Source organism: Mustela erminea, chromosome 19 (assembly GCF_009829155.1).
Source record: "Mustela erminea isolate mMusErm1 chromosome 19, mMusErm1.Pri, whole genome shotgun sequence".
Taxonomy (NCBI): domain Eukaryota; kingdom Metazoa; phylum Chordata; class Mammalia; order Carnivora; family Mustelidae; genus Mustela; species Mustela erminea.
Window position 1 is genome coordinate 35,183,041 of NC_045632.1, and position 143,266 is coordinate 35,326,306.

The 143,266-nt window shown below is 44.3% G+C and overlaps 2 protein-coding genes, 1 non-coding gene and 2 pseudogenes across 6 annotated transcripts; 1 reads left to right on the top strand and 4 right to left on the bottom strand.

Annotated features, from left to right (window-relative positions):
• Positions 1–21,745: 21,745 nt before the first annotated feature.
• SLC38A7 (solute carrier family 38 member 7) lies at positions 21,746–32,120 on the bottom strand. Of its 3 annotated transcripts, none has more exons than XM_032325356.1 (12): positions 32,076–32,120; positions 31,340–31,475; positions 29,574–29,995; positions 28,708–28,906; positions 28,327–28,471; positions 27,244–27,342; positions 26,578–26,635; positions 26,244–26,358; positions 24,761–24,908; positions 24,182–24,381; positions 23,419–23,473; positions 21,746–21,942 (listed from the first exon to the last, which is right to left on the bottom strand). In XM_032325356.1, exons 3-12 carry the CDS (start codon positions 29,841–29,843, stop codon positions 21,840–21,842), a joined length of 1,392 nt encoding a protein of 463 aa, XP_032181247.1. In that variant the 5' UTR covers positions 29,844–29,995; positions 31,340–31,475; positions 32,076–32,120; the 3' UTR covers positions 21,746–21,839. The 3 variants fall into 3 exon arrangements, with proteins under 3 accessions (XP_032181247.1, XP_032181249.1, XP_032181246.1); XM_032325358.1 differs by having other exon boundaries at positions 29,835–29,995; positions 31,340–31,478; positions 32,076–32,117; XM_032325355.1 differs by having other exon boundaries at positions 31,340–31,478; positions 32,076–32,117.
• A 3,925-nt stretch (positions 32,121–36,045) lies between these two features.
• On the bottom strand, positions 36,046–64,384 carry GOT2 (glutamic-oxaloacetic transaminase 2). Of its 2 annotated transcripts, XM_032324939.1 has the most exons (11): positions 64,175–64,384; positions 50,467–50,623; positions 48,450–48,578; positions 45,549–45,608; positions 44,860–45,021; positions 44,531–44,635; positions 43,101–43,251; positions 42,450–42,615; positions 37,786–37,936; positions 37,103–37,233; positions 36,046–36,967 (listed from the first exon to the last, which is right to left on the bottom strand). In XM_032324939.1, the coding sequence occupies exons 1-10, from the start codon at positions 64,261–64,263 to the stop codon at positions 37,111–37,113; spliced, it is 1,293 nt and encodes a 430-aa protein (XP_032180830.1). In that variant the 5' UTR covers positions 64,264–64,384; the 3' UTR covers positions 36,046–36,967; positions 37,103–37,110. The 2 variants fall into 2 exon arrangements, with proteins under 2 accessions (XP_032180830.1, XP_032180829.1); XM_032324938.1 differs by having other exon boundaries at positions 36,046–37,233; positions 64,175–64,383.
• Positions 52,698–54,006, bottom strand: LOC116579489 (annotated as a pseudogene).
• On the top strand, positions 57,286–57,407 carry LOC116580375. Its single transcript, XR_004281628.1, has one exon. It is a non-coding gene; the product is annotated as a small nucleolar RNA SNORA38 (small nucleolar RNA).
• A 50,574-nt stretch (positions 64,385–114,958) lies between the features above and the next one.
• On the bottom strand, positions 114,959–115,117 carry LOC116580407 (annotated as a pseudogene).
• Between the last annotated feature and the right edge of the window lie 28,149 nt (positions 115,118–143,266).

Sequence of the window (143,266 nt, forward strand, 5' to 3'; positions counted from 1 at the left end):
CTGAACAACAAAAATGTATTTCTGACAATTCTGAAAGCTGGGAAGTTCAAGATCAAGGTACCAGCAAGTTTGGTGTCTGGTAGAAGATGGCCATCTTCTTTTTTTTAAAGATTTTATTTTTAGGTGCGCCTGTGTAGCTCTGTCAGTTGAGCTTCTGCCTTCTGTCTTCAGTTGAGGTCATGATCTTGGGGTCCTGCAATCGGCCCTGCATGGGACTCCCTGCACAGCGGAGAGCCTGCTTCTCTCTTTCCGTCTGCTGCTACACCCTGCTTGTGCGCGCTCTCTCTCTCTCTCACTCTCACTCTCGCTCTATCTCCCAAATAAATAAATAAATAAAATCTTTAAAAAAAAAAAAAGATTTTATTTTAGGTAAACTCTACACACAACATGGACCTCAAACTCACAACCCTGAGATCAAGACTCACATGCTCCACCCACTGAGCCAGCCAGGCCATCTTTCTGATGTAACCTTCCATGGTGGGCAAGGGAGCTCTCTGGGCTCTCCTTCATAAGGGCACGAATCTCATTCACAAGTGCTCCATCCTCATGACCTGATCATTTTCCAAAGGTCCCACCTCCTACTATCATCACAATGGGGGTTAGGATTAACCTACAAATTTTGGCAGACACAGACATTTGAGTCTATAGCAATAAGTTTACTTGTATTTTGGGCTGTTTAATTTTTAGCCATCAGCTAAATGGTAATTGACTCATACTAGGTGTTCTAAAATATGGAATAAATAAATGAATAAATGAATGACTCTTGAAGAGAATCAACTCCAGAGAATCATTTCTTTTTTTTTCTTTTTTTTTTCTTAAAGATATTATTTATTTATTTGAGAGAGAGAAAGAAAGAACAAAGGAAGAGGAAGAAGCAGACTCTCTGCTGAGCAGAAACCCCGACATGGGGCTTGATCCCAGGATCCTGAGATCATGACCTGAGCTGAAGTCAGATGCTCAATCCACTGAGCCACCCAGGTTCCCACATTTCTGTCTGTCTTTTTTTTTTTTTTAAGATTTTATTTATTTGGGGCCACAGGGTGGCTCAATTGGTTAACTGTCTGCCTTCGGCTCAGGTCATGATCCCAGGGTCCTGGGGATGGGCCGCCACATTGGGCTCCCTCCTCAGTGGGGAACCTGCTTCTCCTTCTCCCTCTGCTACTTCTCCTGCTTGTGTTCTCTTGTTCGCTTTCTCTGTCCAATAAATAAACTATTTTTAAAATAATAATAATAAATAAATAAAAATTTAAAAATATTTTATTTATTTATTTGAGAGACAGAGAGAGTGCACATGACTAGGGGGAGGGGCAGAGAGAGAGGAAGAGGGAACCAGACTCCCCACTAAGCACAGAGCCCAACCTGGGCTGGCTTGTGCAGGGCTCCATACCAGGACACCGAGAGCAAGATCGTTACCCAAGCCAAAGTCAGATGCTTAATCAACCGAGCCACCCAGGTGCCCCAAATCATTTCTTTTTTAATAGGCCGTTGATCATATGCAATGTGTAGTCCTGTCATCTTGTCCTGTCATCTTGATGCAGACAATAGACAAAAAGCAGAAACATCTGTTCAAAAAAGAGTGGATGGGTAAAGGTATGGGGAAGTAGCTTTCAAAGTTAACTTTATGTGAGAAAGCCTCTTAAAGTGAGACCTGTGTTGAGGTTCACTCTTTCCAAAGCGATGTCAAGGATCAGATCCCTCCCATCAACTCTGGGAGGCAAGATAGAGCCAGAGAAGGTTTCTGGTCCCTCTGCATATTGGAAAATAGAGACTCAGAAAAGGTTAGTGACTCTATTAAGATCCCATAGCAAATGAGGGGCAGGACCTTGCCTGGAATCCAGCAGTTTCTGGAGATATCCAGACATCTGTCTATCCTCGTCACACAGACCTTTTTTGTCTTCCCCTTTCCCTCTTCCCAGATTTCACTTTATTGATGAGAGCAGCATGGAGCTTTGGAGAAGAGGAGTGAAAGTGCGTGGAAGGGGATACACCCCCAAAGGAAGCAGACTTCTGGGCACCTGGGTGGCTCAATGGGTTAAGCCTCTGCCTTCGTCTCAGGTCATGGTCTCAGGGTCCTGGATTGCTCAGCAGGGAGCCTGCTTCCCCCACTCCTCACAGTCTCTCTGCCTACTTGTGATCTCTGTCTGTCAAAAAAATAAATAAAATCTTAAAAAAAAAAAAAAAAGGAGCAGACTTCTGCTTCTGCACAGGGAGGAAGACTCCAGCCTCTGGGGAACCTTACCCCAGCTGAGGAAGATCACAAGAAAGGGGCGTTCTTCAGGAAGCACCTGAATGTCTCCAGAGCCTGAACAGGTTGATATTGGAGGACTACCACACCTGAGCCCTATTCAGAAGAAAGGCAAAATAGTACCAATTATCTGGCTAGTATATGTTTCCGTAGAGCAGTGTTTCTCAGAGTGTGGTTCCCTACTCAGCACCAGCAACACCATCCGGGAACTTGTCAGAAATGCACATTCCCGGGGAGCCTGTGCGGCTCAGTGGGTTAAAGCCTCTGCCTTCGGCTCAGGTCATGATCCCGGAGTCCTGGGATCGAGCCCCGCATTGGGCTCTCCAGTCTGCAGGGAGCCTGCTTCCTCCTCTCTCCCTGCCTGCCTCTCTGCCTACTTGTGGTCTCTGTCTGTCAAATAAATAAATAAAATATTTAAAAAAAAAAAAAAAAAAGAAATGCACATTCCTTTCTGCTCCAGCTCAGACCTCCCAAACCCTGTAGGTGGAGCCCAGGGACCCACCACCCTCCTAGTGATGCTGATATGTTTTAAACTTTGAAAATCACTATTCTAGAGTTCACATTTTATAGAAACTTTTTTTTAAAGCAGAAAAGGTAGTAACCTTCTTTTTTTTTTTCCTTCTTATTCTACAGTGGCCTGGATAGAGAGAGAGGGGAGAACACGGAGAAGTCTGGGGCTTGTTGGAGAAGGTGGTATTTGAATAGGGACTTTATGACCCTCACCTTGGTCTTCCTAATTGTATTCTCCAAACAATGGGGACTCTAACTGCATCTACTTTCCTCAGTTCCCCAAACTGCCACTGTCTTTAGGTCCAGAACACCAGTCCTGATGGGATCTCAAGCCAGGACTCCAGTTCTTTTTAGCTGGGTCTTATTTGGCACCTTTCACTCACTGAAGGGTGAAGAGCTTCCCACCCTATGCCCAGGAGGATCCAGCCCAGACTGAGTCCTGAGTCATTTATCCTGAGAAAGTGCTGGTGAAGCAATGGTTAGGAGTTGGGTGGCCTTATCTTGGTCATGAGGAATGAGATCTTCCCCTGTTCTTTAAAGAAGCCAACAGCCTGTTTGTTCTAGAACCAGGGATGGCAGGGGCTCACCATCTGGGAGACCACAGAAGTGGGTCACTCAGCAGCGGTGTTCTCCACAACCTCTGCAAGGAGATTTCTCCTTTAAGTAGCCTTCAGACCAACCAACCCCTCTTTGGGTTTTCTCTTACAGCTTCTGGCTCTGAGGGGTTTTAGAGATGGAACATTGGGTACTTATGAGTCACCACCCCTCATCTACCGGGGCAGAGCTCTCATTTCTTCCACAAATAATCATTGATGAGACATCCACTCTGTCCTAGAATGTAGCTCAGAAGAGTACAGGTCCTTTAGAGCCTGCTTGCTGCCGCTCACCGCTCACAGACTAGCAGAGAAGGCAACCGTCAAATAACGAATTGCTAATGTGACAAAGGTTAACAAATGGGGAAGCACAGGGGCACTGGGAGGCTCAGTCGGTTAAGCATCTGCCATCGACTCAGGTCATGATCCCAGGGTTCCAAGATAGAGCCCGGTATCAGGCTCCCTGCTTGGTGGGAAGCCTGCTTCTCCCTCTGCCCTCAGCTCGTCCTCCTTGTGCTTTCTCTGACAAATAGATAAATAAAATCTTTAATAAAGTAAGTAAATAAATAAATAGATGGGGAATCACAGTGAGCTTTGGGGAGTCTACAACCCAGTCCAGGGATTCAAGAACTGTCTATGAAGATGGAAGGAGTAGTACTCTGGATAGAATGACAGAGAGAGGATGCATCCCAGCAAAGGGCTGAGCCTTACGGATGATGCTGGCATCTTGGAACATCTCTGAGGAATTGCAAGGCCAGGAGAGATGGAGCTAGAGAGGTAGCAGGCTGCAGACCTGCCAGAGCAGCCTCAGTCAGCCTTCTGTTGAGGGCTTGGGGAGGGGCGCCTGACTGGCTCAGCATGTGACTCTCGATCTCAGGGTTGGAGCCCCACATTGGTTGTAGAGATGACTAACAATAAATCAAGAAACAAACAAAGAAACAAACTGAGGGCTCTCTGAAGCCTTTGAAGGGTGGGGTAGAACAGGTGACATACTAACACTGTCATTGTTTTAAGGTCACACTGGCTGTGCCCTGGGAAGAGGGTGGGTCCCCAAACTGAGAAGTGCCTGGGAGACTAACCAGGAAGCTGTTGCCAGAGGCCAGAAGTGGGGGTGGTGATGATGACAGAGGGACATGAGGTCACCAGAGATGTGGGAGGTAAAAGTGTGGGGCTTTGGCAACTGATGGGGTGTGAAAGATGAGTGGGAAAAAAGCAAAGGATTATCTACCCCAGGTGACATAACCCCCCCCACCCGAAGCAGGGAGACCAGGAGTGAGTTTGGGGGCAGTGACGGTACGTTCAGTTTTGGGGTTGAAGTTACCTGTGATTCGCCCAGGTAGAGAGATTGATTGGCCCCTGGGCTAAAGCGGCTGGAGATAGAGCTGAGGGTGGACTTCTGACGGGGACTAAAGTGACCAAGAGGAGGGCTGTGCTGGGGGGGAGGGAGCTTCAAAGAGCAGAGTCCCCAGGGCCCTGAGAAGAGCTGCCTTGCTCACAGTTAAAGAGGGAAGTGCCCCGGGGCTCCTGGCTGCCTCAGTTGGAAGGGCATAGGACACCTGATCTTGGAATTGTGAGTTTGAGTCCCGCGGTGTGTGTAGAGCTTACTTGAAAACAATAAAATCTTTGGGGGGGTCTGGGTAGCTCTGTCGGTTAACCCTCCAACTCTTGTTTCAGCTCAAGTGTTGATCTCAGGGTTGCGCGTTAAGGCACATGTTAGGCTCCATGCGGGGCACTGAATCTATTATAAATAATTTAACCTAGTAATGAGAGAGAGAAAATAGGGACGCCTGGGTGGCTCAGTCAGTTAAGTATCTGCCTTTGGCTCAGGTCATGATCTCAGGGTCCTGGGATCCAGCCCCAAGTAGGGCTCTCCACTCTGTGGGGAGGCTGCCCCTCTCTCTCTCTCTCTCTCTCTCTCCAATAAATTAAAGGCTTTATTTTATTTTTTAAGATTTTATTTATTTATTGGAGATAGAGAGAGATAAAAAACAGAGAGAGAGAGACAGCAAGAGCAGGAGGGACAGGGAGGGAGGGAGAGACAGTCAAGCCGAGTCCATGCTGAGCTGACTCATGACCTGAGCTGAAACGGAGTCAGACACATAACCCACTGCACCACCCAGGGGCTATTACAATCTTTTTTTTTTTTTTTTAAAGATTTTACTTAGTTATTTATTTGAGACAGGAAGAGTGAGCACAAGCCGGGGTGGGGGAGCAGCAGGGGGAGAGGGAGAAGCTCAGCAGGGAGCCCAACACGGACCTCAGTCCCAGAACCCTGGGATCACAACCCAAGCCAAAGGCGGATGTTTAACCAACTGCACCACCCAGGCACCCCAAAATCTTTTCTTTCTTTCTTTCTTTCTTTCTTTCTTTCTGTTTCTTCCAAGATGGCTAGCGCCTTGAAACAGCCCGGCCCAGGAGGTTGAGGACTAGGAGAAGCTAAGCAGGGTCACAGAAACCAAGAGCATGGAGGGACTCCATGCTTTTGTGCAGTCCAGAGAGGAAGGGATTGACGAAGCCTTGGGCTGTGTGACAGCACCGGTGGTGACCTTGAAGAGGGCCATTTCTGCGGAATGAGGGGGCAGAAACCAGATCCAAGTGGGAGCTGTAACTGGAAGGGAAAGGAGATTTGGGTTTGGTTTGGTTTGGTTCTGAAGATGCAGAGGTTGGTGCACATTTAAATGCTAGTGAACTTGTTTTGGAAAGAAGTTATCTCTCCTCAGATTTTAGATAGCTGGAAGCACAAGGTCTCCTTTGTTTTCTGAAAGGAAGGAAGATACACTTGGCCTTTGATCTCCTGAGGCCTCCTCTTCCTAATCTTCTTCTCTAAGGCAGAAGTATCCAGGGAGAGCCCCATTCAGAGGGGCACCCAAGGCACCGTTCCCCAGGCTGCTGACTTCGGGAAGAATGAAGGGCTGTAACCTTTCCCCGCCCACCCGGCTTCCTCAGGGGCACCATGTCCCACCTACTGCTTCTAGGCCTCCACACACAGCTCCCCACCCAGGAAGGTGCACGCCAGGTCAGTGTCCCCTTTATAGACAAAACGGCACAAAGGTCATGGTGCCACAGCTCCTGGCAGAAAGTGGCCATGTCACATGCTGCGTCAGTCCTGAGAACTAAGCTGGGAGCTGTAGGGAGAAGCAGCTGGGAACTGGGATTCCCAGGGTCTGCAAGAAGTTCCTCCTGGACATGGACCTACCCGCTCCCCCAGGATTACAGCTCTCCCAACCCTCTTTCTGACTCTAGGGTCCCCACCTCTATGCCCTCTGCTTCCAACTATAACAGGTGCCTCTCCCTCAACCACTTCTTCTTCTAAAAAATATTTGATACTTCCTGTGTTCCAGACCCTGTACAGGTGCTGGGATTATAACAGTGAACAAACATCCTGCCCTCCATTTATTTATTCATCCATTCATGATTTTTAGAGAGGGTGGGAAAGTTGGGGAGGGGCAGAGGCAGAGGGAGAGGGTGAGGCTCTTCAGGCAGCTCCATGCCCAGCACAGAGCCCTATGTCAAGGCACATGACCTGAGCCAAAATCCAGAGTCCCACGCTTGACTGACTGAACCACCCAGGCACCCCCTGGCCTACAGCTGATACCTGCTATCTCTGTCCTGCCTCTTCCCAAGGAGACCCCTCAGCCCTGTGAGATTCCAGCCTCGCTGTCATGCCTTTACCGGTGGCTGCCGGATCTCGGGTTCTCGGGCACGGTTCCCCAGGCGGAGAGGGAGACCCTGCCTCGTGTAATTCGGGTTCAGCTGCAAGTACAGGGTAGGGCACTGATTCATCAGGAGGTGAAGGCAGTGAGCGGAGGAGAGGGTTGTGAGGTGGAAAGCCTCAGCTGTTCCCTCCCCCAATCCCACTATTCCACACTCAGGCCCCACAAACTTAGTGAATCCCCATAGAGATGTTCTTGGAATTCCACAAACTCTTTTCATGTTTTATACCCCTGATCCATTTCTGTAACTCTGCTCATCCCCTTCACATGCAGACTATGTTTTCCCCCTTTTCTAGACCACAGGTTGAATGCCCTCTACAAAACGGAAGGGTTGGCCCAAAGGATCTGGAAGTCCTTTCCACCTGGAGCTGCCCTGTCACAGCTGCCCAGGCTCCACCCCGAACTCCAATGGGAAGTTTTCAGAAGAATTACCTGGGGAGGCAGGACAGAGAGGAGGGGCTGCTAGATTGTTCCTCCTTGTCCTGCTCTCTGCCTTACCATCACCATATGATAGTCTCAAGAAATAAGGACTCAAGGACACACCAGCTCCAGACGGGGGGAAGGAGGGGCCCCTGGGGAAGTGCTGCCTGTCCCCTATTCCCACCACCCTGAGCGCCACACCCTCCTGCTTCCTTTCAGGTTCAGACCGTGCTGTCCACAGTCCACCGTCGCCCTGGCACAGAAGCACCCAAGTCCGCCTCCTTGGAGACATATTCCAGCTCTGCCCTGGGTGGGGCGACCGGATGGGGAGGAGGCAGGTGGCAGGGCAGGAAAGGATTCACCTGAGGCAGAACAAAGGAGACAACAGATCATCTAGTGCACTGCAGGAGAGCAGTGGGCAGGACAACCAAGGAGAGACTGTCTGCCGGCAAGCAAAGGAGACACTGGTGGGGTCTAGAGCTAAGGGAAGGAGTGAGGAGGTATAGGAATGTATAAAATGTTCTTTTTTCAGTTTCTGTGTCCATTTGTCCGTAGTCTGTTGATCAGCGAGGGCCTTTGGGTATTTTGAGGTGGGCTGCCTAATGAACCTATTTGCATTCAGCTCAGTTGTCACCGTGGACCGGCAGCCTCACTCGGCTTTCCATTCCTCAACCCTACTGCCTAAAAGCAGCCTCTATAGTCCCCCACCCCCTGACAGATTGACAGTGACAAATCTTTGGCATTTGGGTAAAGGTCTCATTTTCAGTAGCTGCTTCATGCTGGACCAGGCGGCAGGGGGGGAAGAGGGGAGCACGCCGTCCTTACCTAAATTTGTTGGTCCGTGGGGGGTTAGACCAAATGCATGGAATTACATTAACGTGCTGATAGGTGATTTGAGTGAAACTTCTTGGTGGCCAGGTCCACGGGATCCTCCAGTGGGATGGGCTGGAATCTTGGCTGAACCATCATCATTTGTACGTGGAATTAATTGTTGGATTCTAGAAGAGACACATTTAACAAAGAGATTAAAGAGAGGGAACCAATTACTAGGAGCACAACTATTGAGGCCAGGGGTCCTAAGGGAAGAAGCCAGGATAGCCAAGACCAGGTTCCTTTTCAGGAAAACCATCTTTTGGGTTGCGAAGTCCCAAAGGGAGGAAGCCTACTGAAGTCAAATTATGGACATTTTCTTGTATTTGTGTTTATAAAACAGAGTTCCATGGAGGGGCCCTACCTTTTGATCTGGGAATTCGCCCTGCGGCCAGGAAACATTACATAAAAAGATGAGACCTTTTTCCTTAGGTCTTTGTGAGGGGGGTCAAATTTGTTCCAGTGTTTAAGATTGCAGCCAAAGGGGGGCACCTGGGTGGCTCAGTGGGTTAAGCCTCTGCCTTCCGCTCAGGTCGTGATCTCAGGGTCCTGGGATCGAGCCCAGAGTCGGGCTCTCTGCTCAGCAGGGACCCTGCTTCTCTCTCTCTCTCTCTCTCTGCTTGCCTCCTGCCTACTTGCAATCTCTCCCTGTCAAATGAATAAATAAAATATTTTTAAAAAAGATTTTACTTATTCATTTAACAGAGACAGAGATCACAAGTAGGCAGAGAAGCAGGCAGAGAGAGAGGAGGAAGCAGGCTCCCCGCTGAGCAGAGAGCCCGATGTGGGGCTCCATCCCAGGACTCTGGGACCATGACCTGAGCAGAATGCAGAGGCTTTAACCCACTGAGCCACCCAGGCACCCTGAATAAATAAAATCTTAAAAAAAAAAAAAAAAAAGATTACAGCCAAAGGGCAAGTCTAAAGGAATAGAGGGGATTTGTCCCAAACTGGGAGGGATTCTCAAAGGGGCGTCCCACTAAAGGGAATGGAGCGCCTACTAGTGGTCACAATTTCAGTGTGTGTGTGGGGGGGCCCTATTGACCTGAAAAAGGACTTTTTTCCGCAGGGCAACTGACTCCAGTGGGGCAACCCAGCAAGGAGATAAGGTGGTGGCAAATGGTCATTGGAATCCCTGCCGGAGCCGTGATCATACAGTGGTTAGTACTCTGCGTTGTGGAATCCCTGCTGGGGTGTCCCCGGCAACAGGGAAAGCTAGACACGGGGGGAGCAAACTGGGTCAGAAAAAGGACGGGGAGGACCTGCCACTGACTCTTAGGAACATATTCTGCCCACAGACCAGGATGGCAGCTGACCCTGGGGGAACAAAGGAAGAAAGGTAAGGCCCTAAAGAAGCAAGGTGGCTGAGAGGCAGCCAGCATCAGGAAAGGATCCCAACTGAGTCCAGAACGGGTGTAGATTCACCCTGGATGAGCTGCTGCTGCCAGCTGAGCCACAGGGAGGGAACGGAGGCCTCCGGAGGGATGGAGTGGGAGAGGGAGGAAGGCGGTCCTTCAGCATCACGGGCAGGGACAGTCCAACCCCTTTACTGTTAGACCTTCAGATCACACTTGGGAGCCACCCTGGCCCGAGATCTTCAGTCATCTGAGGAGGGATAGGGTTAGACCACCCAAGGGCCTAAGGAGAGGGAGGCAAGGATCCCTCCAAAGGGCAGGAGGGGAAATCCCTCAAGCTTTTGGGCAAGGGTAGTCTGGCAGGTTCCTCCTTGGACTTCACATTGGAATAACCTCAGCAGAGACTGTCAGTTCCCCAAAGAGTACTAGACTCAGTCCCCTGAAGGAAAGTCCCCAGAAATACCTGGAGATTCTGAGGAGAGTCCCCAGGGTTGGCAGAGGGACCCCATAAGCGCCACCAAACGTGGGGCAACCCAGTTGGGTGGAGGCGATGGCATGGGCAGTGAAAGCATTCACCTGAGGCAGAACAAAGACAGAAGTTTATCTAGTGCACTTCAAGGGAGCAGTGGGCAGGGCAGCCAAGGGGAGACTATCTGTTGGGAGGCAACGGTAGGGGCTGTAGTTAAGGGGAACAATGAGCAGGTATGGGAATGTACAGAATTCCCTTTTTTGGTCCCTGTGCCTGGTTGTACCAAGTAAGTACCCCATTGGTCAGCGAGGGCTTGTGGGTATTTTGAGGTGGGCTCCCTGATGAATCTGTTTGCATTCAGCCCGGTCGTCACTGTGTGTCCCTGGCCTCACTTAGCTTTCCATTTCTCAAGCTTGTTGCCTAAAGTGGCCTCTATACCCTAGATAACCTTGCACTATGATGAAACCTCTCTAAGCTTCAGTTCCTTCATCTGTAAAATGAGGATAACAATAGTGGAGGTACTTTGGAGGGTAAAATAAGACAAAGTCTGAAAAATACTCAGTGCTAGGCATAGGAGGAGTTCATTTATTCAACAAATAGTCATTCAGTGCCTCCTGTGTGCTAGGCATTGGGAAGGTAGCAGCAAAAACAGCAAGTTCCTGCATTTGTTGATCTTGTACTAAAACAGGGAGGGGCAGGAGATGAGCAATAATAAATAAATAAAGCAAGCCAGGTAACCAAAGTGCTGTGAAAAGTAATGAAGCAGAACAAGTTGCTGGAGTGACAAAGGAGTGGGCAGCTACTTTTGTTTGGGGAGATCTCTCTGAGGAGGATCTGAGAGGAGATTTGAATGAGCTGAGCAGGCTTCTAGTGGCACAGGGTCCCAGGCAGGGGACCAGAAAGTGCAAAGGCCCTGAGGTTGACATCTGGTGAGTCTGCAGGTGAGGCTGAACCAGAGCTGCGATGGTGGTGGTTGTAATGGTGATGCTGTTGTTGGTGGTGGTGGTTGTGGTGTTGTTGTTGTTGGTGGTGGTGGTTGTGATGGTAATGGCGTTGTTGGTGGCAGTTGTGGTTATGATGGTGGTGGTGGATATAGTAGTGGTGGTTATAGTATTGTGTCAGAGGGTTTAGTTCTGAGTCTTTCTGAGAAACAATGTGTGATCTATAGATATACAGAGGAAGGCTGAGTTAATCAGTCACATGCACTAAAGGTGCTTGCTTAAGAACACTATGAAGGAGGTGCCTGGAGGACACAGTCAGCTGGGTGTCCAGCTCTTGGTTTTGGCTCAGGTCATTACCCCATAGGTCGTAGAATTGAGCCCAGAGTCTAGCTCATGCTCTGCACGGAGTCTGCTTCAGATTCTCTCTTCCTCTCCCTCTGTCCATCCCTCTCCTGCACAATTGCTCTCTCTCTCTAATAAACAAATCTTAAAAAACAAAGAATACTAAGTTGGCTGGAAGGGCCAAGGCAGAGGCTTTAGAATCACCAAATTAGGGGTGCCTGGATGGCTCAGTCAGTTAAGCATCTGTGTTCAGCTCACAACATGATCCTGCGGTCCTGGAATCTGACATGGGGTTCCTTGCTCAGCGGGAACTGCTTCTTCCTCTGCCTCTACACCCCCGCAACCTGTTTGTGCTCTCTATCTCAAATAAATACGTAAAATCTTTTTAAAAAATCACCAAATTAGAAGGAAATTATAATAGTCTAGGCAACAGATGAAAGTGAACTGGACTGGCTGGAAAGGTGGGGAGAAGTGATACTGGTAATGATCTCCAGACCAGAGGGCACAGCCCTAACCACCTTATACCCACCTGACCAACCACTTACTGGGGTGGCCATGTGATACTGGTATCTTCAGACAGGGTTGTTCATATTGGCAGCATCACACCCCTGGGGGCCATGTGTTCCCCAGCTAGGTGAGTAGAGGTGGAGGGTGTTAAGGCAATGCCCAGAAGCATGCGTGAAGTTTCTAGAACCTGCAGAGAGGAGTCAGTCCAAGGTCCTTCCAGGGTTAAGGGTAAAACCACAATATATTACACTTCTGGTCACAGGGTCCAATTATTTTGACACCCAACATGCTGAAAACTTACAGTACAGCACGTGAGACCTGAGCTTGCGCCCTCTGGCGTCTCAAAGCCGGGGAACACCTCCATGCCATACCATAGGGAGTTGTAGGCACCGCTATAACCCACTCCCGGGAAGAGAGTTACCAAGTACCAGCCAGCTCTGACAAGCCAGTGAGCTCTATTCTGATTTGGGGGAAGAGTTCCCAGTTTATGTTTTACAGTTTGGCTCACCCGGATGGGGGCAAAAGCTTTCAGGTTCTCTCATCCCACCTCTTTGCACTTCTTGTAGCTTTCCAGCAATCTCCAGTTGTGCACGCGCAATAGGAACTTGGTGGGGCTGGGCAGAAATCTGAGCTCGAGTGCCCAGAAAATGCTCCTCAAGTGTTCGTTCCCATTTGAAAACCAAAGTTTGGTGACCTGTAATAGCTCCCTGGATACAGCAATCCTTTGACAAAGGTCAAATGAAATTACGAATAAATAAATAAATAAATAAACAAACAAGTAAAAGGGTGAGGCACTCCCTATTTTGGGATTCCTGCAAAGGCTAATCAGAACCCTGAAGGCCGAGCATGGGAAGCACTGGCAGGAACACTCTCAGGGCTACCCATCTCCTCTGAGTTGTCATCCGCTCCTGGTGAGAGACATCCTGCTGCTTATTTTGTTTAAAAACACCATAGTGTGCTGGGGCCCCTGGCTGGCTCAGTCAGTAAAGCATGTGACTCTTGGTGTCTGGGTCCTGAGTTGGAGCCCCACACTGGGTGTGCAGCCTATTGGGAAAAAAAAAAAAAATCACAGAGTGCTGTGTAGTTGGCCTGAATCACTTAATGAAGTCAGAGCCAATTCGGAGTTACCTCTAGACTAACTTATATGTTTGCACTTAGATATGTACACTCTCTTGGGTGGGTGAGACAGGTGCAGCATGACAGCAAGTGCTGCGGGTGAAGTCAAGGGCAGTCCTCTCTCATGCATCAGACTGAATGTTCTATCCGATGTGGATCAGGGTCTGTCTGCTGAGAGTTTTGCCAAGGCCTTTGCAGGTTTCTTCTTGATTAGCTCAGGGTAGGAGGTAGGGTCCTTCTGCCAGGAAGCTATACAGCCAGGGGACAACCCTGCCCTTAGAAACAAAAAATTCTGAATTCTAGTCCACACTCTGTTTCTTAATGCCTGGAAGGCCTCAGGGTAGTTTGTTCTCCTGCCTATAAAATGGGGATAATAATGCCTATTCTAAACAATAAAATTAACCCTGGAGTACACCAAACTTCTCTACGGCTTGAATTCTCTCTCTCTCTTTTTAAAAATTTTATTTATTTATCTGACAGAGAGCTAGAGAGGAAGAGCATAAGTAGGCAGAGAGGCAGGCAGAGGGAGAGGGAGAAGCAGGCTCCCCGCTGAACAGGGAGCCTGATGTGGGGCTTGATTCCAGGATCCTGGGATCATGACCTGAGCTGAAGGCAGATGCTTAACTGACTGAGCCACTCAGGTGCCCTTATGGTTTGAATTCTTAATAAGGACAATCCTTAATAAGAATAATATATAAGGACTTACATATTAATAAGGACTATATATATTTGCAATTTAAAAAGCAAAAAGAAAGGGGTGCCTTGGCTGTCTCAGTTGGTGGGGTGTGCGACTCTTGATCTCAGCGTCATGAGTTCAAGCCCCATGTTGGGCATAGAGATTATTTAAAATTTTTTTAAAAAGGGGAAAAAGAAAAAAAAATAAAAAGGGAAAAAGAAATCAAACTTTTAAAAAGATCACTGTATTTTCTGAAATAATTATCACAAGTTTAGTTAACATCCATTACCTCACATAGCTACATTTTTTTTCTTATGATGAGAACTTTTAAGGTTTACTCCACCAACAACTTTCAAATACACAATACAGTATTATTAACTTTGTAACCATGATGTTTATTATATCCTCAGAACCTGCCCATCTTATAATGGATAGTTTTTACCTTTTGACTACCTTTCTCCATTTCCCCCCCTCTCCAAAAATAAGATTATTTATTCGTGTTTTGTTTTGGTTTTTTAGATTATTTATTTATTTATTTGACAGACAGAGATTATAAGTAGGCAGAGAGGCAGGCAGAGAGAGAGAGGAGGAAGCAGGCTCCCCGCTGAGCAGAGAGCCCGATGTGGGGCTCGATCCCAGGTCCCTGGGACCATGACCTGAGCCGAAGGCAGAGGCTTTAGCCCACTGAGCCACCCAGGTGCCCCTCTCCATTTTTTAAAAAAGTAGTCTCCACCCAGTGTGGAGCCCAAGGCAGAGCTTGAAGTCATGACCCTGAGATTAGGGCCTGAACTGAGACCAAGAGTAGGACACTTAACCGACTGAGCCACCCAGGCACACCTTTCTTTCATCTCTGAAGGATAATTTCATAGGGTACAGAATGCTAGATTGTTTTTTTTTTCTTTCAATATTTAAAATATTTTACTCCACTCTCTTCTCAGTTGTATGGTGTCTGAGGAGAAATCAGATGTAGTTTTTTCTTTTTCTTTTTCTTATTTTTTAGATCTTATGTACTTACTTGAGAGAGAGGGAGAGTACAGAGGGAGAGTGAGAGGGAGTAAGAGGTAAACAGACTGCCCACCAAGTGCAAGGCCCAATGCGGGGCTTGATCTCAGGACCCCCACATCATTAGTCAAGCCAAAGGCAGACACTTAACTGACTGAGCCACCCAGGTACCCCTTAGATGTAGTTCTTTTTTTTTTTTTTAAGATTTAATTTATTTATTTGACAGAGAGAGAGATCACAAGTAGGCAGAGAGGCAGGCAAAGGGACAGGAGGAAGCAGGCTCCCCATCAAGCAGAGACCTGGATGCAGGGCTCAATCCCAGGACCCTGAAATCATGACCTGAGCCGAAAGCAGAGGTTTAACCCACTGAGCCACCCAGCGGCCCCTATAGTTCTTATCTTTACTTCTCTATAGGCGTTCTCCTTACATTTCCCCACTCCAGCTGCCCCAGCTCTTTTAGGATTTTTAAATTTATCTTTGACTTTTTGTATTTTGGAAATGATATGACTAGGTGTCATTTTTTTCTTAAAGTAACCTTTATACTCAATGTGGGGCTCAAACTCACAACCCTGACATCAAGAATCCTATGCTCTACCAACTGAGCCAGCCAGGTACCCCTAGGTGTCATATTTTTTGGCACTTATGCTGCTTGGTGTTCTCTGACCTTCCTGGATCTGTGATTTGGTGTGTGACATTAATTTAAGGGGAATTCTCAGTCATTATTTTTTCAAAAAAAAATTTTTTTTCTGTTCCTTTCTCTCTTCTTCTAGTACTCCCATGATGTGTATGGTAGTCCCTGATAGTTTTTGGATTTCTGTTTTTGTTTTGTTTTTAGTCTTTTTTCTATTTACTGTTCAGTTTTGGACATTTCCACTGAGAAATCCTGAAGCTCAGAGAGTCTTTCCTCAGCTGTATCTAATCTACTAATACACCCATGAAATGCATTCTTCAGCTCTCTTCCTGTGTTTTTTATCTCTTGTATTTCTTATTGGTTCTTAGAATTTCTATCTTTCTGCATGCACTGTCCATGTATTCTTACATGCTATCTACTTTATCCACCAGAGCTCTTTTGGCCTATTGCTCATCATTGTTTTAAATTCCTTGTCTGGGGGCACCTGGAAGGCTCAGTTGGTCAAGTGTCTGTCTTTGGCTTGGGTCATGATCCAGGAGTCCTGGGATCAAGCCCACCACATCGGGCTCCCTGCTTGGCCCTGCTTCTCCTTCTCCCTCTGCCCCCTCCCCACCACACTTGCTCATGCTTTCTCTCAAATAAGTGAATAAAATCTTTTTAAAAAGTAAAATAAATTCCTTGTCTGTTAATTCCATAATCCTTGCCATATATAACCATATTTTTGGCCTTTAATTGGTCTCATAATTATTTTTTGATGACTGGACATAATGGACTGGGTAAAAGGAACTGCTGTACATAGGCTTTTCCTTTTTTCTCTTTTTAAAAGATTTATTTATTTGAGAGAGAGGGAGAGATAGAGCAAGCACAAGCAGGGGGAGCAGCAGAGGGAGAGGAGAAGCAGGCTCCCCACCAAACAGGGAGTCCGATATGGGGCTTGATCCCAGGACACTGGGATCATGACCTGAGCTGAAGGCAGATGCTTAACCAACTGAGCCACCCAGTCACCTCTACATAGGCTTTGCATAAAAGAGTGGCCAGGTGTTGGAGGAAGGGCAGCATTCTGTAATCCTATGACTCAGCCGCAGGCTTCAGTGATTCTGTGCGCCCCTGGCTTGTGAACCTCATACAGGGTTCTAATTTCTCTCCCCCGTGTTTTCTAGATGGGGCAGAGCCAGTAGAGTGGGCTGGACCTCTCTATTCCCTCTCCTCCACAGGGAACGCTAGAGCTGGCTGGAGTTGGGTATTTCCCTTCCCTTAGGTCAGTTAGGCTCTGATAAAAATCCCAGCAGGTTAGGATCTGGTTAAATGTTAAGTTTCCTCTGAGGGCAGATCTTGTTCAAGAACAGAATGCTCTGGCATGTTTCAAAACGTGTCTTCTACTCTCCCCTCCTGGAAACTCTAGGGGATTTTCCTCTGACATTTCCTATGAGAACCTGCAGAGTTCCAGGAAGTAAAATGACCAAAGTGGGCCCCCTCCCCATGACTGGGTCCCCCTGTGTTTTCTCTCTTAGATTTGTGCACACTGAACCTCCAGCCATTCATCAGCTACAGCTCTGGGGGCCCTGCCCTGGCATGGGTTTCTGCCCACAAGTGCTTCTGTCTCATAATTGGATGTCACTCTCTCCAGTTTTGGGGGGTGCAGCAGGCATCTTACCCTGTAATCTGGCATCTTACCCATCTAAGAGGAGTTGTTGGCTGCAGCTTGTTCAGCTTTTTACTTGTTAGAATGGAGTGGCCACATCCAAGCTTCTTACATGCTGGACTGGAAACACATGAATTTCCTTTTTAATGGAGGAATGAAGAGTCTTCCCTCCCAGGAAACACAAAGTGTTCCTTCACAGTACAGTGTGTCTGCCTTCTTCCTGGCTACAATGTCTCTGGCCTTTGTCTACACCTACTGAAATTTTTTTCATTGTATCAAGCAGTGAATTATTACCAAATCTGGATTTGGAATATCTAGTCTGTATCTAGCATATGTACCTATGTAACTGGTTTCTGGGATTGTTTGATTGGCCTGATTCCCCCACCAGACTGGAGGGCAGAATCTAGAGGTGGTCCTGCCCCCAATTTTGGGGCATCCCTCAGGGGTCCTAGGCAGGAGCCAAATCACAAGGAGCTCTAGTGACTCAGCGAAGAGGAGTCTCCGATTTCATGAGAAGAAACACACAAAAGTGACCTCTACTGACCAAAAGAAGACACTGCAGTTACTTTTCCTCCCTTCTAGCAGAGGGAAAGGATCAACATAATCCCACCAGCTTCCAGGCATTTCATTACGCCACTTGTCCTTGGATTTACAATGTTGAGGTCTACAAGGGGGGCACCATCACTCCCACTTTAGAGCTGAGAAAAGCAGGGTTGAGAGACCAGAACTAATTCTGAGTTTCCGCAGTATAAGAAGCATGACTAAGATCCACCCTCCAGGTCTGTGCGAGGCTAAAGCCTTGCTCTGCCCACCAGTCCTCTGTTCCTCAAAGTGGGGTCCAAGGACCAGAGCCTAGGCAACATAGGGAGCATTAGCAATACAGACTTCATGGGGCGCCTGGGTGGTTCAGTCGGGTGAGCCTCTGGCTCATGGCTTCTGCTCATGTCATGATCTCAGGATCCTGAGACTGAATCCCATGTGGGGTTCAGCGGGTTGTCTGCTTGGGATTCTCTCTCCCTCTCTCCCTTTGCCCCTTCCCCTCTCTCAAATAAATAAATAAATAAAGCCTAAAAAACAAAACCCAACAACCATCAACACATACTTCAGACCTAGGCCTCCTGAATCAGAATTTGTATCCTAAGGAGGATAAATAAAATAAAGAAAAATGTTGTCTGTACCTTAAAGCTTGAGGAGTGCCCTGCCTCCTGCGAAGTGGTAGGTGAGCCCCAGTTCCTCTTCCTGAAGAGATACTGAGTTCTCATAGTTATTCTGTGAATGTGGATCTCTGGCTACAAAGCACTTCTGTCATTTTTCCATGTACCGTCTTTACGTTGTCTCCCTTTTCCCCTGGGAGGCAAACAGGGTCCACAATTATCATTCTGATTTGAGAGCTGGGAAAACAGAAGCCCACAGGGCTGCCACGATCTGCCCAGAGCTACCGGTCAGCAGGCTTCCCAGCACTTGGCACAGACTGGCTTAAGAACATTCCATTTTGCACAACTCCTTGGAGCATCTTAGTACTTGCTTCATAGGATACTGCCTGATCCATGAATTGCCTAATAAAGCCTACTTGATATTCATGTTTACTCAGTTGAATTTTTTTTTAAGAGGGAGGGGTAGAGGAGAGCGAGAAAATTCTAAGCAGGCTCCATGCTGGGCACAGAGCCACTATGGGGCTCCATTTCAGCCCTGAGATCATGACCTGAGCCGAAATTGAGTCGGATACTTAACTGAGCCAGCCAGGTACCCCTTAATTTTGTTTTTTGAACAGGAGCTATGCCCTTGCTCCCATGGAGATTACAGCGTAATGGAGACCTAAGACCAGTGCTTACCCATAAGGTGAACAAGATGGGGAGTAACTTGAGTATCATGATTGAATGGATGAACACGACTGTTTGCCTTTAACGTCGGTGAAAACCTTCATTCTCTCTGTTCAGAGAACGTGAAACCAAACCTCAAGCTCGAGTCTTCATGGTACCTTGTAAAGTATGACCCAAAGCTGTCTCACCCCTCCAGCCTTTCAAAAGTACTGGGCCACTTCAGACGTATTTTCCTGGAGAGTCCCCACTCCCACCGGGAGGGAAAGGCAGTGTGGTGGAAGATGAGCTGGTTAGACTTCACCCAACAGGCAAGTATCCCTGCCTCACGGCTCCTCTCCCACACCCGGGCAATACCTGGCAGACAACACCCACTTTTCAGTTCTTCAGACACCAAGTACCAAACACCAGATTCTTCCTCCCAGGGCTTTTGCACATGCAGTTCCCATGGCCTGGAAATGTTTTCTTACTTGTTTTCATTTAGTTTATTCCTACTCAACACTCAGGGGCCAGCTCAAATGCTGCTTCCTCCAGGAAGGTTTCCCCGACTCCCCAGACAAGTTTCAGGCCCCCAAAGAGAACATTCTATTTTCTTCTTGGCACATACCACAAATCACAAGTATGCACTTGTGTGACCATGTGCTTAGCATCCGTCTTACCCATCTGTCCGAGAATGGAGCTGCTGTTTTGCAGAGTGCCTTCCTGCCAGCCCTGAGCAGTGACAGCCTGGGCTCTGTAACCGGGGCCTGCTCAACACAGGCCTCTGAAGGGATGATGGGGGTTGTTCAGGAGTTTGAAGTTCATCCCAGAACGGGAGGTCAGCCAGACACGCAGCAGAGAGCCCGGTCTAAAGCCATACAGTGTGGGGAAAATTCGAAGAGGGCTTGAACCAAGGCAGAGGTAGCAGGACAGGAGCCCAGGGGGGAATCCCCAGGTTGGCAGGGAAGGGCTGGTGGGATGTGGAGGAAAGGGGAGTCCTCACAAACCACTTGTATGTTCCCATCTCGATGAAGGGAGCATGGCAGTTAAGGCCAAAAGTCCCCGCCTACCCTCCCTCAACCCCACCTACCTCCCTCCAGTCAGTGGCTTGGACTCTGTCCCCAGCACCCGACGGAGGCCACACAGCTCAGCGAGCACAGCCTCTTTTTATTAACCATCTTCCCTGGTATGAATGTGCACGAGTAGAAAAGAAACCGTAAAATACCCTGGCAGGGAGGGCAGGGCAGGGGGCTCCTGAGGTTAGGCCAAATGGCCAGATTCCAGCTCCTTCTCCTGACAGGTCTGTTTCTGTGCGAGGACTCTCCCTACATCCCCCATCCCTTAGCTGAAATCCAACCTCAGGGGGCTGTGCAGCCCTGCTGACTGGACCTCCTAGCCTTGGCAGGGATGGGCGCTGGAAGGGCCTGGCACTATGCAGGGGCTGAGAGAAAGCAGCAGCATGGGTCTTGCCTGAGGGGCTGAGGATGGGTGGGGGGGGGGCACGGGGATGTGAGGAAAGGTGGTCATCCAGGTTGGGAACTGAGGAGAAGCCTACTTCGCCGCCAGCCTGCCTCGGCTTCTGTGAGCTCACTGCCCTGAGTGGTGGGCTGCTGGGTGGGGGTCCCGCTCACCTGTGCTATAGAGGTTTTGGGCAGGAGGGGCTGAGGAAATGCTGTGAATTCCAGGTGGAGGAAGCCCGATTCAATGCCTGGGTTTGGTCGAAGTGAACAGCCGGAGAAGGAAAAATGGGAATCAGACCAGGAGAACAGTGTTCCTCCTCACCCCATCTGGGGCAAAATCCATGTGCGACCTCAGTGTGATTGACAGGCGGCTGAGGCTGGCCCGGTGGACCCCTGGAGCTGCAGAAGCGGGCAAGAGAAGGGAGGTCTACTACCCCCAGGCTTATGTGAGGAGAGACTGAGCTAGAAAAATGGGGTAGGGGGTGAAGAAACAATGAAGGGAGGGAACAGACCAGATCTGGACTGGAAGGGAAACTTCGACACTGGTGTGACTATACTCAAATATTCCCCAGTCAGTGACAACTCAGCTGCTCTTCTCTGAGGGCTACCCTGCTAGGGCTGACAGGAGAGAGATGACTAGAGAGCAGGCAGAAGAGAAGCAGTCAATGAAAGAGAAGCTATCGGAGAGGCTCCCCCGGACCCTGACTAGCCCAGCCTGCATGGGTTTGGAAGGTTCCAGCCTTCTTTATCACCCAACCTGTGCCTCTGAAACGAGGGGCCCACCTGGAATCGGAGAGAGAAAAGCAGACGTCCTGCCAAGGGAAAAACTAACCGAGGAGTCCTCACAGCACCGTGGCGGCATGGCACGGCCCCCGGCCTCTGGTTCGGAGCCGGGCTGGCACCGTTTGTAAACATTAGACTTGATGTCTGCGAACGGAGGAAGACAGGGATGCCTGGACCCTCAGGTTTGGGGAAAGAGGCCCCAGGATGGGGTGGACAAGGCATGACTCTATCTACCTCTGTGCATCTGTAGGACTTTTGTGCTACCTTTGGAAGTTGCCCGATCCCAGAGAAGCCACTGTGGGCCAAGTGGCTGACAAACGGGCAGGCACGGGGTCCCGGGGTGACGAGCGCAGCTCCTGCTAAGGACAGGCTGCTCTGTGGAGGATGGCGGTGGCCCTCTGCCCACACTCTTTCTCCAAAGTCAAGTCAGAATGGGTTCTTTTTTTCTGAGATGTTCTGACACTCTTCCCCTGTGTTTTTCAGGCATGGAGAATTGAGAGCTGGAGGGCAAGGAAGGTTCTTCTGTGACCCAGGACCTTCCCCTGCCCATCCTCGCACTGCTGGGACTGGAAAGCAGGAGGGAGCCGGGTCTGATCTGTCCAGAGGGGTGAGGCCTGATCTCACTCCAGAACTGTCCCCGGAAAAGGATGTCCAGATGTCATCCCACCAGTAAAGAGGAATGATGTTGGACTCAGGGTGGCCCCACAGCTTGAAGAGATGGGTTCCTGGGTCCAGCGGCAAAGGCCATGTGTTGCCTGGAGGCAGTGGTTATGCCAAGAGATCCACAAAGATGGCGTTGGCTGTGGTCTGGCCGAAGATGAAGGCTCCCAGGGTGACCAAGAGGACACCATAACTGACCAGCGCCCACCAGCTGTAGGACAGAGGAAGAGAGGGGCAGTCAGTCAACCCATCCTTGACTTTGCAGACTTTATCTACCTATCAGTTCATTATTATAATAACTTGTACCACTTCTCCTGTAGGTAGGCACTTCCTACTTCTAAGTGACTTTTCATACAAAGGTATGTGGGACCAGATTATATGATCCCTAGACCATGGGTCAGTAGACCTAGACTTAATAGGATTCATGGACTGGTCACAGCAAGCCAAGAGCAGAACCAGGATTAGAATGCATGTATTCTGATGGAAATATGTTCAGGGAAAAGCAGTTCATGTAGAATGTGACCCATACCATTTATAAAAAAAAAAGCAGACATCTGCAAATCAATGTATCAAAGAAAGCAACAGGGCATTAAGAGGGTACGACAGGGTACTGAGATTCAGAATGATTTTAATTTTCTTCCTTAGACTTATATTTTTAAAGTTTTTTATAAGGAATATTACTTGCACATTAATTTTTTTTTAAAAAGCTTGCAACCAGTTTTCAACCTCTGTGCTATTCAAGAAAACGTGGATATTAAAACAATGTCAGGGGCACCTGGGTAGCTTAGTGGGTTAAAGCCTCTGCCTTCAGCTTGGGTCATGATCCCAGGGTCCTGGGATCGAGCCCCACATCAGGATCTCTGCTCATCAAGGAGCCTGCTTCCCCTTCCTCCCTCTCTGCCTGCCTCTCTGCCTACTTGTGATCTGTCGGTCAAATAAATAAATAAAATATCTTTTTAAAAAATGTCATATTTTTCATCTATCAGACTAACAGAAATTTAAAAGACTGTTTCATACAATCCTGGCAGGGCTGTGCAGAAGAGGCGCTCTTACTCTCTGCTGCTAGGACTCTGACTGGTACTGCCTTTCTAGAGGGAGATTTGAACCCATGTGCCAAAGTCAAAAGGAGCACATCCCATGATTCAGCAATTCCCTTCTAAGAATTGATCCTACTAAGATCTTCAAAACAGGTGTGCCAAATCGCCCACGTATAAGAGTCCTCATGCATCCACAAAACAGAACACCGCAGTCCTCAAAAGAGGGAAGAAGTGGACGGATCTTCCTGTGCTGACAGTGATCTCTAAGACACATGGTTAAGTGAACCGCAAACGGTAGGAGAGTCTGGCATGAAGCCATTTTTGGAGAACCCCAACTAGACACAGAGTGTCACATGCTTGTGCATACACACGCATGCTTCATGCACACAGAACTCTCTCAGGAGAAGGGGTGCGGCGGGGAGGGCGCTGCAGGGGGGAAGAGGGACTTCCACGCTCTCCTCTGAAGTCCTCCAGTAGCACTGAAGCTGTTACAACCAGCACATGCCACCCATTTAAAAAGGGATTTAGAAAACTCTTATGGCTTTCAAGTTTACAAGTCTCTTGATCCTTGTTTCCGGCCCCGCTGCCCCCACCGGACCATCCCTCATCCAGCACCTCCCTGACAGGACCACAGGGGTGCCCTGCTTTACCTGGCTGGCTTGACTTCTTCCATCTCAGACAGTTTGGCTTGAATGAGGCACAGTCCTGGAAGAGAAGAGGTGGCCCCCAGAGCTCGGGTGGGTTCCTTCACTGGGGCTTCCCCTCCCCCTTTATCAAGAGGTGGTGACAGTGAGTCGAGAAGGGCCTGGTGTGTTCCTCCCCGATACCCCATCTCCGCCTCCACTCCCCGCACAGCTGAGGCACCTGACAGGCATCCCATGGGCTGCACGCGAGCCACAGAGCTCAGGGGCAGCAGCTCCCACCACACCCGGGGCCCTTCCCCATGCCCTTCTGAGCAGGTGGCCGCCCCTGCTCCAAGCAATGTGGCAACGCCTTTCCAACTGGTCTCCCAGGGAGGAGTAAGGTGGGTACAGGCAGAATTCGTGGCTGGGCCCAAGAGACCATTTCCCAGGGACCTGGTGGCACACATCATGTGTCCAACGTCTCCTGACCTCTGCATCAGTGTGCGGCCACCAGACCCCATCAGCCTCTGGGCTATCCCAAGCCGAACCAGCCCGACCCCTCATTGTCACACAGCGACCAATGTGTGAAGAAAAGGTTAGGAGTGCAGGCTGGGTCAAATAAGCTGCTACTCAAGCCTTGAGTCTGTTGACTTCCCCTCATCGCCTCATCAGCAAAGTGGAGAAAGCATCTGGACCTTCTTTTCAGGAGGGGCGGGGCTCAGCCACGGAGCCTGAGGCCGGGAGACCCGGGGGACCAGTACTGTGGGGGGAGGGGGCTGAGGGTCCCCACCTGGGAAGACAAAGATGAAGCAGGCGGCCAGGCCCCCGATGACCGAGATGACCTTGCCGATGTCAGGGATGAACAGTGCCAGCAGCAGGGTGAGCAGGAACCAGACAAGGGTCTGCAGCATGCGCCGCCGCCGCTCGCGCCCCACGTCCTCCTCCACGGGCATCCCCTGATAGCGCAGCCACAGGCCTTCGACCACCGCCCTGCCCGCAAGGACGTGGCTCAGAGGTCCCCCTCCAGTTCCTGGAGCGAGACCTCGAGCCAACAGACTGGGGGTATGGCCCTAAGCTCTGCGCCTGTTTCCTGTTGTGTGAAGTGGGCCTAGCAGTACTTCATGGGGACTGGAGGAGATGGTGGGTGTGATATGCTCAGTGCCTGGCCCGGCCCAGGATGTCTTCGCCCCCTGGGAACTCATGCTATTATTCTCCTCAGGTACCTACAAGGCTAGGTGTTCAGGAAAGGACCTGGACTACAGGTCCTTAGAGGACTCAGAGAAGGTCAAAGGACCATGTTCAAAGGGCTTTCAAAAAGGGAGAGGGGGACAGGGAGGGAGCACCCCCATGGGGTGGGGAGGGTGCTCACCGCCCACAGAAGTGCAGGATGGGGTAGGAGGTGAGCACGCTCAGGATGATGAAGGCGCGGGCAACGGCCACAGCCATGTCCTCAGAAGGGTAGGACAGCAGCACGTCGGGGTCCACAGCAGCTCCAAAGGTCAGGAAGCCACAGATGCCTGAGGACAGGGACAAGAGGGCTGGGCAGAGGTGATCCTGGGAGGGTAAGGGGATGGACCTTTTACTCCTGGGTGCAGCATCATACGGGGAGGGTGCCGGAGCAGCTCTGGAGGCTAAGACGGTGTCGGGGTGGGACCCAAGGCCTCCTCCCTGACTTCTCCCATTCCATCCCCACTGCCACCTTTGTCATCTTGAGCTCACCCAGCACATTCCTCTGCACGAACATTCTGTCTGCCCAGCCCTTCACACCCCCCTCCCCGCACCTTCAGGTCGCTGCTCAGATGTCCGTTCCTCAGAGAACGCGCCCACCCAGCCCATCCACAATGACCCCCGGCCCTGGGCACTCACTCCCGTCACCCTGCTCTATCTTCCTCAGACTGCTACTTTCTCTCTGCATTTTCTGTTTTTAACACTTGTTCATCATGTGTCTCCCCAACCAGAACACGAACCCTGGGAGGGCAGGGGCTCTGCCTATTTGCCTTTCCTGTTCCTGGCTTTGTCTTCAGAGGTAGAGCAGTGCTGGCCCCATAACACCTGTGGAAAGAATCACAGGACCTGGGCTTCCTTGTCTTCTGGTCCTGCACTGTCATCTAAACCATTCCCTGCATGGCACCCATAGCCATATTTTGCCAAGATGTGTCCCTGCTTGAAATGCTTCCTCTCTGGCTCCCAATAGTCCTCAGGCCCAATAGGCCCAACAGGCCCTGTCTGGCCTCCCTGCCTGCCCCCAACTCTGTCCACTCCAGGCCTTTCTGTCCCTGCCTCAGGGGCTTGGCATTTTTGGCTTTCCTGTCTGGAATGCTCTTCTCCCAGCCCTTCAGATTCTGGCTCCTCATCACTAGGGCCTTCCCAGTTGCCACCCGCTCAGGGAGGAGGCCTCTGTGAACCATCCCCTTTCTGTGATCCATGGTGGCCATCCCACCTTTCCCAGGCCCACTCACAACTTCCCTGTTTGACTATCACAGTGGCACTCACCACTGTCTAGAATGCCTTACTGATTCCTGATTTACTGTGTAAGGCTCTCTCTGGCTAGACCATCAATTCCATGAGAGCAGGACCATGGCTGTCAATCTTCACAGCATCCCCCATGCTGGGAACAGTTCCTGGCCCTTACTAGGGACTGATTGAGACCTGCTGAATGAATGCATGAATACACCTCTCTCATTCGGGTGGAAGGAGGCCTAAGGCAGCCCGAGTTCAAGCCAATGCCTACAGAAGTGTTTGATACGCTGGAAGTGCTGTGCTGTCCCCCAGGAGACGTGGGCCAGAGGACAGAGAGACAAAGACAGAAACAGGGAGCACTCCAAGTCCAGCCATTGGAGGGGAGCACTCACCCGTGCCCATGTAGACAGCGAGGGCGATGACCATGGCGGCTGTCACCACCCCACCCCAAGTCTTCACCTTGGGCTGCCGCATGCTGTTGAAGACGGGCACGCTGCTCACGTGGCACTGTCAGGATGAAGGTCACAGTTATGAGGCAAAGTGATCCCTTCCCTGGTTTCCGGAAGGAGGTATGTTGGGGGACAAAAGCCACGGGTACAAAGGACAACCCCCAGGGCCCTGACTTTTGTCTTTCCTCCCAGGATGTCCCCATCCTCCCTGTAATGTGGGGTCCAGCCCGGAATGGGGAATGAGCTGAGAGGGTGACAGGATCCTTGCAATGGGCACCTGAAATCCGAAGCAGATGGTGGGCATAGCATTGAACACAGCCACCCAGGAAGCTGGCCTGTGGACAAAGACACAAGAATCTGCTGCATGTGTACCCCACGCAGAGCCACCAATCACCCCCATGTCCTGCTTCACTCAGGCCACCAGGACCCTCCCCCACCACTATTCTACACATTCAACCCCCTCTAAGTCTGGAAACAGGGAGAAGGCACATCTCCATTTCACAGGTCAGCAAACTGGGGCTGTGGAAGACCCTGCAGAGACCAAAATCCTGAATTTCTGGCTCCTGTACCGGACCTTTTCTCTCTTTTTCAAAAACAGGAAACTTTTTTTTGTCTTAAATGACAAAACTGGTTTCTCCTCATACAGAAGATAAAGAAATTAAATGAGCACAAGTTGCAAAACCTTCCAAGTCCACTGTGGTAGTCTCTGTAACCAGAGGTCTTGTCTCATGATGACTCATCTGTTGGATATTGGTGGCAAAGTTTCCCTGTCCCTGGTCCTCACTCTTCCCTCCAGTAAAAAGAGATAAGGACCTCCTGCCTCCTTCCTACAATGACGGATGAGTCAAGCTCTGGTGAGCCAATGAGCCTTGAGAAGAGCACCTAGGTGGCCTAGCACCTCCTGGGGCCCAAGTGTTGGCTTCCCCTGGGGGTTCTTACCCACCTGGTCAGGATGTCCCCTGGGGTCATCTCTTTATCTGGCCAGATATATTTGATGATAATGATGGCAGTGACGTACCAGGTGCCCACGACGCTCAAGAAGCTGCCAGAAAGAATGGATTGAGTTTCATCTTCCCCAGCCCCAGCTTCCCTCTCTGATTTCACCCCAGGGAATATCCACCCTCAGCTCTAGTGATCACAGTGTCTACTGAGTGAATTGGGGGACTATTCCAAACAAAGATTAAAATAATGCACAAGAAATAAGTTTTAGAGGGGTGCCTGGCTGGCTCAGTCAGAAGAGCATAAGACTCTTGATCCTGGGGTCATGAGTTTGAGCCTCATGTTGGGTGTAGAAATAAACAAACTTAAAAAAAAAAAAGAAGTAAGTTTTAGAGAAACTGGTCACAGCTCAGAAGGAGCTGGTCCCCAAGAGGGGGCCAGACTGACATTTCTAACCATGAGGAAATGCACTGGTTCAGCTCCATGGCTCAGAGGTCTAGGCCTCAAAGCCCATCTGTTACTTCCATCAGTGCAGCCCGTGCTTGGTGACAGATGCGAGTAGGGCCCTTGAGAACTAGGAGGCGCTGGAGGGAAAAGGGCTGGGATGTCAACATGAAAGGGGACCCCGGAGATAGCCGAGTGTGACCCTGTCAAATACAGACTGCAGGAAACGCTCAGAATCACACAGCTTTTCAGACCTTGAGCCAGGAAGCCAGTCCTCTCCCTTCATACCAAGCTACATGGAACACTGGGCCAGGTTTGACAATATCAAATGATCACAAATCCACTCTCCCTGGGAAAACCACAGCCCTGCCGGGGAGCTGCCTTCGCACTCTTGATTATCATCTGTCCCTTCTTTGACCAGGACATTTGGGGCAGAGTCTCTCACTGATGCAAAGGGCCACTGTCTTTCTTGTGGCTGACACAAAAGGAAACCTTAGGCCAGAAGCCTTGCAAGCCCTGCTCCACCCTGCCTTGCCCACTCTTGCTGCCCCAGAAGGAGACGGCTTCTCCAGCAGTGCCTGGGTCTCTAGCTGCCTGTGATAGGAGCTTCCGTCTGGCCTGGGCTGGGGTGGGGCCTCCGAACCTGGCATATTTCTGGAAGCCGATCTCTCTGGGGATGGAAAGGGGCAGGATGAAGAGAAAGGCCGTGAGGCTGATGGTGAACTTTCGGTCTGTGTACCAGGGGCTGCCACCGGCCCCCTCAGGCTCCTTTGCCATCACAGCTATAACTGCACAGGAAAGAAGGAGGGAATATCACTCTGGGCTCCTGCAGGCTGTGGTCCTCCCCTCCGGTGAGCCTTAGGACCTCCATCAGTGTAATGGGCTCAGCAACCAGGAGGGAGGATTCGCAGAAGAATGCCGGACCCAAGTCAGGCCCTGGGCAGGTCTTTGTGCCTGTCCCCTCCCCCGGGGAGCACCAGCGCTGAGGGGGAGGGATGAAGCAGGTCCCGAGGGGGAGCCTCACTCTTGTCTTGTTGGTCCCCAATGATGATGAGGAAGGCGATGCAGGTGCCAAAGGTGTAGATGGCAATGGTCACCTCGCAGAGCACTCCCGTCAGCTTGCCACACACGGCCCACACCACCTCCTGGTAGGTCCTCTCGTTGCTGGCCTGGGAGCAGTAGGCCAGGATGACGAGGCCGCTGATGATGAAGACCAGCATGCCCTGCAGGCAGGACAGAGCCAGAGGCTGTGCGGAAGGCCTGGCAGCAACCGGCAGCCCGGGCTTGCACAGTGTTGACTGGGCCAATGCCCGAAGCCGGCTCACTAAATGAGTCTAATCTTGTCGGCAACTTTACCAGATGGCTGGAGGCTGCTGAATTGAGGTTTTCTCTCAAAACAGAAATAAAGTCTTATGGAAAATTTCAAACGTACACAAAAGTAGACAGGATGGTATCATGAACCCCCATTCACCCACCACTCGGCTTCAAAAATAACCAGTTCATGGCCCATCGTGTTTCTGCTATGCCCTCTCCTGCTCTGGATTATTCGGAAGGAAATACAGGCTACTAAATTATTTCACCAGTAAATATTTCAGCATGTAGTTTTAAAAGACAAGGGCCCGCTTTTAAGACATAAACTACACAATTATTCAATACGCGGCTGATGTCCAAATTTCCCTGACTGCTGGGAAGCGCTCTGAAGCCTCCTCTGGGCTCAGAGGAAAGAATGCTGGAATTGATTAGAACTGTCTGCCAAGGGTGTGGGTGGGGACAGAGGTGGCAGGTGTCACCTACCACTGTCTCAGATGCAAAACCTCCCTTCTGAATGAAGTCAAGAGCCTTGCCCCAGCCCCTGAACTGAATTTCCACCAGAGCAGCGAGTACACTCACCATCTGCAGCGCGACACCAGCCGCCACCCCACCTGCCGTGCTGAAGGCGGCTGGGAAGTTGAGCAGCCCTGCACCTAGGCAGGCGTTGACGACGATGAAGATGGCCCCAAGGGTGGAAGTGGTACCTCCGCCCAGACCCTCAGGAGAGGCCTCCCCTTCACTCTTGGGGGCCGTGTCCACACAGGGACTCTGCAGCAGACGGGCCCGCTCCCCAGAGTCCATGCTCGAGCCCCACTCGCCGAGGTCACTGTTGATGCTGACCTGGGCCATGGCCCTGGGAGCCTGCTTCCCACTGGATCTGCAGATTTGGCTTCACAATCACATTCTTGGGGCAGCTGAGGGAACACCTTCAGCTGGAGGGCGGCACCAGCCTGTTTGGGACTATTATTCCAGGTGGCCTGTGAGCCCCAGCTCTTCTCAACCTAGATGGGAGAGACAGGTACTACTGTTATCCTGAGAGGGGCACAGAAAGCTGAACCGACATTTTGAAGGTCAGATGGCTGAGATTCAAACCCAGGTGTGTCTCTGTGCAGAACACGTCACTGGTAGCCAGAGTGTAGGGTGGCGGAGACAGAAATATAGCCCATGCAAATCCTGCTTGCTTCAGGCTTACAGACCCTTAAGGTCAGTAAGAGATAAACATAAAACAGAGGCATACTAACATATCAGCACTACAGAGAGGCTACACGCTGGGCAGGAGTATCACAGACATGTCTTATCTCTCTTTTTTAAAAAAAACTTTTAAAGATTTTTATTTATTTATTTGACAGACAGAGATCACAAGTAGTCAGAGAAGCAGGCAGAGAGAGAGAGAGGAGGAAGCAGGCTCCCCGCCCAGCAGAGAGCCCGATCGGGGCTCGATCCCAGGACCCTGGGATCATGATCTGAGCCAAAGGCAGAGGCTTTAACCCACTGAGCCACCCAGGTGCCCCGGACATATCTTATCTCATTCAATTCTTACCACAGTGGTCATAAGGTTCAGAGAGATCATATCACTGACCCAGGGTCACATATTAGCAAGAGGGAGAACAGGATTTGGATCTCTATCTATCAGCCGGTTTCTACTCACAGGGTTGCAAGAACAACCCTCACCTAGATCTGTCAGTATTTCCGTGTATTACAGTCCCATACACCTCCCTCTGGCCCAGAGTCTAAATTCTGCGTAGCTTCCAAAGCCCTTCAAAATTCAAGGCTAATTCGCGTTTTTTTCCTGGGTAAGTGACCTAACCACTGCCCATCAGAGGCAACCCTCTGATGCCCTCAGTACACTGCGGGGGGTGGGGGTGGGTTAGAATGACTAATGAGAGCCCGTAGATTGTCGATGTTTCTCATTTCTCCTCCTGGTGATGGCTGAACAAAAATGGGAATCGTATACTCCTGAGAGGTTAAAGGAAGAATGTGAGTGCTCTCAGACAACCGTCACCAAGCACGCACCCAAGGAACCCAGCTCCAGAGGAACTCTCTCTCTGCCAGCTCCAAGTCCAGAAAGATCAGTCAGATGCCAAAGGGCTTCCTCTTATTGCAACCTGTTACCCAACCAGTAACTCAGCAAAAAATCAAAGCTGTGGGTAGTGGAGGTAGAGTTTGGAGCTCCCAGCTTTCCAGTACAGCTCGAGAGAGAGCCGTGTGAAGTCAGCACTCCCCAGAGCCGTGAGACCTCCTCATCCACCCTGCTTGCATCTCAGACACAGAGGTCTCTGCACTGGTCCAAGATTTCTCAGCTCTCTTTCCCCCAAAAGTCCTCAGCTCCACAACCCCCAGCTTACCTGCTATTTCCACCTGACGGTCTGTGGTAGAGGGTGTGTTGTTCCTTACAGCTCTTTCTCTCCAAAGATCTGGGATCTGATTTTCCTCACTTCCCTCTGGCCCCAATTTCTTCTTTCTCAAAACTTCACCTAAAATCTGCTGTCAGCAGAGAGAAGAGTTTGAGCTGTTTCTGTGCTGGTCAGCAGAGGGAAGGGAACTGAGCAGCTGTGACGCTTACTCACAGATCAGAGCACCAGATCAGTGAGGGGATCAGGCCCAGGGAAGGAAAAAGGCTAGAGTAATGTCACAGCCGATAGTTGGCAGAGTCAGAACTACAAGCCTGATGTCCACAGGCTCAAGCCAGAGTTGTAACCACTGCCTTGGGCCCCCTCACATTCCAATGGGAGCGGGCGCCCCGTCCAGCCTGTGGCTGGATCCCAGAAACACGCAGGGTGGGCTGCACTAGGAAGTGGGCCAGGGCGCACCCGGGGCGCACCCGGGGCTCGCCTCAGGCACCAAGCAAGGCGAAAGGGCTGCTGTGAGGGAGGACAGGGAGGCGCTCCCGTACTGGATCCCGGCCTAGCACCAGGTGGAGACCGTCCGGGATCACCGCGGGGCACACCCGGCACAACTGAGGGCGGGCGGGGGATCCAGGACTTCGGGCTTCAGAGCCCTGCAAGGAGTGGGGAGGACACTGCCCCAGCGGGGACCGCAGGCCCGGGACTTAACTCCACACCCTCTGCTCCTGCCACCTACCTACAGCGCTTCACGCCCGAGCCGGCAGCAGGGACACGTGAGCCGTGGTCACATGACCGCCCGAGATCCAGCGGCGAGGGAGACGCTGGGAGTTGTGGTTTTCCGCCGGCTTTAAGTCTTGGATGGCGCCAGCTGTGTGAATAGCCAACCCCACAGTAATGACCGGAGGTCCTCTCCCGGCCCAGCTCACCATGCTGATCCTGTTAGTTTTAATCCTGGGTGGTTCAGCTGCTTAAGCGTCTGCTTTTGGCTCAGGTCATGATTCCATGCGCCCCGCGTCAGGTTCCTTGCTCAGTGGGGAGTCTGCTGCTTCCTCTTCTTCTGCCCCCTCCCTTCTTGAACTTTCTCTCTCTCTCCCAAATAAATAAATAGAAATCTAAAAAAAAAAAAAAAAAAAAGTTATATAAATAGAATGAAACAGTCTGTAGTCAGGATTGGCTTTCTGTATTCAGCATAATCCCCCAGAGATCCATCCAAGTTGTGTATCAACCTCTATGTTTTGTTACTGAGGAACATTCCAAGCTGTGTATATGCCAGTTTGTGTAACTAATCATTTGCAGGATATCTGAGCTATTTGCAAATTTTTGAAACATAAGTAACTATTGGACTTTAGGCATTTTACCATAAATTTCACCCTTTTTATTTTTTAAAAAAAGATTTATTGGGGTGCCTGGTGGCTCAGTGCCTTGTCAGCCTTCTGCTGATCCCAGGGTCCTGGGATGGAGTTCTGCATCAGGCTCCCTGCTCCATGGGGAGACTGCTTCTCCCTCTGCCCTCCCTTCCACTTGCGCTAATAATAAATAAATAATATAAATAAATAAGTAAAATCTTCAACAAAATAAATTTTAAAAAAGATTTATTTGTTTTAGAGAGAAACACACACACCCAGAGTGAGCAGCGGGAGAGGTGTGGAGGGAGCTCCATGTGGGGCTTGATCCTAAGACCCTGGGATCATGACTTGAGCCAAAATCGAGAGTTGCATGCTTAATGGACCCAGCCACCTAGGAGCCCCCAAATTCAACCTTTTTAAGTGTCTAGTACAGTGGTTTTTAGTATATTCAGAGTTTTGCAACCTACCTAATTTCAGAACACTGCTATCACTCTTCCTAAACTCTGTAACTATGAGTAGTCACTCTCCACTCCTCCTTTCTCTAAGCCCCTGGAAACTACTAATCTACTCTCTGCTTCTGTGGAGTTGCCCATTCTTGACATTTCATAAAAACAGTCATATGTGACTTTGTGTCACAAGAACATGCACCTCAGACTGATATATGTGACTTTCTCATTACCTACAACATTTGCCTTCTGCTGTTTTCAAGGTTTCTCCATGCTGGAGCATGTATTAGTACTTCATCCTTTTTTTATTGCTGGTTAACCGTCCATTGTTAAGCTATTCCCCATTTTGTTTATTCTTTCACCAACTGACTGGACATTTGTGTTGTTTTCAGTTTCTGGCTCTTGTGAATAACAGTGCGACAGACACTCACATGCAGGTTTTGTATGGGTGCATGTTTTCATTTATCTTCAGTATTTACATAGTAGTAGAATTGCTGGGTCAAATGTTAACTGTTTGAACTTTTGAGAAATTGCTAGACTGCTTTCCAAAACCGCTGCACCCTTTTACATTCCTAGGAGCAGTGTATGAGTTCCCAATTTCTCATAGCCTTGATACCTCGTTATCTTCTCTTTTTCTTATACCCATCCTAGCAGATCTGAACAGATTCTCATTGAGGTTTTGATTTGTATTTCCCTGCTGTTAGTAGCTTATTGGCTATCAGTATGTCTTCTTTGGAGAATTGTCTATTCAGACCCCTTTTCCCGTCATTACTCGAGTTGTCTTTTGATTATTGATTTGTGCTGGTTCTTTATATATTCTGTATAGAAGTCCCTTATCAGATATGTAAGTTGCAGTATTAATCTCAACTTTAAAAAAAATAAGATTGTTTTGAAAAAGTTGGTCTTTTAGTTACTGGTTGTAAGAGTAAACTAGTGGAACGCCTGGGTGGCTCAGCTGGTTAGGCCTTTGCCTTTGGCTCAGGTCATGATCACAGGGTCCTGGGATCTGAGTCTTGCATCTTGCTCCTTGTTCAGTGGGGAGTCTTGCTTCTCCCTCTGCCTGCTGCTCCTCTGCTTGTTATCTCTCTGACAAATAAATAAATAAAATCTTTTTTAAAAACAGTAAACTAGTAATTTCAGAGAAAAAACCCAAAATATGAAAAAAAAATCCCACCAAATTCCTAAGCCTAGAAGTAAGGAAAGTTTCAGAAATTCTTTTCAAGGTGGGACGCCTGGGTGGCTCAGTCAGTTAAGAGCCTGCCTTCGGCTCAGGTCATGATCCCAGGGTCTTGGGATCGAGTCTGCATCCAGCTCCTTGCTCAGTGGGGAGCCTGCAACTCCCCCTGCTTGTGTGCGCATGCTCTCTGACGAATAAATAAACTCGGAAGGGGTGAAGCAGTCTGAACAGTGGAGAGAAGCATCAGGTTCACACCACCAGGTCTGTTTTCAGTGAGGAATGGGACTTAATCCAGGGTGTGCTGGTAATACATGTTTAAAAATAACAAGTCAGCAGGGTGGTTAAGTTCCTTTTTTGGTTGAGGGCTTGGCAGCCAACTTTCAACCTTTGGCTCCAGACAAGAGACTTAGCAGTCAGTCCCTTTGTGGATCAGTTAATATTATTTATTGCTTTTCCTTTTAAGATATTTCCAAGACACCCGGTAACCTGGCCCATTCACTTCCTTTGGCTGGGTTATTTCCATTAGCAAGAGGATCACAGAAGAGCCCCCTGCTCCTCAGTGTACTCTTCCCTTTGGGGAGTGAAGAAAAACAAGAGCTCACTTTCCTCTCTCCCCCTCCCTGTCAAAAAACACTGTGGATGGGCCTGAGTCCTGTTCCACTGTCTGCTCAGTAGCTGGCCCATCTTGAATGGTTCTTAGCACTAAGCAGAAGGGACAGAATAACCTTGAGCAGGACTGATGCTAAGCAGGTACCATTGCTAGATGTCTGCCAACAGAGCACATGACTTCATGTTAAAGGTTGTGCACTGGCAACCTACTATATGCATCTTGGTTGCAAATCATTTTACGACAAACTGAATTAGTTGACAACTTTTAAACATCGGTAGACCTCCCATAGTTTCCATTTTTATTTAAAAAAAAGTTACGGGGGCGCCTGGGTGGCTCAGTGGGTTAAGCCACTGCCTTCGGCTTGGGTCATGATCGCAGGGTCCTGGGATCGAGCCCCGCATTGGGCTCTTTGCTCAGCCGGGAGCCTGCTTCCTTCTCTCTCTCTCTGCCTGCTTCTGATCTCTCTCTGTCAAATAAATAAATAAAGTCTTAAAAAAAAAAAAAAAAGTTACGACCTGAGCGCCTGGGTGGCTCAGTTGGTTAAGCGTCTGCCTTCGGCTCAGGTCATGATCCCAGGGTTCTGGGATGGAGTCTCCCATCAGGCTCCCTGCTCAGTGGGGAGCCTGCTTCTCCCTCTGCCTGTGCTGTCAAATAAATAAAATCTTAAAAAACAAAAAACCACAAGACCCGCAATCCTGAACTTTCTCTCGGTGCTATCATTTCCCTACGACTCCTCAACACTGAGGATGGAGGCTGCTCACCAGTTACCTTCTATTTCACATCCCTTTTTTACTTTACATTCATTGTTTGCTTCTGTTACCTACTTGGCTCCTATAGACACTTAAAGTCGCCACTGCCCCCCATTTCTTTACCCCTGTTCTATGTATAGTTTCTTTCAAGGTATTCCACTTGTTTCCCAAAGTCCAAAGGATTATACTCACATTTTCAACATTGTTGGACTGGAAAAGCCAAATGGCAAGACCAAGACATGGCTTTTGTTTACATCTGGAACAGCTCACCCGCCTCCAGGCTTACAGGCAGCTGAACAGGCCAGCAAACTTCTGGGACATCCGGCCACTCCTACCCTTTCCTTCCATTAAAGAAAAACATACCACAGGAGACAGCGGTGGGGTCTGTAGTAACTTTATTTTGAACAGAGAAACCAGGCTGCAAGAAGTCTACATGACTGGAGCAGATGGTGGTTATCTTTCCAAAGGGTAAAACCTGAGCCCAGCTGGCAGCACAAAGAGGTTAAAACCGAAGCGCAGGGATCCGCTCTCCTGGTTCTGCCCTGCATCGCCCGCTCATGATGTGAGATGACAGACAGCACAACTGCACTCAACAAAGGGGTCCAACTGGGCAGAGGCGACACCCGACAGTAGACAACCAATCACTGAAGATGATGCTGGCCTCAAGGGCCATTACCTACTCTGGGCTATTCTCTGACGAGTAAGGTGAGGGTATGGGAGGCGCAGTACATTATCTCCTTTGTTCTTCAAATAAGGACAGCCTCTAGGATGGGGCAGGTGGTCAGTCAAGCAGTAGCGCAGGATGAAAATGCAGGCTAGTTTTAGATCTCTGTGGCTAAGGAAAAGAACAGCAATGATAAGGGAAAAGAGAACATTAAAATGCCTGAAAGTATTGAAAAGAACCTTTTTCTTCTTCTTAAATAAGACAGGAAACAGCATCTTTTTATTTTCCTCGCTGCAGCGGCAGACTTGCTGGTTTTCATGAAACATGACTTCTGTCACAAGGTCCGCTGATAAGCTTGCTGGATCGCAGGGGATGTCGGAACGGGCTCTTCCCACACACCTCTTGCGGGTGCTGTTCTCATGCCGGATCTAGAGGTGCCCCAACGCCCTAAGGTGCTGCAGTTAAAGCTTCTGGAATATTGCAATGGCATGATCAACAGGGTTTCTGTCTTCCTCGTACATGTAAACTCTTTTGGAATAGCTGAGGTTCAAGGATGAGCAGAAGTTTGGTTTTGAGCCACAAAGTTTCAGACACCCGCCGCAGATGCCTCTGCCCTATTTCACTACGCGTTCTTTTCTGCGAAACACATTCAGTGGTTGAGTGTTAACTACTGTGGTTGAAAGATAGGACCTGCTCACCACCATCCACCCTCCTCTTCTCTCTGTGAATTTCACAACAGCAGGGGTCGTAGGCAGGAAGGTTGTCTCTCACCAGGGAAATTACTTGGTGACCTGGTGAATGGCATGGGCAAGGTAGCCCACATTGCCAGAGGTGACCCCTGCTACAGAGATGCGGCCGTCCTTTGTCATGTAGATGGAGAACTCCTTGGTCAGCCTCTCCACCTGCAGAAAAGAGAGTTCAGGAGCATTCTAGGCAGTGGGATTTGCCCAGCCCATGCATTAAAACAGGAAAACAGAAACTCAATTTTCTTGCTTAAACCCTATTCCCAGAATTTGGTGGGCTAGCATAGAGAGAAGGATAAAAAGCCATCTTAAAGTTGGATGACGAATTCTGAGGTGTGAACAGGTGAAAACAAATCTTAGATCGAGCATTTGAAGAAAAAACAGATCCAGAATCCAGCTATGGAAGAGCTCAGCTATGTCTCCTATCAATATTCAGGCTCCTGCTTGTTCTGGGATTTCTTCAGAGAAGCAGCAGTGGTCCAAAGAATGACCAAAACCTGCTCTGCTTTTCAGCAGTTTGCAGCCTCACGGGGGATACAGAGAAATGACTATTAACAAAACCAAATGAATGCTACACTCTTCCTTTACCTAACAGGGTTCCAAAAGGACCGTTTTAATGGTAACCTGAGAATAGGTAAGGGATCTGTGAGGAATTCTCGTTTGCGAGGACTGATCAGTTGGTCAGTTGAGGAGAAATCAGGGCCCTCTCACCTGCTCGGGCTTTAGTCCCGTGAAACAGAACATTCCAATCTGGTCAGTGATGTGCTGCCAGTTGTGGGAGGAACCCTCCTTCTTGAGGTTGGACACCAGCTGAGTCCGCATGCTAATGATGCGGTCGGCCATGCCTTTTACTTCCTGCAACCTGTAAAACAAAAAACCCCAAAAAGAACCCTGGGATGCAGCTCAGTTCTAGACAAACACCAACAAATAAGACAGAGCTCATAGCAATTTTACGTTCCTTGGCTGTTTCCCCAGTGTGCCTTAATTCTTTGTCCTAGCCCAAGTCAGATGCTGTCACTGGTTCAGCACGTAAAAAGCTGTTTTACTGCATTGTTTTCTATCACTACACTAATGACTAAGGTGATGCAGTTATTAAGAATGACGAGGGGTTCAAAACCACAATGAGATACCACCTCACACCAGCCAGAATGGCTAACCTTAACAAGTCAAGAAATGACAGATGCTGGTGAGGATGCGGAGAAAGGGGAACCCTCCTACACTATTGGTGGGAATGCAAGCTGGTGCAACCACTCTGGAAAACAGCAAGGAGTTTCCTCATAAAGTTGAAAATAGAGCTACCTTATGACCCAGCAACTGCACTACTGGGTATTTACCCTAAAGATACAAACTTAGTGATCTGAAGGGGCATGTGCACCAGAATGTTTATAGTGGCCATGTCCACAATAGCCAAACTATGGGAAGAACCTAGATGTCCATCAACAGATGAATGGATAAAGATGTGGTATATATACACAATGGAATACTATGCAGCCATCAAAAGAAATGAAATCTTGCCATTTGCAACGACGTGGATGGAACTAGAGCATATCATGCTTAGTGAAATAAGTCAAGCAGAGAAAGACAACTATCATATGATCTCCCTGATATGAAGAAGTGGAGATGCAATGTGGGGGGTTTGGGGGTAGGAAAAGAATAAATGAAACAAGATGGGATTGGGAGGGAGAAAAACCGTAAGTGACTCAATCTCACAAAACAAACTGAGGGTTGCCAGGCGGAGGGGGGCCTGGAGAGGGTGGTTGGGTGATGGACACTGGGGAGGGTATGTGCTATGGTGAGTGCTGTGAAGTGTGTAAACCTGGCGATTCACAGACCTGTACTCCTGGGGCTAATACATTGTATGTTTATAAAACAATAATAATAATAAAAAAAGAATGATGAGGGGTGTCTGGATGGCTCAGTTGGTTAAGCATGTGACTCTTCATTTCAGCTCAGGTCATGATCTTGGAGTTGATTGAGCCCTGCGTCAGGCTCTGTGCTCAGCATGCAGACTGCTTGGAATTCTCCCTCTCCTTCTGTCCTACCTCAACCCTGTACTCTCAAAAAATGAATGAATCTTAAAAAAAAAAAAAAAAAGAAAAAGAAAAAGAAAAAAAAAGAAGGAGTGACTCAAATCTAGGAAGGCTAAGGCTCTCTATTGTTTATGCAGTGGGAAAAGTGGAAAAGTTGTGTTTTTTTTTTTTTTCTTAAGATTTCATTTTATTTATTTGGTGGAGGGAGAGAAAGAGCGAGTAAGCATGAATTGGGGAGGAGCAGAGGGAGAAAAAGCAGCAGCCTCCCCACTGGGCAGGGAGCCTGACGTGGGGCTCGATCCTGGGAGCCCAGGATCATGACCTGAGCTGAAGGCAGACACTTAACCCATTGAGCCACCCAGGCGCCCCCAAAGTTGTGTTTTAAATAGTAAACTATGACCTTATTTTTAACATGGATGGAATACAGACTCCTGCTTTTGCAGTTAAGACAGTGCATTGGAAACCTATGATGTGCCAAGCCATATGCTAGGTGGTGAGAAGGGAGGGTTCAGACACAGTCCTTGCCTTTAAATCTTAAAACCAAAACTGGGAACAAACTTGTGAACCACCAACTATGGAACAAGGCAGGACAATTTAAGAACCAACAGAACAGTGCCGCATTGAAAGCCCAGGGAGGGAGGGACAGTCCTATCTGGCAACTGAAGGCAGTCCTCTGATACACATGGCTCACTTGATTCGGGCCATCATCGCCTTCCTTAGAATCTCCTCTTGCCATTCTAGACCTATGGCTCTAGGGGAAATTCTTGCCCAACTAGATGACTAAAAATATTTCTAGTTTACCTCCCTGTTCTAACGTGTTCATGTTCTTAAACCATCTATGATGATGTCATACACAGTTATGATGGGTCACAACTGCCAATCAGAAGTCAAAGAAAGTTATTATTAGTAATTTTTATTTGACTCAGGTAAACATTTAAAATTGGGCACTTCCACATAAAAACGGGTGTTTCCTCTCTGTAAAAAGCTGGCAACACTTCACCAGCAGCGTGATTCCTGGCTGGAGCTCTAGCTCCCAACTCTTCTAGGGATGATAGTTGATTTTAAATTCCCTACGGTCCCATCTCTGTCCAGCTCCATCCTAAAAGCATGGAGGCTCTGACCACAGCTAGATCCAGGGCAACTCCAGCACAGCAAAACCCTTCCGTGCTCACTGGTGCCCAGAGAATGAAGTTCGGACTTCTCAAGATCTCGGTGAAGGTGCTTCATCACTTGTGCCCAACTTCCCAGCTTTGCTGCCTTCTCTATCCTCCTCCCCCTCAGAGTCAAGGCCACAGAAACTCCCCTCCCTGGGACTTCCAAAGCATGCCCTACAGAATGCACAATGTGTTCCCGTGCCTGTCCTCAGGCACAGCTCTGTTCAGTTCTCCTTAACTTTTTATTTGGTTGGCGGGGGAAAGCCTTCTTCTCCCTTCAAGGCACAGCTCACAGCCTGCTGTCTTCATTATATCCTCCTTTATACCCAGTTAGAATCAACAGCCCTTCCTTTGGTCCGCATTTATTCTTTGTCTCTTGTATCAAGGCTGTATGTGTACCTTTCTCACCTGATAATAAACTACCCACAGGCCGAAATGCCTCACTCATCTAGCACAGTTCCTTTGTTACCTTAGTACACAACAAGACTTCAAAGGTGTACTGAAGTGCACACGTTAAAAAAATGACATCTTGATAACCATTAGGAAATACAAGAAACCACTTAAAAATATGAAGTTCAAAAAAAAAAAAGGTTAGAGTAACTCAAAGAGACAAAACCACCACCAAACCTACATCATACATAGATACGAGTAAAGTACACTGTATGTTACCATGATGGAAAACAGTGAAGAAAGACAAAAGGTGGGCTTTAATGACTAGATTTACAGTGAGTTTTTTCCCTCTCCCAAACTTTCTGAAATATACTTACATATGAATTTTATAACGGGAAAAAAGTACAAATAAAAAAGTAGTCAGTTTCTTGGTAAGCCCTCCATGAGTATATTTGACTAAAAAGAACTACCCTGAACCAGGCTTAGTTCAATGTTCCATAGGAGTAATTTATATTAGAAAGAATAGCTGTCATGTGATAAGCTGGGGGGCTGCAGATAAAGTTTCTTGCAGACAGCAGACAACAGATTTAGCTTTTCTCCCTGAGAAGCTGCTCAGGGATCTTCTAGCCTCTCAATTAACCAGCTCCAAAGATAAACTCTTATCTGACAAATCACATTGTTCATGGGCATCTTGGCTTTTTATTAACTTTGAAATATATAGAGCAGGAGTTGGCAAACTTCTCATTTTCAAATTTTTTTAAGTTCCAGTACAGTTAACATGGCAAACTGAAGGGCTGAATTATAAACGTTGTTAGGTTTTGCGGGCCATTTGCTCCCTGTCACAACTACTAAACTCTGCTGTTTGGCACAAAAGCAGCCATATGTAATTCATCAAAAATGAGTATAGCTGTGTCCGAATAGAACTCTGTAAGAATGGGGGCCGACTAGATTTGACCCACAGAACAGTTTTCCAACCTCTGATCTAGAGCAAGGTTTCTAAACTGTGTGGCATGACCCATTAATGCTCAAGTAGTTGGATGCAACTGGCATTTAGAAAATACTAGAACACATAAAGCCTAAGTACTGAGTTTTTTTTTTTTTTTTTTTAAGATTTTGTTTATTTATTTGACAGAGATCACAAGCAGGCAGAGAGAGGAGGAAGCAGGCTTCCGGCCGACCAGAGAGCCCGATGCGGGGCTCAATCCCAGGACCTGGGATCATGACCTGAGCCGAAGGCAGAGGCTTTAATCCACTGAGCCACCCAGGCGCCCCAGTACTGAGTTTTTGACAACTGTTTCAGCTACGTGTACATTTACAGGGATGTGGGTTCATGATACAAAATATGTCTTATGTGGACTGTGGTCAAAGAGACTGAGTGACACTAAGTCTGAGCACAGGTGCCAAGAGATTCAGACGGAAAGGCTAATAAAAACCAAAAAGAAGCAGAAATACTGATTCAGAGGTAGCTATTATTAAGATAAAAACAAAAAATACGTTGTTCTTAAAAATTTAAGTTTTCCTATGTAAGGTACTTCAATTTGAGCCTCAGTTGAGTAGGGGGCAGGTTTTACTTAAAATGGAGATAATGGAATAAAAAAACCCTGCCGTTTCTTGAATTATGCTTGTCTCCGATGTATCTAAATGAGCTAACAGAATCATACCCCTCTCTCCTCCTCCCCGCCAACACAGGGAAGCTGGGTGAGACTGTACAGCACAACTTGCCGACTATAAACAAGCTCTGAAAGTTCGGTGGTGGGAAAGGCAGGTGGCGGGGGCAGGGGGAGCAGCAATGAGCCGTTACCATTGTTTTCGCAGGTCAGGGCTGGTCAGGATGGTGGAGGCAATCCGGGCCCCATTGATGGGAGGGTTGGAATACATGGGACGGATCAAGATCTTCAGCTGCGACTCCACCCTTTTGGCTTCATCAGCATCTTTGCAGACCACAGTGAAGGCTCCCACGCGCTCACCTGGAGAGACACACATGGACCTTGTTGTTCAGTTTTCCAGTCTCACATGCGAAAGCAAGTCATGATTCAATGTGCTACATATTATGCTTCTGTCAGAAGTGCCCCAAAAATATCTGTTTAAAAGCTTTCGACAACCAGTAAGGTGAATCTAGAGGCAACAGGAGGTCTGAGTACTCAAAAGGTCTCTTTCTATGACATCCATCTTCTTGGCTTGTGGAGCCGTCATTTCTTGTTTAGAGAAGCAGTTATTAGTTTCCTCTGCTGGAGGAGTTCAGAGACATGAACAAAGATGTGACTAAGATAAGTAAAATCCAGGTTACCTGTCTTCTCTGGGTAACACACACACACACACACACACACACAGGGACACACATGGACACGTGCACCCCCCCCCCCCACAAACTGGTATCTCTGTGGCATCCTCTTCTAGCACTTCTTCAGTCTTATCAGGACACACACACCATGTGCTGGATCCTTGAGCTTACCGTATAAGCCCATGTTCTTGGCATAGGATTGGCAGAGACAAACATTAATGCCCTGTTCGATGAAGTAGCGTACAGCCCAGGCGTCCTTGTTACCGTCACCACTGGCAAAGCCTTGGTAGGCCATGTCAAAGAATGCAAAGAGATTGTTTTTCTGGGAAGGAAAAGAGAAGAGCAAAGCTTTAGGCAGTCTGTCTCAAGATGCCCCACATGCTTGCCTGTGCTTATGGGGACCGTATCTGCCTCCACACAGAGTGAGCAGCCTTCTCCCCTGGTGGCAATTTGGAGATGTTTAATGTTCCTTGAGTTAAGACATCATCATATATTTTTCTTTACTTTGGTGGATATGGTCCCTAAGAAGACATTAAGAAAAGGTACTCTTAATTTTAATCTTCCCAGAAAGCTGCTTGGTCTAACAGAAAGCTCTTTTCAGGCCCAGAGGATTCTGGGCAATTACTCTGGTCCAGTCAACACAGGACCAACATCAGTCTCTTCGGGGGCTAATGTAACTCCAGCAGTCTCATCTTTTACCCAGGACTCATGAGAACCATCTCATCTTCAAAGTGCTCTGTGAATGCTCTTTTTCTTTTCCCCCCTCTGTTTCATTCTGTTTGAACCTTAGGTTTAAAAGAATGTAAAGAAAGGGAGACCAAAAGAAGCAAAAATGGAATTTTTTTTTTTTTAAAAAGTGAACTCTTCCTCCAATGTGGAGCTTGAACTCATAACCCTGAGGTCATGAGTTGCATGCTCTACCAACTGAGCCAGTCAGGCACCCCTCCTTCCTTGAAATTTTGACTAGTGCCTTCTTTGACAGTTGAGCCTGTGAAAGATAACGGCCATGCTGAGGAAACAGGCCAGGACAGGAGACATGACAAAGTGTATAAAGGATGAACATGTAATCCTGGCCAGGACAAATGTAGGTGCCAATGACAGACCTCCTAGGGCCAATGGATGCCCACTGGCCAGGCTGGCCAACGACAAGAGTCCTCAGAATTCCCAGCATCCAGGCTGAGGAACAGAAATTATCTCCAAGCTGCTCCTGTACCATCAATTAAGAACTGCAGGGCACCTAGGTGGCTTGGTTGGTTATGCGGCTGACTAGGTTTCAGCTCCAGTTGTGACCTCGGAGTTGTGGGATCAAGCCCTGTGCTGGGTTATGCACTCAGCAGAGTCTGCTTGACATTTTCTCCCTTCCTCTGCACCTCCCCCGACGTGCATGCATGTACGTGCACTCTCCCTCTCAAATAAATGAAGATCTTAAAAACAAACAAACAAACACAAAAACAACCCAAAAACAAAACCCAAATTGCTAATTAATAAGTAAGCAGCTCTTTCCTGACAACTTAATGTGGGCTCAAGGGTAATTAATTCTCATTAAGACTTTGCCCAGTTACTGAACACAGAACTGTGGCTAGTCAGCTCATTCTCCTTACCTTCACCACTGCTGCTATCTCCTTCCACTGCTCAGGGCGGGGGTCCACTCCCGTAGGATTGTGGGCACAGGCATGCAGGAGAAGAACACTTTGCTGTGGCATTTTCTAAAGAGACAACCAAGAGGTGACTATGCAGCTCTGAAAGGAGATAACTTACCTGAAATGCCACAGAGTCACTATTTTGATCACTAACAAAGATAATCTGAGATCTGGAAATAAGTTCATTCCCAGTATTATTACTCAGATACTGAGACCCAGCTGTGAAACATCACATCTCCACAAGGAGGTTTGTTTCTTGTTCCTTCACCCTTGCCCTGAAAGTCACTTACCGAAATGTCCTCTAGAGCGCCTGTGAAGTCAAAGCCGCACGTCTTGGGGTCATAGTATCGATAACCATGTAGCTGCATGCCTGCGTCCCTGAAGATCGGTGTGTGATTTCCCCAGGACGGTTTGGGCAGAAAGACATCTCGGCTGAACTTAAAAAATCTTTGCTAAAAAATGGGATGAAAGGGAATGGATACGTGAAGAAGTAAGAGGAAAAAAATAAGAAGAGTTGATACATTTTAGGAAGAAGACATTAAGAGGAAGACATTTTTCTCTATTGAACCTCATCTTATCTTTATGAGTGAGAGATAGTAATGACTCAGCAGCAAGACCATGTGAGCTGGAATGTAAGCTCTGATGAGTATATTCGCTGTGTAGCCAAGGGCTTGTCTGGGCCTGTCTTTGTAAAATGGCGGTAAATGAATCTTCTTCATAAAGATTAAATGATTAAATGAGTTAAAACAAAAGCTGGTAGTAACAGATATGTGCTCAATAAATAAGATTTATTATTATTATTATTCTATCTTCCTTGCAATTTCTTCTAAGTATCTTTACTTTTCTTACCCCTGACTCTATTCGTCAGAGAACAGGAACTCTTCCAACTTTGGGGAGAGAGGTCATCAAACACACAGGCAATAGGAACCCCCACCATCCTCAACTTACAGCTCATCCCTGAAGCAGTTTCCAGACTCACCAGAAAACTGGCTCCAATCCTCAAGGCCCCAGTTCCAGAAATGGTCTGCACGGTGACATACTGAAGGAGAGAGAGCACGGTCAGTGAGGTATGATACTCTCTACAGGCCCATAACAGAACTGAGGCCAAGCCCAGAGAGGCACTGCTCTGTACACTCAGTTTTCTTCCTGCTGAAGACATTTCAGATGGTCCTGGGAAATGAGAGAATAGCACTACTGTTTCATTTCCCAATTTGCTAAGAGACAGACTGACTCTCCTTGTGAGTTCTCAAAAGAGCCATCTCTTCAGTTTCCAACATCTTTGCTGACCAAGAAGTTAACTCCTCATGGCTTGTTATCAGTATCATACCGTGTAATAGGAGAAATGGTCAGGATACAACTGCTCCTCCCACATGAGAAAGGGTTCATTTATACAGAGAAAAAAAAAGACACTAAGAAAAGTCACTACATTACTGAACGATTCTTGAACATCAAAGTTCCTTGAAAAGCAAGTCAACTTATCATTATGAGAATGATAAGGATCACTACATTTTAAAGGCTCAGAAGTTCCATTCTCGGAGTTTTCATAATCTGAAAACATTATCTTTTGAGTAATAGGAAGGTGCCTGAGGTAATCTGTTTCTTCAAATCAGTCAACTTTAAGGAATAAGAAATCACAGATTTTTTTTTCCTATGGCACTATAGATGTTTAAGGTTCTCTTAAACATAAACTTATTTTCTGGCCGGGTGTGGGGCAGGAGAAGAAACAGGTGGAGGGGGGAGAGCATAACAAACTCTTTACGGAACGAAGTTTGTCCCTGTGAACTTTGCCGTGACAAAAATAAAAATCAAACTGTGGGGGAAACGGGCAGGCTCAGTTGGTAGAGCATGGGACTCTTGATCTTGGGGTTGAGCCCTACAGTGGATGAAATGGTTACTTAAAAAAATAAAATCTGGGACGCCCGGGTGGCTCAGTTGGTTGGACGACTGCCTTCGGCTCAGGTCATGATTCCGGAGTCCCAGGATTGAGTCCCGCATCAGACTCCCAGCTCCATGGGGAGTCTGCTTCGCTCTCTGACCTTCTCCTCGCTCATGCTCTCTTTCACTGTCTCTCTCTCAATAAATAAATAAAATCTTAAAAAATAATAATAATAAAATAAAATCTTGGCGCGCCTGGGTGGCTCAGTGGGTTAAGCCTCTGCCTTCAGCTCAGGTCATGATCTCAGGGTCCTGAGATCAAGCCCCACATCAGGCTCTCTGCTCCACAGGGAGCCTACTTCCTCCTCCCTCTCCCTGCCTGCCTCTCTCTCCCTGCCTGCCTCTCTGCGTACTTGTGATCTCTGTCTGTCAAATAAATAAATAAAATCTTTAAAATAAATAAATAAATAAATAAATAAATAAATAAATAAATAGAATCTTTACAAGATCCAGAAAAACCAAACAAACCTAACTGTGGATATGATAATATTAATAATTCATAAAGGTACAGCAATTTATGAGACATGCTGATGTTACTTTAGCTAGACAGACAGAGATAAGCAAAAATTACAGAAGAAATGGAAGCTTTCATGAGGGATTAATAGGCGGTTGATTGCATGGATATCAATCAAACTGTGGATCAGGATCATTACTGTCTCAGTAGGAGGTTGTAGCTTTACTCTTGAGTTCATGATCTAACCTGTGGACTTAGACCAGCCTTGTGAATAAACCGTATTTATTCTGCTCTCCCGGGTGGAAGGGGAGAAATGTTGGCTTAGTTCTGCTACTTTGTTTTTCTCAGGACTTGGCCAGGAAAACAAATATTTAAACATACAAATGTATCCATTAATAAACATTTGTTTCAAAGGAAAGGGAACTACGGTGCTCTGAGGCCCCTCGTCACTGCCGAGGCCCCTCGTCACTGTGCTACTGAATGGCCTGGAGGCATCCCAGCCGCCTAGGGCTTGCTCCTCTTCTACAGGAAGGGCCGAGCCTGTGCATTCTCTGGGGGTGCACAAAGACCTCTACTTGTGCGAAGTCTGTGTACAGTACCATCTTCTTCTGCCATAAGAGGACCCCCAGGAAGACATGTGTGCTCCCCCTGTCACGGCTGCAGGATGGTCTTCTGGACCCGAGAGACAAGGGAGGTGGCAGGATGGGAGAAGAGCTGCTTTCTTTTAATGTCTAAACTGGCTGTGAAGGGGCAGCGGAGGAGTGCCAGACTGGTCCTGGCCCCAAGAGACCTGCCTGTGTGCTTCTTCCATCTGAGCTGGAAGCCGAGAACATGAGAGTAGCGGCTAATTATAGGCCTAAAATTGGGCATAGTTTGTCATTTCTTCTTTTTTTTTTTTTCAGATTTATTTACTCATTTGAGACAGAGAGTGAGAATGAGCAGAGGGAAGAGTCAGAGGGGGAAGGAGAAGCAGGTTCCCCACCGAGCAGATAGTCTGAAGCAGGGCTCAATCCCAGAACCCTAGGACCACGACCTGAGCTGAAGGCAGACACCCAAACGACAGAGCCACCCAGCTGCACCTAGTTTGGCATTTTTTTTTTTTTAAGATTTTATTTATTTACTTGACAGAGATCACAAGTAGGCAGAGCAGCAGGCTGAGAGAGAGAGGGGGAAGCAGGCTCCCTGCTGAGCAGAGAGCCCAATACGGGGCTCGAGCCCAGGACCCCAAGATCATGACCTGAGCTGAAGGCAGAGGCTTAAACCCACTGAGCCACCCAGGCGCCCCTACATGAAATCTTTTAATTTATAAGTATCAACTTACTTTTTCAAGAAGAGATATTAGCAATAGTGCAGTCACCTCAAAATCATCATTACACACAAAGTGATATTTCTTATTTATTTAAATTATTTTAAATTATATTAAATTAAATTTGTTTAAACTATTAAATTTAAAAACAGACTCTGTATGATGCCAGAGTCTGCTCTGCTTACCCGGCTACTTTTCAACACTTCATTGTTCTCACCCAGGGCCAGCTCTGCAGATGCCTTACAAAACTCAGCAAGTCCTGCAATGGGCAGATATTCTTTGTCCAAATTTTTTGCAGCAATCTGGGCCTCTGCCTAGACAAGAGAAAAGGTATCTGCTTAGTTTCTTCTTCTTACCTGGAATTACGATGATTAATATTTAATGTTTAATAAATTTAGTTTATATATTAAAGATAAAGGAAGTATAGCCTTGATTTTATTCAGAAATACTGTTCAAGAAAAAAAGCTAAGTACTACACCTGAAACTAATATGACACTGTATGTTAACTGCGATTTAAATAAAAATTTGAAAATATATACACACACACACACACACACACACACACACAAAACCCTTACAGAAAAAAAAAAAAAAGAAAGATTACTTGGTATTTTATAATGTAGAACACAAATATTTGTGATTTTAAAAATTGTATTTTTTTTACAGTTAGGTTTTACACGGGTGGGTACACAATGTTTTCTTGGTTAATATTTAACATATGGAATTCCTGGAATGCACAAGAACAAAGTTTATGAGCAACACTTAAGAGAGATATAAGATGATAAAATCAAACTAAATACATAAGAAAGTATTTCAAGGTATAATGCCAGTCTAAGAACGTCAAAGAGTTAATTGTACTAGCCACATCTCTTCTGCTTTGGAGACAGACGTGAGACCAATCCTCACTAGTTGTGTGACCCTGAGCAACTCAAACTAGTAACCTTCCTGAGCTTCACTTTCTTCATCTGTTGAATGGGGGGACAACTGTTGCTACAACTCTCACTACTGGCTGAAGACCTGACAAAGGAATGCATGGAAGCGTGTGGTGGTATTCCAGCTTGCAAACCAGCAGACTAATCCTTGCTGAAATACTACTTCTAACTGTCAGACTGAGACCAAGGCAATCCCTGCATGACCTGAGACCCAGCAGCCAGCAGTTGCCAGTAAGTCTTCTCATCACAATGGTTTCTCAAACCCTTTTTGTCTACTCTGAGAGCTCCAGAGGTGACCCTTAACTCACACTCCCACAGACGTAGATACTTCTTTCAGGGGTTCATTCAGCCCATGTTCTTACTTCATTGGCTCCTGAGGGTCTGAGCCCGCTGGCTTCAGGGCAGTCAGCTCAGATGATTACGGTCAAACCCTTTTTGTCTACTCTTGAGAGCTCCAGAGGTGACCCTTAACTCACACTCCCACAGACGTAGATACTTCTTTCAGGGGTTCATTCAGCCCATGTTCTTACTTCATTAGCTCCTGAGGGTCTGAGCCCGCTGGCTTCAGGGCAGTCAGCTCAGATGATTACGGAGTGCTATACCCTGACCCGGAAGTATTCCTTTGTAACTTTCACTCACGGTGCCCAGTTCTGCTCTATGGAGGAAGGATGCCTCACCAGCCCATTTTCGGAAGTGACAGAGCATTGATATATCAACAGAGGAGGTGTAGATGGAAAGGGAACACATGCTTTCCCTAAAAAAACTGTTCTAAGGGAATTGACTATTTAAAGTTATAGTGATTACCAACAGAAAGAACAGTGATAAAAATGTCACAAAAATAGAGCGAATTATTCTGTAGTTCAGTATGAAGGGACAGAGCATGCCTGTGTGGGAGAGCTTATTAAGGCCATCACCATGAGAGAAATGGAAAATAATGGCAGTAACCCTCATCTACAAAGGGCTATTCTTATTACCAAGAGGCAATGCTTAAATTCTTAGTCCTTTTGTGCACCCTCAGGATTAAATATGACACTATGCCTGCTTTACAGATAATCACTTAAGTTCAATCTTGAGAAAGACCACATAGTTCCAATCTGTCACTTTTACAGAAAGGAGCCCAGAGCCCAGAAACCCGAGTGATTTAAGCAGCCGGTGCCAGGAACTGGAACCAGGTCTCCCGACTCCCAGCCTGGCACTCTTTCTGCCACTCTCCAGGAGCTCTCTTCAGTTGATCCATCCCAAGAAAGCAGGGGATAGATGGCAAACTTACCTTCCGGACACTAGGGAGCACATACGGCTTTCCATTATCATCCCGGTAGGCACCAACTCCCAGATTCATCTTTTTGCTGTTGGTGTCTCTCTTAAAGGCTTCCGTGACTCCCAGGATGGGATCTGGGGGCCCCATTTCTACATGGGTCCACCAGGAGCTGAAATGAGAAATAAAAGAAAATACAGTAGCTGGATTTCCATGGCCAGAGACATCTCAAATCTGCCAGAGCACTTTGCAGAGGAGGGCAGAATACCAAATGCAAATAAAATGAGGAGCAGAAAAGGGACACCCCAATCATCCTGGGGAGGACAGGGTGCATATGTAGGCTTTCACAGTCCAAATCTGATCTAAATTCCCAGGCAAAGACTATTTCATGTAATTTGGCTGTGACAAACTGAGAGTGGTAGAAGATAACATAAGAGAAGCAAGCAAGGGGCACCTGGGTGGCTCAAGGGGTTAAGCTGCTGCCTTCAGCTCAGGTCGTGATCCCGGGGTCCTGGGATCGAGTCCCACATCAGGCTCTCTGCTTTGGCAGGGAGCCTGCTTCCCTTCCTCTCTCTCTGCCTGCCTCTCTGCCTACTAGTGCGGTCTGTCAAATAAATTAAAAAAAAAAAAAAAAAAAAAAAAAAAAAAAAACAAAGAAAAGAAAAGAGAGAGAAGCAAGCAGGGACCATTGCTTGCTCGGTCCTTGAATGTTACATGACCACCCCACCCTCCCCGCGCCCCATAAAGGTGCTTGGGTTTTAGCCTGTTCTCAAACTTGTTAAAGGGTAGCATTTGCAGAGGTTGTTAAAAACATAGGTTCCCGTGTTCCAGCTTGGATATAGTGAGACCATGTACAGTTATTGAAGTTTTTTGGGGGGCAGGAGGAAGCGGGTTGATCAGGTAAGTGGAGTGACATGAACAGCCTTGCCTTTTTAGAGCCCATCTGGTCGCAAGGAGGGGTACTGAATGTAGAGTGTTAAAAGGGGATGCAGAAGGATCACTGGTTCATTACTTAGCAAAAGAGATAAAGGGATTGGGGCCTAAACCAGGACAAGGCAGGAGGGGCAGAGAAGAAGACAGAATTTTGAAGTATTTTGGAATTAAAAATCAGCAAGAACTACATGTAACAACCGATTCATCCTCTCACTACTTAATTAAAATGCTGGACAATGTTTATTATTCTGTGTTTATAAGAGTCATAATTTTGCCTTAAAAAATTATCCCTTGGGGGGGCGCCTGGGTGGCTCAGTGGGTTAAGCCTCTGCCTTCGGCTCAGGTCATGATCCCAGGGTTCTGGGATCAAGCCCCACGTCCGGCTCTCTGCTCAGCAGGGAGCCAGCTTCTCCCTCTCCCTCTGCCTGCTTCTCTTCCTGCTTGTGATCTCTTTCTCTGTCAAATAAATAAATAAAATCTTTAAAAAAAAAAAAATTATCCCTTGGGGAGGGGGGTGAGGGGAGGGGTAACTGGATAACAGACATTAAGGACAGCATGTGATGTAATGCACACCGTTATAGAAGACTGATGAATCACAGGCCTGCACCTCTGAAACCAATAACACATTATGTGTTAATTAATTGAATTTGAATAAAAATGTTTTTAAAAAATTATCCCTTAATAGTCTTGGGGTGGGGGGGGTCATCCACCTGGACCAGGTGAACTACACTGTTAGGGAAGTACACTTCATCTTTCCTTGGTGTCCTGAGGTAATCTCAAGAGGCAACAGAACTTTATTTTCTTGGGACCCTAGGTGGCTCAGTCAGTTAAGCATCTGCCTTCTGCTCAGGTCATGAACCCAGGGTTCTGGGATTGAGTCCCACAATGGGCTCCTTGCTCAGGAGGGAGCTTGCTTCTCCCTCCGACTGCTGCTCCCCCTGCTTGTGCTCTCTCTGAAAAATAACTTTATTTTTGGGAAAAAGAATTACATTTTCTTTTAGAGTGTTGGGGGGGGGGGTGTAGGGGAGGAGCAGAGGGAGAAACTCTTAAGTAAGCTTCACACCTAGCGCCGAGTCTGATGTGGGGCTCAATCTCACGACTAAGATCATGACCTGAGCCAAAACCAAGACCTGGGATGCATCACCAACTGAGCCACCCAGGTGCCCCTCAAAATTATTATTATTATTTTTTAAAAATTTTATTTATCTATTTGACAGACAGAGATCACAAGCAGGCAGAGAGAGAGGGGGAAGCAGGCTCCCCGCTGAGCAGAGAGCCCAATGTGGGGCTCGATCCCAGGACCCTGGGATCATGACCAGAGCCGAAAGCAGAGGCTTTAACCCACTGAGCCACCCAGGTGCCCCTCAAAATTACCTTTATTATAAGGAAAACACACAGCAAAATAGAGCTGGAAGGTGGTGGGGATGCTGATCTGGAAAAACTGAATCAGCAAACAAGCTGCCCAAACATGGCTTCTTACTGTGTGTGTGTGGGGAGGGGGGAGCGATTTAGCCTTTATCTTTCCTGCTTTTCCTGATTCCAAGAAACCTGCTCTTGGCAGGGCTGGGCCCAGGGAGCCTTGTTTTCTAATCTATTCTCTTCCCTGGGAAGAGAAAGGTTGACAAAAGTTGTAGAGCTTTCAGGCTTTAAAGATACAAAAGGTTATACATATGGAGAAGGAAAGGATGTTCTAGCCCCTTGGTCCAGTGTTATCCCCAGCCCCATCCCTCAGTATTTGTTGATGCCAAAGACACGAAGCCCACAGAACTGGGTAACTTAGGCAGCAGTATGCTGAGCAATGAGGCTGTGTAGATGAGGTGCAGAAACCGGCCAGGAGGTAGAGGACAGTGGGAGAAACGCTGAGGAATTTGTTGGAAGACGTAAACTGGAGCCTACAGTCCATCTGTTCCCAGTGTGTCACCCCTTAGTGAGGGGTTTTAAAGGGTGTCCCTTTCACTGTATATTAAGACGACACCACAGGCAAGTTATGGATGGCGTCAGTCAGCGTCGGTCAGGTCCAGACAACAGGAATGCGGAGTAGAACATGAGGCAGTCCTACCAAGACAATGCAGGCCAGCCAGATGCCCTGACTTCATCACTCAAGCGCTGGGGTTTACTTTGCTATGTGCCACCCTGACCTTCATTCTCCTGGGTTCAGAAGACCCTCCAACAGAGGCAGGGCACTGGCTTCCACACCTGTGGTCTCCAGGAAGGAGCCTGAGGCAAAAATTGTTTCTCTGGCTTGTTTCCTACTGCTACTAATCTGGGGCTTTGTTTCTGGTTCACCTAAGGCCGGTAAGCCAGTCCTCATCAGTAGCAATGATGGTAAATCTGGTTTTATGATCTCATCATTCAGTAATCTCTGAAAACGGGTAGCAGAGATCCAGTCTCTGTTGGGTGAGAGATGATGCATAATCTGGTTTGTTGTTTGATTTTGTTTATTTGAAGCTTAATCAAGAATTTTGCAGCTCTGCGGGCGCCTGGCTGGCTCAGTTGGTACAGCATGGGACTCTTGATCCTGGGGTGGTGGGTGGGTCTGAGTCTCACGTTGGGTCTAATAGAGATTACCTAATAAAACCTTTTTTTTTTTAATTTTTAAATGATTTTATTTATTTGAGAGAGACAGAGAGAACATGAGAGGAGAGAGGTCAGCGGGAGAAGCAGACTCTCTGCTGAGCAGGGAGCCCGATGTGGGACTCAATCCCAGGACTCCAGGATCACGACCTGAGCCGAAGGCAGTTGCTTAACCAACTGAGCCACCCAGCTGCCCCTCTCTAATAAAATCTTCAAAAAAATAATTTTTTTTTGCAGCTCTTTATCAGAATTGTGAGGTTTTCATTTGTGTTTACTCTTGTTCTGTGGCCAAAGCTGTAGACCTGTAGAGCTATAAGACCTCTATGTGTCAGTAATTCAGAAAGGTTTTTTTTTGTTTTCCTTCTGAGTGTCTGAATGTGAAATGTTTTCCAGCTCTGTCGGGTACTGATAAATTTAGATCAGAAAAATCTTGGGGGAAAAAAAAATCTTGGGGAACCTGGGTGGTTCAGTCCATTAAGGGCCTGACTTTTGAACTCAGCTCAGATTTCGATCTCAGGGTCCTGAGTTCAAGTCCTACACTGGGCTCCACTTAAAAAAAATCTCCAAGGTGTTCTGTTCTAACTGTGTAATAGAGACTGTATTTCTAGTACTTTAAATGTGCTAGACAAAAGTTTTTTTCTTAAAGATACTAACTCGGAAATGTTTAAAAAATTCAAGTTCACATCAGTCTTATAAACCCTTTTGAGACTAGTTTAACTGATTTAATAGAACTAGTTAGGTCTTTAATTTGTTCATGTTAAGTAAGATACAGGCATACACTTTATTCTATGTGGCTTTGCTTTTCCTAAATTTACATTGGTTTACTGGACTATAAGCTAACATGCTTTTTTTTTTTTTTTAAAGATTTTATTTATTTGTCAGAGAGAAAGAGAGAGAGAAGTGAGCAACCACAAGCAGGGGGAGAGGCAGGCAGATGGAGAAGCAGGTTCCCTGCCAAGCAGGGGAGCCTATAGTCCATGCTGAGATGGAGCCCGAGATTATGGCCGAAGCTGAAGGCAGACACTTAACTGAGTCACCCAGGAGCCCCCATTTATTTATTTATTTATTTATTTATTTATTTTATTTATTTATTAAGGATTTTATTTATTTATTTGAGAGAAAATGAGTGAGAGAGAGCATGAGAGAGGAGGAGGTCAGAGGGAGAAGCGGACTCCACAAGGAGCTGGGAGCCCGATGCGGGGCTCGATCCTGGAAGCCCGGGATCATGACCTGAGCTGAAGGCAGTCACCCAACCAACTGAGCCATGCAGGCGCCCAAGGAGTCCCCTTTTTAAAAGATTTGTATTTATTTGAGGAGAGAGAGGAAGGAGGGTACACAAGTGAGGGGAAGAAAGAGGGAGGAGACTCCCTGCTGAGTGGGGAGCCAGCTGTGGGGCTTTATCTGAGGACCCTGAGATCATTACCTGAGCCCAAGGCAGATGCTTAACTGACAGAGCCACGCAGGTGCCCCTTTTTTTTCTCTTTTATTAGATTCATTCATTCGTAACTTTACCCCCAGCATGGACCCCAATGTGGGCCTTAACTCATGACCCCAAGATCAACATCTAAGCTGAAACCAAGAGTTGGAGGCTTAACCTTAGACTGAGTAACCCAGGCACCCCAGTAAGTTAAATTTTTTAGAAGCTTTATTTTTTTAAGAAAGATTTTATTTATTTGAGAGGGAGGGAAAGGGAAAAGCATATTCCCTGCTAAGCAGAGAGCCCGATGCGAGGCTCAATCCTAGGATCCTAGGATCATGACCTGAGCTGAATGAAGCCAGATGCTCAGCTGCCTGAGCCACCCAAGCACCCCACAGAAGAATTTGAGATTTACAGAAAATTAAGCAGCTGCTATAGAGTTCCCAACACCTGCTCCCCCACCAAGAATTCCCTCTTATTACTTACATTTTATATTAGTAGAGTACATTTGTTACAAGTAATGAACCAATATTGACACATTATTAAATCCACACTTTATTCAGATTTCTTCAGTTTTCACCCAATGTCCTATTTCTGTTCTAAAGGTCCACCCAGGATATCATATTGCATTCACTTGTCATGTCTCCTTGGGCTGTTCTTCATAGTGGCATTTTTAGATACTTCTTATTTTTGATCACTCTGACAGTTTTGGGGAGTACTGGCCAGGCATACTACAGGATATCTATCGGACTTTGATATTTTGCTCATTAGACTGGAGTTATGGGTGGTTAGGAGAACAGTCATTTTATTTTCTAATATGTCTGCTTGAAGATTATTTCCGAGATCTTTAAGTAACTTAAAATCTTAGACTGATATAATTATGAATTAATGGGTTATTTAATCAATGGAAACGTAGATAATTTCTAAGTAAGACAGGATACGACACACTGATTACTAAGCATAATTTTTATATATTTTATTTCCTATTTTTATATGTGCTTGAGAGGTTAGAGCCTTGGGTGATTTTATTAATTAAAACAATTTTTGGGGGGAAGGTTAAACAACAAATTTATTTTCTCACAGTTCTGGAAACTAGAAGTCCAGAGCTTTGGGTCACTTCAGTGAACATGTTCTTTGTTGTCATTTTAAGGGGAAAAAATATATACACATATACATATATGTATACATATACATAGAAAGTTTAAAAAGGATATATGTGTGGCTGTAGAAGCTGAACTATGTGTGTCAACTGGCCTGCTAAAATGCTTGTGTAGGACTGACATTAGAACCCTCCCTTCGGTTTTGTCTGTGAAAGTAACTTCCTTAACGAGTGGCTGAGAATATGAAAGGATCAACTGTGACAGAGATATGCAATGTTGTATATGTTTTTGTTTTCCAAAGAAAAAAAACAAACTGTGTTGTCCTAAAGCAAAGGTCCTCAAACATTTTGGTCTTTGGATCCTTTTTTATTCTTTACACTTGTTGAGGGCCTGAAACAGCTTTTATTTATGTGTAGTGTAACACCAATATTTTACTGTATCAGAAAATAAAACTCAGAAACTGTTACACTGTGTTGAAGTATTAGCTTGTTCGAAATAAATATGAAAGAGCATTTAAGGACAAAACTTGGAAAATGAATTTTGTCTTAATTCGTTAGAACTGAGTCTGAGAAGCTATGAAAGATTTTATTTATGAAATTTATTATTTATTATTATTTATTCTGAAATTTTCTCTTTTGAGGAAGAGAGCAGGGAGGGCAGCAGAGGGAGAAGGAGAAGCAGATTCCCTGCTGAGCAGAGAGCCCGACGTGGGGCTTAATCCCAGAAGCCTGGAATCATGACCTGAGCAAAGGGCAGACTCAACCAACTGAGCCACCTAGGTGTTAACATTTTTAAAAGTTGCTCAGTCTTCCCACCTGCAAAGGTGTGTCCTATCTTTGGACACGTAAGAATTGGAGGCAAAGAAATGCGGAACTGGAGAAGTCTGGGGCCAGCTTGCTCCCCGCAGGCTCAGGATGAACCATACAAGAGGGAAGAAAAAAAAAGTTTGCTCAGTCTTCCTTGGTTAAGTGATTAATGACTTTACCTGTAACACAAAACGTAATTTTTTTACCTCCTGTGTAATCTGCCTAGGTAATGGAGATTCTTTGTTTTACTAGACTACTTTTCTATGCTTTGTGTTGACTCTCTTATGTCCCTGTTAAAGGAAAAAACAGAACACAAAACATAGTTCCTCACATATGAAATGGTTTCATAATCAAGTCACATGTTTAATTTTAAAGTTCTGTCATTTTAATTAAGACAGTGATTAATTCTCAGGCACTCACAATCTTATCTTAACTAAGTGATCAAATACCTAACAGTTTTTTTGATTTGGCCTTCCCATATTGAATCCTAAATATAGAATACATAAACTTTCAGGCTATCTTTCACCTAAAACTACTTTGAGATTTCTAAGAGGGCACCCAAGAAGCTCCATTCATGTTTCCAATAAACACTCTCTTGGCACCAGGCAGCATTAATATATCAAAACTGAGGTTTTACTCATGGTGAATTACTGTTCTGAAAAAAAGATTATTCTACTCCTTTTCTTCATGGCAAATAAGCAAAACTTTTTACAGTTTCATATTATGGAAAACAAGGTCTTTATGATCTCCTAAATCCCAGTCACTGAGCATGTGCTATGTGCGAAGAGCTGGGAATATAAAGAAGAGTAAAACCACCCCTCACAACCACACTGGCCCAGGGGGGTGACCTCCAGGGAGTTCTAAACAATGCAGGCTACAGTGGAGGGGGGGACGTACAGTGATAAAGTCAGGCTCAGAGCACAGAATATTATTTTTCATAGCCTTGAGGACAGGCCCTAATAACCTGGGGAAGGGAGAGAAAGAACAGGCTTAGGGAGACTTCCAGAAGGTGACATATGAGGTGAGTGCTAAGGATGACAGGAGGAAACAAGGCACTCCCAGCAGAGACCTAAGAATAAAGGTTAAAGGTGAAAAAGAGCTTGGTGGTGGTGGTGGTGGGGTGTTGAAGTGACAGGTGGAAGCTAGGGAAGCCATCTTAGCCAATCAAATGTTTTACACAGCACAGTGAGAGTTCTCTGTGCTCACCATGCTGACAAGCTCAGTGAGAACTTCCTTCTTGAAAATGGTTTTCTTTCTTTCTTTTTTTTTTTTTTAAAGATTTTATTTATTTATTTGACAGAGATCACAAGCAGGCAGAGAGGCAGGCAGAGAGAGAGAGGAGGAAGGAGGCTCCCTGGGGAACAGAGAGCCTGATTCAAGGCTCGATCCCAGGACCCTGGGATCATGACCTGAGCTGAAGGCAGAGCCTTTAACCCACTGAGCCACCCAGGCGCCCCTTGAAAATGGTTTTGTTGTTGAACTTGTTAGTGGCCAGTGAGCACTCACGCACCTCACTCCTCCATGAGGCACACTGGATGGCTCGGCACAGCACCAGAGTTAAATTTACGCTCTTCTGACTCCTTGAAAACTGCCTGAGTATTAGCAGCTGTAATTGTTACATATAGTTAATTCTGTTAATGAAGGATAAATTATTCCATTTTTGGATTTCCCAGGCTTTTATCAGCTTGCCTTAGAAATGTTAGTACTGGGCAACCTGTATGGAGTCAAGTAACAGCTCAGCAGCCTACCAGCTTGGGTGAGCACAGGCAAGCCAATTAAGTTCTAAGTTTCAACTTTCCTTATCTGTAAAGTGAGGGCATAGCAGTTCGTATCCTACAGGGTTGTTAGAAGGATGAATGGAGGTTTTTTTTTTTAAGATTTTATTTATTCATCTGACAGAGAGATCACAGGAGGCAGAGAGGCAGGCAGGCAGAGAGAGGGGGAAGCATGCTCCCCGCTGAGCAGAGAGCCCAATGTGGGGCTCGATCCTAGGACCCTGGGATCATGAACTGAGCCAAAGGCAGAGGCTTTAACCCACTGAGCCACCCAGGCTCCCCAGAAGGATGAAGGGAGTTATTAAATATAAAACACTAAGAGCCTGGAACAGAGTGAGTGTTTGCTGTTAGCTAGTATCACTGCTACTAAATTATTACTTCTATGCTTTCATTTGTAACTATCGTGCCCTGAGTATCCTGTCTGATGAGGCAAGTATGTAGATAAAAGTCAAGAATCATACGGTCATAATTTTTACGACCAAATACAGGTTTTTCTCGCTTTTCAATTATTTCTTCTTAGTTTTTCTACAGTCCTGGGGGACATTTTTACCATCCTTTTTCCTCACTGTCTCTATTGCCAGGACTCAAAATCCCTCTCTTGTTTTTCATTGTTGTAGGCTGCTTAGCTGTTCCAGTGTCTAAGCAACAGTAAGAAACAAATACCTTGAAGCAACTTCTGACTTGGGCCTGAAGAAAGCTTCCTTTATTTCCTACCCACAATTCAGATCCTGAAGACATGTAGCCACCTGCCTCTATATGTCACTGTCATTAACTGATGAGAGAAAGGAATACTTTGAATGTCAAGGACATATTATAGAAAACTTCCAGTAAGCAATTTTCATTTTTAAAAAAGGTATCTCTGTCTCTAAGGCCTTTAACCAACAATGACAGGACTGCTGCCTCAAGCTACAAGGACAGAAGACACCATTCTTATTAAATGGTGTGAAAAGTACTTATTAATCAAGTTCTTTCTTTTTTTTTTTCAAAAAAGATTTTATTTATTTGACAGAGAGAGAGATCACAAGTAGGCAGAGAGGCAGGCAGAGAGAGAGGTGGAAGCAGGCTCCCCGCAGAGCAAAGCGCCCGACATGGGGCTTGATCCCAAGACCCTGAGATCATGACCCGAGCCAAAGGCAGAGGTTTAACCCACTAAGCCACACAGGCACCCCCATCAAGTTCTTTCAAAAGTTTATTGAGCACAGAGATTCTCATTGAAACTATACCCTTGAGTTTTCTGGCAGAGATCTCATCAAGAGTGGTATCTTTTGGGGCGCCTCGGTGGCTCAGTGGGTTAAAGCCTCTGGTCATGATCTCAGGGTCCTGGGATCCAGCTCCACATCGGGCTCTCTGCTCAGCAGGGAGCCTGCTCCCCCACCCCACTGCCTGCCTCTCTGCCTACTTGTGATCTCTGTCAAATAATAAATAAAATCTTTAAAAAATATAGAGTGGTATCTTTTAAAAATTCTAAAAGCAATTTTACAATATTGAATCTTAATCTAAATATAGGAGCAGGGATACTCGATTCGATTAGTTCCACATCATGTTCAGAATCTCTGTGCCCTTCATTACTCCATTCCTTAAAAGGGTAAAGACTATGCACACAATGTAAGAACCATGATGTTTTCAAGGGACAGTAACAGATGAACAGGGACAAAACTGATGGTGATAACCTGTGGCCTACAAACTGATTCCTACCAATGTACTTTGGACAAAAATGCAAAGCCTCAGCCATTGAGCAATGCTGACCAGCAAACCAAAACACATTAGGTAAAAACTATTCAAATAAATTATTTCTAATTCAAAGGCCTTGCAATTTTTCTGGGAACCTCTCTGGTGCTTTGTAGTTTAAAAATATGCTTTTCCTCACATTCTTCTTCTTCTTTTAGAAGATTTTATTTATTTATTTGAGACACAGAGACAGAGAGAGAGAGAGAGAGAGAGACAGACAGACAGAGAGCACAAGCCCAGAGGAAGGTGAGAGGGAGAAGCGGACTCTCCACTGAGCAGGGAGCCCGATGCGGGGCTCGATCCCAGGACCCTGGGATCATGACCTGAGCTGAAGGCAGACGCTTAACCAACTGAGCCACCCAGGTGCCCCTCATATTCTTATTTTAAAATAAGGAGAGAAGTTAATTTGTTCATGATCATGAGCTAAAAATGGCAAAGATGATACTATAATCCTGATTTCTATTACTAGTTATTATACTACTATTGTACACTGCCTTCCTCCCACCCCAAGATTTTTACTCATTTATCTGAGAGCGAGCTAGTGAGTATGAGGGTAGGGAGGTGCAGAGGGAGAGACTCTTTAGGCAGACCCTCCACTGAGTGCAGAGCCCATCTATGGGGCTCAATTCCATGACACTGAGATCATGACCCAAGTCAAAAAAACCAAGAGTCAAACGTTCAACCGACTGAATAGCCCAGAAGTACCCCCCCTTTTAAAATTTTTACTTATTTGAGAGAGCAAGAGCACACTGCCTTTGTAAAAGGTCTCATGATACTCCTTTAGTTATTTCACTAAATATTAAATAACCAGAGTAATTAAGAACAGATCATTTTATAAACCAAATTCATGAGCATATTTTCCTTTCTTCATTGACCTGAGATTAAGGCTGATCTCATGTCACTATGTTTTCACAGCTGTCAGGAAGAGAAGGTTAAATGTTGAGTGCTTTCTGTTTAAAACACGCAGCTAAATGAAACATTTGAACTTAAGAGTTCCATCTAAATGACCCAACACCGGGCGCCTGGGTGGCTCAGTGGGTTAAGCCGCTGCCTTCGGCTCAGGTCATGATCTCAGGGTCCTGGGATCGAGTCCCGCATCGGGCTCCCTGCTCAGCAGAGAGCCTGCTTCCCTCTCTCTCTCTCTGCCTGCCTCTCTGCCTACTTGTGATCTCTCTCTGTCAAATAAATAAATAAAATCTTTAAAAAAAAAAAAAAATAAATAAATGACCCAACACCAATTAACTACTTCATAGGATAAATCCTCAGTTCTTTAGAATAGTGACTGCCAAGGTTGACTTGTAGTCAAATGAGCTAATTTATTTATTTATTTTTAAAGATTTTATTTATTTATTTGACATCACAAGTAGGTGGAGAGGCAGGCAGAGAGAGAATGAAAGGGAAGCAGGCTCCCCGCTGAGCAGAGAGCCCAATGTGGGGCTTGATCCCAGCACCCTGGGATCATGACCTGAGCCGAAGGCAGAGGCTTTTACCCACTGAGCCACCTAGGTGCCTCAAAATGAGCTGTTTAAAAAAGAAAAGAAAAGAAACTTCAATTAGCTGAGTTTATTTTAAATGTTTTTGCTTTGGATTTTGGTAAAGATCACTTTCACAGTGGCAGCAATGCAGGTTCTCACTTCCTTGTCTGAACAGTTACCAGTCTGACAGTTATGGAATCTGGCTCTATCACTCAATCATGTATCATTGTTTAAACCTGAACAACACCTTCTCAGCTTCAGATGCTCAAATATTTTAAGACTTTACATCAGTGAACAAAGTCGGTAAGGTTTCTGCTCTCACGGAACTTACATTCTCATTGTGAAAAGACAGAAAAGAAAAGTGAGTCAGCCACTCAAAGAATGACTAAAAGGTCACACCCATAGGGATTTTCACCAAGTACTTTAAGCTTTAAGCCACCCAACAAAATCTATACAACAGTAATTACTATAAGATCACTACAATGTTGAAAGACTTTCTCTTGCCCATCATTTCAGACACCCCTTTCTCTTCTCCGTATTAGTTGCATAAATGATAAACCCTCTCTCAATCTGGTCCACTAGATAGGCTGGTTTAAAGAGCATACCTTGACAAGGGGCCAAGGAGGAGCTAAATCAGGGAGAGAGAAAATGTGAGAGCCCAAGCAAAACTGTACTGCCAACAGGAGGCTGCATAAAGGACAAACTGTTCCCCTGGCTTGAAGAGGACATGCAAACAATCAAGGCACCCATAAGGGCCAAAGCTTTGCTCCTTGCAGCCAGTATCTACCTGGAGGTGAGTTGTAGACTAGGTTCCTCATTACGAGGTACTTTAGGATACTGTTCCAAATTTCCGCCTTTTTTAAAATTTTATTTTATTTATTTATCTGACAGAGAAAGAGAGAGAGAGATCACAAGTAGGCAGAGAGGCAGGCAGAGAGAGGGGGAAGCAGGCTCCCCGCCTAGCAGAGCCTGATGTGCACAGTGTGAAATTACATTTTTGAAATTTTTTTGAGCGACACCTGTCTCTCGCTCAAACTTAGCATCTGATCCAGCACCTGGCTTTGAGAAACAGGTGACGTACTACTTAATTAATAAATGAGTGCAGAGTGAGGTGAAGAGGAAGAACCGGGACCTCCCTACAGTCAAACAGAAGGTGAACTACACCTTGACTCTTTTCCACGTGAAGGCCACACGACCCAGGGGTCACCGGCAACTGAGGCAATAACACGGGGTTGGGGTGGGGGGTAGGGAGAAAGGATGCCACGCACCAAGGTCAGTGGATGCAGGAACCAAAGCTGGGGCTGAAAGCCGGAGCCCCGGGAGCCTTCCTGCCATGTACTTCCCATCCCCGGGCCCACGACCAGCTGCACGCCCCAGGCCTGCCAACCCTGCTCAGGCCCCAACGAGGCCGGGACAGGTGAGTCCCGCCGTGCCCCAGGATAGCCCATCAAGGACACCCGCGCCCCTCCGCGCCGCAGCCAATCGGCGCGAGGCAGTCTCGGGGGCGCAGCCAATCGGCGCCAGGCCGGCCGGCACTGCGGCCCCGGGTGTTCTCCCCTCGCCACCCTTCCCCCACCCCACGGCGCCGAACTCGCGTCTCGTGACCCCCCCCCCCCACCCGTGAATGGGAGTCCGGGTGCCGTAGAGGGCCACACTTTCTAACCCCCGGGAACGCGTGGGCACGCTCTCCTACGGTCCTGGGGGCGAGGGAGGGGAGGGCTGTAGGACCCCGACCGTCATTTCGAGGCCTCGACGCTCAATTATCAGCCCCCAGTGAAGCCGAGGGGGCGTCAGAGAAAGCGTGTGTGTGATACTCGCGCTTGTGCTTGGGGGCAGGGGTGGAAGTCCTGGGGCGTCCGCAGCCCGGGTGGGCAGGCCTATTGTCCCCGGTTCCTTCTCCGTCTCCCCTGCTTACCTGGCTCTGGCAGAAGCCGCAGCAGCGAGGCCTGGGTGGAAAGCGGCGGCGACCCCGGCGAGGACGCGGCCAGAGTGCAGCAGGGCCATGGTGGGCGGCAAGAAGGCAGTGGGTAGCTGCAGGACGGAGCGCAGGGCCAGCGGACGCAGACACGGAGGCGCGGGCTCCTGCTGAAGGTAAGGACAGCGACTTCCCCGGGGCGGCTAGAGCGGCCGTCCGTCGTCCGTCGTCCGGAGCGTCGTCACAGCGCACCCTGGCGCCCGGAGCGCAGACAGCGAGGCCTCCTGCACCGCGCGGTGTGTGGGCTCGCCGTGGAGTCGGCTCTCCCGCGCCACGTGGTCCCCGAGTATGGTGACGGTGCGGTTTGTCGCGGTTCGCAGCGCCTGAAAAGCTTTCGTTTGATCACGACGGACCAGACAGTACAGCCGCTATCACGCCAGTTTAAAAGCTGGGAAAATGTAGGCTGACGTAGGCAAAGTAATTTGCCTCCTGCCGTACAGACCCGTAGGCAAGGTTGCCAGTCCTCAATTTTTAGGGGGATATTTCGTGAAGTGCAAATCGCCTCACCTTCTTCCCGAGTTTCTTTATCCATGTTTGTAGAGGATAACGGGGCCGTCTCGTGGCGGGTATTTGTGAGGATTAAGTGAGATTAGCCGATTATGTCTAAAAACGTCCTGGTTTAGCAGCACAAGATAACCCGTGGTTATTAATGACAAACTTGTGTTTTTCAAATCCTTGCAGTGTGTGTGGAAGGGAATGAATCATTTCTGAAGGAAAAAATGAGTACATTGGAGATAGCAGAAGTTGAATGATTCAAGTCTGCTCGAAAGAACGGCTGTTTCTCTGACACTTCTAAAAATCCCAAGTAGAACTGTGTCCCTTTACAATTTATCTCCTTGCCTGAGTGAATAATCCAAACACCTATCCAAGGTCGTATTCTAGGTCTTTCCCAGTCTGGCCCCTGCTGACTGTCCCAGACTCATCTGCTCTCTCTCTGGCCTTAACCTATGCTCCTAGAGGCCAGGACTTTCGATTCCAGCACTCGATTAGCTTCTTACAGCTGCTGTAACAAAGTACCACAACTGGATGATTTGAAACAACAGAAAGTTATTCTTTTACACTTCTGGAGGCTAGAAGCCCCACACCGAGGTGTTAGCAAGGGTCATTCCTTCTGGAGTCTCTGGAATAGGAATCTGTTCCTTGCCTCTCTTTCAGCTTCTGGCAGTTACGAGCAGTCCTTGCCATCAAGCAGCTCCTTGGCTTGTAGTTACATCACTCAATCTCTGCCTCTGTCTTTACACTGTATTTTCTTCCTGTGTGTACGGCTGGGTCTTTTCTTGTAGGATATGACTCCTATTGGATCAGGACCCACCTTATTGCTTTCATTTTAAGTTGATGAAATTGTATCTGCAAAGACTCAGCTTGCAAATTAATCACATTCTCAGGTACCTGGGATTGGAACTTAAACCTATATTTTGGGGGGATTCATTTCAACCCATAACAATCACTGTTTTTAAGACCCAGCAATTATAATTGCAAGTATAGGCCTTAGAGTCCTCACACATGCGTAGGATACGGGCATTGTTTACAAAAGAAAAGCACAGGAGAAACCGAGTTGCTCATCAGTAGTTAAATAGATGTGCTGTTATAGTTACATGATGGTGTACTACAGAACTATTGATGTGAATGAGCTCACTTTTTGAAAAAGGCTTATTTATTTGACAGAGAGAGAGAGAGAGCACAAGCAGGGGAAACAGCAGAGGGACTAGCAGAGGGAGAGGGAGAAACAGGCTCCATGTTGAGCAGGGACCCTGTTGTGGGGCTCATCCCAGGACCTTGGAATCATGACCTGAGCCAAAGGCAGATGCTTAACCAACTGAGCCACCCAGGAGGCCCTGAATGATCTCAATTTATGGGTATCAACATAGATAAACCTCGAAAACAAAAAAAGCAAGTTGCAGAACCATTTAGATAAAATTCTAACATATGCAAAAATCATTTTATACTGTCATTTGTAAACATATGTAAAAGTTTGACAAAAAACACACGAAGGATATATTCAGTACAGGATCAGGAGGGTTTAAGAGGGTGCTTGCCTTTTGGAGGGAATGATACAACTTTGCCATATTTGCTTCATAACATATTACAGATAATATTAACAGTGGTCAGCATTTTGGATGTATGTATTTTTTATACTGGTCTCTGTAATATATACATTGAACTTTCTCATACAACAGCTAGTTTGAGTTACTGGTGGGAAAAATAGGTGGGAAGGGTCAACCCTTACGAGGTAGGGAGACCAACCAGGTAGAGAGAAGGCTCCTATACCCAGGTGCCTCACACTAGCCATCTTTTAAAGGAGCTAAGAGGGAGGAGACAGACGTGGTAAAGATCAGATGGAGGAGAGGGAGCCAGGGGAGGGTCTCCAAGCAGGCCTCAGTTCTAGCTATGGAAATCAGGGAGCTACCTTTGTCACCAGGAGTTGACAAAGGAAAAGCTTCCCTGGCAAATCAATAACTCCTCTCAACCAAAAGCCCCAGGTTCTCTACTCCGATCCTGTTCAAGTTGTATTTTATAGACCTCCAGAAACGGAAAGGCTTTCCGAGCTCATTTAGGACAGTGCTTCTCGGACAGCAGTGTGCATCAGCACCACCCAGGCATCTTGGGAAAATGCAGATTCTGATTCCGCCGATCGTGGGAGGCGCCTGCCCTTCTGCTATTCTAATAAGTTCCCAGGTGAGGCCGAAGCTGCTGGCCAGTGGACCAGATTTTGAGTAGCACAGATCTAAACCATACTTTGCCAGCTCTTTACAGGTGTCCCAGGAAGCTGTGTCCCCAGTTCCAGGCTTCCCACTACACATACGGAAAATCTGAGGCCAGAGAGGGAAGAATTGCCAGAGGTCCCATAGCCAGCTGGGGTTTGAGACTAGAATCAAAAGCATAGATGAAGGGTAGATTCCCTTTACCAACGTCACCCAATTAAAGACACTTGGGAGGATCTTCAGTCTGCTCCCGGTCCCGAGTCAGGCCTCTGGCAGCCTGTCCAGGAATCCTCTCCGTCCAGCCTTCTTCTCCAGGCCCAGACTAGAGGGTAGATGCTGTGGGTCAGCCTTCAGGCTGCAGGTAGAAAAGAGCTGGTCTCTTCCCGTCCAGAGGACTGAAGACCCTAAAAGAACAGGAGAGTTCCGCACAGACTCATGACTCTTTTGGGGGGCCTTCTGATGATCAACATCTGGGGGCTCGAAGGAAGCAGAATTGGGTAGAAGAAGAAGCTATGCCAAGAGCAGTAACAAGGTTCTGCGACCGTAACAGCCCCCAAAAGTTGTCCTGATCTGGGGCAATGAGGCCTGGCTTTTTTTTTTTTTTTTAAAGATTTTATTTATTTATTCATGAGAGACAGAGAGAGAGGCAGAGGGAAAAGCAGGCTCCCCACTGAGCAGGGAGCCTGATGCGGGGTTCGATCCCAGGAACCCGAGATCATGACCTGAGCCGAAGGCAGACACTTAATCATCTGAGCCACCCAGGTGCCCAGTGGGGCCTGGCTTTTATACCTCTGCATTGACTCCCCCTCCCAGACTCCCTCTCACCCCGTCCTGCTGAGTGACCTTCCCTGGGCAAGTGAATGCTGCAGTGGAAAGAGGGGTTAGGTATATGGCTGTATACAAAATCTGGAAGGCCAGAACACTTGAAGTGCCCGTGTGTGTATGTGTGTGTGTGTGTGTGTGTGTGTGTGTGTTTGTGTAGCTGTATATGCACATGCATGTCTTTGGTGTTTATGGAGGGCATGCATGTACACTTGGGGCGATTATGTTTGAGTATGACTTTGTGAATATGGAAATGAGTGTCAGTTGTCTCTGCGGATGTCTATGTATGTGCCCATTTGCATGTGGGTATTGGGTATGTGGGAGTGGTGGGGAGTAGTTGTGTGCCAGCTTTCAAACCCATCAGGCAAGAAGCTCTGTGGCCCCCTGAGGAGGCCACAGAGGAGGACAGAGGAGGCCAGCTGGGTCAGGGCAGGGGATGCTGGGCTGCCTTGGCTGCCTTGGGTGGAGAAGGGGTGGTACTGGTTGAGAGGACCACTCTCATCTGAAGAGGTAACCCTTTCTCTGAACTGACCAAAGTCTTCTGTATCCTCACAACCCCTGCCCTCTCTGCCCAGCCTGCCCAGGAGGCATGCGGAGCCTCAGAAGAACAGCTTGGGGATGTCTAGGGGAAGGCCCTGCCCTGCCACAGTCAGCCTCCTCCTAGCAAGAGGCAGGAGGGGGTAGTTTCTGGTGACTGTGACCTTCCTTGGGGTGGGAGATCATCTCCTGAACCCCAGAGTATCCTGGTCTCTAACTCGTGGGCCCTCTAGAAACCTCTCCCACTGGCTCACAGAGTGTCTGCAAACACTTTTCTGCACCTGTGAAATTACTCTGGAGAAATACATCCACCCTTCTCCACCTGATCACTCTAAGGATATTAATAAATGATTTAAAAATTCTTTATTAATGGTATCCCTCTGTGGCGCCCCTGTTGTACAGCCCTGTTGTACAGGTATGCCTTGATTTCCCTTGGTTCTGCTTCACACTCAGACTTTTCACTCGAAGGAAACCCAGCCACCTGGTTTTCCTCCCCTGTTCGCTAGGATCATGACAGCAGGAGCTGCAGTTTGGACTCACCGGGTGTTGGGGCCAGCCACCTGCAGCCGCGGAGAGCAGAGCGGCTCGTGGGGCAAGGACCACAGTGGGGTGGGCAGGGGCCAGACAGAGCCTTTTAAGTGCTCAGGGTGTTGGTTTTAGGAGCCGCGAGTGGAGAGTAGTTGTTGCTGGCTGGGGAACCAGGAGGGGTGACATGGAGGAAGTGGCACATGACTAGGACCTTGAATGAAGAAATGTTTCAAGGTCCCCATCCGTCCTTTCCAGCTCTCAGTGTCTGGGAAATGTCTCCTCTATTCACATGCAAGACAGTGAAGTGACTTGCCCCGGGCCATCCAGAGCACCTCTGATTAGGCCTAGCCTCTCAGATAACTGACCTTTTGTTCTTTCCGAGGAGTTCCACTCTTTCTGGCTGCCTGTGCTGCACCCACCCTGCCCTGCCCAAGGGAGTGAGGACCAGGCCACAGAGCTAGGGCTGAGATACGAGGGCCTAAACAAGTTCCACCCACAGATCCCAAGTGTGTCCTGCTCTTACCTGTCCTAAGACTTGACGTGCTCATAGTTGAGTCATTTCTGACTTACCAGCCTATTTCCTTAAGCCAGAAATCCAAGAGGCATCCTTGAGCTGGTGCTCTCTCACCTGCCATACTCCCCAGTTCACCTCCAGAACATGCCTGGCACACTGCTGCTACTAAAGCATTTATTTCCTCACATATTCTTCACAGTGATGCTGTGAAGTTGGCACCTGAAGTCCGTAGCCATGGAGGGGCAGAGCTGGATTCAGTCCCAGCTTTCTCCTTACCACGGGGAATGGAAGCCTCCTGCCTCTTGCCATCCACATGACCAGCGCCATCAGCCCTGTCTTGAGCCGCCCCAAAAGCCACTCACTGGACTCTTTGACTCTAGTCTTGCTCCTTCTATACATTTTGCATGTAGCAGCCAGTGGGCTCCTTCTAAAACATATGGCCAATCCCACCTCTGCTTCCATATCACCCTTGAGAGGTCTTGCAGGATCTGCCGACCATGAAGAGAGGCAGGTGCTGGCCTCCTGCTGGCCTCCTCCAGTGTCACAGACAATGCCAGTGCTGCCCCCACACCTCTTGGATCCTTGTACTGTCTTGGTGGCCCCTGCACCCCACGTACTTTGATGTACGTGTGCCTAGCCATGTATTAACCACCTGAGAGGGGACATTCCAAAAAAAGGCCAATTATTAAAGAATATGGTGCATCTGTCTGTGAGCATCTTAAAGGTGGAAACCGTGATTTTAGTTCTCTAAGTGCAGTAGCAGATGTAAACAGAAGTGCTTCTGTTGCCAGTACGGGACCATCAGCCTGGGACGTCAAGAAAAGCCGTTTGGAGGAGGAAACACTTGACTGGATTCTAGAAGAATGAGTAGCAGTTTACTAAGAAAAAAACAAAACAAAACAGAAAGGACATTATTACCAGGATGATGGTGTGGCCCTTGTCAAGCCTGGAAGATACCAGGGACAAGGTAGATGGACAAAGTCAAGATCCCTCCAGATATCCCATGAGCTGGAGATGGGTAAGAGATGTCCCACCAGCAGTCTGATGAGGTTTTCACCGTGTGATTATCAGCCCCATTTTGTAGGGAAGTAGAGTGTGGGAGGCTCAGAGAGGCCACAAGACTGTCTCAAAGTCACAGATCGGTGACATCAGAGCCAACCAGGTCTTCCTTGTTCCTCTCTCTGTAAGTGTCGTGGCCCTGAGAAGGTGACTTAGGGGATTCAAACAAGCCCCAGGCCTCATTCAGCTGACAGCAGGGAGGGCAGGGACAGGGTGCCATCAGTGACCTCAAAGCCAAGGCTCGACGCTGCCCTGAGGAGAGATTGCCCGTGCTCAGTGGTTAAGAGGATTTGAGCTCCTCAGCACAGTTCAGAGAAGTGGAACCCAATGTACACATTCATAGCATTTAGTTCCCCCAAGTAAGCTGTGCTTTAATCTTTTTTTTTTTTTAAAGATTTTATTTATTTATTTGACAGACAGAGATCACAAGTAGGCAGAGAGGCAGGCAGAGAGAGAGAGAGGGGGAAGCAGGCCCCCTGCTGAGCAGAGAGCCCGATGCGGGACTCGATCCCAGGACCCTGAGACCATGACCTGAGCCGAAGGCAGCGGCTTAACCCACTGAGCCACCCAGGCGCCCCTCGACTTAACATTTTTAACCTAACATTCATCTCTACTTTAATCTTGCTAAGGCCCTGACAGAGCCACGCACACACAAAAGAACAAACTTGAACTCAAACTTGAAACTGTTCTTTTGCCTTAACCTAAGCCATGTGTCTGTCACTACTTCTAGGCCCAGGTGTAGCTCTCTTTGCTTTTGGAGGTTGAAGTCACCTCCTTCAAACAACTGAAATGAGTGTTTTTGTTATTTAAAAAAATTATTAAAAAAAGAAAAATTTCGGGGCGCTTGGGTGGCTCAGTGGGTTAAGCCTCTCTGCCTTCAGCTCAGGTCATGAGCTTGGGGTCCTGAGATTGAGCCCCACATCGAGCTCTCTGTTCAGCAGGGAGCCTGCTTCCCCCCGCCCCTGCCTACTTGTGATCTCTGTCTGTCAAATAAATAAATAAATAAATAAGGAAAATTTCAGGATCACAGCAGTCCAGGCCATTGATTTAGTGGACACAGGCTGTCCCCCAAACTGGAGACAGCATTTCCCAAGTAGTTAAGAGTGACATCGTTGTGGGCATTGAGCACAAGAGGTGTGATGCAGCCTTTTTGAAAAGGCCCAGATGGGTTTGAGCTGTTCCCATCTCCAGCTGTGCATGTTGGAGGCTATGAGGCTCATGCATATGCACGGGACCAGAAGGCTGCTGCAGAAGGCTGCACTGACCGTGGAGTTGCTGGATCAAAAGAAATGCCATTTTGGGGCATCTGGATGGCTCAGTTGGTTAAGCCTCTGCCTTCAGCTCAGCTCATGGTCTCAGAGTCCTGGAATGGAGCCCCACATGGCGCTCCCTGCTCAGTGGGGAGTCTGCTTTTTTCCTTCTCCCTCTACCTGCCGCTGTGCCTACTTGTGCTCTCTCTCTTCCCCAAATAAAATCTTTGACAAATAAAATCTTAAAAAAAAGAAGAAACTCTCTCCAGATGGAGAAAATGCATGATTTGATAAGGAAGAGGACTCTCTTCAAGTCAGGAGTGAGTTCATAGTTTAGGCAGAATGAGAATCCAAAGCTTCCAGGTTCCAGAGCATCATTCTTATTGGATTTAGCTGTTTACAAGGCCGGAAAAAGGGTTCATGGTCACATGCGGCTCCCCCCACATCTGATTCCTAAAGAAATGTTTTCCCAACAGGGGTGTTTGGTGGCAGTAAGAATGTTGGACAGTTCATTTATAAACTTCCAAGGTGACTATCTTCTTTTGTGTGCTCGCTGATAGGTGTGCGTTTGACTGCTGTGGCTCTGCGTCAGTAGGGACCTTTTAGTTGCCTATGCTGCGTGGTTTAGGAGTGAAAGGTATGGCTCCTGTCCACAAGAAGATCTTTGTCACTCATACCCTGAGCTTGAAACTATAGAAAGAAACATCAGACATGGGTAAATGATAGAGAGGTAAAAGGTTGTTGACCTTTGAAAGACCCTTAGATCACCTGGTCCAGCATTTTCTACGATACAATCCATGGGCTGCTAGTTTGGTGTCATGAGGAAGAAAGGGTCAAATGACATTTTGGAAACTTGGCTTAATTCAAATCAAACAGTCTTCTTTTCTGCAGGGCTCTCTGGCTTTATACTCTACGCCTTACAGATTTTTAGGGGAGACTTACCAGATGCAAAGTCTCCCAGATGTCTGCGTCCACAGAACCCTTTCCCTGCCCAGAATAATCTCATGAGTCTAATGCTTCTAGGAAAGCATCTTTTAAATATTGACCTTTTCCAGTATTCTACTTTAGCAGATGAGAACGCAAAGGTCTGAGAGAAGGATGACTTGTCCTTTGTCACAAATCTGGCTAGTGGTGGAGCCAGAATTCAAAGTCATGTTTTCAGACAGAAATCCAAGAACCAAATCTCTTTCTTGTTGTCTACTGTGTCCCTAATTTTGTGTGTTTAGTAATTAATAAAGTAAGGCACAGTGACTGACAAATAATAAGTCAAGTGCATTATTCACATGGCTTGATTCAAACCCTTAAGATGCTTATCTAAGCATTGTTATTCCGCATTTTATAAAACATTAAGTTAGAAATCATGGAAGGCCTGAGGTTTTACCTTACTTGCAAGCTTACGAATTGGCCTGGCACAATTTTATATGCATATGTTGACAGAAAACATGTGCCCCCTGGGTCAGTGACACAGGTGTATTACTCATGGCCAAACCAGGAGCCAAGGCAACACTTCCTATGTTCCAAGTTGGTGGGGAAATGTGGTGAGGGCTTCGTGTTACCTGCACATGTTATGGGGCGTCCCACGGAAGAGGAGCCCTGAAATGAGGAAACTAATGACCTGTCCTTCTTCTCCTCCGAAGAGAGAGATTACTCAATTAGCCTGGAGTATGAGCAAATCTCCCAGGGAGAGAGAAGGCTTATCTTTATTACTGGGCCATCTCTGGGGAGGTAATATCCAAGTCTCTCAGGAGGGAACATATTTCTAGCTTCCAAGGCTGTTTGCTGTTCAAACACATCTTTGGCTCAAAAGACCTAGAACACGCAGAAAGTGAGAATTCCAGGGAGACTTGTCTCCCAACAATAATATGGACATCTAAACTTAAAGTATGGACTATTTGACCTTGTATAAGTCAAAGTACTGGGAAAATAAATGAATTAATGAGTGAATGACCAATGTAAAACGTTTTCTACTAGAGATGTGAATGAACCTTTATATACTTTCCTGATGGCACATAATGCTAGGGGACAAGAGAGGGGTAAAATTTTACGAGTGACTTGTGGTCATGGCAGAAAGCCTTCTATCCAAACAGAGTTCAAGATGTTCTCTGACATTCAAAACCAGTTGCAAGAGCTCTGTAACTCAAGTCACGTGACCAACACAGTTTTTGCATGACGATTTTGCACAAGCCACGCTGGCCTTGCAATCAACATAGCTTCCCTGGAAACATGGTCAAAGCCTGAGAGGTCCCATGCTTAGCCGTGAGGAAGCCCTCCTATAGTGACCTTCATGTCAGCTGCCATTGTCTCTCTTTTTAAAACTGAGATATAATTCACATGCCATTCACATACCATAAATAAGCCATGTGAAAGTATACCATTCAGTTGTTTTCAGCATATTCACAAGACTGTGCAACTGTCACCATCTAGTTCCAGAACATGTTCATCACCCCAGATAGAAACCTCCAACCCTCAGCAGTCATATCTCCATTCCCTCCCCCGCATGCCCTCATACGATGCATGTCTTCTCTGTCTGGCTTCTCTCACTAATGTTTCCAAAGTTCATTCATGGTGGAGTGTACATCTGCTCCTCATTTCTTTTTGGGGCCAAATAATATTCTGTTCTATATACCACATTTTGTTTATATCCATCTGTCAGTTGATGGATGTCGGCTTGTTTCCACTTTTTTAGCTATTATGAATATATGCCGTTATGAATATTCATGTGCAAGGTTTTATATGATCAGGTCTCCTTTCTCTGGATGTACACCCAGGAGTGGAATTGCTGGGTCATATGGTTACTCTATATTTAACTTTTTGAGGACCTTCCAGACTCTGTTTCCCAGAGGCTCCACCATTTTATATTCCCACCAGCAGCGTATGAATTTTTGAATTTTTTGAATTTTTTTTGAATTTGAATTTTTGAATTTTTCCACTTCCTCACCACTTCTTTTTTTTTCAGAAAATTATGGCCATCTTAGTGTGTATAAAGAGGTATCTTATGGTGGTTTAAATTTTTTTAAAGATTTTGTTTATTTATTTGACAGAGAGAAAGAGATCACAAGTAGGCAGAGAGGGAGGGGGGAGCAGGCTCCCTACTGAGCAGGGAGCCTGATGCGGGGCTCCATCCCAAGACCCTGAGTTCATGACCTGAGCTGAAGGCAGGAGCTTAACCAACTGAGCCACCCAGGTGTCCCCCTTTGTCATCTTTAAATTTCACAACAAACCTATGGGCAGCTGCTACTATTGACCCATTTTGTAGGTAAGGAAATGTGGTGTGAGAAGCCATACTTCTTAAATTTGTGAACTTGGCACATGGCAGGCCTGCAATTTTGACTGAAGTAGTCTGACTCCAGAGGACACGGCTTAGTAACCAATTGCTAAACTCTGTTGAAGTGCCAGGCATTCTGTGTGTGTGTGTGTGTGTGTGTGTGTGCGTGCGCGCGCACATGCGTGCATACATATGCATGTGCACATGTGGGTGAGTAAGTTCTCCTCTATTTCACACAAGCCTATGAGAGATGCATTATCACTGTTGCTGTTGTAAGGGCCTATTTAGCCAGAGCAGCTCCATCTTGGCCCTGCCCCTACCCCTTCAGGGAACTTACTTAAAAACAAGTCCCGGGGGCACCTGGGTGGCTCAGTGGGTTAGGCCTCTGCCTTCGGCTCAGGTCATGATCTCAGGGTCCTGGGATCGAGTCCCACATCCTGCTCTCTGCTCTGCAGGGAGCCTGCTTCCTCCTCTCTCTCTCTCTCTCTGCCTGCCTCTCTGCCTACTTGTGATCTCTCTCTGTCAAATAAATAAAATCTTAAAAAAAACAAAAAAACAAAAAACAAGTCCCGGAAACCAGTCCCAGGTAACAAAGCCCAGATACAAGGGTGGGTCAGGCCAGGTGGAGGCATTCAATTCGTGGGGTCGCATACTGTCTCCTAGCTACCAAGGAGTATGGGCCCTGCCCTTTGGGTGCCTCTTGGGTGCCCATTCTGACCAAGGTGATAGGCTATTCAAATATCTACTATACGGTAAACTGTAATTCAATTGGTCACTTAGGTGTGACCTAGCAGAACTGTGCAGCTTTCTCTGTGTTACAACTCACTGGTCACCTGTGCGTGGCCAGGCCCAACCACGTGACCTTTGCCCTTAAAAGCTAGTCTGTAAGGCAGAGGGTCGTAGCCTTTTTGCAAGAGACGTCCCTGGCCAGGCAGTTTGATTCTTGATGCTGGCGCAAAATAAAGCTTTGCTTGACCTTTGCTTTGTATCAGTCTCGCTCCTTTGACCATGGACCCAACACTGTTAAGTTGAGGAGACTGAAATTCAGAAAAGTTGCAAAAACTTGCGAAAAGTCAGAGGGCTAGTAAGTTGTATTGATGGCATTTGAACTAAGAGCTCCATGTCTGCAAAATCAAAGCCCTGTCTGCTATATGCAGAGCCAGCCAGCCACTCTGAATGGTGCAGAGCCAGCCAGCCACTCTGAATGGTGCACTTTAAAGAGTTAATTATATAGCATGTGAATGATGTCTCAGTAATGCTGAGGGCTAGTAAGTTGTATTGATGGCATTTGAACTAAGAGCTCCATGTCTGCAAAATCAAAGCCCTGTCTGCTATATGCACCTGCTGTTTCTGAACCTCTGTTTCCTCATGTGCAAATAATGTTATTAAAATGGTTTCCTAACCATGACTAAAGAAGTATCACTGGGGACTGTAGTATGTGAAAGCTCTTAAAAACGATGGGTGTCATCATGACTGCCTATGCTCATTTTTGATCAGGTCACCCAAGACAAATCCCTGGCCCTGGGTGGTGCCATCTTGCTAACTTTCAGCTTAACTATTGGCTGTTCGTTAGAATCACTTGTCTAATTTCTTTCTTTCTTTTCCTCCCTCCCTTCCTTTCAGTTGCCCCATGTGGGGGTTGAACTCATGACCCTAAGATCAAAGACCTGAGCTGAGATCAAGAGTTGCGCGCTTAACCCACTGAGCCCCCCAGGCTCCCCTAACTTGTCTAATTTCTTTAGAGCCTTGTGCAACACAGGAGGTGATGTGCTTTTGCTGGAAGGACGACTGAGTGATGAATCCACTGTGCAGCGTTAAGTAGCCCCAGACGTGTGTGTCCTTGAGGGATTCCCTCCTATCTCGGCAAACCGCAGTCAGCCTGAGGCCCAGCGACACACGTTTTTAGTCTTGCTAATCTACTACAAAATGCATCGAATCAGCAGGTCTTCGCTCTCCCCACCTCCAGGACACTCCACTTCTCCCCACAAAACAAAACAAAGGGAGAGTTCTTGTCAGCGGATAGGTTAATTGGATTGTGTAAATTCCAGCTGGTAGTTATCAAAAGTTACTGGATTTTCTGCCTGCATGTCTATAGATGCTTCCTTTACATTAAACAAAGGGCACCATTAGGAAGCAGAAAACACTTACATTTATTTTTGCGTAGAGACTCTGTTTCCTCCTGATTTTGGAAAAGACCTTCTGAGCACCAAGTTTAGCTCAGAGGATAGTTCACAGCCTCCAGATGACAGGATTTGCATGGAGAGAGAGTTTTTGACTTTAATTTTCTGGAACAGCATTACTGAGACATCATTCACATGCTATATAATTAACTCTTTAAAGTGCACCATTCAGAGTGGCTGGCTGGCTCCGCTGATAGAGTGTGACTCTCGATTGTGGGATTATAAAAAGAAAATACAAAATGTACAAATTAGTAGTTTTTAATATATTCACAGAGTCATATAACCATAGTTACAATTTTTTAAACATTTTCATCACCCCTCAAAGAAATTTTGTATTCTTTCAGCAGCTACCCTCCATTTCTTCCCTCCCCCACCCTGACAAGGCAGTCACTAATCTTACTTCCTGTCTCTTCGAATTTGCCTATTCTGGGCCTTCTTGTATAAATGGAATCATACAATAATAATATGTGGTCTTTGGTGACTACATTTTCATCCTGAGTCAGATTAGTTCCATAGTGCCTGAGTTTTCGTGTCGGAGAGACCACCAAGGAGCCAAACACCAGTGCAATCACAGGAGGGTTTATTCCACAAGCTTAAGCGTGGGCCCAAGTATACCCGACAAAGTAGAGTAGGGACTTGGACCCTGAGCTTAGTTAAGGCAGGGGTATTTATGGGTTCCTGTTTCTAAAGCAGGGTGGGGGTTTCTGGAACCAAAGTGGGGTGGGGGGGGTCTCTGGAACCAAATCAGGGTGGGGGTCTCTGGAACTAAAGCAGGGTGGGGCTTCCTGGAACCAAAATGGGGTGGGGGTTACTAAAGCAGGGTGGGGGAAAGTTCAGCCCTTGGGCACAGGGGTCTGAGATGGCTGCCGGAGCTAAGATGGCTGTACTTATGCTAAAGCTAAACCTTAATTTTCTCAGCCTCCACATTTCCCCCTGAACAATTTTGACCCTTAAATCTTTAAGGTTGTTGAAGGTGGAAGGTCTCATCTTCTGTAACTTCTTCCTGCTGAGTAGGGGCGTAGAGTTGTCCCTACCTACTCGGGTCAACATTGATCAGTTAGGGAATGTGTAGGGGAGTTATGAAAGACAGAGGTATCTGAGTCCAGGGGTTTAAATCAATCATTAAAGGAGAGAGGGACTGTTTAAAGTGCTAACCTGAATAGGTCAGAACCCAAGAAATATTTTGTGATCATCTGGAACATCAAGATGGCTGCACTTATGTCAGGGCTAGACTCGAGATGGGTACAGCCTTGTTTTTCTTGGCCTCCACAGCTCCTGCTCACAGAGCAACCATTAATGTGAGGAAATGTTTACTGTCTGTTCTTAGTGGCTTAAGACATTCGGTTCATTTGACCCTGGGCAATCTCAGTCATCTTCATCCTGGCTTTGCCAAAACTGGTTAATTCTAGGATTGCTATCTCAGTTCTTTCTCTAGCCTGTTAGCCAGGAAGCTGCTTCTTCCAACTGACTGAGGACACAGAGAAAAAGTACTGTGTATAAAAACAACTCGAGGGAGATCCCAGGTGTTGGGTTAGATGTTCGCCATTTCCCTTCATGTCTGCTTTCATACTGGTCCTCTGGCTTCGGTGTCCGTGACCACGTCAGGTGGGGTCATGGTACTTGCTGAGGATGCTCCCCTCTCTTCTAACCTGAGTGAATCGATGTGTTCTAAACAAGGACTCGGGTTCACCCGGATCACGTAAGGGGCACAGAAAGTACAGAGAATCAGGGTCCTGATGGATCCACGGGAATAAGTAGTTTGGGTGTTATGTCATGAGGCATCTGTGAAATACCATCTCACATACAGAAGGGAAAGAGTCTTTCCCTAACTCCCCTGATGAAAATGTTGTCTTGGCAAACTGCCGCATTGGTCATAGCAGACTTCATGCTTTTGTCCTTGACTGGACATGGTCAAGGTATATCACTCGTGTCCTAAGCAGCCAAATGCACGTCGGGACAGTTCTTTTCCTGCCACGTCTTTCCCCAGGCAGGTCGCATGTGCTTCCTAACACCTTCCTGCCACCGTAGGGCTGTGCACTCCTGCTTTCCTCAGCAAACTCTTCCTCGTTCTTTAGAATGAGTTCTTTTCTGGAGTCTTCCATGAATTCTTTTTTTTTTTTTTTTTAAGATTTTATTTATTTATTTGACAGAGATCACAAGCAGGCAGAGAGGCAGGTAGATAGAAAGGTGGAAGCAGGCTCCCCGCTGAGCAGAGAGCCCGATGCGGGGCTGGATCCCAGGACCCTGGGATCATGACCTGAGCCAAAGGCAGAGGCTTAACCCACTGAGCCACCCAGGCGCCCCTCTTCCGTGAATTCTTCCATTTTATGTTTTCTCAGCATACTTGTGGTAGATTGAAAAACAGAGCCAGAGCTTTGCAGCTCCTCCCATGGAAAAGACGAGTCTGTTTCCTCCTTCACCCTCTTGGAAAGCAGCCTCAGCACCACCGTGTGAAGAAGCTCTCTACCCAGCCTTCCGGGGGTGGGAGGCTAGTGCAGGAAAACCGGGGGGCCCTGACCGATGCCGTGTGGGCAGTGCCTTCGAGTTGAGCTGTCCAGTAACTGCAGCCACACGGAGGAGCCCAGCCAAGATGCAGGGTCGTGAGCATATACATGACTGTGATTTTAAGCCACAAAATATTATGCTTGTTACACAGCATAACTGAGAACAACGGGCAGTTTTTTCTTGGTGTTTATAAAGGTCGCATATGAGAAAGAGGTCATAGAAAACAGTGTTTGGGAAGGAGCATTGTTAGTGCAACAGCCTTCCTTTTCTCCATCTTCTTTATATAGTTAACTCCCATTTGCTAGGTCTCAAATTAGGTAACCATTCTCTGAGGATCCTTTTCTGACTACTCCGAGTCAGGGTCAGGTGCCCCTTGGATGGGGCTCCTTTCATTTTGTGTTTATTATAGTACATTTCATGCTTTATAGTTAAGTTTCCCTGTTTTTTTTTTTTTAATTTTTTTTTTTTTTGGCCCTGTTTTCGCTGCAAAGGCCCTGTGAGGGCAGAAACAGAGCCTACCTCCAACGCCATTATGCCCCTAGAATATGGAAGAAGTTTCTGCTTATGCATCTCATTGATGCATCAAATATTTACTGGTGCCCTGATCAGGCCACCTAATCCATATGTGGGACAGCACTTGGTGTGACAGTGTTCTTGCTTTTAATGAGACAGACTCTGTGTACCTTCAGTTCATAGGTGTGCATCTGATCACCAAAGTGGGAAGAGAAATACTGTGCGTATTTGAGGACAGGTGCTGTATCTCCATTATTAAATCATCTCTTCTTCTGCTCTTGGCAGGAGAAACAGCTCAAGACCCTGGAGGTGTCTGGCCTGGGGCCTTTGGCCATCCTGATGTCTCTTCTCTGGTTAATAAAACTCATTGTGTGCCCTACGATAAGAACTTCACATCAGTATCCATTCTTCAGTTAAACACAACCTGTCTCAGATTTAACAAGAACTTAGCCCCATTAGGAGAGGTCTAAGTCAGAGTGTGATGACCCTTTCTGTTGTTTAGAACTTCAGTATTGTATTAATGCAACCTAAGCCCGTATGGATTTGTTGACTATCATGATCCTGTGGTTGGCAGTAGTATATATAAAAAAGGACTCTGGGGTCAGGTTTATGTATCATTTAAAGTTAAACTCAGGATGCAGTTTATTTTATTTTATATATGAACATTTTTTAGAACAAGTATGCCAGTTTTCATATAATGTAGAGTTTAGGGCCGCCTGGGTGGCTCAGGAGTCTGCTTTTGGCTCAGGTCGTGGTCCCAGGGTCCTGGGATTGAGTCCTACATCAGGCTTCCTGCTCATCGGGGAGCCTGCTTCTCCCTCTGTCTGCTGCTCCCCTGATTGTACTCTCTTTCTCTCTGACAAGCAAACAAACAAACAAATAAAATCAGTAATTTAAAAAAGAAGTCACTGGAGACAGAGCATGTTAAATAACAGTTTCAACGTCAGGATTCATTAGTCCCCAAGGTCAACCAGGGGGTTGCACTTTGCCTGTCCAGGGACTGTAGGAAACTCACAAATAAATGATTCACTCAGACTCACCGAGCACTTCCCTGTGCCAAGCACTGTGAGGAAGATTTATTTCCTTTTGTTACTTCAGGAAACTGATTCTCAGTGAAGTTCAGCTACTTCTCCATTGCCCTGCACTACCGAGTGACAGAAAAGAAATTCAAACCGAATTTGTCTCATTCCAAACCCCGTTCTTTCTACTGTCACAGCTTAGCAAAGGGGAGGAGGGAATGAGAATATCCAGTACTCTGAAAAGAATTGAGTGTCACTTGCAACTTTTTTCCTTATTATAAATAAGATCCAGTCGAATTAATCAAATTTTGCCAAATACTGAGTACACATTTTCTTAGCAAAGAGAAGCCATGGCTAAATGGAATGGAATGTGCAATTCCAGTCAGCATGAATTCTCAAAGGTGTTGCATAAAATGCAGTTTTTTGTAATCACAGGAGCGCCTGCAAGGCCTCATCAGCATGTGAGCTTTTTTAAAAAAATTATTTATTTATTTATAAACTGAGCTTTATGCCCAATGTGGGGCTTGAACTTACAACCCTGAGATCAAGAGTCACATGGTCTACCAACTGAGCCACCCAGGCGCCCCATAAACTTTCTTTTTTCTTAAAAAATATTTTTGTAAGGATTTTATTTTCCAGAGAGACAAATGTGGGAGCCTGATGCGGGACTCGATTCCAGGACCCTCAGGTCATGACCTGAGCCTAAGGCATAACTGACTGAATCACCCAGGCATCCCTCTCTAGTGGCTTCTATATTTAAAATAGGAACTAAGGAACAGATGCAAGCTCCCTCTGAACCTTGAGATTTGGTGGTTAAAAGGCCTTTTTCTCAGCTTGGCCATTTTTTGTGGTGGATATGTGTTTAAAATAGCAATGCCTATATGGTAGGTAACAGTGCAGGAGGGCAGGGGTCGGTGTGCCCCTGTGGAGGTGTGGAGAGGGCTGCCCCCTATCACGAGATGTTTTCTGAATCATCCTCCTGACCTTTTAACAGGAGGCAAGGGATCAGGACCCTCTAAGTGTTCTGTAAGCAAAGTATTGCAGAGATGGGCTTGACAGGTTGTAGCATCTGTGGGTGGATGCTGCCATCTGGTGGTAAAAGTGTCAGAATGCACCCCGCAGGACCAACTCTCGGGTACCCCTGCTGGAACAGAGGACCTCTCCTGCTCCTCTGAGTCTAGCGTCACAGACAACCTTCTTTCCCCTTTTCCTGTGCTCCTTAGCCCAGAGGAAGATTTTCTAGTCTAGGAGGAAGCTTCGCTTCTGTTCTCCTTCTAACCAGTAGCCTGTATTAGGGTTCTTAAGAGAAACAGATTCAGTAGGATCTGTCTCTCTACAGAGATTTATTACGAGGGATTGGCTTACACTATTATGGAGGCTGACAAGTACCATCATCTGATGTCTGCAAGCTGGAGGCCCAGGAAAGCTGGTGACGGAGTTCCAGTCCAAGCCCACGGTGTAAGTCCCAGTCCTAGTCTGAGGGGAGCTAGTCTGAGAACTTGAGGAGCTGATCACGTAAATCCTGATCTAGAACTGGAGACCCAAGAACCAGGATTGCCAGGGTCTGAGGGCAGGAAAAGTTGAATGATTCAGTGTAAGCGAAAAGCGCAACTTGCCCTTCCTTCACCCTTTGCTTCTGTTCAGGACCTCAGCGGACTGGGCGATGCCACCACACAGGGGATTAAAATCTGCTTTACAGTCTACCAACTCAAATGCCGGTCTCCCTCAAAAGCCCTCCCAGATACACCCAGAAGTGTTTTACCAGCTCTACGGCCATCCCTAAGTCCAGTTCAATCAACACATAAGATGACCCGTCACCTATTCCTAATGCGCTCATGCTTCTGGTTCCTCTTCTTCCTGTGGCTTAAAATTTAGATAAAAATATCAGGGGACTCTCTCTCTGACTTCTGCTTCGGATTGCTTTTCTCCTGAGGCAATGGTGATATGACCAGTTCCTTGCTTGTGTCCTAGGAAGTGAAATTGGGAAAGCAGACCATAGATTTAAAATATCTCAAAATATTATTGTTGTGTTCCACTGTCTGGTAAATCTTTGTGACAATGATAGTGGCCTGAATGTACGTCTACATTAACTTCTGATCAAAATTCCTAAATAACCAGTATTCCTTTTCCAGAGAAGGGCAGCCAATGGGTCAGAAAAGCAGGTGAACACCGGAAGGGGTGTGTGTGTATGTGTGTGTGTGTGTGTCCGTCCGTCCGTCCGTCCAGTGTGGAGGGCAGATGGATTCTGTTATGGTTAGATGGTTCAGGCATATTATTTGGCTCCTTTTGGGTTTGCAAGAGACTGGGTACTAGAGAACCCTGGAATTGAGGATACTGGGGTCTTTTTGCCTTGGTTCAGCACAGAGAACCTATAGAAGGACATTCTCAAACCTATCCTCCATCTGCCTTCCCAAAAGACTGTAAGGTGACAAGCCTTATTTACATGTGGTGTTTAGTTCCAACCTGCCTGCTGGAATCACCCCTCACTCCCCCAGGAAGAAGTTCAGTTATTTTAGAAATGCTGGACATGACCCAGGAGCTTTAAAGACAACTTTAGAATTCCCCCTTCTAGGTCTTCTGGGAATTGTCAAAAATCAAATCTTCTCCATCATATTTTAACAAAGCTTCATTTGCTTTCTCTTCCCTCTTTTTGCTGACAATCCAAATGTGGTTTTAAACCCCTGGGTAGAAATGCAGTGATTTTTGAATGTGATTTTGTATCCTGCAACTTAACTGGATTTATTTATTAGTTCTAATTGTTTGTGTGTGTGTGTGTGTGTGTGTGTGTGTGTGTATACTGTCCTTAAGGTTCCCTACATAGTTGACCCTTGAGCAATGTAGGCTTCAACTGTGTGGATCCATTTATTTATACGTGGATTTCTTTAATAAATACCTAAATATATTTTCTCTTCCTTACGGTTTTCTTTTCTTTTCTTTTTTAAAAAAGATTTTATCTATTTATTTGACAGAGAGATCACAAGTAGGCAGCGAGGCAGAGAGAGAAGCAGGTTCCCCGCTGAGCAAGGAGCCCGAAGCAGGACTCGATCCCAGGACCCTGAGATCATGACCTGAGCTGAAGGCAGCGGCTTAACCCACTGAGCCACCCAGATGTCCCTGTTTGTCTGTTTCTTATCTTATAATGTCATTTTCTTTTTCTTTTTTTTTTTTTAAGATTTTATTTATTTATTTGACAGACAGAGATCACAAGTAGGCAGAGAGGCAGGCAGAGAGAGAGAGAGAGGAGGAAGCAGGCTCTCCGCGGAGGAGAGAGCCCAATGTGGGGCTCGATCCCAGGACCGGGATCATGACCCGAGCCGAAGGCAGAGGCTTTAATCCACTGAGCCACCCAGGCGCCCCTAATGTCATTTTCTGACTTTGGTGTCAGGAATGGCCCTTGGAATAAGTTGGGAAGTCTTCCCTTCTCTTTCATTTTTAAAGAAATTTGTATAGAACAGCCATGATTTTTTCCTAAAATATTTGGTAGAAAGCACCAAGGAAGCCATCTGGCCCTGAAGTTTTCTTTGTGGAGTGTTTTAAATTACAATTTAAATTCCTTTTACGGATGGCAATTTTCAGGCTACCTAAGTTTTCTTTAATGAGTTTTGTTAATTTGTGTCTCATAAGAAATTTATCTATTTCAGGGGCGCCTGGGTGGCTCAGTGGGTTAAAACTTCTGCCTTTGGCTCAGGTCTTGATCCCAGGGTCCTGGGGTAGAGCCCCGCATTGGGTTCTCTGCTCAGCGGGGAGCCTGCTTCTCCCTCTCTGTCTGCTTGCCTCTCTGCTTACTTGTGATCTCTCTCTCTGTCAAATAAATAAATAAAATATTAAAAAAAAGAAATTTATTTATTTCAGTTAAATTTTTGAATACTTTGTCTTAAACTTGTTCATTATATTTGCCTTTTTTTTTTTTTAATTTTAAGTAGGCTCCATGCCCATGGAACGTAATATGAGGCTTGAACTCATGTCCTTGAGATCAAGACCTGAGCTGAGATCAAGAATAGAACGCTTAACCAGCTGAACTACCCAGGCACTCCAGTATTTGCTTTTTTTAATTTTTAATTTTATTTTTTTATGTTAGTCACTATACAGTACATCATTTGTTTTTGATGTAGTGTTCCATGATTCATTGTTTGCTTTTTATCCTTTAATATTTACAGAAGCTTAAATGATGGAACCCTTTGATTCCTGATATTGGTCATGTGCCTTTTCTCCTTTAATCATTCTGGCCAGAGTTTTATTAATTTTATTGATATTCTCTTAACAGGTTTTAGTTTATTGTTTTTCTTTATTGGCTTTTTGTTTTCTGTTTTATTTATTCCAGTTGGATGTCTATTATTTCCTTTTTTTTCTGCTTGATTTGGTTTTACTTCTTATTCTGGTTATTAAGGTGAAAGCTGAAGTTATTGATTTGAGACTTTTCTTTTTTAATGTAGGTATTTAGTCTTTGTGGGGGGTAGATGGAGAGAGAGAGAATTTTTTTTTTAAGATTTTATTTATTTACTTGAGAGAACAAGCAGAAGGGAGAGTCAGAGAGAGAGAGAGAGAGAGAGAGAGGGAAAAGCAGCCTCCCCGCGCCAAGCAGGGGGCCCAACATGGGGCTCAATCCCAGGGACCCACAATCATGAGCCCAGCTGAAAGCCGACGCTGAACCGACTGAGCCACCCAGTCACTCCTACAGAGAGAGAATCTTTTTTTACAGTTTTTTTTTTTAAAAGATTTTATTTATTTATTTGACAGGCAGAGATCACAAGTAGGCAGAGAGGCAGGCAGAGAGAGAGGGAGGAAGCAGGCTCTCTGCCAAGCAGAGAGCCCGATGCGGGGCTCAATCCCAGGACCCCAGGATCATGACCTGAGCCAAAGGCAGAGGCTTAACCCACTGAGCCACCCAGGCACTCTCAGAGAGAGAATCTTAAGCCGGCTCCATGCCCAGCTTGATCTCACAACCCTGAGATCATGGCCTGAGCTGAAATCAAGAGTTAGACACTTAATCAATTGAGTCACCCAGGCACCCCTAGGCATTAGTCTTATAAATGCCTCTCTTAGTAATGTTTTGGTGGCACTCCATAAATTCTGATATGTTGTCTTTTCATTTTCATCCTGTTCAAATACTTTCCAGTTTCCTTTTTGATTTTATTTTTGACCCAAGGGTTATTTAGACTTATATCATTTAGTTTCTAAATGTTTTGGGATTTTCCAGAGAACTTTGTTATTGATTTCTAATTTAATTTTTTATATGGTTAGAGAACATACTTTATATGAATTGAGTCCTTTTGAAATAATTGGGACGTGATTTATAGCCCAGGATAAGGTTTTTGTTTCCTGTTTTTTTTTTTTGTTATTTTTCCTTATACATTTGAGAAGAATGTATATTCCAATGTTGTTTGATCGAGTGTTTTATAAGTTGGCTGATAATTGGTCAAGTCTGATGTATCTTTGCTGATTTCCTATCTACCCATTCTATCAGTTATTGGAAGAGATACTGAAATCTCTGATTATAATTGTGGCTTCATCTATTTTCATGGGCTACACTTTGAGTACAAGAATTTGGGTATCACTTGCTTCTAGGTCTCACCTGCTTGCAAGGCTGTTTCTGACCCTCCCGGCTCCCTCTCAGAATGAGGTGCCTCTGCCTTTGGCTCAGGTTATGATCCCAGGGTCCTGGGATCAAGCCCCGCATTGGGCTCCCTGCTCAGAGGGAGCCTGCTTCCCTCTCTCTCTCTGCCCGCCTTTCTGCCTACTTGTGATATCTCTGTCTGTCAAATAAATTAATAAAATCTTACAAAAAAAAAAAAGAATGAGGTGCTTACAGAACACATTTTACTTTTCCTATAGGAACACTCACTACAGCCTTTAATCGCCTATTGATTTTTCTGTCAGTCCCACTTGGTCTTTATGTCCTGACAACAGTAACTGGGTTTTGTCACATTCTCCTACGAAAGACTCAAGAAGTATTTGAGGATATAAAAAAGATATTCGAGGCTCAGTAAATGCACATGTGGCATAATCAAGAACAGGAACAGAATTCCGTGGACTCAGGGAATGGCAGGGAAGAGTGGCGATGAGAATGCGACTACCTTGGGAATTAACAAAAATTATTGGGGAAAACATACCTTTTTACATAATGAAAAACGAAGTGTGAAAGCTGATGAGAACATTGGATGTAGGGTTTCATTAGCATCGACTCAAATTAGGAAGGCCATGTCCTTGATCTTTTTTTTTCTTTTTTCCTTCCTATCCCATTTCCAAAGGATCCATGTAAAATGCTGACTAAGAGAAGAGATATGGGTGCCATTTGATGTTTCATATGCATACATAGGGACTAGAGAGATTATAAAGGCTTACATAGGATGTTGTGGCTGGGCCATATAAATGAGAATTTTCACTTTGTCCACAGTACCCAGAAGTAGGAAAATTCACGAGAATATGATGCCGTGATTGGTGAGGAGAGCTTGGGGTCTGAACTACTGTTATACAGTTAGAGTTCTAGGACACGTGCAAGATTCTGTATCAGAAAAGAGCTGTAAAAACAAAGTGAGAGGGTGACGGTTCAGGTCAAAGCTGGAAAAAGAGAAAAAGGTGCCAGAGATGACTTAAAAAAATTTTTTTTTTAAAGTAAGCTCTTTGCTCATGTGCGGCTTGAACTCATGACCCTGAGATCAAGAGTCATGTGCTCTACTGACTGTGTCAGTCAGGTGACAGCCCTCCTTCCCTCGTTTTAAAAGAGGTAATGTCTTTTTAGACCTTCTGGCTTGGGGATGGGCCGCCAGACTTAAAGGGACAGAGCCAGGCCCTGTTAGACTAGGTACAACCTTCAGAGGTACATTTGGTAGTAGTCACAGAAGGAGGCTCTTTTGATGTTTAAAGACCCACTTGCCAGAGTGAAGAGAGATGGTGAGCAGTGATCACTGAATGAATGGCAGAAACATGTAAACTTCCTGGAACATTTTATCTCCCGTCTGTTTCCCTCTGTAATTTCAACTTGGTGCAATAAATCCAAGTTTCCCTCTTCCCTTCCTCTGGTTACCCGGGTTGCCTCTGTCTCAGAGGTTGGCAGGCAGCCAGGCTGATTTGGAAGAGACCTGTTTAACCAAAATGTTAAACATGAATTTCCAAAGATGGGGCCCCTTCATTTATTTATTTATTTATTTTTAAAAGATTTTATTTATTTATTTGAGAGAGAGAGACAGTGAGAGAGAGCATGAGCGAGGAGAAGGTAGAGGGAGAAGCAGACTCCCCATGGAGCTGGGAGCCCGATGTGGGATTTGATCCTGCGATTCCGGGATCATGACCTGAGCCGAAGGCAGTCGTCCAACCAACTGAGCCACCCATCCCAAGGGGCCCCTTCATTTAGATGTCAGACCGTATTCATGTTTTCGTACCCTGGGCTTTGATTCCGTGTGTACAGTATCCTCATAAAGAGATGGGGAAGAATTCATTCAACAGCTTTCTGTTCAAACGCTCTGCCTAAACCACTTACATCCTCTACGGGTGTATTGGTAAAACACATTTATTGAGATTTCTGTCTAGGAACTGCTAATACAAATATAAACTTGATATGGTCCTTGCCCTTAAGGAGCTCACTGTCTAGTAGAAGAGAAAGTGGGTGGGCATTGTTTTAGTTATCTATATAGTAATGTATGATTTCCCACAAACCCATGGGTTGGCTGTGGGTTTGCCAGGACTCAGTGGGAAAGGTCATCTGCTTATCTTGCTCAGATAAGGGTGTCTCTTGCAGATGCTTGGCCGGGAGGTCCAATATTCCCTGACTCCCGTGTCCGGTGGCTCAGTGTTCTTTCATGTGGCCTTTCTCTCTCTCTTTTTTAAAATAGTGTCTCATCCTTGAGTAGTCTAGTCCAAGTGTCTTTTTTTTTTTTTTTAAAGATTTTATTTATTTATTTGGGAGAGAGGCAGTGAGAGAGAGCGTGAGCGAGGAGAAGGTCAGAGGGAGAAGCAGACTCCCCGTGGACCTGGAAGCCCGATGGGGGGACTCAGTCCTGGGACTCGGGGATCATGACCTGAGCCAAAAGTAGTCGTCCAACCAACTGAGCCACCCAGGCGTCCCTAGTCCAAGTGTCTTTATAGCAAGGTGGCAGACTTCACCAGTGAGAAAGCAGAAACTGGCAGGCTTCTTAAAGGAAAGGAGCAGGGGTTCCTGGGTGGCTCAGTGGGTTAAAGCCTCTGCCTTCTGCTCAGGTCATAATCTCAGGGTCCTGGGATCGAGCCCCGCATCGGGCTCTCTGCTCCGTAGGGAAACTGCTTCCTTCTCTTTCTGCCTGTCTCTCTGACTACTTGTAATCTCTGTCTACCAAATAAGTAAATAAAATCTTTAGATTTTATTTAAATTTAAATTTAGAAAGAAAAAAGGAGGGAAGGAGCAGAAATGGCATCATTTCAGCTGTATGTCATCGATAAGGGAAGTCACGCTGCTAGCCGTGACCCAGGAGAGGAGGGAGTAGATTTGAAGGGCGAAGTAGCACACCATTCCATGGAGGGAAAGACTCGGTGGCAACCCTTTTTTGGAGAGTAACTTCCACACATACACATAAATAAGAGCCATAGCTAAAATTTAGTGAGCCCTTTTATGTCAGACAGCAGGCTAAGTACCTCATGTGTATTACCTCACTAAATCCTCATTCTAACCCAGTGAGATAGGAATCTTTCTCCCCCCTCTTCGACAAGCCAGCCAACGGAGGCTGGTGGAGGTTAAATAAGGAACTCCGGGTCAAAGATCTAATAAACGGCCAAGTCAGGATTCAGACTCCTCGGAGACTGATTTGTTGTTGCTCCGGGAGAGGAAGTTGAGTGAAATGGCGAAGAGCTCGTCACACTGTAATAAATGCTATGAGAGGGGGCGGTACAGTTGACAGAAGGGAAAGATCCCTTCTGTCTGGGAGGTCAGGGGAGTCTTCAGGAGAGGGGTCCCTGGACCCGGATGCTGGAGGATGATTTACACGGATTAGTGGGCTGAGGATTTCTTGCCGGTGGGAACCGTCATGAGCATATGTGTTCAAGGAGTCGTATCAGGAGCATACCCCTGGCTGGGATATTTGAGCTTTTATTTTGTGGAGACTGGGAAGACTTAGTGTTTTGGAATAAGAATTTTATTTTGAAAAGGTTACAAATCACAGAGATAGACTTGATGCATTGAAACGCAGCATGAACAGAGCTTTGAGTACTTTCTCAGTGAGCTAGTGGAGAGCGGATGTAGGTCTGGAGCTTTTTCCTGACCGTTGGGATGGAGCAGGGGGTATGGAATAGTAGAGATAATGAAGGGTGGGATGATTGAGGAAGGAGTCAGAGATGGGTGTAGAATATCCAGCCAGAGTAACTCGGAGAGTAGAAATGGGACAGACTCGGGGAATATATAGTTTACATTTTAGGTTACTGAATTGACTTCAGACAATGCTATAGACCTGATGGAGGGCCAACATGGATTGCATGAATTGATCCAAAGGGTAGAGTTGTTCTTTATAATGAAGAAACATGAGGGGCACCTGGGTGGCTCAGTCCATTAAGCATCTGCCTTCTGCTCAGGTTATGATCCCAGAGTTCTGGGATCGAGCCCCACGTTGGGCTCCCTACCTGGTGGGGCATCTGCTGCTTTCTCTGCCCCTCACCTTGCTCATGTTTTCTTGCTCTCTCTCAAATGAATAAAAATATTTAAAAAATAATAAAAATAAATATAAGGAAACATACTTTTCCTTTTCATTAATTTTGCAAGATACTGTATACCAATAACATGATTTTCTCCTCTTCTCTTTGTTACTCTCAATCAAACCCAAACAGAGCTTAGTCACTTTCACAGCCTGCTGCATTCACTGTGCAGATCTCCTGTCCATGTCTTTCCCCGTGACATTCTCTCATTAACCTCATAAAAGGCTCTGCCCTGCACCAGGGCATTAAATGCCTGATGGCCTTGACCAACTGCTTTACATAGAAGAAAAGTGAACAGTTACATGACCAGCACAGCAGAAAGTCATGATATGTGTTCTGACCTGAGTCAGAGTAGGAGGGAGGACTTTGATGACCTTTAGACACGGGTAGGTGGAAGGTCAGGTAGACCACATGCATAAGGAAGAGGTGGGCATACTGCTCTGATGGTATTGCCTGGCAGCATCAGGAGTAAGTCCGGGATGGAGCTGTGAGCTGGTAGCTTGTTCCCTTTGCAGAGGCCAGCAAACCCACGATATTTCCTTTTGTAAGAGTCCTCACAGGTTTAGGATAGAAGCTTCCGTAACGTGGCAATGATGAAGGACTTTCATCCTGATTAAAATTACACACAGTGGCAAAGGAGCGGGAAACACCCGAATTTAAGTAGCTGCTCCACAGAACGAATGCAGTCACTTCTGAAGTGGGTTGTTAACTTACTGCTTGCTCTCCTGTTTTTCATTTGCTTCTGATCTGGGTATGTGGATTCTGAGGCCTGGGGAAGGGCAGCTGGGATCAGGCTCCGTAATGTTGAGTGCCTAATCTCACTCTGCCTCGTGACTGAGGCTCTCCCTCAGCATTCACCCTAAGCTTGGCAGCCCCTTGAGGTTGAGTGGCAGATTACACCATGTCTCTGCACAGGGGCTTTGTTAAACCCCTGGTTATAAGTCTGAGTTGTCCACACGCATCCCAGGCTGAAGGGAAAGGACCCATGTAGGAGCCCAGACAATTCGGGGAGGACTTCCCAGATCCCTCTGTTATCCACCTGTTTTCCCATGCTGAAACAATAGTATGCTATTCCATACTACTGATAGACGCAAGAGTAACGGTTTCCAACCTGTCTTACAACGGGCCATGCAAATTACGCTTATTATTTTGACTCCTCGTTGACAACCCCTTTTACAGATCAGAGCACAGATATCTGTGTTTCAAAGCTTTAAATCCTGGTCTAGATGCCAGCATTGATGTTTGGTTTTCTGTGATGGGCATTGCAATTGTAGTTTTCTGTCTTACATGGTGGGGAATGGGAATGCGAGGACATAGGCCTTGGAATATGATTTCCTGATTTCCATACTCTCTTTTGGTTGTTTGAGTGAATGTGGGCAACCTGTGTATACAATCCCCACTGTTGTATTTCTTTCTTTCTTTTTTTTTTTTTTTAAGATTTTATTTATTTATTTGACACAGATCACAAGTAGGCAGAGAGGCAGGCAGAGAGAGAGGGGGAGGCAGGCTCCCTGCTGAGCAGAGAGCCCGGTGTGGGGCTCGATCCCAGGACCCTGAGATCATGACCTGAGCCGGAGGCAGAGTCTTAACTCACTGAGCCACCCAGGTGCGCCCCTCACCCCCCAGTGTTGTATTTCTTTCCTACTGCCCTGGGGCAGCCAAGGGAGGTGCTCATGGGACTAAATCAGGCTTGGGCAGCAGGAAATTGGGTCAGACACAAGATAGACCAAAGCACAGAACATATGGATTTATTTTGGATCATCTTCCCGCCTGAAGCATGGCAGGCCTCTGCCAACGTGGGGGTGTGTGTGAACATTTTAAAGTTATACTTGAATCAGTAATGGCCAGGCATAGCTTGAGATAATAGGTAGGATTGACCAGGAGAGAAATCTCTTGCATGTGTAGGAGAATTCAGCAGGTTGAGCAGAGAGCTTAGTGTCATGGAAAGAACACATACTCTGCAGTCTAACAGACACTGGTTTGAGTGTTGTCTCCAGAACTGACCTTGTGACCTTGAGCAGTTCTCTTGAACATTCTCAGTTCCCTGTCTGTCTCTAGAACCTACCTCCTAGAATTGTTCTGAGGAAGCTGTCACTACTCATTGCCAAGGTTTCCTCTTCTGAGGCGCGCTGATACTGGCTCTAGGTATACTCTACGTGTGTCTTTATGTTTTTGTTAACGTTTGGATGCTCACAAATACTTACTTTGGATAGCCGTCCTTCTGTTTGTGCTATTATGCTTTCCTTTACCTTTCCCCCACTTTAGTTGTTATTGACATTGATTTTGAACCTACCGGCCTGTCTCTGCTCTACTCAAGACAAAGAGGACGTTTGGGGCCATTGTGGAATTCTTAGTGAGCAGGAGACTCCTGGATGCTCTCCTGGAATGAAAGGAAGGAATCCAAGCAGAAGGCAGGACACAGGGTATGGTTCATGTAGCCTCTCTTCTCCTTGAGAGAAACCGTTTGAGCTCTAAGCCCTCGAGGGTCCAATCTCACAGATCCTGGTGTACTGAATTTAACAAAGAATATTAACCCTTTGTGAATTCCCTTAACCATCTATTCATGTCTTGTTTTTGGACTTTATCAAATGTAACCTCATTCTGTAATTATTTTCTAAGAATCTCTTTTAAAAAAAAGATTTTATTTATTTGACAGACAGAGATCACAAGCAGGCAGAGAGGCAGGAGGAAGCAGCCTCCCCACTGAGCAAGGAGCCCGATACGGGGCTTGATCCCAGGACCCTGAGATCATAACCTGAGCCAAAGCAGAGGTTTAATGATTGAGACACCCAGATGCCCCATAAATGAGTGAATCTTAAAAAAATATATATATGACATGGTTAGAGTTATCCTTAGCCAGGCTGGCTTCTAATTTGAGGTGAAATATTTTTAAAAGATTTATTTATTTATTTGAGAGAGAGAGTGAGATTGTATGAGAGAGAGAGAGCGAGCGAGCAGGGGGGAGGTGCAGAGGGAGAGGGAGAAGCAGACTACCCCCTGACCTGAGCTGAAGGCAGACGCTCAACCAGCAGAGCCACCCAGGCACCCTTTGTTAATCCATTTAATTGTCACACTGACCCTATGTAGTTGGTATTGATTTTGTCCCCATTTTACAGATGAAGAGACTGAGAGTCGGAGGGTAAGTAGCTCATTGAAGATTCCATAATGAGAAGTGGCAGGACCCAAGTGTAGGCCAGGAAGTGTGGCTCTGAGTTTGTCCTAGCCACGGCTGCTACTTTTGGTCTCGAAACAACTACAGGGTTTGTCGTTATGTTGTTTCCATCAAAGGAATCTTGTCCTTAGCTAATTCTCATAATTAGAAAACAGAACTTTCTCCTTTAATAGTCCTAGAAAATTTACAGGGTACCAATAAGCAAAAAGGGAAAAATAAAAACAACTCCATTCCCAACACTTTTTGGGTAATTACTAAAAATAACTTGTAGTTTGTTTCTATCTCCCTCCCTCTTGCCCTCTCTTCTACTTTCTGCTTCGTGTGTGTGAGTGTGTGTGTATGTGTGTGTATACCTGTTTTTGGAACATCATCCCAAGGAATTAGATATTTTTCAATCTTATTTTTTTTCTTTACTTTTGTAACTTTTTAAAAAATTTTTTATTTTTTATAAACTTATAATATATTTTTATCCCCAGGGGTACAGGTCTGTGAATCGCCAGATTTACACACTTCACAGCACTCATCAAAGCACATACCCTTCCCAATGTCCATAACCCCACCCCCCTTCTCCCAAACCCCCTCCCCCCAGCAACCCTCAGTTTGTTTTGTGAGATTAAGAGTCACTTATGGTTTGTCTCCCTCCCAATCCCATCTTGTTTCATTGATTCTTCTCCTACCCCCTTAAGCCCCCATGTTGCTTCACCAATTCCTCATATCAGGGAGATCATATGATAATTGTCTTTCTCTGCTTGACTTATTTTGCTAAGCATGATATGCTCTAGTTCCATCCACGTTGTCGCAAATGGCAAGATTTCATTTCTTTTGATGGCTGCATAATATTCCATTGTGTATATATACCACATCTTCTTGATCCATTCATCTGTTGATGGACGTCTAGGTTCTTTCCATAGTTTGGCTATTGTGGACATTGCTGCTATAAACATTCGGGTGCACGTGCCCCTTCGGATCACTACGTTTGTATCTTTAGGGTAAGTACCCAGTAGTGCAATTGCTGGGTCATAGGGCAGTTCTATTTTCAACATTTTGAGGAACCTCCATGCTGTTTTCCAGAGTGGTTGCACCAGCTTGCATTCCCACCAACAGTGCAGGAGGGTTCCCCTTTCTCTGCATCCTCGCCAGCATCTGTCATTTCCTGACTTGTTAATTATAGCCATTCTGACTGGTGTGAGGTGATATCTCATTGTGGTTTTGATTTGTATTTCCCTGATGCCGAGTGATATGGAGCACTTTTTCATGTGTCTGTTGGCCATCTGGATGTCTTCTTTGCAGAAATGTCTGTTCATGTCCTCTGCCCATTTCTTGATTGGATTATTTGTTCTTTGGGTGTTGTGTTTGGTAAGTTCTTTATAGATTTTGGACACTAGTCCTTTATCTGATATGTCGTTTGCAAATATCTTCTCCCATTCTGTCAGTTGTCTTTTGGTTTTGTTAACTGTTTCCTTTGCTGTACAAAAGCTTTTGATCTTGATAAAATCTCAATAGTTCATTTTTGCCCTTGCTTCCCTTGCCTTTGGCGATATTCCTAGGAAGGTGTTGCTGCGGCTGAGGTCGAAGAGGTTGCTGGCTGTGTTCTCCTCAAGGATTTTGATGGATTCCTTTCTCACGTTGAGGTCCTTCATCCATTTTGAGTCTATTTTCGTGTGTGGTATAAGGAAATGGTCCAATTTCATTTTTCTGTATACGGCTGTCCAATTTTCCCAACACCATTTATTGAAGAGGCTGTCTTTTTTCCATTGGACATTCTTTCCTGCTTTGTTGAAGATTAGTTGACCATAGAGTTGTGGGTCTATTTCTGGGCTCTCTATTCTGTTCCATTGATCTATGTGTCTGTTTTTGTGCCAGTACCATGCTGTCTTGATGATGACAGCTTTGTGATAGAGCTTGAGATCCAGAATTGTGATGCCACCAACTTTGGCTTTCTTTTTCAATATTCCTTTGGCTATTCGAGGTCTTTTCTGGTTCCAAATAAATTTCAGGATTATTTGTTCCATTTCTTTGAAAAAGATGGATGGTACTTTGATAGGAATTGCATTAAATGTGTAGATTGCTTTAGGTAGCATAGACATTTTCACAATATTTATTCTTCCAATCCAGGAGCATGGAACATTTTTCCATTTCTTTGTGTCTTCCTCAATTTCTTTCATGAGTACTTTATAGCTTTCTGAGTATAGATTCTGTCCCTCTTTGGTTAGGTTTATTCCTAGGTATCTTATGGTTTTGGGTGCAATTGTAAATGGGATTGACTCCTTAATTTCTCTTTCTTCTGTCTTGTTGTTGGTGTAGAGAAATGCAACTGATTTCTGTGCATTGATTTTATATTCTGACACTTTACTGAATTCCTGTACAAGTTCTAGCAGTTTTGGAGTGGAGTCTTTTGGGTTTTCCACATATAGTGTCATATCATCTGCAAAGAGTGATAGTTTGACTTCTTCTTTGCCGATTTGGATGCCTTTAATTTCCTTTTGTTGTCTGATTGCTGAGGCTAGAACTTCTAGTACTATGTTGAATAGCAGTGGTGATAATGGACATCCCTGCCGTGTTCCTGACCTTAGCGGAAAAGCTTTCAGTTTTTCTTCATTGAGAATGATATTTGTGGTGGGTTTTTCATAAATGGCGTTGATAATATTGAGGTAGGTGCCCTCTATCCCTACACTTTGAAGAGTTTTGATCAGGAAGGGATGCTGTACTTTGTCAAATGCTTTTTCAGCATCTATTGAGAGTATCATATGGTTCTTGTTCTTTCTTTTATTGATGTGTTGTATCACATTGATTGATTTGCAGATGTTGAACCAACCTTGCAGCCCTGGAATAAATCCCACTTGGTCGTGGTGAATGATCCTTTTAATGTACTGTTGAATCCTATTGGCTAGTATTTTGGTGAGAATTTTCGCATCTGTGTTCATCAAGGATATTGGTCTATAGCTCTCTTTTTTGATGGGATCCTTGTCTGGTTTTGGGATTAAGGTGATGCTGGCCTCTTAAAATGAGTTTGGAAGTTTTCCTTCCATTTCTATTTCTTGGAACAATTTCAGGAGAATAGGAATTAGTTCTTCTTTTTTTTTTTAATTTAAAGATTTTATTTATTTATTTATTTGACAGAGAGAAATCACAAGTAGATGGAGAGGCAGGCAGAGAGAAACAGAGGGAAGCAGGCTCCCCGCTGAGCAGAGAGCCCGATGCGGGACTCGATCCCAGCACCCTGAGATCATGACCTGAGCGGAAGGCAGTGGCTTAACCCACTGAGCCACCCAGGCGCCCAGGAATTAGTTCTTCTTTAAATGTTTGGTAGAATTCCCCCGGGAAGCCATCTGGCCCTGGGCTTTTGTGTGTTTGGAGATTTTTAATGACTGTTTCAATCTCCTTACTGGTTCAGGCTTTCTGTTTCTTCCTGGCTCAGTTGTGGTAGTTTATATGTTTCTAGGAAGGCATCCATTTCCAATCTTATTTTTAATAAATGCATGATATTTATTTATTTAAGGATTTTATTTTCAAGTGATTTCTATACCCAGTGTAGGGCTTGAACACACAACCCCACGATCAAGAATCACATACTTCACTGATGGACCCTGGCATCTCTTGGAATACTCATTTTTATTTATCTTTTATTTAATTAAAAAAGATTTTATTTATTTATTTGTTTGTTTATTTATGAAAGAGAGCGCTTGAGAGCATGAGCGGGAGGAGGGGTAGAGGGAGAGGGAGAGAATTTCAGTCAGACTCTGCACTAAGTGTGGAGCCTAACATGGGGCTTGAGCTCATGACCCTGAGATGAGAACATGACCTGAGTCCAAACCACAAGTTGCTTAACTAATTTTTAAAGTGCAAGGCTTGGTAGTTGGAACAGTGTGGGTGGGTAAGGAAGAAGAAACGTAACAGATTTAGTGTGACTCAGATTTATGGCTCTGTTTGTGGTGATGCAGTGAGGAACAGAGAACTTTAGAATATTGCACAGGCTCACGGAAGGTTTAGACAGGCTGAGTTTTAGGGTCTTTTGTATTATTTAAGTAAGGATACCCGCAACCAGCTTAATACGAAGGTGGCCAGCAGAAATTTATTATTTTTTTTCCCATTTTACACTTGGTAAACTTGAGACTCAGAAAGCAGGTCACTTTACCAACGTTCGAAGACCTTGTCTATCTGGCCAAAGCTCATGTTTTTCACACACGGTGTGTGTGTGTATGTGTGTGTGTGTGTTTGTGTATAAAACCATTATATATGTAAATAAGTTAATAAGAGAACTTACCAATGAGCTAAAATAGTTTTTTTTTTTAAAGATTTTATTTATTTATTTGACAGAGAGATCACAAGTAGGCAGAGAGGCAGGCAGAGGGAGAGAGGGAGGAAGCAGACTCCCTGCTGAGCAGGGAGTCCGATGCGGGGCTCGATCCCAGGACCCTGAGATCATGACCTGAGCCAAAGGCAGAGGCTCAACCCACTGAGCCACCCAGGCACCCCAATAGCTTTTTTTTTGGATCATACTTAATATTCAGCCCAATTCTCATTCTGGTCACTCTCACCTCTTACTTTATTCCTCACAGAAAGGTGAATCTTGCCCTCAGGAAGTTTGGAACCTGTATTTGTTTAACCTTGCATTAAAGACCCAGCACTCTTTGGCTAAGATCATTTTAGTTGCTTTGCTGCTTTTTGAACCAAGATGCTTTATAATGAGGGCAAAAAACCCGAGAAAACAGACAAAAAATAAAAACACCGAAATCCCAGTGAGACTGATTGTATAAGGAAAAGGAAAGACGGGGTGGTACCAAAGAGGCCTCATCATTTTCCGAGCATTGCCTAGTTCTCTTTGGGAGGACTTTGGGAGTTTTCTGATCCTTGGCTGTTTGTGGCGCCCAGGGGTTTTACTTTGCTTACTGCCCAGTAATTGTTGCTGCTGATTTAAGTTTCTATATCTGTGAAGCCAACCGTAACTCATTTACTCCATGGGGAGATCTGGAGGGGACGAGGTAGTGTCTTCCAGATGAAAGGAGGCAAGGGAAAAGAATGATCTAATGAGGGGGCCTGTGTGCAGGAGCCGCCTCGCTGTGTAGAGCTCCAGCCTGGGCCCTTAGGGGAGAAGACTTTGAAGCACATCCAGGTTATCCCTCTTCTCATGTCTAGCTCTTTCTCCAACACAGCTGGCATGTTAGTCCCCAAATCACTGTGCGTGCGTGTGTGCATTATACACATTATACACACACACACCACTCCATTGTGGAGAGCTGGGTCACATTGACCCTCTTGGACTTCCATTCATGGGACCTAGTATTTCCTTCTAGAGCCACACAGAACATGTGCCTCACCCCTCCCCCACAATGTTGCTTTAGAGAAAGTCAGGGATTGCAACAAAACTTCCCCTAATTCACCTTCTTCTTCTTCTTCTTTTTTTTTTAAAAGATTTTATTTATTTATTTGACAGGCAGCGATCACAGGTAGGCAGAGAGGCAGGCAGAGAGAGGAGGAAGCAGGCTCCCCGCTGAGCAGAGAACCTGACTCAATCCCAGGACCCTGGGATCATGACCCGAGCTGAAGGCAGAGGCTTTAACCCCTGAGCCACCCAGGCACCCCCCTAATTCACCTTCTTAAATCCCTACAATTACTTCTCTTTTGAGTTTTCAATTTTGGTACGTTTTTCTTTCAAGCTGTGGCTTCCAGAAAATTGGTGCACTTACAGTTTAAAAATTTTTATTATGGAAAATTAATATGTAGATGCAGAAGGGAAATTTGATAGAATGTATTGAAAGCCCAGAGGCGTTAGATCCTGAATGGACCATTCTAGTTACTGGGTAGAGACTTGAGGAGCCTGGTTCTCTATCCTGAGCATCAAGTATTGCATCTGTAGAATGGTTGGTCTTAGATTAACCAACCCACTGAGCCACCCAGGTGCTGGTTGGTCTTAGATTAAGAGATGTCTGTGATCTCTTCTGGTTCTGAATGGACACAAAGGAGGATGAACATTATTAAAAATTACATTTATTAAAAGATATGATACAAAAGACTATAAACATGAATACGAAAGGATCTTAAATCCCATAGATATCCCCTGCCAATGGAAAAGAGTTACACACAAGAAGAGTTAGAAAATTAAAAAAAAAACAAAAAAAAAACAACTATAGTGCCTGGATGGCTCAGTGGGTTAAGCCTCTGCCTTTGGCTCAGGTCATGATCTCAGGGTCCTGGGATCGAGCCCTGCATTGGGCTCTCTGCTCAGTGGGGAGCCTGCTTCCCCCTCTCTGTCTGCCTGCTGCTCTGCCTACTTATGATCTCTCTTTCTGTGTCAAATAAATAAGTAAAATCTTTAAAAAATACTATAAGGTATACAGTAAAAAGTAAAAGCCCACTTTCTGAGCTCTACTCCTGGTCCCCTTTCCTAGAGGATTTCAGTATAACCATTTACTTCTGTTTTGCCTGCATTCACTGTCCCCACCCCCCAAAGAGAATATCAACTTTTGAAACAAGAGTGTAGAATTAATTTCTTTCTTTCTTTCTTTCTTTCTTTCTTTCTTTCTTTCTTCCTTCCTTCCTTCCTTCCTTCCTTCCTTCCTTCCTTTCTTTCCTTCCTTCCTTCCTTCCCTTTTTAAAAGATTTTATTTATTTATTTGAGAGAGAGACAGTGAGAGAGAGCATGAGTGAGGAGAAGGTCAGAGAGAGAAGCAGACTCCCCGTGGAGCTGGGAGCCCGATGCGGGACTCGATCCCGGGACTCGGGGATCATGACCCAAGCCAAAGGCAGTCGTCCAACCAACTGAGCCACCCAGGCATCCCCAAGAGTGTAGAATTTCTAAATGTCTCCTTCTTTTCTGTGGCCTTGGGGAGGGTTTGCATGGATCCCCGCCCTTTGTCCCACACAGTTTCTCTTGCAGTGTGCGCAATTAGTTGACCACGGAGAGGAATTCAGTCATGGAAATCTCTGGTAATTATTATGGTTTGGCTTACAAACCTGAGTGCTAGAAAGACAGTCTTGAAGTGCTCGAAGATGAATGAAATTGATTACAGGCGGTATCACTGGGATGGCAGCTTTTAAGTAGAGCCCCAATATTTGCTGAAATGATTCGTGGGAATTCTCATGATTGTGATGGAATGTCTTGGTAACTGAAAAGAAACTTAAGCTCAAGGCATTTTCCACTGAAATCCTTTTTTTTGGTTGTTGTTGTTGTTCCAGGTATTATGGTCTCAAGAGGGGAAGAGTCCTTGTATGGATGGTTGAAATAAACTCCTTGAAATTCTGTAGATTTTCATTTTATTTTTTTAAGATTTTATTTATTTATTTGACAGAGAAAGATTACAGTTAGGCAGAGAGGCAGGCAGAGAGAGAGAAAGAGAGAGAGAGAAGCAGGTTCCTTGCTGAGCAAATGGCCTGATGCATGGCTTGATCCCAGGACCGTGAGATCATGACCTGAGCTGAAGGCAGTGGCTTAACCCACTGAGCCACCCAGGCACTCCTAGATTTTCACTTTAGATTTTACTCCTGTTAGTACTCACAAGACAAATAAGTAATTATCTTTGGTTGTGGTGTGGTATATAAGATTTTTTAGCCATGCCAGACTTTTAGAAACTTACAGGAACTGAAGATTCCACTTCCCCTAAATATCTCCCTCTAACATAGCAACTGGAATTCCTTCTACTCTATCTTTTATTTTTATTTTTTTAAAGATTTATTTATTTATTTGAGAGAGAAAGAGAGAGAGAGAGAGAGAGCGAGCGCTTGTGAGCGCAGTGGCGGGGTAGTGGTAGAGGGAGATGGAGAGAAGCTCAAGCTGACCCCCTGCTGAGCTCAGAGCCCAACATGGGGTTTGAGCTCATGACCCTGAGATCATGACCTGAGCCAAAATCAAGAGTCAGATGCTTACCTGACTGAGGCACCCAGGTGCCCCATATTTTTTATTTTTATTTTTAAAAAGATTGTTTTTTTTTTTTTTTTTTTTTTTTTTTTTTTTTTTTTTAAAGATTTTATTTATTTTTCAGAGACAGAGGGAGAGAGCGCGAGCGAGCACAGGCAGACAGAGAGGCAGGCAGAGGCAGAGGGAGAAGCAGGCTCCCTGCCGAGCAAGGAGCCCGATGTGGGACTCGATCCCAGGACCCTGGGATCATGACCTGAGCCGAAGGCAGCTGCTTAACCAACTGAGCCACCCAGGCGTCCCAAAAAGATTGTATTTTTTTAAAGTAATCTCTGCACCTAACATAGTGCTTGAACTTGCAACCCTGAGATTAAGAGTCATATCCTCCATTAATTGAACCAGCTGGTGTCCCTGAAATTCTTTCTACCTTAGATATTTCTTTGGATTTATTAAGATATGTTTTAGGGCTTTATGATAATAAAATGTCATGTGCCCATTTTTATTGAGGCATAGTTGTATAAATTATTAATTAAATTAAAAAGCAAGTTATAGAAGTTATTATATATAGTTAATATAGGGCACAAATATTTAAGTATGTAATTTAATAAAATTTGACATATGTGTATACCTGTGAACCCAATACCACAATCAAGGGAGTGAACGTATCAGTCCTAGTCCTAGTTTTTCTCATTTCCCTTTATATGTCTTTCTTCTTGTCCCTCTTCATCTTGCCCCCCACTTGCCACCCTTAAAATGAATGATCTGCTTTCTGTACAAGTTGGTTTGCATTTTCTGGAATTTATATAAATAGAATTGCACAGTATAGTTTAAAATTTTTTTTCATTAAAAATCTTTTCATCTTCCTTCTTTTACTTGACCTGATTACTCTGCATACCTTTTGTGTATATCTGAGACCATTCTTTTTATTGCTAAGTAGTAGTCTCTTTTGTGGATGTAACACAAACTGTTTCTGAAGTGATTCTACCATTTTACATTCACACCAGCAGTGTATGAGAATTTTGGTTTTTCTACGTCCTTGCCAATACTTGGTGTGGTTCATCTTTTAAGTTTAAAAGTGTGTAGAGCTATGTCCTTGTGGCTTTAGTTTGCATTTCCTTAATGACTAGTGATGTTGAACATCTTTTCTTTTTTTAAAGATTTTATGTATTAATTTATTTGAGAGAGAGAGAGAGAGAAGAGGAGAGAGAGAGAGAGAACACACAAGCAGGGGGAGTGCCAGAGGGAGAAGGAAAAGTAGACTCCCCACTGAGTAGGGAGCCCAACGTGGGGCTTGATCCTGGAACCCCAGGTTTATGACCGGAGCCAAAGGCAGATGTGCTTGACTGACTGAGTCACTTAGGCCCTCCATTAAACATCCTTTCATGTGCTCATTTGCCATTCATATATCTTTTTTTTTTTTTAAGATTTTATTTATTTATTTGACAGACAGAGATCACAAGTAGGCAGAGAAGCAGGCAGAGAGAGAGGGGGCGAAGCAGGCTTCCCGCTGAGCAGAGAGCCTGATGCGGGGCTTGACCCTAGAACCCTGAACCACGACCAGAGCCTAAGGCAGAGGCCCAACCCACTGAGCCACCCAGGCGCCCCTCATATATCTTTTTTTTGCTAAAGAGTTTGCTTAAATCTTTTGCTAATTTAAAAATTTAGGTTGCTTGTTCTCGTATCTTTTTTTTTTTTTTAAAGACTGTTAAAAGATTTACTTGACAGAGAGAGAACACAAGCATGGGGAGTGGGTGAGGGAGAGGGAGAAGCAGGCTTCCCATGGAGCAAGGAGCCTGATGCGGGGCTCGATCCCAGGACCCTGGGATCATGACCTGAGCCGAAGGCAGATGCTTAATGGCTGAGCCACCCAGGCGCCTCTATGCTCTTAGTTTTGACACTTGAGGGTTTTTAAAAAATATATTCTGGAAACAAGTCCTTTATCAGATATATGCTTTCCAATTTTTTCACAAGTTTGTGGGTTGTCATTTTTAAAAAAGTTTTTATTTGAGAGAAAGAAAGAAAGAGAGAGAGAGAATGCTTTAGTAGGGGTAGAGGCAAAGGAAGAGGGACAAGCAGACTCACGCTGATTGCAGAGCCCACTGAGGGGCTCAATTCCAGGACCCGGAGATGAAGTCAAATGCTTAATCAGCTGAGCCACCCAGGTGCCCTGTAGGTTGTCTTTTAATTCTCTCAATAGTGACTTTTGAAGAAGTCTTCAGTTTTTGTGAAGTTCGGTTTATCAATTTGTTTTTTATGGATTGTGCTTTTGGTGTCATATATAATAAATCTTTGTCTAAACCAAGGTCACACAAAGATTTTCTCCTATGTACTTTTCTAGAAGTCTTAATTTTATATTTGGGTCCAAATGAGTTAATTTTTATATATAGTATGGGATATTTATCAAAATTATTTTATTATATATGAGATATATCATAAAATATATATTTATATATAATATAGAAATATATATTTAAGACATATCTTAAATATATAAATATATTTGTATATATTTATGTATACATTTATATATATTTATATATTTAAGATATATATTATATATATAATTATATATATCAAAATTATTTATTATATATCAAAATTATTTTGTTTTGTTATATGTCCGTATATAATATTTGGATCTTCATTTGTTAGAAGACTATTTTCTTCATTGAATTAGTGTTTTTGTAAAAAAAATCAGTGATTTTTCCATTCATCAGTGGGTCAGCCTCTAGCCTCTCTATTCTGTTCTACTGATCTGTTTGTCTCTTTCTAGTTGGAAATATCTGCCTTGAATTGGAGTACTTGGAGGATTTTCACTTAATGTGACTACTAATCTGGTTGGGTTTAGGCCTGCCATCTTGCTAATTATTTTCTATTTGTCTCATCTGTTCTTTGTTTTCTTTTTCTTTTTCTGCCTTCTTTTGGGTTATTCTTTATGATTCTATTTTTATCTCCTTTGGGGCTTATTATCTGCCACCTTTTGTGTTGTCATTTTAGTGATTGCTTTATTGTTTATTGTATACATCTTAAATGAATACAATCTACTGTCCAATGATATTATATCACTTAGGGGAAAGTACAGGAATTTACAGTAGTACACTTCCATTCGCCCCTCCCAGAATTTATATTTTTATTATCATATGCTTTACATTTATGTAAGTATAATAAACCTATAATACATTATTAATAATTTTGTTTCAACAGCTACCTTTTAGAGAGATTTAAAGAAATAAGAAAAAATCATTCCTTTTGCTGTTTACCATTTCTGGTGTTCTTCATACTTTTTTGTGTAGACCTATATTTCCATCTAGTATCATTTTCCTTCTGCCTAAAAGACTGCTTTTAACCTGTAGTATGGGTCTGCTGTTATGACTTTTTTGGCTTTTGTATTTCTGAACAATTTAAAATTTCTCCTTCCATATAAAAAACAGCTTTATTGAGATGTAATTCACATGCATGCACCAAAGTATACAATTCAGTGGTTTTTGGTTTATTTCACAGAATTGTGCAACCATTATCATAGTTAATTTTAGGACATTTCTGTCACATTGAAGAGAAATCCTGTTCCTTTTATTTATTAACCTCTTCAGCTCCAACCCTCCCAGCTCTAGGTACCCACTATTTACTGTGTAAAGTTTTGCCTATTTTTGACATTTTCTTTTTCCCCCTTATATATTTTATTTATTTATTTAGAGCACAAGTAGGGAGGAGAGGGAGAAGCAGATTCCCTGCTGATCCTAGGACCCAGAGATCATGACCTGAGCTAAAGGCAGACACTTAGCTGACTGAGCCACCTAGACACCCCTACTTTGGACATATTCATAGACTAAAACAATATACGTGGATTTTTTTCACTCGCTTCTGTCACTTAGCATAATGTTTGCAACTTTCATCCATGTTGCTTTCCTTTCATGTAGAAAGATATTTTTGCTGGGTATAGAATTCTGTTATGTTGCTGTACTGTTTTCTCCCTTGTGTTGTTTCCATTGGAAAAAATCTGTCATTGTTATTTTTAAAATTATTTATTTGAGAGAGAGAGAGAGAGAGAGAGAAAGAGAACGAGTTGGGAAAGGGGCAGAGGGAGAAGCAGACTCCCGCTGAGCAGGGAGCCTGAAGCAGGACTCCATCCCAGGCCTCTGGGATCATGACCTGAGCCGAAGGTAGACACTTAAGTGACTGAGCCACCCAGGTGCCTTTGTCATTGTTATTTTTGTTCTTCTCTACATAACATGTCTCTTTTCACTGACTGAATTTAAGGGTTTCTCTTTGCTACTGGTGTGAACAGTTTGATTATGGTGTGTCTTGGTGTAGTTTAAAAAAATTATTTTTGTGTGTGGAATTCATTTGATCTTTGATATGTGGGTTTATAGTTTTCATCAAATTTGGACCATTTTCTGCAAATAATTCCCCCCCCTTCCTTTTAGGATTCCGTCTATGCATTTAGGCTGTTAGAAGTTGTTCTACATCTCATGGCTGCTCTTTTAATTTTATTGGATTCTTTCTTCTCTCAGTGTTATATTTTGAGTAATTTCTTTGCTTTAGCTTCAAGTTCACTTTTTTTCCCTCCCCTGCAATGTCTAATCTTCTGTTATTTTCATCCAATATAATTTTTTATCTCTAGAAGTTTGATTTGGATTTTTTTTTTAATCTTTCATGGCTGTACTTCAAATTCTAAACATGCGGGGTACAGGTATAGTAACTGTTTTAATGTCTTGCTAACATTTCTGAGTCGGTTTGAATGGATTTTTCTCCTCATTATGATTGTATCTGTTCACCTCTTTCATGTCTGTTCATTTTCTGATTGGCTGTCAGATATTGGGATGCTTGCTTTACTGAGGGCTGGATATATTTTGTATCCGTATAAATATTTGTGAGTTTTGTTCTGGGACACATATAATTGCTTGTAAGTAGTTTGATACTTTAGGGTATTGCTTTTAGGAAATATTAGGTGGGGGACGCCTGGGTGGCTCAGTTGATTAAGCTTTGGCTCAGGTCATAATCCCAGAGTCCTGGGATCGAGTCCCACATTGGGCTCCTGGCTCAGCAGGGAGCCTGCTTCTAGCGCTGCCTGTTCTGCCTGCAGCTCTCTGTGCTTCTGCTCTCTCTGACAAATAAATAAATAAATAAATAAATAATCTAAAAAAAAAAAAAAACCAGAAATATTAAGTGGGACTTGAGCCGAGCTGTCCAGGGATAATTATTTTCCATTCCTGGACAAGACTCTACTGTGTCCTCTACTCTATGACCTGTGAGTCATGTGGTTTTCTAGTCTGGTTGGTGGGAATAGGTACTATTCCCAGCTCAATTTGAACACTGGATACTTTTATCTTTTTAGTTTTTTTCCCTTATCTAGAGAGTTTCCTCACATGTATGTACTGATCAGAATTCACTAAATACTTGAAGAGTACCCTCTACAGTTGTCTGGAGTTCTCTCTCTGTGTACCTCCTTTCTTGCTGGTACTGTGTGCTATGAACTCTAGGCACTTCAGTTTCACTGGACTCAGATTTGTCTTTTCAGCTCAGGGAGTCTACCATATCCTGCCTGGTTTCCTCTCTGTGTGCAGAGGTCTGAGGCAAACCTTAGTTGTTTCCCACCTGTCAGGGATCACTGCCTTTGTTGCCCAATGTCCAGTATCTTGAAAACTTTTGTTTCACATATTTCACTTGTTTTTTGTTGTTCTAGATGTAAGGGTGCATCCAGTCTGTTACTCTATTTTGTATGCCCAATTTTATCTACTTACTTATTTAAAGATTAAAAAAAAATATTTGACACAGAGAGAGCGATCACTAGCAGGCAGAGAGGCAGGCGGGGGGGGGGGGGGGGGGGGGAAGCAGGCTCCCCACCAAGCAGAGAGCCCGATGTGGGGCTTTGATCCCAGGACCCTGGGATCATGACCCGAGCCAAAGGCAGAGGCTTTAACCCACTGAGCCACCCAGGCGCCCTGCCCAATTTTAAATATTGAAAAAAATAGACAATAATTAAGAAAGACATAAAATTAGTCAACACCTTATATTTTAGTAATAACTACCATTAACATTTTATTATTTTTATTTTTACCCATAAATCTTATATGCTGAGTAGTAAAAATGGATTCTGGAGTCAGACAGACTTAGGAGTAAACCTGCTGCTTGCTTTTTATGTTGCCTATTTTAAGTTACTAAAACTCTCCAGCCTTCATTTTTTCACCTGTAACAAAGAGGTAATGATACTTACCTCATGGGTTGCTGTGAGGACTGAGTAAAAACTCTAGTTGTCAAACACCTAGTACAGTGCCGGGTGTATACCGAGTGCCTGAGAATGGGTAGTTAATGCTTATGGTTAGGAGTTAGGGAGAAAGGCAGAGAGAAGCAGATTTAGGTACAAAGATAACAATTTGTGAGTCCCAGGGAAAATGCCACAAAGCAAGTGACATGGTGCATTTTTGCTACGGTCAAGTTTGGGGCCTTAGACCCTTGATGCTTGGATTTGACGGCAATTCAGGAAGTTTCATAGCTGGCTGGTACAAGAATTGCGGCTGCGGTGGAGGAACAGGGAAACTCATACTGACGATGTGGGTGAATAGGTATCAGTGTGGCATTATAATCACCATCATAAAAAAGGAAAATCAGAACAATAAAGCCGGGGGGAGTGATGTCGGGGTTCATCCATGCAGCTCTTGGCAGATAAATAATAAACCCATTAAGACAGCCCAAGCTCCAGTGGACCAGTTCTTTGGTCCTAGAGTTGCTTGTTCTCTGGGCAGGAGGTGAAAGTGGAATGGTTGATTTTTAGCATGAAAGGACTTAGCTGAAGGCAAATTTAGCCTCTTTTTAAACTCCAAGAGCTCTATGAATAATACGATCTAGCCGTTTATTCTCCCTTGATGGATTTCTTTATATCATCAAATTACATCATTTGCTGTTGCTCCTAGTTAAAGCTTTTAATCCCCTATCTTGGTTGGGCCAGATGTGGTGTGGAAGGTGATTCAAGGTCAGTAATTTGGTCTCCCGGCTCCTAAGTTTTCACTGTGTTGTCTTTCTTCAGGAGATAAAAGGGGCCCATAAGCACTATAGTCTGTAGAGTGACTTTCATTTATCACTTTAGAAGGGGTTGTCAGAGGCTTAAAAAATTTCCCAAGGTGGGAGTTTTAATATTCAGAGATGCAGCCTGCTTTTGGAAGCTGAATTCTTTGTTGCTGACAAAAATCAGAAAAGCTGTAGAGTTTGGGGGAAGATTCCTGGTTTTTTTTTTTTTTTAATTGCTTCTGAAATCACTGCATTATTGTTAGGAAAATGTTCATTTTGTGGATAATGGGAACATAATTCCCATCCCCATGCCTGCCCTCTCTCAAAGACTCAGGGCTTCATGCTGCTTGATACAGCAGCTACGAGATTTCTCTGTATTGTCTTCTTGAACTGTATTGACTTTCCAAAACCCCTCTTTCAATTCAGCAGTCACCCGTGTTTTTTCAAAGTTTCCTCCGTATCACCTCAACCTCCTCTTTCCCAAAGGACAGAAATCAGACACATGGGTGATCCCAGGCCATGTCTTTAATATTGGGGAAGGCATGACTCCAGGTCGGAGACTATGGAAGGAGATCCTAATGAAGTGCCTTATCCTGACTCTTTTATTCCATGGATCCCATGGCATAATGCAGGATTACTTAAGCTTGGCTATGTTAATATTCCGTGCTGGATAATTCTCTGTTGTGGGAGGCTGCCCTGCCCCGGTAGGATATTTAGCCGCATCCTGGGCCCCATGCCCTAGATGTCAGTAGATCTTCTCTGCCCCGCCCCGTTGTGACAACCAAAAATTTTTCTTCCAACATTGCTAAATGTCCCCTGGGATGGGGAGAGGGGAGCAAAATCACCCTGGACTGAGAGCTGCTAACATATTTATGGTCTGGGCTTTAGTGTCAGGCAGACCTTGGTAAAATGTGACTGTTGATCAGCGCTGGGGCTTTAGCATAGTTAAGTGATCCTTTAGGCCTCAGTAGCTCCATCTGTAAACTAGAGATGTGATTACCAACTTCATATGCTTGTTCTAAGGTTTAAAGAAATGAAGCCCATAGTAGCACAGTGCCCCTTATTTGGGATTTTAAACCAAGATTTGGAATTGGGGTTTTGCTCCATAACTTACAAGAAGGTCCTATTTTTTTTGAAGATCACTTTCTTTTTCTTTTTTTTTTCTTTTTTCTTTTTAATTTTTTTTATAAACATATAATATATTTTTATCCCCAGGGGTACAGGTCTGTGAATTGCCAGGTCTTTTTTTTTTTTTTTTTAAAGATTTTATTTATTTATTTGACAGAGAGAGATCACGAGTAGGCAGAGAGGCAGGCAGAGAGAGAGAGAGGAGGAAGCAGGCTCCTGCTGAGCAGAGAGCCCGATGCGGGACTCGATCCCAGGACCCCGAGATCATGACCTGAGCTGAAGGCAGCGGCTTAACCCACTGAGCCACCCAGGCACCCTGAATCGCCAGGTTTACACACTTCACAGCACTCACCATAGCACATACCCTCCCCAATGTCCATAACCCCACCCCCCTTCCCTCAACCCCCCTCCCCCCGGCAACCCTCAGTTTGTTTTGTGAGATTAAGAGTCACTTATGGTTTGTCTCCCTCCCAATCCCCTCTTGTTTCATTTATTCTTCTCCTACCCCCTTAACCCCCCCTGTTGCATCTCCACTTCCTCATATCTGGGAGATCATGAAGATCAGTTTCTTAATATGATAGTAAGGGTCATGGTAAATATTTGACGGGTTCCTATAAGGATTAGAGAGAATTTTGTAGAGCATTTGTCAGCTAGTTAGTGCTCTATGTATTGTAAATATTTTATTTATAATTTTAAGAGTTTAAATGTTTCTGTGGTTAGCCTTAATCATTTGTTACTACATTACAATAACATTTTCCATTAAAAATGATATCATTTAGGGGCACCTGGATGGCTCGGTTTGTTAAGTGTCCAACTCTTTGATTTTGGCTGATGTCACCATCTCAGGGCTGTAAGACTGAGCCCCAGGATAGAGCCTGCTTGGGATTCTCTCTCACCCTGTCCCTCTGCCCCTCTCCCCTCTAAAAAATGTTATCATGTATATACAGTAAAATCCACCCTTTATAGTGTACAGTTCTGTGTTGACAATCATATATTGTTATAACCACTACTACAATCCAGATATAAAAAATCCAGATATAAAAACTCCCTTGTGTTCCTTTTTAGTTAACCCCTCTCTCTCGACAACCATTCATCTACTTTCTGTCCCCGTAATTTTTTTTTTAAGATTTTATTTATTTATTTGACACAGAGAGAGATCACGAGTAGGCAGAGAGGCAGGCGAGGGGCGGGAAGCAGGCTCCCGAGCAGAAAGCCCAATGTGGGGCTCGATCCCAGGACCCTGAGATCATGACCTGAGCCGAAGGCAGAGACTTAACCCACTGAACCACCCAGGCGCCCTGTCCCCATAATTTTAAAAAATATTTAATCTTTTTTATTTTTAGAAAGAGCGAGCACAAGCAGGGGGAGGGGCAGAGGGGGAGGGAGAGGGACAAGCAGACTCCCTGCCAAGCGTGGAGCCTGATGCGTGGCTGGAACCCATGACCCTGAGATCAGGACCTCAGCTGAAACCAGGAGTCAGAAGCTCAAACAACTGAGCCACCCTGGCACCCCTCTAAAATGTTTTTATAAGAATATTAAATAAATGGAATCTTTTTTTTTATTTTTAAAGATTTTATTTATTTATTTGACAGACAGAGATCACAAGCAGGCAGAGAGGCAGGCAGACAGCGAGGGGGAAGCAGGCTCCCTGCCGAGCAGAGAGCCTGATGCGGGGCTCTATCCCAGGACCCCGGGACCATGACCTGAGCCAAAGGCAGAGGCTTTATCCCACTGAGCTACCCAGGTGCCCCAAATAAATGGAATCTTATGGTATGTAACATTCTGACTCTGGCTTCTTTCACTTAGCAGAAGGCGTTTGAGATTCATCCATCTTATTACATGTATTGATTCTTTTTAAAAAAATTCCTGAGCAGTGTATCACTGCGTAGAATCCCAGTTTGCTGATCCCTTCCCCAGCTGAGGGACATTTGGTTGTTTCCAGTTTTTGGCAAAGATGATGAAAACTGATGTAAATGTTTGTGTACAGGTTTTTGTGTGAACATAGATTTTCATTTCATTTGGGTAAATAGCTGTAGTGGGACTGCTGTGTTGTCTGATAGTGGATACATATAACTTTATAAGAAACTGGCAAACTGTTCTCCAAAGTGACAGTACCATTTTGCATTTTTGTCAGGAATATATGGAAGTCCTAGTTGCTCTACATTTTTTACCAAATCTTGGCATTGTTAGTTATTTTCTCCTTTTTAGCCGTTCTCATGGCTGTATGGGTGTATGATAGTATCTCATTATGGTTTTGATTTGTACTTAGCTAATGATTAATAATGTTGAGTATTTTCACATGATTTTTGTTTGGTCTTTGCATCTTCTTTGGAGAGGTATCCAAGTCTTTTGCCCATATCTTTTCTTGTGTTATTTATTTTCTTATTATATTTTGAAAACTCTTGGTGAATTCTGAATGCAACTTTTCTGTCGGATGTGATTTGAAAATATTTTCTCCCAGGCTACGGGGCTTTTCACTCTCTTAACATTGTTGAATAGTAGAAGTTCTCAACTTTGATGAAATAAAATGTACTGACTTGTTCTTTTGTGGGTATTGCATTTGGTATCATATCTAAGAAATCTTTGCCTAACCCTGGGTCACAAAGATTTTTCTCCTATGTGTTCTAGACATTTTATAGTTTTGTATTTTATATTCAGTCCTATGATCCAATTAAAACATTTTTTTAAAAAAAAAGATTTTATTTAGGGGCATCTGGGTGGTTCAGTTGGTTAAGCGTCTGCCTTTGGCTCAGGTCATGATCCCAGGGTTCTGGTATCGATCCCCACATCGGGCTTCCTGCTCAGCGGGGAGCCTGCTTCTCCCTCTCTCTCTGCCTGCTGTTCCCCCTTCTTGTGTTCTCACCATCTCTCTGTCATATATATAAATAAGTAAATAAAATCTTAAAAAAAAAAGAGATTTTGTTTATTTGAGAGAGAGAGAGATTGAGATTATGAACAGGGTGGGGAAAAGCGAGGGAGAGGAACAAGCAGGCTCCCAGTTAGTAGGGAGCCTAACACAGGTCTTGATCTCAGGACCCTGGGATCATACCTGAGCCAAAGGCAGATGCTTAACTGACTGAGCCATCTGGGTGCCCTCTAACTCTTTTTTAAGATTTATTTATTTGGGAGAGAGAGAGAAAGAGAGGGAGAGAGTCTGAAGGGAGGGAGGGGCAGAGGGAGAGAATCTTCAAGCAGACTTCCTGCTGAGTGAGGAGCCCAACACAGGGATCCATCTCATGACCCATGGTATCATGGCCTGAGCTGAAACCAAGAGTTGGAGGTTCATCTGACTGAGCCACCCAGGTGCTCCCCTATGATCCAGTTCGAGTTAATTTTTGTATAGGGAACAATGTATGGGTCTAAGTTCTTTTTTTTTGTTTTGTGTTGATTTTTATATTTTTTATATAATTTTTTTATAGCAATAGTTTTTTTTTTTAATAGCAGTAGTTGCAGAAAGAATATGATTTCTCCATTGACTTACCTTTGCATCTTTGTCTGAAATCCATTGACTACATATGCAAAATCTATTTCTGGACTTTTTATTCTTTTCCATTGATCTATGTATGTATACTTTTCTTCAGTGTAACATTGCTTTGACTATTATAGCTTTACAGTGATCTTGAAACCAGGTAGTATGGGGCCTACTTTGTTCTTATTTTCAAAGCTTGTCTTGGCTATTCTGATATCTTTGCATTTACATGCAATTTTTTTAAAAATTAGCTTTTATGAAACTTTCGCATTGGATTTTTATTGTATTGTATATATCAGTTTGGGAAAGATAACCTCTTAACAATGTTGAGTCTTCCAGTTTGTTTACATGGTATGTATATCCATTTATCCAAATAGTTTTTGATGTCTTTGATCAGTGTTCTGTATTTTTCAGCATATATATAGTTAATACATTTTATCTTTAAGCATTTTTTCTGCTGTTGTAAATGATTTTTTTTGCAAAATTAAATTTTTAGTACTTTACTGCTAAACTATAGAAATACAATTGGTATTTGTATGTTGACTTTGTATCATGTAACTCTAATAAATTCATTTATTCTATTAATTTTTCTTTTGACAAATTCTTGACTTATCTATGTAAACAACTGTCATCTGTAGAAAGAGTTTTATTTTGTCCTTTCTAATCTGTAGTCCTGTTATTTATTTTTCTTATCTTATTACATTGGCAAGGGTTTTCAGTACAATGTTGAATTGGAGTAGTAAGAATGGAATTCTTGCCTTGTTCCCAATCTGAAAGGCATTCCACTTTCATCATTAGAACATTAGATGCTATCAGGCTAAGAAAATTCCTTTCTATTCCTAGTTTACTGAGAGTTTGTATTATGAGAGATTTTGAATTTTGTCAAGGCCTTTTCTGCACCTATCAAGATTATCATATGATTTTTCTTTAGTCAGTTGATGTGAATTATATTGATTTTCAAATATTGAATCAGCTCTAAATAAGATACAGTCCATGATGCATTATCCTTTTGATTTATTATTGATTTTACTCACTAATATTTTTTTTTAAAGATTTTATTTATTTATTTGACAGACAGAGATCACAAGTAGGCAGAGAGAGAGGAAGGCAGAGAGAGAGGAGGAAGCAGGCTCCCCGAGAAGTGGAGAGCCTGATGCAGGGCTCCATCCCAGGACTCTGGGATCATGACCTGAGCCGAAGGCAGAGGCTTTAACCCACTGAACCACCCAGGCACCCCTACTCACTAATATTTGATGAAGATTTTTGTATAGTGATCATGAGTGATATTGTTCTATAGTCTTCTTATAATGTCTCTTTCATCTCTGTCTCTGTCAGAGTACAGTTGGACTTATAGAATGAGTTAAGTATCCCTTCCTCTTCAATTTTCTGGAAAATTTTGTGTAGAGTGCTATTATTTTTTCCATAAATGCTTGATAGAATTCACCAGCCATTTAAACCTGGAGTTTTCTTTGTGTGAAGGCTGTTAACTCTGAGTCAATTTCTCTGAGAGATACCCGGCTACTCAGGATATGGATGTTTCCTTTAGTGAGCTTTGTTTCTATCTTTCAGGAAATTTGTCCATTTCATCTGAGTTGTCAAATTTATTGGCATGAGGTTATTTATAATATTTCCTTATTATCCTTTTCAATTAGCAACAATCATGCCTCAGATAAACCTCATTGGCTACGATAATGCCACTGAGCAAAGCTTATTATCCTTTAAATGACCCTTATTATCTTTTTAATATCTGAAGAATTTGTTGTGTTGTCACCTTTCTCATTCTGATATTGGTAATTAACAATTTTTTCCTTCTCTGACAGTTTGTTAATCTTATTGATATTTAAGAACAAGCATTTGTTTTCATGTATTTTTATAATTTTCTGTTTTAAAATTTTTTGTTGAATTTTAAAAAAGATTTTATTTATTTATTCATTTGAGAGAGAGAGTGAGCATGAGATGTACCATGAAGTATCACCAACCAAATGGCTTTAACAAGAAATTTATTGTCTAACAATTCTGGAGGCTAGAAGTCCTAGTGTTGCCAGGGTTGGTTACTGCTGAGGGCTATGAGGGAAAGTTCTGTTCTAGGCTTGTCTCTTTGGCTTGTAGATGGCCATCTTCTCCGTATGCCTCTTCACATCATCTTTTCTTTATCAATGTCTGTCTCTGTCCACCTTGCCCCTTTTATAAGGACACCGGTTATATTGGATGAGGGCTCATTGTAAGGACCTGATTTTAGCTTGACTAGCTCTATGAAAAGTCTGTCTTTAAACAAAGATATTTTCTGAGGTACGGAGGCTTAGGATTTTGACTTTTTTTGTGTGTGTGTGGGGGTGGAATTCAACCTATAACGTCCTCACCATAGGCTTCACATTCCTCTAGCTTTTCTTTTCATTTAAGGTAGGGGCTGATTGGCCAGAAGGTTTTCCTCAGTATGTACTTCACAATCAGCTTGAGATCATTTCTGTTACCTCTCTCTAGCAGTAGATAACTATTAATACTTGATTCTTGTTAGCCTAGTGGTGGTTGCAGAGGAAGGGTCATATTTTCTGTTGCTATGTTTAAGCCTTAGTGTTACATAAGCCCTCTGTTCTAGGTCTTAGGGATGGAGTCTTCTAGGAATTCTTCCCTCCCTCACAGCCGGAGGTGATCTCTAATGGTATTTGTCCAACATATGTTCTGGCCCCTTTCCCCGGAGTAGATTTTTTCTGTTCCCTTCCTTCAACTGCAATGGATTTTCACCTATGCCTCAGAGATGATAAGGCCTAATACATTCCTCTATGAAACAGGCATGATAATAACCATAGCCACTCTACAGGTATGTTTTTTGATAAAATGGTATGGATTAAGTATAAAGCACCTTAATAATACTTAATAGATAGTTGCTTATTGTACTTCACTCAATAGTATTTTTCTCCATATTTTCATGTTCTTCACAAGCTTGAGTGCCTACCTTTTACCTCTCCATCTAAGTCATTACGAGGGCAGCAATTACAATTCGTGAACACAATAACGTGCATAAACAAATTTCTGAGCAACAGAAATGATATTATTCAATGTCCTATTTGGTTTAAATTCTATTCAGCATTACATAATGGAGGTGAACTTTCCATTGAGCCTTTCATGTTGGCAGTTGGGATATTATGATAGAGTGCTCCAGGAGCAATGTTTTTGTCTGGTGAGATATTTGCACAGGGCAATGAAAATAAGGAAAATCCAAATTACAGTTTAAAGTAGAGGTTATAAACAGGAGAGTGAATTGCAAGCCTGGAGGCTATTAAAGTTAAGACCCCAACCACAGGCAAAATAGCCTGATGGCACTTAAACACATGCTGTGGACATTTTGAGGATTCTGTGGCAAATACAGGTGAAGTGCATATGTAGGGAGTAATATGGAGAATATAGGAAGAAGGGGACATTGTGATGGTGAAGCAAAGGGTGTGATTACCTACATATGTGCTCTGCCTTAGAAAGTTTGTGGCCCATCATTTCCACCTCTAGGATTTGAGCAAAAACAAGATGAATGTGAATTTCCTCTCTTCTCATTCTGCTATGTGGGCATGCAGAATGGTAGCAGAAAAAAAAAAAAAAGGGAAAGTACGTGGTGAGTGCACAAGGAATGATACTTATTTCTGGTATCCATGATACAGAGAAGGCTTAAAGGTGATCTACCTCTTGATTCCTTAATTCCATAGTCGAAAAGGAAATTAATCATTTTTTAGGTAATTAATAGGAGCACTGAACCTTTTGTTCACATATATACAAATCATTAACAGAGCAAAGTACCAGCTGGATACAGGTGATTTTCCAACTCCTCCAGAGAATTCTTTGATGATGGATATTTTTTAAGTTTTCAAGCTGCATTTTTTAACTAATGGAAGTAAAAATGGGAAGTGAGTTTTAACTTTGTGTTTAGGTATCTCTGAGTCTTAGCATTGTCTTAGTAGAGTGTCCCAAGTGATCTCTTCCATGGATTTTATGAATCCGCTCATTCTTCAGGCTCATTTCAAATCCTTATCTACTTAATTCAGCATTCAGTTTTTCCTATGCACTCTCTTTCTTTTCTATTTTCCCCAAACAGCGATAGGCTGTGGCCAGGATTGAGTAGCCAGCTCATATCCCTTATAGTTTCTCGTATCAGATTCACTCCCCCAGTGACTGGGTCACCGTTTAGGAACAGATGTATCTCCAACCCCAGATTTGGGCCATCTTTACTTTTTCAAATGTTGCTGCTGGTCTTCAGGTTTGGAACCAAGTGAATTTCTCTGTAGAATATTTGGGAATACTTGCTTTGGGGAAAAAAGGACATTCATTGGGCTTACAGAGTTTCATCCATGAAAGCCAGTCTTTGTGAAGAATCCTTCCTCCCTCCTCCCCTCTCTCCCTCCTTTCCTTTCCTTCCTTCCTTCCTTCATTTTCATTAGCTTTGCGTATCCACTGTGTGCTAAATTCAGTAACCATTTGGTTTCAAGGAGTGAATGCTCTTCAAGCATGTTTGAATCAAAACAAAGAAGTGTGTAAGAGTAGCAAAAGAATACAAAATTAGATTTCTTAAATATCCGGAACTAACACGTTAATAAGCCAGTGGGAGCTGTGGTAGTTTTTCTCTTTCCTCTCCTTTTCCCTCTTCAAAACAGGTGCTCATCTCTGGCCTAAGACGCCACGTGGGAAATAAAGTGGGTAGGGGATGTGTGTAGGAGAAAACAATTGGCTGTCTTCTGGAGATGTCACCTGCTTTTGTGAGATTGGAAAGATTATTTCTCTAGCTCTTTCTTTCTCTTTTCCGGTACCCAAGATCTTGATTTACAGGCATGGCTTCCTTCCCAGTAGTCATGTCGACTCTTGGGAATAGGACAGAGATTTAGTTTAACCTTAATTAATTAGTTAATTCAACAAATATTTCCTGAATTCCTTTTTTGGGCCAGGTACAAATTTTAGGTTCTAAAGATATGGAGAGGAGTAAGAGATTTCATCTCTCTCTCAGGGAGATGAGAGGTAGTTAGTAGTAAAACTCCTTGAGTTGAGTAATAGTAAGAACTTTTTATTCAGATTTATGGAGGGAAACAACTCCCCCTTTTTCTGCAAATTCAAACTTTGTTCTTACAAGTGTTAGAAAAGTCCTGCTTGAATCTAAAATAGCACAGCTGTCAGTAGGACATGCTGATGGTCAATTGTACTAAAATAGTTTCTTTTGGGTTCTCTGAATACTCCTGAATTCAAGAAAACCAAACTCATCATTTGCCATAACTTCTTACCTCTCAATACACAGTGGCATGCGAACACACGCAGGAAAGGGCATTTTACCCACTTGTCCACATTATAAACTTAGGAGATATTCTCAACTTGTAACTTATTTCCATGTTCAATTGATCTTGTTCATATAGTTCTTTTTAAAGTTTTGCTAATATATAATCTCTCAGATCTGCTTCCTCTTCTTTACCCTTTCCGGTATCATTGTCAGACCTTCATTACCTCTTACCTCAATCACTGTCATAGTCACCTGACTGATCCCCCAGCTTTCAATCCATGTTCCTTTCATCCATTCTCCAAGAACAGTGCCTCACAGGCAGTGGTTATTGTTAAACTTGAATAAAAAGGAGCTTCGGTGCATTAGTTCCCTTGTCCCAAATTACTTTGATTTTTTTTTTTTAAAGATTTTATTTATTTATTTGACAGACAGAGATCTCAAGTAGGCAGAGAGACAGGCAGAGAGAGAGAGAGGAGGAAGCAGGCTCCCTGCTGAGCAGAGAGCCCGATGCGGGGCTCGATCCGAGGACCCTGGGATCTTGACCTGAGCTGAAGGCAGAGGCTTTAACCCACTGAGCCACCCAGCTGCCGCCCAAATTACTTGATCTTAATGGCTGGGAAGATCTTTTCTTCTGTTTGGCTATCTCTAGATCTCTTTTTAGTGTTAAGATGGTGGTATGATTTGTATTTCTACTTATTGAAAAAAAATTAACACTTAAATGAATTGTTTTGTTTACTAAAATCTCATATGAGGGATGTCTGGGCGGCTCAGTCAGTTAAGCATCTGCCTTCAGTTCAGGTCATGATCCTGGGATCCTGGATTGAGTCCTGAGTTGGGCTTCATGACCTGAGCTGAAGACTCAGTTTTGTTAATTGTTTTGTTTAAAACTCTTCTAAAATCCTTTTATAGACACATTTAATATTATCTTCTTTGTTAGACCATAATGGTCTCGACATCATAAATCATACTGTAATTACCTTTGTGTCCTTCCTCAGCTCTTAATACATCAATTAGCTTGTAACGAGTACTTAAAATGTTTGATGAATGGATGACTAAATAGCTAACACTTATTATATACTTACTACAGGAAGGTTAGTAGGTTAGGTGTGGGTTGGGGTTTATAAAAGAATGAGACGTGGTCATTAGTGTTATGTACTCCTCTGTGTTGTTGCAAATGCCTGCAAACAAAACAGAAATTATTTTTGCATCCTCTACTATTTAAAATAATATGCCAACTCTGTATTGTTCCCCAAATACAGAGAGTAGAGAAGGGAGAGAGGTGAATTGTGAAACCTTGCAAGGTAACTACTTTAAGAGGAACAGTGCTTGGGGCACCTGGGTGGCTCATTCGGTTAAGCATCTGCCTTTAGCTCAGGTCGTGGTCCCGGGGTCCTGGGATCGAGCCCTGCATCGGACTCCCTGCTTGGTGGAAAGCCTGCTTCTCCCTCTCCCTCTCCCTCTGCTTCTCTGCCTGCTTGTGCTCTCTCTCTCTCTCTCTCTCTGTCAAACAAATAAATAAAATCTTTAAAAAAAAATGAGGAACAATGCTCATTTACACATGAGTTCTGGTCGATTTGTTCTGTTTCCAGTGTGACACGGCAAGACTTTAAAACATTTGTATGGTGGGGGACATGGGTTATTTGCAGGCAGTATTTATAGAAACTGAATTTTCAGTACTTCAGCTAAGAAGGCTGAATGCAGTCTGAGAAGCAAAGCAACATTATAGAGTAAGGTGAGGACAATGTCTGGAGCATAGTTAGGGCTCAAAAAATATTTGCTAGGAAAGAAGAAGGAGGAAAAGAAACAAGCTGAGGCAGCTATCATGTGTCTGAATAAACAGAAGCTACTGAGTAATAGCAAGACCAAAAAGGGGTCAATAAATGTGAACCAAAATTGGAGACCTAGAAGGCAAATGAGATATCACTATTTTAATTATTAATTTATTAACAATACTATAGCAGCTTAATGCGTTTTTCTTCTTGCACCAAGCACGTCATGTGGATTAACAAATTTATTATTTAGAAGAGTACTTAATTATTACCATTATAATTGCTTTATAGATGAAGAAATTAAGGTTTGGAGGGAAAAGAAGTTTGCCAAAGCTCACGCAGCTAACAAATGGCGAATATGGTGCCCTGTCCTCTACAGAACACGGCTTCTCACGGTATTTGGGATGAGAATCTGCCTAGATGACTCAGATGCCTATCATGCCCAGGCCACATCCCCTCATTAAATTTTTTTTAAATTTGCGTATAGTTTTTACACAATGTTACACTTGTTTCCAGTATACAGCATATGGTTCAACTGCACTATATGTTACATTGTACTCACAGGTACATCTGCCATCTGTTACCACACGTTGCTATTACAATATCATTTACTATATTCACATGCAGTGTCTTTTATTCCTGTGGCTTATTCATCCTGTGACTGGAAGCCTGTACCTCCCAGTCCCCTTCACCCATTTAGCCCACCCTCCTGATACCCCTTCTCTCTGGCAACCATCAGTTTGTTCTCTGTATTTTTGGGTCTCTTTCTGCTTTTTGTTAGTTTGTCTTGTTTTTTTAGAGTCCACATATGAGTGAAATCGTATGGTATTTATCTTTCTCTGACTGACTTATTTCACTTAGCATAATACCCGCTAGGTCTCTCCATGTTGTTGCAAATGGCAAGGCATCTTTTTTATGGCTGTGTAATATTCCACTTTATATATATATACACACCACATCTTTATCCATTCATCTATCAATGGACACTTGGGTGCTTCTGTATCTTGGCTATTATAAATAATGTTGCAATAACTATAGGGGTGCAAGTATATCTTTTCAAATTCCCATTTTCATTTTGTTCCCTCAACCCATTTTTTTCAGCTCAGCTGAGGTGGGCAGTTCCTGTCCATGTCCCCATCCTACCTCAAGCACGTAGGCTATGGTCTCTTTCTGGTTTTCTGCCCTAGATGTTTTTCTAAAGCCAGCAAAGGACAGTCAACTTCTTATAGGGTCAGCGCAGGCATGCAAGAGAACAGTCCTTCACCAAAGAGGAGTGAGAGTTGGTTGAAATTTGCAGGTGGACAGTTCTGTCCTTCAGGTGGACAATTCTGAGGTGCTTTCTGCAGAGGTTCTCAGAAGTTCCCTGGTGGTTTTGAGCTCTTGCTGACTTAATAACCCATCTCTCTTTTTCCCTCCTTCCCTATTCTCATCCTTCCATACTCCTGCTTCTGAAATCATCTGCACTCAACTCCTTATCTCAGGCCCTGCTTTCAGAGGAACCCAAATCTAGCCACTAGTTAATCAGACCCAAAGTCACATCAAGTGGTATCTTAACAGACCACAAGGGATCTGAATCTGTTAAGCCATCAATATCATTGCTTGAGAATTATGCCTTGTACAATGGGGAAAAGCTGTGTTATTGTTATTATAATTTTTTATTTTATTTTATTTTTTATTTTATTTTTTTTTATAATTTTTTATTTTAAGTAGGCTCCACGCCCATTGTGGAGCCCAATGTGGGGCTTGAACTCACAACTCTGAGATCAAGACCTTAGTTGAGATCAAGAATCTGACACTCAACCAGGAGACCTCTGACAGCTGTGTTTTTTTAAAAAGCCCACTTTTTTCTTTTTCTTTTTTTTTAAGAGAGGCAGAACCTAAGCGGGCAGTGAGGGAGAGAGAATCTCAAGCAGCCTCTGTGTCCAGCATGCAGCCCCATGCAGGACTCAACTGCACGACCCTGAGATCATGACCTGAGCCGAAATCAAGGGTCCGATGTGTAACTGGACCGAGCCACCCAGATGCCCCTAAAAAGCCCACCTTTTGATCTTTTGGTAAAGTCATGTGGTGCTATTCCCTTACCTATGTTCATGTAGTGGCGATGCATGGGGCGGATTTCTAGGACACGGTGCTTCCTTAGGCGGCAAAGTTGAGAGGAGATAAAGGCAGCAGCTTCAAGTTGGTTTTGGGTCGCTGAGTGGGTCATAAGTGTTGGTGGACACAAGGGGGCAGGCTCACACCGGGCTCTCTGGGAAGAGTGTCTCTGCTCGCTGCTGCTGTTGCTGCTGCTGCCGCCGCAGCTTTTTTCCTCCTTACGTGCACAGTAAGTAAAACTCAACAGTTTTGTGGAAGCGGATTGATTTTTTTTCCTTTTTCTTTATGAAGGACTTGAGTGAGGGACCAGGGTTCACCCTGCAGCACATCATAGGAAGTGTGCGTCTCCGCATCTCACCTCTGAGGGCCTTTTGATTACAGGGAAGAGGCATCAAGTCCAACATGCTGCGTCCAAGGACGCCGAGAGTTGCCTGCTGTCCTTTGTTGCTCTTGAGTACTGTCAAAGAGCTGCCGCGTGCGAGGGGAAAAGCAGGGCTCCTCCTGGAAAGGAGCCGGGTGGACTGCTCCTTTGGAAAACGTTTCCCTTTTGCCCGCCCGGGTGACCTCATCCAGTCTTGTGACTTTTAGTAGCATCTCTGAGGATGATGCCTCAATCCCCATCATCTTCCCAGAAACCCAAATTTATATATTTTTGTATTCAGTGATCTAGCTGGTATCTCATGTGAGTGTCTAATAGGCATTTCAAATTTGGCAAAAAAGAACTATTTCTAACCCGCTTATTTACTTCTTTCCCAAGGCCTATTTTTCCTGTCCTATATCACCACTCACGCAATCGCTCAGATCCCAAATGCAACAGTGGTTCTCCTCTTGTCTTACCTCTTCCCACATTTAGCCAATTCCTATGTAAGTTCTATTGATCCTGCCTCCATCTCCACTGATACCCCACTCTCATCCCTTCCCTGGTCCCCTGCTGCAAGCTGCTTGCCAGACTGCCCCTTGCCCCCTTAATCCAGTCTCAACATGTATACCAGGATGATCTTTCTTTTTTTTTAATTTTTTAAAAGATTTTATGTATTTATTTGACAGAGAGAGATCACAAGTGGGCAGAGAGGCAGGCAGAGAGAGTGAGAGGGAAGCAGGCTCCCCGCTGAGCAGAGAGCCCGATGCGGGACTCGACCCCAGGACCCTGGGATCATGACCTGAGCCGAAGGCCGTGGCCCAACCCACTGAGCCACCCGGGCGCCCCCAGGATGATCCTTTCAAAAAGGAATTCAGAGCATTCCTCTGCCCAAGACCCTCCAGTGAATTCTTTAGCACTTGTAACAAAATTGACAAACCTTATCATGCACGTAGAAAGCCCTGTATTACCTGCCCATGGCCTGTTGCCCCTGTGTCAGCTCGTACCATTCTCCTCCCCCTCTAGGTTCTAGAAGCCTTGGTCTTCTTGATGTTCTTACGCAGTCCTGGGCCTTTGTACCCACTAGTCCCTTCTTTTATCCCCTTTCTTCTGGTCTTCACACGGATGGCCCTCTGTGTCGTTCAGGTCTCCGCTGAAATGTCACCTCTCAGGGAGAGGTTTTCTGGTCCTTTCAGCCATAATAGGTACCCAGTCACTCTCATGCGATGTGAAGCGTTTTTCTTGCTTATTTATTTGTTGGTTTATTGTTGATATTCTTCTGCTAGATTATGAGCTTCATGAGGAATAGGGTCATATCTGCTTTATACACAACCATATCCCAGTGACCAAACAAGACCCAGCACAGCAAAGATGCTCAATAAATATTGAATAAAGGAATGATGGAATGGGCAGAAAGACCACACTTCACCCTGCCAAGGGTGGGCTGTAGATTTTTCTCTTGTTACCTTTCTGTTTGATCTCAGACAAGTCACATTTCTCTTCTTTTTTTTCTTTTTCTTTTTTTTAAAAAAAATTATTTATTTTAGAGAGATAGAGATAGAGAGAGAGAGAGAGAGCGAGCACGAGCAGGGGGAAGGGGCAGAGAGAGAGGGAGAAGCAGGCTCCATGCTGAGCTGGGAGCCCCATGCAGGGCTCGATCCCAGAACCCTGGAATCAGGACCTGAGCCGAGGGCAGTTGCTTAACCGACTGAGCCACCCAGGCACCCCGACACATTTCTCCTCTTTGACATCAGTTTCTCTTTCCAGATTAATCATATTCTATGATGTGTTTATTGTAATCTGAGTGTGCTTTTCACTTTGGAACTCCTGAAGAAGTTTTTGAGCCCCTCTGTGTGGAAAACCCTCTTGCTGTCTGAAAGTTTTCAACACCCTTGAAACTGGTGAGAAGCACCAAGACTTAATGGTCCCTTTCTATTCATTTTCATGTAACGAATCTCAAGTTGAAGTGGCCAGGGTTTTTGGCATCTCCTGTGAAGCTGGTCGTGGGTCTTGTGACAAACCGAGCTTGCCTCCTCAGGATTGTAGTTCTCCGAGTGGGTGAGCGGGAGGTCAGCCTGCCTTTCCCCTAGGCCTTTGGTTGACGGTAGCTGGTTTAAAATTCTGGATCTGCTGTTTCAGAAACAATTTAATAAGCCCAGCATATCCATTCTATCTTATTGTACTTTAGGCTTTATCTAAATGAGACAACAACTGCAGACCCAGACGCTAAAGGATGCTAGAGTGCTATTCATAACTAGTCAGGAAAGGTCACCAAATAAATGCTTTCACGTCTGCTGAGAAGTGAGATTAGTGAAAACCTTTAACTCTCTATTCGCCCACATCCCAGGATGTGGGAGCGTTTTTATTTCCTTTCAGTGCCTTTGTTGCTCTGGGATTCTGATGTGCTTTAATTTCTTGAAGAGCCGTTTCATCGACCCTGTTGACGGCGTGCTAAGATTCCCTCCTCCTCCCTCCCCTACATTTGGGTCAGCCTGTACCAAAGGAGAAGGTTATCTGGGCCGTTACACCTTTGACTCGGTGTCTTTTGAAGAGCGCATTTTGCATTTTGTTATGTCAGGATTGTAATTAGATCCGTTAATTAAGGGAAGAATGAACTTTTCCCAAACTCTGTACCTCTTTGAATTTTTGATAAGTTTGCTTAGGTTGCTGCTGACCTTTGCTAAGGAGTATGCCACTACTCATTAATTGGCAAATTTTAATGAGGAGAGTTGATGAATGTGCTGACCTTGACAATAAATAAAACTGGCTACCACCTCAGGCCTTCCCACCTTTGGCTGCTTCAAAGTGTGTGGCATTTCTTGACTAGTGACCATTAAACTTGGGACACCTAGCTGACATTCTACCCCATGACTGAACTAGGTAGAGCCTCCTTACCCAGGCACTGTCCGGAATGTTTCCCCATCTGCTGTTTCACTTCAGTCTTATAATAATATCATTATACCTATTTTAGAGAGGGGAAAACTGAGGCATAGAAGAGTAGTAACTTGCAAAGGGTCACGGAACTAGTTAATAATAATGGTAATAAGAACTGATATTTAATTGAGTTCTAATTATGTGCTAGGCTCCTCCTCCCTCCCAAGCTCTTCACGTATGTTGTATATTGAGTCTCAGAACAGCCTTATGACATAGGCACTATTTTGGCCTCCATTTTGCAATGGGGCATTAGAGACAGAGAGAGGTAGAGTAATTTGTCACACAGTTTTCTAATAGCAGAATAAGGATTTAAACCTAGGAAGAAGAATCCTAGAAATAGGAATTTTGGCCATGTAAAGTGAGTGGCAGATTAGAATTGCAGTTAAGGTCTGCTTTATTTTATTTTATTTTATTTTAATTTATTTGACATGTAGAGAGAGAGAGAGTGAGAGAAAGAACACAAGCAGGAGGAGCTGCAGGCAGAGGGAGAGGGAGAAGCAGGCTCTCCTCTGAGCAAAGTGCCCAACGCGGGGCTCAATCCCAGGACCCTGGGATCATGACTGAGCTGAAGGCCTGCGCTTAACTGACTGAGCCACCGAGGCATCTGGTCTGTCCTCCCTCTTCTCCGTCCATTTGCTTCATTGATTTAGATGCATTAAGGGCATGAGTGTGTGTGTTTCTGTGATTGAACCTGACTTATTTTAACTCCTAAGGCATAATTAATTCTTCTAGAGTTATCACAGCATCTAGAATATTCTCAGGTGATGCCAGGCACTTAGAGTACAAAGAATAACATTCATATTCATACACAAAGATTCATATACCAAAACCAAAATCATACATGCACAAAGATTTCTTTCCTTTTCTCCTTTTCAAATATAGGAGTTTCCACTGCCCCTCAAAAAAACCAAACCAGGGGCGCCTGGGTGGCTCAGTGGGTTAAGCCTCTGCCTTCGGCTCAGGTCATGATCCCGGGGTTCTGGGATCGAGTCCCGTGTCGGGCTCTCTGCTCAGCAGGGAGCCTGCTTCCCTCTCTCTCTCTGCCTGCCTCTCTGTCTACTTGTGATCTCTCTCTGTCAAATAAATAAATAAAATCTTAAAAAAAAATTAAACCAAACCAACCAACCAAACAAAAAACCCCCAAAAAACCCAAAATCTAAAAGCATAGTGAGCTGTGACATTTCAGAATATAATTAGTGGTACAATATTGAATAGAGAATTGAATGATGAAAAATTTACTTCATGATCAAAGTCTGAGATGTAAATTTTGGCTTTGTATCTATACTCATGTGACTCCTTGGATTATAGCGAGTGAGAGTGTGTCTTTCGTTTGGGAGTGTTGGTAGGAAAGTAGAAAAAGCCTGGGGGCAGTCATAAGTACTCTCTGGTGCTTCTTTTAAAGGTCCTCCAAAATACTAGAACTTTTTGCAGTTGTGGAATATAATGCCAACATCGTTTTGTCCCTTGCTTAAGCACTTAGATGCCTTCTAATAATCTACAACTGCAGTAACCCTAAAAAATTACTAAGTATGCAACAGTTTAAAATACACACCAACATTCACAGATGTGACAAGCTTTCCCCGTTTTTTTTTTTTTTTTTTGGCTAAAGATATCCTCTCCAACAAAAATGTCACTATTTTTAGTATTTCTGTCTCTAAACATTGCCTTAATTGACTCCTTAGAAATTTCTTCAAACTGTTGGTAAAGATAATTTGGCATCACTGGGTAGCTGGTTCATTTGGAGAAATGTTGTTCACATTTAAACCTCTTCATGTTCTGTTACATCTGCTTTATAGAGAGACCCTGAGACAGAGAGACTGTTGGTCTGTCTTGCTCGGGGGACCCCTTAGCAAATATTTTGTTAAAGTCTACCGATCATGAATCTCAAACAGCTTATTTGAATATATGCCCTGTGATGTGCTAGTGTGGCGAAAGCCCATTTTACCCTCAGAATCATGGACATGGACTGTAACATCTGTATTCACACACCTAGAAGAGGAAAAGTCACACTTCAAGTTAATGCCAGAGACAGATCAGGAATTCAGGCGCCCGAGTCTCAGAAAATAAGATTTCCGATTAAAAATATCTCCCGAGCTCATGGAAAAGGTTGTTATAAACTGGGATTGCAGAAAGCAGTGAAATGAAAACTGTCTTCTACCAGGCTTGGCCTTGCTCTTTTTTGGGGACTAAAAGAGCTGGTTCTAAAAGTGAGAAAAGAGTGCTGAGATTGTCAAGGGGAGATCTAAGAAGGTTTGTTCATGAGGGCAGTGTCAGTGTGGAACCTTGGAAAGTGGATTAGATTTCTATGTCTAGATCTGTGTCTCCTCTCCCTTCAAAGACCTTTCCCCCATCTTGCTAAAATGTGAATGAAAAGGAGGTAACACATCCTCAGGAATTCAGGATATTAAGACCTTCGTGATGTTCTGTTTTCTTCTGAGCTCCTGCTGCAGAGAGAAGAAATAAGGGCATTTTATTTTCTGCAAATCCTGAAAAGAGCAAAGGCATAAATGTGTTAGAAATAAAACAAAATAAAAACAAAACCCAGAAAATCTGTGAATATTTCATTCTAATCCCAGATGCTGCCTCAATCAGCAAATCGAATAAATCAACATTCCCCAACAGTAAGCCCTACAGGGTTGGTAAGGACTGTTTTCCCAGGGAATTCTCAGATTTAAATGCCAGAAGGTCATAAAGGCACACTGTTATTATCGTTACAACACAGCAGCCCTGTCTTCCAGGGCAAGAACGAAAACTTTTTATGAGCGCTGAATCAAGATCTAAAACCCAACTTTTCAAGAACTGAAATGCTGTCTGGTCAAGTTTATCAAAAGCAGAATAAAGATAAATAAATAAAAAAACAGAGATAAAAATCCTAGTTCTCCCCATTCATGCTTTCTCCTTTAAATTCTTCTCCAGAACCATCATATAGACCCATGAATCCCTTTTTGACCTAACCAGCATTTCAGCTGAATTAATATGGGTGACACATATGACATTGTCTTTTGAAAATACATGTTGTTTCTTGGAACTGAGCCTGGCGTTTGGCAAAGGCCCTGTCTTAGCTCAAATTCTCCCAACAGAGTCTCGGGCATGCACTTGGGTGACATTAGAGATGTGACATTAGGAAGCAGGAATGAGGAATGTGGAAAAAGACATAGGGGACAAGGAAAATCCGATGCAAGTCTAATTTATTGATTTTTAAAAAATAGTTCATACTTTTATTGTCCTATATGAGATATCCTAAGCCAAGGCCACTGTGATTTTTTTCCATTTATTTTTAGAAGTTTTATAGGTCAATATTTAGGCCTATGGTCCAATTCAAGTTAAATTTTCTATGGTCTTAAAATAAACTCAGAAAAAAAAAAAAGGAATGGACTACTGATATATGCAACAGCATGGTTGAATCTCGGAATCATCTATGTTGAATTACGTAACTCAGACAAAAAAGAGTACCTACTATGTGATCCAATTTCTAGAAGATTCTAGGAAATGCAAACAAATGTATAGTAACAGTATAAAATACTAAAATAGCAGTTTTCAGTTTTTGTTTCAGAGAAGGCCAAGTTGCAACTTTCTTTGGTCTTCTAGTATCTAGGTTCCTTTGATACTAGCTGCCTTTAACATATTGCTCAAGTTCAACCCACGTGAGGTGGCTCCATGGGGAAATTGGTGCCTCATCTGTGCTGACTACCAAAATGTGTACAAAAAACGTTTGGTGGGGACATTGCCAAGGCATTGGGTAATTGCACTGGGTAATTGTCTAAAGACTACAGACCACCTGACCATTCAGAACAGTCAGTCCCAGACTGAGGTGGTAATTTCTGCCTTTGCCCTGAGCATTCAAGCTTTTAAGGAACCACCTAGAGACAGAAAAGCATGAGAAAAACATCAGTGCATTGGAAATAACACCGTTGGTGAGATGGTCATCATTGACCAAGATATGGCAGTGATCTTTAGCCAGGAACTTTCTGGAGCTGTTAGAGAAGTTGTGGGGCGACCGTCCAGTCTGTGGGCTGCAAACCTTGATGGCTGCCATCATCACGATGTCATAGATAACATCAACAGTGGTGCAGGGGAATGCCTAGCTATTAAGAACCACAGAGGAGTGGTGCCAGGGTGGCTCAGTTGGTTGGGCCTCTGACTCTTGGTTTCAGCTCAGGTCATGATCTTGGGGTCGTGGGATTGAGCCCCCCTGTGGGGCTCCATATTCAGTGCAGAGTCTGCTTGAGATTCTCTCTCTCCCTCTCCCCATTCCTCACTCTCTCTCTCTCTCAAAAAGAAAAAAAAAAAAAAAAAAGAACCACAAAGGAAAATATTTCGATAAAGGATCATCTGAACACTTGTAAAAAAAATTGCCCTCTCCACCCAACCAATTCCCCAGCCACCCAAACAAAAGCAAGCAAGCAAGCAAACAAACAAAAAAATTAGTGGTTGGCTAGAAACAGAGTTGGAGAGTGGATTGCAAGCAGACTTAGGAAAGTTTTGGGCACTATGGAAATATTTATTGTGTTGATTGTGATGAAGGTGGCATGAATGTATGCATGTATCAACACTGATCGAATTGTACCCCTTAAATATATACATACAGTTTATTGTATCAGTTATACCTCACAATGCTATAAAAATTAGTTTATTAATTGAATCGAAATAGCTCTTCCTCCAACAGGAGCTTTACAATCTAGCCAACCCAAAAAACTTCTAAATCAGAACCAAGTATTAATTTTCCTAAATTACATTTAAATTAGAACACTTTTTTCTTCCTTCTTTCTTTCTCCTTTCTTTCTTTCTTTCTTTCTTCCTTTCTTCCTTTCTTCCTTTCTTCCTTTCTTCCTTTCTTCCTTTCTCTCTTTCTTGTTATCCATCTGCTTTTTCCATTGTGGTCAGTTGACTTCAGATAGGGAAGAGCACACCGAATACATTTTATGGGCTTGTTGCCATGAATTGTTCTTTTTGAAATTGGTGTCCTATATTTTACATCTGCAATTAGCTGAAGCTGGCAACTTCAAGAATAAATCCTGCGCTCAGATATATTGGTGCTTAACCCCGCACCACCTGCAGGTGGCCGCTAAAATCCAGATCTTTCCCTTAGAACAGAAACTTTATTGGAATTGTCAGAAACACATGTACCCAGAAGACAGGTGCAGTCTATACCTGTTCAAGAAGAGGGCCAATCTCTGAAAACTAGGATTTGACCATCCTAAAGGGAACAAGTCCCATTTTCTGCTTCTCCAAATGAGCCTAATGTTTAGCTAAAAGGAGTGCCAGATCACAGTCTAGTTGGATGACCTTAGACATTACACTTGATCTCTTGGGCCTCGGTTTTCTAGCCTAAAATACTGATTTATTAGGTTAGATAATTTTTAGTAGTGTTTCCTATAACACACTTCTTCTAGAATGGTTGTTAGAAGCCATTTTGTGGCTCACCCTTAACCTACCAAATGCAGCTATATTTTTGTTCCAAATGTTAAATATTTGATTAACTCTAAGGTGAAACCCAAATTTAATTCATTAAGCAACCTGGTGTTGAGTCAAATGTAATGGACATGAAAAATGCCTTTTCATTAGTGTCCATTGGCTTCATTGGTTCAGGAATTCTGGCTGATGGAATGAATAGCAAAACTATTCTATGTTCAAACAAACTGAATGTATGTGAAGTTAAAAAAAAAAAAAAGTGCCAGGAGCCTTTCCAATTGCCTTTTACTAATTGTGATGTACTAATTTTCTATGCTAGATTAATGTCTACAAGGCTCTTCTTTGGCTATTCCAAAACATGATTAGATTTAATTAAAATTTTTATTTGAAAGTATGTATAGAGGTAAAGGTTGGAGAAGGGCTCACATACATGTGAGTGTGAATGCACACACAGAGGTGTACACGGAACGTGGAGAAAAAGACACACATGACATTATTTTTATATGGGGGAATAGCAGAGGCTACCATCGAAGAATCTTTTGTATATTTTATTTTGTCCCCTGTTTACAGGTCTTGAACAATTTAATCTCTCAAAAAATAACAATCCTAAATTTAATAATAACTGTATGTTTTATTTTAGTTTTTATTTTTATTATTTTTAAAATATTTTATTTATTTATTTGACAGACACAGCGAGAGAAGAAACATAAGCAGGGGGAGTGGGAGAGGGAGAGGCAGGCTTCCTGCTGAGCAGGGAGCCCGATGCAGGGCTCAGTCCCAGGACTCTGGAATCATGACTCGAGCCCAAGGCAGACACTTATGACTGAGCCACCCAGGCGTCCCTAACTATATGTTTTAAATTTATTATTCAATGTCATCCTTATTGGATGTGGCTTTTATATTTTTCCATCAGTCAGAATTAGAAGAAAAAAAGAACCCCAACAGTTTAGGTATGAATTAAATATATGTTTACACCGAAGGCAAAATTAGCAAAAGGGAAGAAGGAAGGAAGGAAGGAAGGAATCAAGTATTGCCAAAGTATGTTCTGTGCACCAGGCACATCACTGGTGATTTATATCTACAATAACCAATTTCTGGCAGTTTAGGGGACAGTGTTGCCTTTATATTGACTTCCTAAAATTCAGTGGCCATAGGCTTAGTTAAGTGGGAGGAGCTTCAGCTCTCCATGGAACATGGCTGTCTTCTGATGGTGACTGTCCCACTAGCTCCCAGCACACTTCTTTCTTTTTGACAGCCTTACTTCCCAGAAGGATGAGCTCTCTTCTTCAATTTCCTGGCGCAGAGGGCAAATTCCAACCCATGGTTCACATCTGGCCTGCTGCCTGTTATTTTGTATGGACCATGAGCTAAGAATGGATTTTTTACATGGTTGAAAAAAAATTATATTAAATTACAGTTTCGGCATACATAAATAAAGTTTTATTGGAACTCAGCCACGATTCTTTGTTTATGTATTTATAGCTGCTCCTGTGCCAGAATATTAGACTTAAGTGGTTGTGATGAGTCTGCATGGCCCCCAGAGCCTAAAATGTTTACTCTCTGGCCCTTTACAGAAAATGTTTATGACCCTTTGTTGTAGATCAGAGCAGAGATTTTACGGAAGTTTGATAATCAGGGAAGAGAAGTACTCTGTAGCAGTGACACAGCCTCTGATCATCAAATGGGCTTGCTTTTTTCTGAAACTATGTCAGTGTGGCCAAATACCAGATGTACTCACCCGGGGCCTTAAGGCTGAATGAAAGAGAAATAGTTTGCCCTCTCTCATGAGCCTTTCCTGGGTCTTTTTTATTGCCCCCAGAGGATCTCTTTCCAGGATGGCTGATAGTCAAAATATCATTTCACTTTAGGAAAACCCTGCTCTCCCCTGTGGGAGTGTGGTCTGGACCTGGGATCCTTCCAAGGCAATTATATAATAAACTCCTCTCAGTGTAGTCCACAAAGTCTGGCTTATTCAACTTTGTGATCTAGATGAAACTGAGTGCCACTTGACACCACACTTGTGTTTTCAGTCTTTCAAAATAAAGACATTTCAACAGTCTTTAGATATAGTCGTATTCAGGGTTGAATTTAGTTGGTATGGTCAGCTGAAAAATGGGTATGACATCATCTACTCATCCCCCACTGAGCTTCTCATAGAAACACTGTCATGTTGAATCACTTGCCCCATGTCCCATGGGGCACAGATGACAAAGCTGGGATGTGAACCCAATTTTTCCAACTTCAAGTTTTGTCTTCTCTTAATTCTGCCTTAAAAGACTCCTCTCACTGAAAAAGTTGAGAAAACCTTGGAGTCTCCTTGTGAATAAATGTATGATTTCTACAGGATTTTTGGAAAATTTGTTAAGTTCTAAGATTTCCATATCATGGTGTAGGACTGGGGACTTTGGAGCTCACACTCTGGAATCAGAGAGATCTTGGTTTGAATCACTATTTTACCACTTAATGAAGAGAGTCTCTTAAGAATTACTGAGGGTTATCTATTAGTGGGAATAATGGTACTTGTGGGAAAGTTGTAATAGTAAATAAGGTGACACATGTGAAACATAGGACTTAAAAAGTGCTCTATAACTAGTTGCTATTATTTTTAACCCCAGCTGGATAAAAATGGAATTTCCAAATCATAATAGCATAGTTTTCCCAGTGTGAAAAGCCCATTTCTCAAATATTACTTTAGGTTTTTTTTTTTTTTAAAGCTCAGATATGCACTGTTGAACTCCCCTTGAATTTTGCTGCTTGTTTCTCAAAGCCTTCAAATGCATTTGATGGTTGCATTGGGAAAGGCACACTTGGGGGATATCATTGTGACAACCACTGGTGCTTTTTGACAAGGTATTAAGAGTTGATGATGTTCAGGGAAAGGGTGGCTTCAGAATGCTCTTCATGATCCATTAGGCACGGATCATTAGCATGGCTCAGAAGTACAATGGAACATTTGTAGAAGTCTGTACTATCCGCAGCCCACCATGAGCCCATTCTTGACACTACAGACTTTTAACATCTGAGTTCTAAGAATTGCAGTGATGGTTGACACTTTTCATTTCAGACAATCGACTGATCATGCTGCTCTCTATGAGGACATTAGCAGATGCACTATTAGAGTTTTTAAATGTTTCCATGTGGGACAGTTATATTAAAAAAGCACTGCTTGCCTTAATTTGCTGAGTAAGAATACCAAGGAGAGAGATACATTTTGTTAATTTCATAATGAACACATTTTCACAGGGTTCTGCCCAGATAGTTACATGAATATCCAAGCATGTAAGTATCTATCAATAAGGTCTTTTTTAAAGGGTTTATTTATTTATTTATTTATTTATTTATTTATTTATTTGACAGACAGAGATCACAAGTAGTCAGAGAGTCAGGCAGAGAGAGAGGAATCAGGGTCCCTGCTGAGCAGAGAGCCTGATGCGGGGCTCGATCCCAAGACCCTGAGATCATGACCAGAGCCGAAGGCAGAGGCTTAACCCACTGAGCCACCCAGGTGCCCCGATATAAGGTCTTTCTATACCACATCACATAGCACCAGCAACACATATGGAACTCGCACCAACAGATCCTTGTCCTATTTTTCAACCATTTCTCTCTAGAGCTCATTTTCATATAATCCTCTCCTTGTTGAAAAATTTCCTATGATGAACTCTAGGTGGGGTTATTATTCTGTCTCAGGATATACGTGAAGGAAAAAACATAAGAGAATTTAACTCACTTTTCGTCCTCAAACTTTCCAACGTAGATTAAAATGAGGTCACAAATACTGAACAATGTAAGTGCATGTTCATACAGTTACTATGACAGGAAGTGCTGAGGACGAGGTGGAAAACTCCCTGAGTGTGTTTAACTAGTGGTTTTAGTCAGTCAGCCAGACTGCTGGTTGCTGCTCTTAAAACGGAGTTGGCTACAAAGGCAAACTCTTTGTATCTTGTCTTGTCAAATTGTCAAGAAGAAAGTCAATAAATATGAAGAATTCCTGTACCTAAATCTTTGTCTCCATTTAGTGGAGACACATCTCTTCAGGGATTGTTTGTTGGCATTTTATGAGCAAGGCAGCTGTTCTCTTCTTTCAAATCTCAGTGCTTCATTGGTTCCTGAGAGTTCCAAACTCTTAAGGTTCTGTCCTGGATAAGTAACATTTCCTCTTCCCCTTGTGTTTGGACTATGAAGTAAAGCATTTCTGAATGTGGAATACTTGAGTCCCGAGGACAATTCTCGTGATTCCAGTCTTTTTATTTCAGATTCACATTGATGGCGATACAGGGGGCTGGGCTTAGGTCTGAGGGTAAATGTGATGTAAGCGTTTCAGATTCCACAGGGCCAAACGCAGATTGCCTCTTCCTCCCATCCCCCACCCCAACGTACTCTAACAAGTCATCTTTGACATCTTTTTTTCACCCCTTACCTCTATCCAATGACAAATTCTGTCATTTCTAGTTCCAAAATATTTCTCTGTCTTTCTGCCACCATCCTAGTTAAAGACTCATTTCATGCCTCCTCTACTTCAATGGCCTGTTCTTCTCAATTGTACTATTTCTCCCTCCTGTATCATTTTCCGCACAGCAGCTGGATAGAGCATTTTAATAGGCAGTTTTGATCATGTCGCCACACTCCTGAAAGGCCTCCAAGGACTTCTTCATACCATTAAAACAAAATCCCAGGTCTTTAACATTATTCAGAAGACCCCACATGGTCTGGCCTCTGCCTGTTTCTACAGAGTCATTTCCTGCCCTGTCACCTCACTCACATGTCCTATGCACGCTGGCCTTCTCCAGTCCATTGAATGTGCCAGGTTCTCTACTCTTCCTTCAGTGCTCTTTGACACTCCGTGTCTCAGAATCAGAGAGGCCTTCTCTGGCTTCCCTATACCCAACTACACCCCTGGGTAGAGGATCCCCCTGCTTACTGTCTCATGCTATTTTTCTGCACTGCATCTTTTCTCCATTGTTGTGCATCTGTGAGAGTGTTATCGGATGTCTTTTTCCTACTAGATTAGGCTCCTGGAGGAAGGCCTCACTCTGTTTTCTTCTCTACCATTTCCCTGTTGCTTGATACAAGTTTGGCAAATGCAGGACCTCAAATTAATAATGAATGCATGAATTTTCAGATACTTAAACACAAAATAGATTAATGTTTCACTTTGATTAATTCAAGCAAATCATACCAAATTATACAATCAGAGGAGCTCACTGTTTTTGGCCTCTAATAAACCTTTTAGAAAAATCAGATGCTATCACCATCATCGCCATTACCGTGATCTCAGTGTATTTGTCCTATCAAATGACCAAGGTGGGGTATGAGGCAGCGTTGTCAGGTGAAAGATGGGACACTCAGTTAACTTTGAATTTCAGAGAAACAACAGGTAATTTTTTAGTGTGCCTGTGTCCCATGTAATATTTTGGGCAGAGTTATACTGAAACATTTTTGGTTATTTATCTGAAATTCACTTTGAAACAAGCATCCTGCATTCTTTTTTTTTTCCTTTTCTTTTCTTTATGGTGCTTTACTGTATGTATTTAAAAAAATCCACATATAAGTGGACCCATGCAGTTCAAATTTGTGTTGTTCAAGGGTCAATTGTATATTATTTTCAGATGCACAATACAATTATTCAATATATTATATGTTGTGAAATGATCACTATAATAAGTCTAGTTAACATCTGTTACCACACATAGTTGCAACATTTTTTTTCTTATAATGGGAACTTGTAATATTCTCTTAGCAACTTTCAAATAATGCAACACAGTATTATTAACTATAGTCATCATGCTGTACCTTACATTCCCAGGACTTATTTATTTTACAACTGGAAATTTGTACATTTTGGCCACCTTCATGCATTCTACCTTTACTTCACTCTGTAGCCACAAATCTGTTCTCTGTGTCTATGAGCTTGGTTGTTTTTTGTTTTTGTTTTTATTTTAATGTTTCTACATGTAAGTGAGATCATATAGTATTTGTCTTTCTCTGACTTATTTCACTTAGCATAATGCCATCAAGGTCCATTCATGTTGTTACAAATGGCAAGATTTCATTCTGTTTTATGGCTGAATAATACTTTGTTGTATAGATATACCACATGTCTTGGCAATTGCAAATAATGCTGCAGTGAACATGGGACTGCATAAATCTGTTTGAGTTAGTATTTTCATTTCTTTGGGTAAATACCCAGAAGTGGAACAGCTGGATCATACAGTTGTTCCATTTTGCATTTTTTAAAAAAGATTTTATTTATTTATTTGACAGAGAGAGAGATCACAAGTAGGTAGAGAGGCAGGCAGAGAGAAAGGGGGAAGCAGGCTCCCTGCTGAGCAGAGATCCTGATGTGGGACTCGATCCCAGGACCCTGAGATCATGACCTCATGACCTCATGACCGAAGGCAGAGGCTGAACCCACTGAGCCACGCAGGTGCTCCCCATTTTGCATTTTTTGAGAACCCCTCCATGCGGTTTTCCTATTCAGTTTCCTGCCAACAAAAGCATCCTGCATTCTTACTGGGTCAATCTGGCAGCCCTACTCCAGGGAAAGTGTCATTTGTATTTTTCAGATTTTACAATTCAGTGCAGTTTATAGAGCTACCAAAAGGAAAGGCACAGAAGGTAATGAAATCTTGGAAGTCTTTGTGATGGGAATATTAATGACATTTTAAATTCTTTGCTCTTGTCTGAGAGGGTTAGGGCAATGGCTTAAATGAAATGGCAATGCTTTGTTGATTGCTATAGGGATAATTAAAGGGGCTTGGAAATTGCCACATAGGCCATTTTTTTTTTTTATTATTATGTAAGTCCCCTAACTGAGAATCTATTCTAAGTGACTGAATCAGCCATGCTTATATGCTTATGTTATCACTGGGCTTACTAGAACCAAGACTCATTCCACATAACTAAAAACATGTGTTTGTACCATTTAAAAAATTTAGGGATTCATGTTCTTTTTAAGACTGTGAACTTGTCACTAAAGAATAAGTCTTAATAATTTTTCATAAAATTAACTAAGTGGTAAAAATCACATCTCCTCATTATTTATCTTTGCTGTCATACTGATTTTTTATTTTATTTTTTTTATTTTTTAAAGATCTATTTTATTATTTGAAAGAAAGAGAACACGCATGCATGCATATGGGGGTAGCAGGTCAAAGGGAAAGAATTTTCAAGTGGATTCCCCACTGAGCTCTGAGCCCCATGTGAAGCTTAGTCTCACAACCCAGGAGATCATCACCTGAGCTGAAACTGAGAGTCAGCTGCTTAACTGACTGAGCCACCCAGGCACCCCTTAACACTGATTTTTTTTCAAGACTATATATTTATTTTAATATATATAATAAAATATATAAATATATAAATATGTTTAATTTAGTTATTTATTAATTATCAATTACTTATATATTAAAATATATATTTATGTGTAAATATATATATAAAATATATTTACATTTTGCCCCAACATATATCTGGGTATTCTCCTGGGAACTTGCAATGTTTATTTAGAATATAATGTCTTTATATAATTTACTATTTATTGCAATACAAATGATATACTCACTTAAAAATTTATTAGAATACCTAACATTTACCTTAAAGAGTAAGCATAGTGAGGCAGATACTGTGATATCTGTGTTTAAAGAAAGAGGTATCTGGCTATAAACATAAATGCTTCAAAACCATACTTGGTGTAGGCAAGGGGCAGTTGTGGATAAATGGAGCAATTGGTATGTCACAGAACTTTAGAGTTAGAAAGAACAGACTGGTAAGTTATGGGACTTCATTGTACAAGTTGGAAATATCTGCAAGAAAGGTTAAGTGGCATGTGTGAGCACACAGCAAATTAATGGTTCACTCAGGAGTAGAACCAGTTTCTTTGCAGTGCGCTCTGTGTATGTCAGTTTATTTGTAACTCTTTTGTTGTGGGATATTTTGTGGCAATCTCAGTCCAAGACTATCTGTTGTAGGTGTGTCCTAGAGTCCTTTTTATGGCATCGGTTCTGTGTATATGTGTGTTCTTATTAAATATAAACGCATGTAACAATTGGCTTCATAATACCACTTAGGAAGGTCCTTAATAGGAAAGAAACTTGAGCAAAATAAAAATCACTCTGAGGTGCTGGATAAATTTCATGATGAAAGTGTCATTATCCTTGTTTCCTAGATGAAGAAGCTGGGGATCAGAGCGGTTAACTTTTTTATTTTTAAAAAATTAATTATTTTTTTAAGCAGGCTCCCCACCCAACGTGGGACTTGAACTCACGACCCTGAGGTCAAGAGTGTCATGTCCCACCGACTGAGCCAGTCAAGTGCTTGCAGAGAGGTTAACTTAATTGTTTAAGGCACATAGCTTGTAGTAGCAGGGTTTGGATTGAAAGCTAAGTTATTGGGGTTCCTGGGTGGTGCATTCGGTGAAGCATGCCTCTCCTGATTTCAGCTCAGGTCACAATCTCAGAGTCGTGAGATCAAGCCGTGCATCAGGTTCTGTGCTCAGCTTGGAGTCTGCTTGGAATTCTCTCTCTATTTCTCTGCCCCTCCTCCTTGCGCACACTCTTTCTCAAAATAAATAAATAAATCCTTAAAAAAAGAAAAAGAAAGCTAGGTTATTTAAATGATTAAATCCATCTCATTTTTTTTTAAAGAGATTTTATTTATTTATTTGACAGAGAGAAATCACAAGCAGATGGAGAGGCAGGCAGAGAGAGAGAGGGGGAAGCGGGCTCCCCGCCGAGCAGAGAGCCTGATGCGGGACTCCATCCCAGGACCCTGAGATCATGACCTGAGCTGAAGGCAGCGGCTTAACCCACTGAGCCACCCAGGCGCCCCAGTTTTCCTCTTTTTTGCTAAATTTTTCTCATCAGCATAAACACATGTCTGAATGTATCTCATCTTTAAAAAGTCCTGCTCCAGATACTATGAGTTTTGTGCATTTTTCTTTACAGTTAGCTTTTGTCTATTTAGTCTTCACTCTATAGCCTTTCCCCAGTCCCCTATTGCTCCCCTACCCCCTGAAACCATACTTGTTGCGGTCACGGATGCCTTCAGCTTGCTAATTGTGCCCACTCTGGCATTTCAGAAGCTTTGGAATGGTTGATGATTTCTACCTTGTTGAAACATCCCCCACCCATAATTCGAAGGCACCCCATGCTCCTGTTTTTTCCTCCTGCATTATAAGTTGCTTCTTTTAATGTTCCCGTTGGCTCATCCTCCTCTTTCCTACCTCTGTGTTGGATCAGACTAGGACTCAGAGCTTATACATCTTCTCTTCTTTAGCCTAGATGATGTCATTCAATTCAAGGCTTAAATTCCCGGCTGTAATCCCCGCTCCTAGTTGTACGTACCCTCAGCCTTCCTGACTTCCAGGTTGTGGGTATCAATGTGATGTCTGGTCTCCCTTTGTACGGAAAAGACACTGCAAACCCACATTAGACTGCCCAAAGGATTCTCACTTTTAGTTCTGATCGTCTTGTGCCACTGTCCTCACGCTTCTTCTTTGTGGTTAGAAAGATGTCCCTTTTTAGGACTCAAAGTCCACTGACTCTTTTGGTTGAGATGCTGAGTGTATTTTACATATAAATATCTTTCCCCAAAGAGTTCCTTATGGGTTACATTGGAATGCCCCTACTTGTGCCAAGACTTCAAACAATTTTATGAAGATTTGAATTAAGAGTAGGAAATGAAAGCTGCTCATTGCAAATTGACTTCTCTGCCTTCTCAGGAGTCAATTTCCTCTTTCAAACAGTTAGGAAAATCACGAGTATTACTTTTTCAGTTATTAAATATGTGAGTGACTCTAGAATGTCAGGTTGTGTTTTACTGAGGTTTGTGATTTAAAGCCTCAGATACAATATGATATGCATGGTTGTTCAAAGTGGGTTAAATACCAGAAGAATTATTTGTCCCCTGGGAAAAGTAGATCAAATCAATTAGTATATATATCAAAACACAATATGGCCAGGTTTTTGTGGATCATCTACAAGATTGATAGAGGTGCCTCATTTCCTTTTATTATGTGGTAAATTTTTACAGGTTGTTTGGATTTGTCCTTTCCAAACATCAGTGGTGATGATATCTTCAGTAGTTTAATATATTAGTGGTTTACAGGGGTGCTAAAATTCAAGCATTGAACAGGGCACATGGTCCTGGAGTGTCTATTTTAATGGACAGTTATGAAGGGCAATATTTTTATATTAACACAGGCATGATCAGATTATTAAGCATACCCTTTACTGATACACAGTATTTCAAGGACATTTCACATTTGGGATGAAATACTGAAGACTTTCCCAAGAACTCCCACCCCCAGGGGGATGAGTTTATAATTTCTTGGAGGTAGAACTGCATTGGTGAGGGATTTGAACAGCACATTCACATCTGGGGGCCTCATACATCATATCATGTTTCTTACCAGTAGAGCCCAAGCTTCTGCCAAGTTAGGGACTTCATCTTACTTTATTCTGTAGCCCATTGGACAGCACAGTGCTTGGCATATAGATGGAATGTCAATAAAACTTGACTAGAACTGAACCAGGTCGAGTACTAGAACTGTACTCGATTGTACTGTACTGTACAATTGAGTACAGATTGTACAGTACAATCTGTACTTGACAGATTCCATCTGTGATAGGAAAAGGAGGTATCTGGTATTGCCTTAATTTCTAAGACAATACCAGAATATGTACAAATATAGCAAGGTTGTATTGTTCCCAGGAAAAATGAGTTCCCTGTTTCACACATGGGGCAGTGGTTCATTGAACCTAAGAGATGGAGTTCAGGAATTAGTGGCTTGGACAAGGGGTGACAAGGCAGCTCTGTGGTTACTGTCAGAGGATCATTAGAGCAATGCTGGAAACTTCAGATACAGTGATTTCAGGTGTGCATTTCCAGACCTGAAGATGATGGGCTAATTGCACGTAAATGGGGGAATTGCTTTAGTCGCAAAGTAGACAAGGAAGTCATGGTCTTGTTTGCCTTACACAGCAATGAGAGTGAATAAGCTTCTGCTACGTAGAACTATGTAGATGAATCTTACAAATTTACAGATCATTCTCTGTCATTCCATTTGTATAAAGATTCATAAAAAAGAGGTAAAACTAATACATGATATTAGAAGTCAGCATATTTGATAAAATAGTTACCCTTAGCAGGGTAACCAGAACAGAACACAGGAAGGCTTTATGAGTTGTGGCAACATTGTGTTCTTTTGGGTGCTGGTTAGGCAGAAATGTTTACTTCGTGAGAGTGCATCAATTTGTATAATGATGATTTGTGTACTTTTCTGTATATGTATGTTAACGCCAATAAAAACTTAAATACCTAAAAATAAATTGCACCTTTGAGTTAGAGAACACCTGGAATTGCTAGAATCCATCCAGAAATACAGAGACAGCATTGTAGGGACTCTAACTTGGAGAAGCACAAGGATCTGGGGATAAATGGCTGGGGTTATTTCATCTCACTTACACCAAGACTCCTGAGTTTTATCCTTTTTTATCTAGCTCTAAGGACACTGGATATCAGGCCAATAATAAGAGTTGGGGCTGTTAGAGGGACACATTAATGAGGAGGCTTTAAAAGTAATTTGGAATTTCTAACCCAAGAAAGCAGCAGTGCAGATTTATAATTTTTACTGATCCTTCCAGTATATCCAGCAGGAAGGAACATGAGTCTGGAGTTGGCTTTGGGACTCCTTCCTTTGCGGTACTGGGTTTTGAGGGGTAATAGGAGTTGCTGTGAGCTCTTGTTGAGAAATTGTTTTAATAATCATGCGAACGCCTGATAATAATTGGGAGGAATTCAAGATTATTTATACTGGGTCTTTGTCCCGGATTCTGCCCAAGTTACTCCAGGTGGAAGATGCGTGCTGATCCTTTTATTCCTTTCATTCCTAGCCAAATGAGTTGGAACCAGTCCCTCTTCTAACATGGTAGGTGGCTTTGAGAGGGGTGAGAAGCATACGTTTTGCATTCTTCAGCATGAAATCAAAGTAATATATGATTTGTGATATCAGTATGGGGCCAATTAGTAACATCATGGATTATTA

What these genes read in the sequence shown, in the direction of transcription:
- SLC38A7 (XM_032325356.1), bottom strand. Translation starts at nt 29,843, where the DNA reads ATGGCCCAGGTCAGCATCAACAGTGACCTCGGCGAGTGGGGCTCGAGC. An exon ending in TGGGGACCAACAAGACAAGA is followed by an intron (nt 28,472 to 28,707) that starts GTGAGGCTCCCC and finishes TTTCCTGTGCAG; the next exon opens with TTATAGCTGTGATGGCAAAG. An exon ending in GGCTTCCAGAAATATGCCAG is followed by an intron (nt 27,343 to 28,326) that starts GTTCGGAGGCCC and finishes TCTTTCTGGCAG; the next exon opens with CTTCTTGAGCGTCGTGGGCA.
- GOT2 (XM_032324939.1), bottom strand. Translation starts at nt 64,263, where the DNA reads ATGGCCCTGCTGCACTCTGGCCGCGTCCTCGCCGGGGTCGCCGCCGCT. An exon ending in TGCTCCCTAGTGTCCGGAAG is followed by an intron (nt 48,579 to 50,466) that starts GTAAGTTTGCCA and finishes TCTCTTGTCTAG; the next exon opens with GCAGAGGCCCAGATTGCTGC. An exon ending in GCGCTCTAGAGGACATTTCG is followed by an intron (nt 44,636 to 44,859) that starts GTAAGTGACTTT and finishes TTGTCTCTTTAG; the next exon opens with AAAATGCCACAGCAAAGTGT.